The sequence below is a fragment of the Hylobates moloch genome, unplaced genomic scaffold, assembly GCF_009828535.3.
Source record: "Hylobates moloch isolate HMO894 unplaced genomic scaffold, HMol_V3 SCAFFOLD_5, whole genome shotgun sequence".
Lineage (NCBI taxonomy): Eukaryota > Metazoa > Chordata > Mammalia > Primates > Hylobatidae > Hylobates > Hylobates moloch.
The window spans coordinates 113,498,923-113,620,818 of record NW_026652280.1 but is presented as its reverse complement, the minus strand read 5'-3'; the positions used below and the strand labels follow the sequence as shown (position 1 = coordinate 113,620,818).

The following is a 121,896-nucleotide window of genomic DNA, read 5'->3' as shown; positions in this document are numbered from 1 at the left end:
GGATTAAATATTTGCTTAGACAAGTAGCCACTGTATGGCTCTTATCCTAGAGATCTCTTTCTTTCCTCTGTTTTTCTAAGTAAATGATTGTTTTCTGCTATCTTCCCATTTTTGTTCCATTGTTGAATATTGGGGTATGGCAGAGGTTAAGTTTACCATTTAGTTCATAGATTGTAGGAAGATGAGACATCACCTTTGGACAGGGTCTCACAGAACTGGGAGAGGAATGGATATAACCTGAATATTGTGGATTCTGAGGCAGGCAGGCAACCTTTGAGATGGCCTTGAAACACTCACTGCCTCTGAATGAGGAGCAGAATATGACTTCAAGTTATTTCCTATGGGGACAGGATGTATGATTTACAGTTGTAAATGTGATCAATTAGACAAAAGCACCTTTGAAAATGTCCGAATAAGGAAAAGGTTGTGTGCGCCAGGCAAGCAATAGAATGAAACTGACAGGCTTTCATTATTTGTCTTGTTCAGTGATGCTGGAAGGGACAGCATTATATGCCACATGGACCTGGGATGGACACCTAACCCAGGGCATCAAATCCTATGACTTACATTGTCAGGGTTGAATGGATAGGCTCATCAAAGCAGACTCTTTCTCCCGAATTTTGAACAAGGAGACATTGGATCTATTATCACTTGCAGTGAGCTCTTCAGTTGGGGGCATGATGAGTAGACAGGAATGAGATGGGGTGCCAGGGGAGAATGGAGCAGACACCTGGAGACTGGTGACTCCTGAGAGGGAGAGATAGAGTTGCTGCTTCTATTCTTAATGGGTTTCTCCTGATTTTAGAACCTCTCATATCTGGCAATATTTTACTTTTCTGTTCTTGGATTTCACTGGATTTCTGCTTTCTTACAATACATCCCAATCTGTGGCAGAAATCTAGCATTCAGGAGACAGATCTAGGTGGAAATATGTTTTTCAGATCCATCCACATTTCCGTGGAATCACGACCTGGGAGTGGAGGAAATCACCCAACGAGATGTAGAGGGAAAGAGAAAATATTGTATTCTGATCATTACAAATACCTCATATTGCATAGTATACCACAAGATATTAAATGTTTGCATATATTATTTACTCTTCTAAACAACTTTGTAAAGTAGCTGTTATTATTGTCCTAATTTTACAAATGAACAAAGGTGATAAAAATGGGTTCAGTTATTAATACTTTGCCTGGGTTGCACAGATCTTCTGACTGAGTTCACTTTTCAGCTCCCATTAGGAGGAGAAAAGACTCAGAATTCACAGGGCAGAGCTATATGCACTGGACCAGAATCTGGACCAGAATTCTCTCCAGAGGTGGGCACCACTTTGTAATCATAAGGACCAATATTAGCTGATATTTGCAGAGAAGTTGGCAGGAGACTAAATGAATTAAAGGAAGGATGCTTATTCCAGAGCTCCTTGTTTCCCTTTGTGGGTCTCCTTTTCCCTCACCCAATGACTAGCCCTGCTGCTCTCTAGCCCCTTTGAGGGAGACCACTGACCTGCTCCATCCCTGGAGAAGCAAGAGGCCTGTGCTGTGGTTATCCCTCCCTATGGCCAATTCCTGGTCCTTTGGGGGAGTGTTTAATGCTCCCAAATTTTGCCACTTGTGGGTAGGTAGTGGAGAGGGATGGTAAATGGTACTTTGTGGGAAAAGGATTACATCAGCAAAGGATTTGGGAAATGCTGAGTTAAACAAACAAAAAGAGATTTCCTGATCACAGTTCTTAGACCATTAAATGTATGAACATGCATCTCCTAGAAGGGCATATTATGGGAAGAACTTCCCCAACTTATCCGACCACAGAACAGCTTCCTAATGTGCTAGCATTTTAAGCAGTAGTGGGGAAGGGGAAAAAGATTGTGGAGGTGGGAGGCAGGAGGTGGGAGGCATACAAGAACTTCACCTCAAGGGTTAGCAAACACCTACTCCCTATTCATGTGCAATGGCCTTGAGTGGAGCTCTCAATTTACAAGTGGGAGTTTGTGTGTGTGAGTGTGTGGTTTGTGTGTTTGTGTGCCCATGCACCCACACACGTAGGCACAAATCTTGGCTATCAACTCAAATGCAAGAACTGGATTGATTTTTATAACTTTGCTCTTAAGGTTTCTCATCCCCTAATATTTGCTCAGGCCTCTTTTGGGACTACATGTTAAATAAGGCATAGGCTGCCTCACAGTGGCTTTATTTGCTTGTTGTGGGTGGTGGTGGGGCCGGGGAGCTCATTAGGATTCTTAAAAGTTTAGGAAGCAGCAAAGGCCAAGTTAGAAGAGTGTATCTGCCTCCTGACTCCTTGGGGGGCTCTCTTTTTGGTCTGCCTTACCTACTGAGGACTCATGGGAGGAGCCTTCGCAGGGAACTTCTCTTAAATTGACACCCTCTGTTTATTTTTGAACCCCTAATTACCCTTTAAACTTGCTGTGGTTTATTTTTAGAGATTTCTCATCCACCTCATTAACCGCTCGTAAAAGCTCCTGTCTCATATTTCTACCATTTATGCCCTTAATTAAACACAGTGGCTTTTGTTATCTCAGAATACTGGTCTTGTTTAGAATTTAAATAAGATGACTCCAAGCTACTGCCTGACTGCTTTTTAAGCATTCCTTCCCTTTCCTCCAATCCTTTTGTCTGCCATGGGTCTGTCTAGAGCCTTGTCCCCAGGGTTCTCTCTGTTCTTTTTTGGTTATTTTTTGCATAATCAAGGGCTGAGAATGCAGAAGAAGGAGGCATGGGATGCTGACAGCTCTGTTTTGGGCTTCAGTTTGGTTTTGTTTTGCTGATTTTGGGGGTAGGGCACCGTTGGGCTCCTTCCTCCACCTCTACCGGGAGTTAGGAAGAAAGAGGTGGGTTAAGACGTTTTCAAGCTTTGCCATCCAGCATGTGAACAGAACAGCGATACTTGATTAAATGCACGCCAGGACTCTGATCCCTGATCTGACACCTGCTGATCCTCTTCCCTCATCAGGAAAGTGCTGCCTAATTACCTTTTCCTGCTAGCCCAGTTTATATTCAAACCTTCTTAGTGGGACTGACCAAAATATTGAAAGCATCCATCATCAGAGGTGCTCAACACCAGGTACTGCCTCACAGAGGGAGGAAGGCTGGTGTAGGGCAGAGGAAGCACTTGCGGTCTGGAGACAGTCAGTGGCACAGGCCTGGGTAGCACCTGCACTTTGGCCAGGGCAGGGCAAGCCCAGTCAGTGGTCTGTCCTTTGTGGCCTGGGCCCAATCTGCCCTGTGGAACTCACAGTCTCCCTGGCAAGAGAGAAATCTGTCATCTGTGCTGTTGGCTTAGTCAGTGGGCACAGGCTGAGGTGGTGCCCATGCCCTTCACAGGCAAAATAAAGCAAATAACACCAGCCTCATCTAGGCTTGACTCTCAGTTCCTTCCCTTGGCCTTGGGCAAGTTACTTTGCTTCTCTTCCTTCTGTCCTCTTCCATATAATGAGGTGATACTAATATTACCTACCTCAAAAGGTTGATGTCAGAACTAAATTAGATAATGTATGTAAAGAATTTGGCATGGTGACTGGCACATCATAATCATGTAACAGATGACAGCTGCTGTGATTAGTATTACTGGAAGATAGTGACCATTCTGGTCCTATGTGGCCACTTGAAACCACAGGGGCAGTGGGAGCATTGTGGGTCATTGTGATGATATGGATTTTATCCTGTAAAAGAACCTGTCTACTCATTCACTCACATGTCTGTTTATCCAACAAACACTTATCAAGCACTTACTATGTGTCAGGGACTATGCAAAGTGTGGACAAAGTGGGGTCATCCATGGGCATCAGCTCTCAGGCAGCCTCTACTCTGATGAGGGAGATCCTACTATAACATACATCAGAATAAAATATGTGCTAGAAAGAAGATACAAACACTGGACTTACAAGGACAAACAAGAAGGAGCTCATAGTTATGACCTGAGAGACGCAGAACTCAGGAAAGGCAGAGAAGGGATATTTGAGCAAGAATGTGAAGGATAAGAAAGATTTCAAGGAGCAAAGGAGGGAGGGAAGAACATTCTAGGATGAGGGAGAGGCATTAGCAAAGTCATGGAAAAGTGAAAGTGCATGGGTATTTGGAAAATGTAGCCTGAGTAGAGACAGAAAGTGACCATGTAGGGCCCAATGATGGCTGGACTCAAATGCCACAGTAGGGAATTTGAAGGAACTGAGGTCTTAAGAGAGGTGACATTAGACCTTTGTTTCAGAGAGATAGCTAACTGGGGCTGTGTGAAGTAGATTGGCAGTGGATCCTAACCGTTCATTACCAGGAAATCCCTTTCACTAATTTACCCCCATAGATCTGGCAGTTTGATTTTGGACATTTAACACATTACATTTATCAATAGTCTGTGTTCTTTATTGGGGTAAATGTATAGTTTCCAGTAGTTCTTTTAAATACTGAAGACCCCTAGATATTTAAGAGTGCCAGGCCGGGAACCAAAGGGCTAGGGAGGTAGAAGAGCAGATGTCTGAAGACCCCTTAGTAAACTCCTGGATGCCTGGGACAGAAGTGAAGTCCTGAACTAAGGCAGGTGTGGTTTCTGAAAGGTGGGGACAGGTATGAGATGTTCTGTGGGTGAAATGGACAGAACTCGGTGAGTGATTGGGGATGAAGTGAGGAAGGAATAGAAAAATGAATCAAGGTTGGGCATGGTGGCTTATGCCTGTAATCTCAGCACTTTGGGAGGCCAAGGTGGGAGGATCGCTTGAGCAGGGGAGTTTGAGACCAGCCTGGGTAACATAGTGAGACCCCCATCTCAACAAAATTGTTTTAAAAAATTAGCTGGGCACAGTGGTGGACACCTGTGGTCCCAGCTACTCAGGAGGCTGAGGTGGGAGGATAGCTTGAGCCCAGGAGGTAGAGGCTGCAGTGGGCCATGTCCTTGCTACTACACTCCAGACTGGGCAACAGAGCCAGATCCTGTCTCAAAAAAATAAAAAGAGAAAGAGAAAGGAAAGGAAGAAGGAAGAAAAAATGAGTCAGAGCCTCTGGGCCTGGGGATAAGAATATTAATGAGAGGGGACCCGGAGGGGACTGGTGGCCAGAAGGAAGGAGTGTCAGTTGATAGCGGATGCACTGAGTATGAGCTCACTGCAGTCTTCTACATGGAGTTCTTCAGCAGGAAATTGGGAGCTTGGGAGAAAGGACACCGCTGTGGGGCAACTCAAGACATTTTCTCATGGGCAGCGAAACTGAGGCTCACTTAATCTTCCATCCTCAGACCCAATGGCTAGGACTAGTGCCCCCTGAGACACCCACATTTACTCTTACCTTCTGCCCTGATGAGACCCCAATAATCTAGAGTCTACTTCCTAACATTCTCCTGTATCTGTCTTTCAGTGCTTAAGCAAGGGTTGCTGACTATAGGAAAGAAAAGATTGGGTTAGGGAGAGGGGTGTGAAGAGGTGCCCAGGCCAGGGCAGCGCTCCACCACTGCGTCCTGCCCTGCTTCTGCCCAACCTGCAGTTAGCCTGGTTTAAAACAGATGCTCTCAGTCATGATCAACCTGTCTGCTTCTGCTTTTGCTCTGTGGTCATGGGAAGCAGATGTTTCACCCTGCTGTAGTGGGGACTGAATTACAGTGACATTGGTATGGGGTGACCTTCAGGGCACTGGGCAAGGCTCATAGAGAGGGTGCCTTTGCTAACACCCCCTCCTGTGCAAGTCTGGCAGTGTGTTGCTCATAGGGCCACCAGCCAAATGCCAGAGGGGGAAATAGTCACACCCCCAAACTGTTCATGAACAGACCTAAGTAGACACACAAGCCCCATCACAGGGGAACACAATCCCCCTGTGAGCTCTGTCTGGGTCAGGGTCTTCTCAACTTAGGAACAACCATCCCATGCCAGGTAAAGCCAAATCTCTAATTCTGGGCTTAATGTTACTTGATGCATGTGCCTGGACTTTGTTATGCATCAGAATCACCAGCCAGCTTGTTGAAGTGCAGATTTCTAGGCTCCAATCTAGTGCATCAGAACTTCTGTGGGTAGCAATTTATATTTTTAACAAGCTTTCTAGGTGGCTCAAATGCACAGTAAAGTTTGAGTTGCTGATGGAGAGCATCCTCTGTTAAATCACACCAAGACTTCTTCCTTGCATTGTCCATCATAGACCACGTTTGTGGGGTTACTCTGTTAACTGTTTTCTGAATCCCATGCTGGATATTCTGAATCTGGGTACTTGACTCTGGTTTTGGCTCGTGTGTCCTCCCCTCTTGGCTGTAGGTGCCTCTTCTCTGACAGGCTCCCCATGATGGGGCACCTGGATGTGCAGGGCAGCAGGAGGGAGCCAGGTGAGAAAGGGCAGGAAAGAAATAGGACACCAGCTTCTAATAAGGGAGTGTGTCCAGCACCAGCTCAAGGTATGGGAGGGAAAAGCACTATCCCCTGCGGGGCTCTTCTGGAAGGCTTTTCTGGAGAGGCTGGAGTTAGGCCCCAAGAATAAGTGGGATTAGGTTTCCTGAGACTAGGGAGGGCATCCTGAAGATACAGAGTATAAACAAAGCATGGTGAGAGGAGGGCGTTGCATTTGGCCATAGAAACACGTGCTGAAGACCCATGAAGTGTTTTGAACACCAGATTAATGCATTGTCAGTTTCATCTAAGGCAAAGTGCTTGGTAATTTTTAAAGCTCTATGCAAACATTAATCATTCCTTTCTCCTTCTGTGGGCAAAAGGGGAGTTAGTAAAAAATTATGAGTAATAGTGGGATGCCTGGCAAAGATTTTAGGATGAATAAATTACTAGGGAAGTGGAGAACAGCTTTTTAGGGGTTCAGAAGTAGTTGTCCAGGGGCTGAATCTGAATAGTTTGCCCAACAGTGTTAGCTTTTCAAAAAAATTTTTTAAATTAAAAAATTTCTTTTTCAGACGGAATTTTGCTCTTGTTGCACAGGCTGGAGTGCAATGGCGCGATATTGGCTCATTGTAACCTCCACCTCCTGGGTTCAAGCGATTCTCCTGCCTCAGCCTCCCAAGTAGTTGGGACTACAGGCGCCCCCCACCACAACCAGCTTTTTTTAAAAAAATTTTTAGTAGAGACGTGATCTCACCATGTTGGTCAGGCTGATCTTGAACTCCTGACCTCAAGTGATCCACCCGCCTTGGCCTCCCAAAGTACTGGGATTACAGGCATGAGCCACTGTGCCCAGCCTTTTTTTTTTTTTTTAATTTGCATTTGAATGTCTTTAAATAGAGCTTTTACCTTCCAGTTCCCACAATCTACAACTCTACATTTGTTTTACAGCCTCACGCATTTACACCTGCTTAGCCCCAGAAGGTATTAGAGTTTTTAATCTCTCAATTGGCATACAGGAGGGTGAGAAGTTGAAATTCCAGTAGGAGAGATAACAGTAGTGGGAAGTAGTGAGGGCCCAGGGAGAGTGGGGCAGTGAGATAAGAAAGAAGGAGACAACACAAAATAAGTAAATAGGACACGCTGGCGGATTGAGGGAGAGAGGGGAGTCAAGGGTTAAACCGACGGGACAATGCTGCTGAAGTCTGCAGAGGCTGAGGGGCGGCTCTGAAGGATATGTTGGGTTTAGGTTGTGGCAGGATATCTCAGGGCCTTGTCTAACGGCAGGTGACAATTTGGGCCTGGTGCTCAGAAGAATAATGGTAGCTGGGGACGCAGATCAGCCCTGGCGTGGAGGCGGTAGGTGAAGTGGAGGTGGAGGTGAGGTGGGTAAGAGTGTGCAGGGAGAGGGTGGAGGGCTGGAGGAGCCTTCTCACTGCGAGAAGGTGTGCAGAAGAGTCAGGATGGCAGCAAAGCTGGATCTCATGCAGGATCCCAGAGTCAGAAAAGGAGAGAACCTCCAGGAGGGAGGGGCTGATTGGCTGCTGGAGGCACTTTGGCAGCCGAGGACAACATGGGTTGGAAACACGTCCTTTAATAAGCCATTGACTTTGAGCATTGGTGAGCAGGTCAGCAGGGGTGAGCGTCGGCGTGGTTGGGCTCTGCTCCTTCAGTAAGGGAGCACTGCGGCAGTGGAGCTCCGGCTTCGCCTGAGGGGCTGGTATGGACTCCCGGCACAAGCTGGCTGTAAACTGGACAGTGGAAGGGTGGCCTCTGCTCTGACCTGTCACTGTGTCTTCCCTGAACGGCTGTGCTTGGCCAAAGCTGAGCTATTCATAGTTGTCCCACACTAGCTCACTCTGTGCTTCTCCCCAGATGGCCTAGAAGACCAGGCCCTCTCTGCTCCTCAAGCCAGGAGCTGCGCTCGGGTCAATAAGCTGGGGTTGCTGGAACTTTTCGGACTGCCGAGGTCACTTCCGCTTCCCGGTTGTCTGACCACTCGCCAGTTTTTTGCTTGCTCTTTAGCGGCTCCTCCTCCTTGTAGCTCAGCACCCTGTGAGGTTGAAGAGGCGGCTGCTCAGCTGTGGCTGAAAGTGAGGGGGCTCCCTTTAGGGGGTAAGGGTTGGAGTTTGAGATGAAAACTGTTTGGTGCCGCTTGGCTTCACATTTTCCCCCAAAGTGAAAATCCAGCTGGTTTGTTCCCCTGGTTTGTCTCTGAAGCAGTATCTGGTATTTATAGAAGACTGAGCCAAGGGCCAATCAGCTCAGAATGGAAATGCCTGAGCCTGGGGTTCTCTGGAGCAACCGTCTCCTGGCTTTCTCTCCCTAGAGTTCAGCTAAGGTTTTCTCTCGAAAACTTTAAAGCCCTGAGAAGTTTGAAGAGACACAAACAGGGGAAAGGACCCTAAGGCACACTGACTGTCTTTCTCTTGGCATCGTCGTCTTGTGTGTTTTTTTATGGTTGATAGCAAGAAGGTAGCTGAAGAGCTAGGAGAATGGCCTGGGGCGGGGCGCAAGGAGCAGCTGCAGCGTCCAGCTGTCTAGGGTGATGGGCGTTGTCTCCTGTTCCTGCAGCCTCTAGGACCTCCTGCTTCTGAATTATGTGCCCGTGCTAACCTACTGGGACAGAATTGTTGTTTTTAGCATGTACCTTCCAGCTGCTAGGAAAAGGAATGGGATATTTGACATTTTAAAAGACAGCTGGAATGAGTGAGATATCAACTGACACATTCATTAAATGTCATCACTTTTGTTTCTCTTCCACGTTCAGTGCTTAAGTTATGCTAAATTAATTACCCAGCCACTTGATTTATTCCTTACACCCCCCTCTCTGCTTCCTGCCACCCTCTCCAGGCTTAAGAGCAGCACAAGTTACCCGGTTGTAAAGGCTGAGCAGGGGCCTTCAGAGAAAGAGGAGACTGTCCGGGCAGCTAGGCTGCAGGATGTTCTCACAATGGAGTCAGAAGCCGATCCTGACCACTGCCATGAAAGTTGTCATCCCCCTGTTTTACAGATGAGGGAATTGAGGCTCAGAGAGCATAAGTGATCCATCCAGGGCAGACTGGGGAGGCTCGAGGAGCCAGAATTTAACCCAGGTCTTCTGCCTCTAGGCTCTTGAGCTTACCAAATGTATTGGTGTCAAAGAAGCAAATCTGTCTTCACATGCTAGGTAGCCACGGGGATTAAATAAACTGAAGAATACAATTTCACACCCCCCTCTCGCCCCTACTTCCTTGTCAGGGAGAGGGAGAGCCAGGAGCAGGAGGACAGCTACAGGTTAGCATCCAGGAGGCAGTTGAAGAATCTCTCTGCACAGTAAGTCAGTTACATTTGGATCATTCGGCAAAGAAAGTTCTTAGTAATTTAAGGAAGACAATGTGTGAAGTTTGTCTGGCTCTTTGATTTCACGATCCATTTTAACTGCTGTGTGTCATTGTTGGTAATTTTTCCAGAGAGATGAAAGACCATGGTACAAAGGGCCATAGCCCTTTCAACTGTGATTAGCAAGTCCTCTGTCCTCTCAGGGACTCACATTTCCACAAACAGAATTTCTAGCCCCAGGTTTCATTCCTTATTGCTCCAGCCTGAAATGTTCCCACAGACCTAGCCTAGGTACAGACTGCAAGGTGAAGCCACAGAGAAAAGCAGAAATGCTACATGGCTCACGAAAGCCTAGGGCATCTGCCCACGTTGGTGCTCTGTGTGTCTCTGGATAATCTCTGATGTGTCACCAAACTTCCCCAAACTGTGTGGAAAAAAGAGCCACCTCAGGGAAAAGAGTCACATATCTCCTCCATTCCTTCCCCCAGTACTAATTTACTGTGAGTTGGTCGCCCTCAGCTGAGATTGCTGCAGGAGGTGATTCACAACTCTGTTACTGAAAGGAAAGAGATGCAAGGAGGCAGGAGAGCTGAGCTAGCCTGTGGGAGTGCCTGAGTTTGCAGGGTTCCTCTGAACCCTCCGTATTGTCTGCCCTCTCCTGTGGCAGCTCATCAGCTCATCACCAAATTTCCCTTTTCGTCAAATCTCATGGCTCAGGTTTTGTCTGGAGCTGCATATTGTAACAGCGTGATGAGCTCTCCTGCCTTTTTGAAGCTCAACACTGCTTTTCAGTAGAGCTGTGAAGTTATACCGGCTTCATTCTTCCTTGCATTGTCCATCATTTGCATCATTGTCATTTGGGGTTACTGGCTAGGGTTGGGTTTGATAGGCAGATCCCACAACTCTTCAGCTGCTCCTGGAGGAATAACTGTTATAGGGGATCAAATTAGTATGCATGGCTGATGGTTCTCAAAGAGGCCATCACGGGACCTTCTCCTGGAAGGGATGAGGCTGGGGTTTCAGAAGGTACATTTAGGGGTACACCATGAAGGGATATGCATAGTTGTCTGGGTTAGGTAATCCTTCTCTAGGATGTCTTAAATCTCTGGTATTTCTCAAGCTTTGCTCTTACTGTATTACAGAGTAATTTTCTATTTCTTCGTTTGTCTCCTCTTCTGAATTGTGAGCTCCTTAAAGAGCTATGTTTTATTAGAAGGCAGCTTAGCATCCTGCTTAAGCATGTGAGCTCTGGGATTTAATTACCTGGGTTCAGTTTCATGATCTTGGGCAAGCTCTTTACCCTCTTAGGGCTGGAGGGAGAATTAGATGAGATTTTGTGTGTAAAGCACTTAGAACAATGCCTGGCATATAGTAACTGCTTAGTGTATGTTATTATTATTATTAAATTTTCATGTCCTCATTTCTAACATGATACCTGATATACATTAGATGCTCAACGCATGTGTTTTGAGTGAATAGATGAGTAAATACCCATGTGTATGTAGAAAAAGAGGTGAGCCTGCCATAATGTGAGTAAGCCCAGTTGAAGTTCTTGAGCATTCTGGGGCTGAGGTAGGGCAGGAGAGAGAAGCTGGGCTTCAGGATTGAGTTCTGTTGTCGGGTTGGGAATTGGGCCAGGACATTTGCAGTTGTAGGAAATGACTTTCACAGGGAATTGGTAAGAGTTGAGTTTAGTGTAAAAGGTCTGGTTAGCTAGGTTTGACTTCCACATGTACTTGGTTCTGTACCAAGGATCACAACATGTGTATATCAGGAGGGTTCTCAGAGCAGAGGTGGATTTATGGACAGAATGTCAGCAAATGGCACCTTGTGGAGTGATTATAGTGTCTTCAAGAGCTCCTGCCAATATTACCCAAAGTAACCTACAGATTCAAGGCAATTTGTATTAAAATCCCAATGATGTTTTTTAAAGAAATTGAAAAATTCATCCCAAAATTCATATGGAATCTCAGGGAACCCTACATGGCCAAAACAATTTTGAAAAAGAACAAAGTCATTCTTCCTGATTTCAAAGCTTACTTCAAAGCAACAGTAATCAAAACAGTATGGAACTGGCATAAAGACAAACATATAGACCAAATAATTAGAACAGACAGCTTAGTAATAAACCCTTGCATATATGGTCAAATGGTTTTTGACAAGAGTATCAGGACCATTCAGTGGGGGAAAGGACAGTCTTTTCAACAAATGGTGATGGGAAAACTGGATACCCACAAGCAAAAAAATAAAGTTGGACCCTTACCTTACAGTATATGGAAAAATTAACTCAAAATGGATCAAAGGCCTAAATGTAAAGAGCTAAACCTATACAACTCTTAGAAGAAAACAGAGGAAATCTTCATGACATTGAATTTGGTGATGATTTACTGGATACAAAGGCACAAGCAACAGAAGAAAAAACACAAATTGGACTTCATCAGAATTAAAAGCTTTTGTGCCTCAAAGGACATGGTCAACAGCGTTAAAGTGCAGCCCATAGAATAGGAGATAATGTTTTCAAATCACATATCTGATAAAAGATTAATGTCCAGAATATATAGAGAACTCCTACAACTCAACAATAACAACAAAAACAACCCAGTTCGAAATGGGTAAAGGGCTTAAGTCGACATTTTTTCCAAAGAAGACACACGAATGACCACTAAGCACGTGAAAAGATGGTCAACATCACTAACCATTAGGAAAATGCAAGTCAAAACCACAATGAGATACTACTTCACACCCATTAGGATGGCTACTATCATAAAAGCAAGGGTTGGTGAAGATGTGGAGATACTGGAATTCTTGTGCAGTGCTGATGGGAATGTAATAAAATAGTGCAGCTGCTATGGAAAACAGTATGGTGGTTCCTCAAAAAAATTAAAAACAGAATTACTGTATAGTCCAGCAATTCTATTTCTGGGTGTATACCTAAAAGAATTGAAAGCAGGGTCTCAAAGAGATGTTTGTACACCTACAGTGTACAATAGTAGCATCATTCATAAAAGCTAAAATATGGAACCCACCCAAATAGCCATTGGTGAGTGAATGGATAAACATGTGGCATATCCATACAATGGAATATTATTCTGCCTTAGAACAGAAGGAAATTCTGACATATACTACAACATCTGTTGAGGACATGATGCTAAGTAAAATAAGCCAGCCATGAAAGAAAAAGCCTGTGTATTCCACTCATATGAAGTACTTAGAGTAGTCAAATTCATAAAGACAGAAAGTAGGATGGTGGTGGCCAGGGGCTGGGGGAAGGGAGGAATGGGGTGTTAGTGTTTAATTTGTAGAGAGTTTTAGTTTTGCAAGATGAAAAGACCTTTGTGGATGGATGACGTTGATGTTAGCACAGCAATGTGAATGTACTTAATGCCTCTGAACCATACAATTAAAAGTGGTAAATTTTATGTTATGTACATTTTACACAGTTCTTTTTAAAACATCAAGGGCCGAGCTGATGGGAGACAAAAAAAGAGTTGGGGTCCTGCAAACATAGGTGAAAATGGACTTTTGTGAATCGAGTTGTACTGAAGCAACTTGGATTCGCTTGTTATGAAGAATCATTTTAGGAAGCCCTTGATTGATCTGTTTTTGTTCATCAGCATTTGCATCAATCACCCTGCTTGGGCACCTCTCCATCATGATTCACGTCACTTTCTTTTCCCTTGACCTCTAAATGCTGATGGTTCCTGAAGAACCTCTTTTTAGGCTCCCTCGTCTAGTTGTACTCTCTTAGTTGTACTCGCTTAACAGCGTCAGCCTCCTGTCTTCACATCACTTTGTGGTGTAAGCTTTCTATAAACTAACATCTCACACCTGACCTCGCTGCCAGGCTGCGTCTTGAACTGCAGCTGTCTGCTAGACATCCCTCCAGCATCTCAAACTCAGTTTGGCCCAAACGGGCCTCATCACTTTTTCTTGCTCTGCTGAATTTCTGGTTTCTGTGGAAGGCATAGAACACTTAGTTTCCAAGGTATAAAAACATAGAACACTCGGGAAACCCCCTTTCCTCTCCCTGTCTTTCAGATGAGCTCAGCTGTCAGTGGTGTTGCGTTTTCCCTCTGTGACCATCAAATTTTTTAAAAATAGAGATGGGGTCTCGCTATGTTGCCCAGGCTGGTCTCAAACTCCTGGGCTCAAGCGATCCTCCTACCTCGGCTTCTGAAAGTGCTGGGATTACAGGTGTGAACCGCCACATCTGGCTGTGACCACCGCATGTTGTACAGGTGCTCTGCCTGTGTCTGGGTTAGCCCTACACTCCCTGTTGAGTGGACGGCCACAACTGCCTGCCCGTCTCTTCACCTCCAGTTTCTCCACATGGGCTTGCTGCTATGAACCAGCCAAGGGAAAGCTGGGGAGAGGCTGGTCCTGTTCGTTCTACTAAGGAATCAGACCTCTGGATAGAGCTCACCCTGAAGGAGAGCAGAATGTGGCACAGATCATAAAGTCCCAAGTGGCCTCTGGCTGATAAATAGTCCAGGGAAGAAAGGCTGGTTAAGTGGATGGGATGAGGCCGCTAGACTGAGTCTCAAAGTCAGAGGAGCAGGTGCCAAGCCACCAATGGAGGGTGGGGCAGCAGGTCCAGTTCCCAGTGGAGGCAGTTGGCAAGAGCTACACAGGGGCCAGCTCTAGAGTCTGGTGGGGTGGGGCCAGGGCTGGGAACAGCAGGGCTCCATGGGCAGAAGTCCTGCACTCTGCCTGGGCTGACCAGTACAAGCAGGGTAGCACTTGAACTCAGGGGGTTCACTGTCTCCCCTAGATTCAGGGTAGTGGCAGGCCTAGGAATTCCGGCTCTGGACCTTCACTTGTGTGGGCCCCTCAGTTTGCAGTATGCCTCCTCCCCGCAATTTCCACACTTCCAAATCCCGCTCAGCCTCAACGCCTAGATCAGAGCCACTTCGCACCTGAAGCTGCCACTCATTCTGCTGAGCTGGGATGTTCTTTCTTGGACCTCCGTAGCCTTTTACTTCACCTCCCTAACTGTGCTTCCATTTTCTACCTTGAACTATTGTTACTCAGTGCCATTGTACTAGACTAAAAGCTTTCTGTGGGCAAGTCATTCGACGATGAATAGAACACATGGATGCCTGTGTTAGTGTTTCTGAATCCATCGTTCAGTAGCTGTCAGCCTCCATAGGCCTGTTTACATTCACTGTGGGTCTTCCCAGTGCTGCTAACTCAGTATTTCCAGTTCTTCTTTCCCTGGGGAACTCGAGCCTCTTATGTTTTGTGAGACTCTTATCAGTAGTTCTGGCAATGGACTGTGAAGAAAAGTGACGTGTTACTAGAGCATTTAGGCCAGCAGGAGACCCTTCCAAGTGCTCTTTTCCCTCATGGGTGGCAACTGGCAGTGTTTGAGATGTCAGCTGCTCTGTCCGCCTGAGTCCCCCTGAATAAATACGATGAGCAAAGCTCCTAGCTGACCTGTGATAGCTGAGCAAAGCTCCTAGCTGACCTGTGATGGGCGCCTATCATGGATGAGAAATAGGCTTTTGTGGTTTTCAGCTACTGCAATCTGCAGATTGTAATTGCAGCATAGCCCAGCCCATACTAACAGACACAATGACCCCTTTGGTTTATCAGCTCTAGATGTGACCAGTACATTGCCGCATCCTGCTGGCTGCTGGGTGACCTGACGGGAAGCCACTGGCAAGGGGAGGCTGCCTCTTCAGGCAGGAGAGTGCTGCTCTCAGCAGTTCAGCTCACTGGGCCTCTCATGGTGGAGCACCCCTCATTTAGATGCAGATGTGCAGAAATGGATGGTCCCTTCCACTCCCCTCTCTACGGACTGCTCTCTAAAATAATTAAAAGCTGCAGGTGAGCAGAGAGATATTCTATTACATTAGAATGTTCTTTTTTTTTTTTTTTTTTTAATTTTTGAGGCTGCAATAGTATTTTCCCATGGCTTTGCCAAATTGTGTTTTACGATGGTTAGCAGGATTCCTTTACTGGTGGGTGACAGCATCGTACTTCCCAGATACGAGTGTGTGGCCCACTTCCCTAGGGGAGCTTCAGCATCTGCAGGGGCTGCTTGTTGAGCTGAACAGCTGAGGGAACAGCAGAGCCCTGTGCGCCAAATGATCTCCGAGCCACAAGCCTGACAAAACACAGGTGGATTCCAGCCTGATGAGGTACACAGGTATTCCTTGGACAGAACAAAAAACAAACAAGCCCTTCTGCTCTACCTCTGATAGAAGGGAAGTGGTTATCCATGTGAAGCAAAGATTGAAAAGAAAAGCTTTGAGATGTCCTGTGCGTGTGTTGACTGCTAAACCCCAGGAACATAAAATGACAAGAGAAATGGGCAAGAGACAGAGATTTAATTGAATAAAAAGTCCAGGCTGTGACAGGGGTGGGAAGACACGAAGGAGTAATTAACAACATAATATTTTAAATGACAATGCAATTAATTAACATCCTGGGTAAGCGCAGAGGGAGAGGAGGGCATCTTTCAGCTCAGAAACACTGCTAAATAAAGGAGAAGGGAACTTTTCATGTTTTTAAAAAAAACCTATGTGCAAATGGCCCTGGTTATCACAACTTCATCAAAGCTCACAGCAACAACCCGAGAGGTTTCTCCGGCCAGAGAAAGCCAACAAATGGATCAACTTTGTATTTCATTTTTCTCTTCTCTGTGAGGGAAGAGATACTGGGCTAGATAATGAAGTTGGCAGATGTTCAGGTTTCATTCATGATTCAGGCTGAGGACTAGTCTACCTTGAGGATGCTGGGGATGAGGCTGCAGGAGCTAAAAGCCTCCGTGGGGTGGGCTCCCAAGCCTGTAGGAATTGACCCAGACTGCTAGAGCAGCAGTGGTTGCAGTTGGCCAGGGTGGTGTGGGGGCTGGCTAGAATCTGTTCAGGAAATGATTTTCTGAAACCACTGGGATGTTCACTCAGGGGAGATAGCTGCTTGGATATAAGAGGAATGTCTCAGATGAGCAATACTATTGTGATTCACATTGATCACACTCCCTTCTCCAAGAGGTTAGAATGGGTTATCCTCACCTGCTTAAGGGTTTAACGATGACATGCATTTTGAGTTCGCTTCCAGAAGGACCTTCTCACACTAATTTCTGGACTCCTTATGACCCAAGAAACCCAGTTGTCTCCTTTGTAATTGCAAGGCCTACAGCATCTGTTCACTGATGGAAATGACTATCTTGATGGGGTCAGTCTAGAGTCAGAATCATAATGAAGTCTGTTGCCTGCTAGGAATCTCGTCATGACCTTGAATTTTTTCTCACTCTCAGGAGAACGCCCAAATGCAGGACTACCGAACTAGGAAGGCCTGCCAATGACAAGATATCTTGGGAGAAAAGTCATCTTTACACATGAGTCCCTAGCCTAAGGCTCAGTACAGGGTGGAGTTTAGGTTTATCTACATTTACTTTTCTAAGCAGAAAACTCCTTTTGCCACAATATCCTGTTAACTCATGCCCAACCTGGTCATTTTCAGGGCTAGAAGATACTATGCAGAGTTCTATCAGCAGAGAAATCTGACAACTTGGTTTAAAATGAGGGATACTTTATTGGTCGCTGCTCCTCTACCATGTAACATGTATAAAGAATAAGACACAGGTGTGTGAACAGATTTTTCTGTTCTTGATTTTCCACTGTTAAAAGAAGGGGTTCTTCAGCGGACTTGCCTTTTGCAAGTAGTACACACAGCTCTGGAAACTGGCATTGTGTCACCACAAGTCGAAGTAGAAACTCACCTAAATGCGCTTACTGGGGTTATACAAACTGAGATTGAGCAAATCAACCTGGTTTTAGGGGTTGGTGGGAAGACCACTATTAACTCAACAGAAATGTGCTATTACAACACAGAATAGTTCAAACAATTTTTTTTTTTCCTAAACTGAGTTTGGCCTAAGGTAAAGATCTCAAGGAAACAAGAAACCCTCACAACCACTGAAACAAACAACACTGAAGTACTTGGTAATTTATGGAACTAAAGTTTAAGATGAATATTGTGAAAGAGCCAAAGGGGCTGAAATAGGCTTATGCTGACTCGGTTTCAATCAAAAAGATACTCTTCATAGAAAGATGGACTCAAACTGCTACTTGGATTTCAAAACTCCCCATTTGGAAAAGAACATTTAATCTAGGTTTTTCTTTAATCTGTTTAGGCATTTTAAACAGCAGCTTGATACTTCATGGAATTATAAAGCTATGTATAATGCAGAAGTCATTCCAGAACATATGTTTCTCTCTTACTTTACAATGAAGGTTATTTCTGAGGACAAAGATCTTGTTTTCAAACAAATATGATCATTAACTGTGGCACATCAGAAAACATATGGCGTGTTTAGTTTCGGTGGAATCATTCCTAAAGAAAGTGACTAAGTTCCCATGAGGAATCAAGACATTTTCAATTCATGGGGAAAGCCAGTGAGGAAGGGGAGTGAGGAACCCTGCACATCAGCTAAAGGCTCACAAGCACCTCAGAGGTCTTGTGATTTCAACACGGGACTGAGGGTCCCAACGTGGTTTATGTCTCGCCAGCGAAGAGCTTCAAAGACTAGTAATTCACCTCACAAAGGCTCTTCCATGGATTCACCCCATTCCTGCAGGGCACTGAAAATGCAGCTGCAGTCCCACCGCGCCTCCTCCTTTTCCAGGGTTGTGGAGCTTGCTGGAGACACAGCATTTCAGAAACTCAATCCACCTCTTTCCAAAAAACTGTACCTTGTATTTTCTAGAACCAACTTCTGGGCTTTCCACCCTTTGTCTTTTCCTACTCTTTTTTTTTTTTTCTTTTCTTACCAGCAGACCCATAAAAAGTGAAAAACCACAAAAACATCACCTTGGGAGACAGAAAAGACTAAGACAGATCTGACCACACGACAAGTGTCTCAGCCTTGACCTACACAGGAGCAGGTAAGACTCTGGAGTGATGGACGGCTGCCGCTGCTGCCGCCGCTGCGACTGCACAACACTGTTTAGACGGTTGAACAAGTGCAAAGAGAACATTGCTGAGTCCCATTTGTGTTATTTGGCCGCACATCTCATGGTGTCGGAGGTGGTTTTGGAGATGAGCACGAGCTCTCACTGTCGAAGCTAGCAGCTCGGCCCTGCCACTGCAAAGAGGAGAACAATCTGTTTATTAATTGCTAAAGGAATTTACATTTCAACTTGCAAAACTGAACTGGCCCAATGCACTGAATTCACCTTTCCCAGCTTCTCATAAGCTTTCTTGAATTTTGCTGTCAGCCATGCAAAAACATAAGGGAAACAGCTTAGAGTTTCTAGTTTGGAATACCTGATTTTCAAAAAGACCTACTGCAGAGATAATTAAAGCTTTCTTAACTCTCTCTCTCTCTCTCTCTGTGTATACGTGTGTGTGTGTGTGTTTGTGTGTGTGAATGAGGTGCTCTGACTGGGCCATTTCTGTGTGCTTCAGCCATTTTTCACACTGAAAATCATATGTTAGTAGCGAAAGAGGCAGTGTGCAGAATATGTCCTTACTGCCAAGAACCCATGGTCATGCATTATTAGCAATTTGTCTGGGAGCTGATAGTACAGCTAAAAATCTGATACTGCTTTAGCTTTGAGCTGTCTCCTTTGCTCTTCATTCTTCCTATGGGCATTTGCACCTGACTTGTGGAGAGGAGAGGTGTGAGCAGACCCTTCTGGGCTTCTGCAACCCCTTTCTCCTCCCCAGCTCTCCTAGCTCACAGACTGCCTCCTATCAGCCCGACTCTAACCCTTCTGTGAAAGGGGTGATGTAATGAGGCGTAATGGAGTGAAGGAGAGGGCTGAGGCTGGGTGGACTTGAGCCATTCAATCCTTCTTTAACCAGTCATCGCTGCAGCAGTCATAGCCACAGCAATGTTTACTGAGCAAGGATCTGACCCCATGAATATTCTTGACCTGCCTGGGGGCTTTATGTTAATAACTTCAAAGTGAGTCAGTGTCCACTGCTCACCCATCCTTGGAGTGGGCTGAAGAGACCCAGTACTCTCCTGGGTGTCTGCAGGACAGAGCTCCAGAGATAAGAGGTAGGTAGGTGGTCAAGATGGCCTTCTTGATCTGGAAGTGCAGCCCCTTCTGCTTCTCATGAGCGTTGAGGGTCTCCACTGTGGAGTGAGGGGGCTGAGTAGAAGCTGCAACTATGCATCTGTGCATACATGGAGGTTCGGGGTCGGGGGAGGTTGTGGTTCTCCCTCAATACAGCCATTTCTAGAAGGGCTGAGCCACCTGAGGAATAGATCACTTTCTATCCAGCATCACCTATGGAGTAGATGGGAAACCCACAATGTTCAGGAAGGACCCAGACCTACTAAACTACCTTAACACTTTCAATTCTAAGGAAAGCTTCTGTTACCCTTCTCTGGGCTCAGTTCTTCATGGGCTTCTTAGGACTCCCTGTGCAGGCCAGCTGAAGATCTTTATGACTAACCAAAAGCCAGACAATCAGGTACCGATGACCACCATTATGTGACCTAGACCTAAGCAATCAGCATGTCAGCCCTGGAGGCAGGCTTGGAAGCTGATCCAGTCTAACCTTCTTGTTCGTGCAAATGAGAAAACGACGACAGAGAAGTCAAGACACAGCTAGTTAGGGGCAGAGCCAGGACCCGAAACTAGGTCTCCTAACACCCAACTAAGTGTTTTTTCCACTCCATCCTGCTGCTATCTCAGCATTTGGCCACACTAGGGGAAGAAGGAGACAAAAGGTAATAAGCAACCTAACGTCTTTGGGTCCACACCAGGTACTTACTCCTAACTCCAGGTGGCAGTCTCTCTGCTTGCAGCATCCACGTGAATGAAATCACAACCGAGGGTTTCCCTGGTGAAATATTTTAGATAAATAAATGCCTGGTTGTTGAGGCCACTGTGGCTTCTGACTCAAGGGTTTCTTAACCCGAAGGTGACAACAGATGATTACTAATGCTCTCATTTAACAGACCTTCATTTTAGGAGTTCTACTTTTCTGTTACAACCTTTACTGTTGGTGAAAGGTACATTATAATCACTGGCTTCTTCCCCGAGGAAGCATGCCACTTAAACAGCCTGACTGATAGGCCAGGTCAGAGGAGAAAACTTAAAAGGGCTACACAGAGTGTCTTTCTTCCTTTATGTAACAGCCCAAAGAGTAGTGCAAGGAACATAACTGTTTATCCAGAACAAATGAAGAAGGAACACTGGCTCCCCTGCTAGTCCGAGTTTTCCTATGAAGATAAACAAAGGGAGGAGATGGGGTTTGTGGACAATGGAAAGGCGAATGATTCCAGGAGGCTTACAGTGGCTCTGAAATAGCAGCATACCTGTCCCCAGCACACAGGGAGATTATTGTTTCAGAATGCCTGTGTTCCAGTAAGGTCTTTTGTTGCTCTGAAATGGGTCACGTTCCAACAGAGATTAACATCTCTGGCAGATGATCTGAACCCGGCCCCTGTAATAAAATGCCTTGGAGAAGAGCACTGGTCAACCCTGTGTGTGGTAACAATGAAGACATGTGGCTCTGGGCTGAGAGGGAAGAGGGCTGGTGCCGCAGCTGGGAAAGGCCACTTGTGATGGCTCAATGAATTTTTATTCATGAAAGAATCCCAGCAGGGAAAGACACCTTTTCAGTTAATTTGTTCCCCTCAGCCTTATTTTGAGCCCCAAACAAGTGAGCAAATATAATGCCCTCTGTTCTTATTAATAAAAAGGAAATGATCACAGCACTTGAAAATCCCTTAAGAAAGGTGCAAGATAAATACAGAGCGCTTTGCAGATATGATGCCATTTATCTTCCCAGGAGCTGGAGATTTCTTTATGATTATACAAATGGGAGATACAAGTTTCAGGAGCAAAGTGCTTGCTCAATATCCAGAACAGGAACGAAAAGAAGGTAGGATGTGAGCTCTGAGGCTGAGCGGGAGGTTTGCCTCCAAGCAAAATGTATCGCGTGGACACAAGGTGCTTACTTAATGTCAGCCCTGTGGGGGTTTACATGCATTGTAATAAAGATATTTAAACTGTGGGCGCTAAATGTGTCAGCGACAATTTTAAATAAACGTGAACTATGGAAATCCCAGGTTGCCGAGATGAGTGTCATTTTCAGCTTCTTGATATAGAGAATGATCAGCTGAGCAGAAAATGGCAGGATCGTGCGTGGGGGAGGGGGCATTCCTGGGAGCTTGGCCTGCGAGGTCAGGAAAAAAGTAAACCCAAAACATATCAATTTATTCTCTTTTTGTTTTCCATATACTGTTACTTTCCCTTTACTGTTTCATCAAATATTCATTTTCAAGGGCTTGATTCTATTTTAGCTTTCTTTTGTAGTCTGAACCAGTGAGTTAGAGTTCTCAAAGAAACAGGGACTTGGAATCAATTATTTGGCTTAATTAGGTTGTATTCATCATGAAGGAGAGTGATTCTGGGGCCAAGTCCTGGCCCGTCCGTGGTACTCAACACCCCACCCCCAGCTGTAGCCGCTGCTCTGTCACTTTCCATTTTCCACAGGCAGGCCCAGCCTGGTAACAGGGATGGGTTATTGCAGATTCAAGATTAGAAAGGCAGTCACAGCACAAGATGGGGGCTCATGGGCCCAGCCATCGTTTAGGGTTAGAGTTTCCTAGAAAAGCAAAGATGGGAAGGGCTTATCCCCTCATTTTACCAAGGAACCCAAAGACCAGAGTGGGTCAGTGAGTTTTCTTTTTCTTTTCTTTTTTTTTTTTTTTGAGACAGAGTCTTGCTCTGTCACCCAGGCTGGAGGGCAGTGATGCGATCTCAGCTCACTGCAAGCTCTGCTTCCCGGGTTCACACCATTCTCCTGCCTCAGCCTCCCGAGTAGCTGGGATTACAGGCACCCGCCACCACACCCGGCTAATTTTTTGTATTTTTAGTAGAGACGGGGTTTCACCGTGTTAGCCAGGATGGTCTCAATCTCATGACCTCATGATCCACCCGCCTCGGCCTCCCAAAGTGCTGGGATTACAGGCGTGAGCCACCGTGCCCGACCGGGCAGTGAGTTTTCTAAGGCCCTACAGCTGACCAGAGGCCTCTTAGCTCTCATTCCATGCCCTCCCGCTAAGCCATCCTAAACAGTTTAGTATACGTGTTCTATTCTTAAATATCTTCAAAGGATGATAAGCGGGGGAGGAGGGGTGGTGGGGTGGATGGGGCTGTCATGACCTCTCCCTGGGTTGAACCAACACAGCCTTCAGTGAGTTGCTGGATGCTGTCTGCAGCTTGTCTAGCGTTCTGCCCAGCAGCGCCTCCTGTATTGTGGGTTCATCACCCACACTCTGTAGAAAGGGCTTTCGGGAAAAGAGGGACAGGGTCTCCCCTGGGGGAGCTGAGAGATGAGGGACTGGCCTCACTCATTAAAGCTCCACAGCTATGGGACAATCAAGGCACCCACAAGACAGAAATATGAAGCCTCAACTGCCAGAAACTTTGCTTCTTTTTATCTCTTGATGCTGCCCCAAAGGTCACAGGACAGAAGCTGCACAGAGCACATGCTTCCTGTCTGGGGAGGTGATTCAAGTAGCCTGTCCCCCATCCCCCCCACAACTGAGGTCCTTATCACCTGTGTTTCCACGGGTCCAATCCCCTTGGCTCTCAGGCTCTCCTGAGACACCTCAGCCTGCCAGAAACAAGTGGAAATGGGCTTGTCCTCCATGAGAGGGCAGGGAGCCGGCGGGTTCTATGGGTTTGCAGACCTGACTTCTCTGCATCATAGAGTGTGGGGAGGGGATGACTCCGTTTTGAAGGTGACTCCAATTTTAAGACGAGGGGCCATGCAGTGAAAGGGATAAAGCTTTATTTTGTATTAGTAGAATTTCCAATTTATACAGCTGTCTAGACTTATTAGGTTTGAAGCCTGTTAAGATGACAGAATATTCACCCAGCTTTCTAGGATACAGACCAAGGTATGAGATATTGTGAGTGAGGTTTAAGCCTTGTTTGGTCACCCATACTTCCAATCCATTTGAGAAAAAGCAGGCCTGGGGACCACCAGGGTGATAGAATACAGGATCCTAAGTCGGTGGGATTCAGTGGAGGGTGGAGAAGTTTGCAGATATTACTCAAAGGGATATTTTCTTTGCAGTTGAGGGAGAAGTGACAGGGTCAAGATTATACAGCGAGTCAGGAGGGGCCAAGATTGGAGCCCAAGTCTTGGGACTCCCAGCCCAGTGCTCTCTCCATTACGTCTCTGTTAGAACCCAACGCAACCCAGCTCCGCAGCTTTAGCCAGAAAGCGTGAAAGCTTGAGGCCATGCTCCCTTCCCCAACAAGGGCAAGAACCAACATTCATAAGAGGAGGAATCTGCTCTTTGGCATCTCTATCCAAGCAGTGAAAACTGCCAAGTGACTGCCTTGCTTGAGCCTCAGGGACCTTACTGTTCTGACAGGGGTAGAATGTCTTGCCAAGCTCTGATCTCACCCCCTTGGGGCTTTCTCCTAAAGGACAGGCTTGGCCAAGGGCTTTGTGAAAGCATTTCAGACCTGGCACAGTGGTCTGCTGGGAAGTCTTCTTCAAAGTTCTTGCTTTTCATTAAGAACTCAGTGGTGCTTTTAAAATGCCCAACACCAGGGGCTTTGTGTTGGCAGCCTCCACCTTCTTCCTCCATTTCCTTTTGGCCTATTATACACTGGGTAAGAAGCATGTGGCCCTCATGCCCACCTTTCCACAAAAGGCCGAGGGTGTCACCGCAGCCGACTGCCATTCTCCAGCCCACACTGCCATGCAGCAAACATGCCAAGGGCCAGGTGACCTCACCCACCTCTTTGAAGGATTTCTTTACCTCCACCAAGGAGTGCCAGTGTGCGATGGGCTTCCGGGGGTATGCCAGCATCTCATTCCAGTGGTCCCTGCCCAGGCCTTCGGCAGTGATCCCCACACGACAGACTCCTATGATCTCATTGTGGCCCACTCTGAGGGAGAAACAAAAGTCCTAGCACTGGCTACCAGACATGCCCTCAGAAAAGGAGGTCCAGTGCGGGGAGTGGTAGGACTCTGCCCGATGGGTCTAACTCAGAACTCTGAGCTCTGAAAACAGATGCTTGGCAGGGCTTCTGGGTGTCAGTGGCGGTGAAGCCTTTGCCTAGTCCCCTTCAGTGGACACTGGACACAGGCAGATAAGCAAAGGTTATAAACTTGTTTGGAATCTCAAGAAGAGGTGGGCAGATAGCCTGCGTATGGGAGGTGAGACAGTCTAAGTCTCTTCACTTATTTGACCCCGCCAACACATTACCACCTCACTGAGACATCAGTATTTGCACATAAATCAACAGTCTCTGAGCACCATTTCTCCAAAACCCTAGTGGCTGGAATGTGATTTATTCACTCGGTAAGAACATCAATTATCCCTTAAGTATGTTCATCAATACTATGCCTGAGAACTTGGGCTAAAAGTCCTGTATTGAGGCTTTATTGCATGGTTTCTTTCTCCTTTAGCTAAAGTGACAAGTGGAGAGAAGAAGTTATGGGGAATGGAGTAGTTGAAGAATGTTTTTGAGCCAGCCTAGATGGAAGAGCAGGATGTGTGGAAGAGACGAAAAATATCTGAGGAAGGGGAGATCCGATTGGATGGATATGCTGGGTCCAGATTAGGGAAGCCCGTCAGAATCCAAGGGAAAAGCCTGGATCACAGGAGCCATTGATGGTTCTTGAGAAGGGCAGGTCCAGGAAGAAAGCTGTCATTTAGGAAGATTTGTCTTTAGTATGTTGACTGAATTGGGGCAGGAGTTGATGGAGGCAGGGGTCAGCTAGGAGGCTGCACAGCCATCCCAGGGTGACAGTAGTAGCAACAGCAGAAATAGAGAGGATAGAGGGGCATTTCAAAGGCCAGATAATAAGACTTGGTGCCAGATGGAAGAATGGGAATAGCAAGGGGTGAATTCAGGGAAACTGACGGATAGAGCCGCCCCTGATGGAAATAGGCCAGTTGGGAAAAGAACTTTGAACCTTTGCTAAGGGAGAATCTATGCTCTTCCTCAAACTCCTGTACCCTTCTTGGGTACAGATAGATTTGAGGCCTGAACCCTAAAGCTGAGCCCTGAATCATAAGGTCTAAGGTCAAGGAGCTCTGTGCTGGTGCTGGAGTGGGAGTGAGGGGTGGAATTACGTCCCTCTAGGACGCCTACCTACCGATCATAGTCCATGACTGAGATGAGCAGACTGACTTGATCCATGTTTTCTGGGGGAATGTCAAAGATGATGGCCTCATTGTAGACAGGATTGAGAGTGTTTTTCTTAATGGTTGTTTTCTTCTTCTTCAGCCTCCGCCCATCACAAAGCAGGGACACTTTCACATAGGGATCTGTGCCAATGGGGACAGAGAAAAGGGAATGGAGTATGTTAAAGAGATGTCTGCAAACATCATTTGCAGCAAAGGGACCGAAGCCCTAGACCTACTGCTGCCCATCAGATGGTATCAGTGGGTTGTTAAAATAATTAAACCACCTTGTATTTATGTAGCACACCTGTCTCTGAGGACACTCTGTGCTTAATAAATGCAGAGTCTTTAGCTACCTCAGTATTCTTGGGAGAGCGCCTAATGGACTTTTACTAATGGGGAAGCTGGCCCCAAATCAGACATGATACCTGCCGATGGGTATGCAGTTCACAGCCCTAAATCTCAGCTCGTCAATCGCTGGCTGACTCAAAAAGGTGATGAGGCTGAACAATGACACTATTTCTGTTACCTATGGGGAGTACTTTTCTTTGAGTGGCTTTTTTGTTTTACCAGAATTATTAACCAAAGGATAAAGGTTTTGGGGCGGGGTAAAAATAGGGCTCAACAATGGCCGAGGAGATACAATGTGTCAGAGTGAAATGAACAGCAACAATCACAATGCTGTTCATGTCCTCCCCACCTGACAACATAATTTTGGGTCCCATTGTCTCAATAATCTCATTTCCATTTGGCATCTAGAAGGCATGAAGTGGCCCTGCTCTGCTTCCCTGGAAGCTGTTTCCTGCCCACTTCTGCGCAGTGGAGGATGAGGGAGCTGCGGCCCGGGGAGACTCAGGGCAGCTGGTTGACATTTCCTTTCTCATTGGGATCTTGGTTTCTCTCCATCCTGCAAAGAGATGCTTTTATTGAACTTCCATGTGCCTCACATCCTTTTGTTTTCTTTAGTTTTCTGAATGGGTATTTTATGGTCATCTTTCTACCCTGAAATTTTCTACTCATCTAAGTGAAGTGAAACCTATTGTATCTCCTAGAACAGGTGTCTCGGTCACCATCGTAATTGTTATTTATGCTGCACAGCTCAAGAAATGGGAGGGTGGCTCACAGGTAATAGTAGCTTTCAAGACGCTGATGTGCTGAGACACCTTGTTGCCCAGAAACCAGGGCTCCTGTGAATCTGTCAGGAGGTGCCAGCCAAGCAGCTGCTCCCCAGCTCTGTGATTCATAGGCATATGGTTCTATCTCCTGGACATTGAGCACCCACTAGGGCCCTGTACTCCCTGGCATCATTCAGATGGCAGATGAGGCACACATCCATGGTGGCAACTAGAGAGAACTGTGACACTTGATCAGAAACCCCAAGCCTGAAAGGCATTTTTGTAGACACCTAAATGAGCTGCCGACTAATCCATGTGGCAGCAGTAGCTATGTCTTAACTATGGGGACATGAGTTTGTGTTTATGGAGAGACCATGAGGTGTTTAATCAACCTGCTGTCTCTAACTACACATTTGAAAGGACCCTCTCTCAGGGATTTTCAGTAAAAAGGAAGTAAGAGTTTTGAGAACCGGCATGAGGCTCTAGTTTCCACAGATTCCATTCTCTATGGATATGCCCCAGGACATTATTCAGGTTCAGGTAGACAGATGGGCAGAGCTAGCCCCAAGACCTGTCTTTAACACAGCAGCTTGCAAAATCCATAAGGATGTACCTTGCCTTGCAAAGTGGCTCCAGACTTGAGGTTGCTCAGGTGCTGCCTCATTCCCCTGCTGTATCTACTTCCATACACTCCCACATCAGGGCAGATTTCCATATCATGAGGCTTGGAAAAATAGAGGCAGAGCCACTTGTCCCATGGGCCACTGAGCAAATGTCTTAGCAACCTTCCCCAGCTCTGTTCACCCCTACAAGGCATATCCATTTTTTTAAGAGACAAGGTCTTGCTGTTTTGCCCAGTCTGGTCTTGAACTCCTGGGCTCAAGTGATTCTTCCACCTCAGCCTCCCGAGTAGCTGGGATTACAGGCATGAGCCGTTGTGCCTGGCTGATAGGAAATTTATAAAATTCAGTGGACATATTTCCCTTACAGGAACCAACACTTTCACCAGCATCCATGAAGCCAAGCAGACAGATGACCATTCCCTAGGCTTTTCTGGGGCAAAAGTCTGTGGTTTCTAGTGGAATGCCGGCCCCAGTGATCTTGGAGGTCCTTTCCTCTCTAACAGCCTGTGATGCTCTACGCAGCTGAGGGAGGGGACACAAAGACCAGCAGTGTATTGCAGCCTCATTGTCATGGGAGCCATCAAAATCCAGCATTTAGAATGCACTCACCACCCCTTTGTAGCATACTGGTCCTTATTATTATTTTGTGCTATTTTTAGTGTCACGGTTCTAGCAGATAGGCTTAGGGAATTAATTCAGGGCTAGTTTAGATCATGGAGAATAGGAAGATCCTGGGTTTTAGACGTCAATACCACACAATTCAAGAATAGGCAATTAATAAGCTCCATTCACTCCCCAGCTTAGTCCAACATCAAATAAGTCTGGGCTGAGGGAAACCTCAAACTCATCCTCAAGAACAGGAGATCTAGTTCGAGAGGCTCCTAGCAAGTACACCCCCACTGCTTCACCCTTGGGCCAGGTTCCTCATGCTGTAAATTCAACCATCCATTCATTCGATATCTATTTATTGAATGCTTACTGTGTTTTATCCACTGTTCCAGATACTTGCTTACATCAATGAACAAAATAGACAGAAACCTGTAATGAAAAGAGGACCCCTGGATCTTCGGAATCAAGCCAAGGTTTAATAACAGGTTCCAAACCCAGGTCAAAAAGAGGGGCAATTGTGAAAGGGAGGTTAGAACTTAGCATGAAAAAAACTTACACCCCAAACCCTCTGACTCAGAGCAGCTTTTGTGATGACCTCAGCAGCTTCACCATAGGCTTTCTCTCCAGCACATCAATTTAATTACACCAGAGAAGATAGTGTGGGGACTTAGGCAGCAAAATCCTATTTCCCTCAGCAGACTTGAGAGTCTTCAGTGAATTTGCTTCCCTGTTATGCACTTATTTTGGTATTAAAATGAAATCTACATTGGCTGTATCTTAGGGGAAGCTGACTTGCTGCTGCCTAAGCTTTTCCCAGGCCAGAAGAGGTCCGTTAATCTCTTCCCCATGTCCCGATGTGTGTGGGTAGCTCTGAGGGACTCAGAGCTGCAACAAACACATGTTACTCTAGGGTTTACTGACCACCTTGTCCTGAAACTTCAGTTTTCAAGGCCTGATACCTCCTCTTCTTCCAGCTGCACCAGGTCACACCTGAGCCCAGGTGTTTTTGGCTGGGCCATCACCTCTTTCCAGCAACTGATTATACCCAAGACTCAAGTTACTCCTCTGTTATTTCCAAACTCAAATACCTTCTTCCACAACTTAGGGGGTTTCCAGCAAATAAATAAAGAATACAAAGCAAATATAAGGAAAAATCTTTAATATATTCCCAGCTAAGTTCAGAAGCACCTCCTGAGTGGTTTTATGTTGGTAATCTGAATCATCGAGAGTCTCTTGAGCAGGAGGACAGGGGATCTAGGGAAACAAACTGAGCTTTTTTCCACATTTGCAATTCTGAGTGCAGCCCAGATCGAGAGGCTTCACCCCATTTCACTCCTCAGAGCAGTCTGAGCTGATGAGGGAAGGAGCCTCTCAAGACTCAAGCTACTCCTCATAACTCCTCTTTATTTCCAAACTCAAATACCTCCTTCCACAACTTGCAGAATTGTGGGGAAAGACTCAAACCTCTGACACTACGTCCATCCTGCAGGTCTCTGTGCAGCTGCCCCCAAACAAGCATTTCCTCTGTCGCTAGAATAAGACTATATTTCTGTTCCTGCTGTACTTAGCAGCTCTCTTGGTGCTGAGGCTGAGGTCAGGAGGCCTGCAGCAAAGCCTCAAATACAAAGGCATTTTGCTTTTCAGTGGATTTGTTTCCTTGGCTCAGTGCACAGAATTGCTGCCATAAGCCTGCATAGACCGGCAAACATTTACACACTCAAACTTGACATAACCCTTCAGGAAGTCCTGGGGCCTCATATAAATAAGAAAACTTATCCTTAATTTTTAAATCCTATATATTTACTTCTTGTTATCTCCCTCTTCTAAGAAAAAGAATGACAGCAACAGATATCTACTGAGTGCTTATATGTGTAAGGCACCATTCTGAACATTTGCATGAATTAACTTATTTCTCCTGAAAGCAACCCATGTAAGATATTATTACTCCCACTTTTCAGACTAGAAAACCAAATCATTTACACGGCAAAGAAGTGGCAGAACTGGAGTTCGAGTCCAGGCAGTTTGCGTCCAGAGCTGGTGCTTCTATTCTAAGAATGTTGACAATTCTTTCTCCTTCTCCCCAAACACCCTTCCAAATCCTAATGTCTGGGCTGCTGGCAGGCCACTCGGGTTAAGAGAGGTACCTGAATAGCCTGTGATGTCCATCGCCTTGAGGTTCCGACACTTAATCACTGTGAGGGTGAGCCTGCCTGCTGTGGGCAGGTAGCAAAGGGAGAACATGATCTCTCCCAAGTCCACGCTTTCCTGCAAAGAAGCAGACAAGAGGGCAGATGAGGGGCTTGCAGACCATGGGCCTCATGTCCTGTGCAGCATCTGTTGGGGCTCTCTGGGGTCAGAAGGAGGCTCTTGGAGACACAGTGTTGGTTTTTTAAGACTAAGGGACTGGCCTCCATGCTGTGAGTAACCGGGTATAAAAGGCAATGGAAACAATATTGCCTCTTCAGTACAATTTGCCCCTTCCAATATTCCCTCTCAGTGTCAACCACATTCTGACCCTGGTCCTTGCTGTTCTGCTTTTGGCCTGACTTGCTCTCCATGTGCCCCTTGGCTGCAGCCTCAAACCACCAGCCCCTTTGTGGCCTCTTCCTGTTCTCCTCCAGCTCACCCTTCTCAGTCACTGACCCCCTTGACTTCCTGCCCATCCAGGCATGTGGTCATGACAGCGTCCTGGGCAAGACACATGCTCTAGCCTTCAGGTGTCCCCTCTCCCAGCAGGTCCATGATTCTTTTCTGCTTCTGCCCCTCAATGCAGTTGTTCTTTGTCAATCACAGCCAACCAAGGAGACAAACACTTGCCATCCCATCTGATAGCAAGTGTTTGATGCCAGGCCTCAGGTCCACTTTCTCTCTTCTCCTTAAATGTGGTCATCCTTTAAAAATAAACCCAGCACAGAGCACATGCTCTGCTGCCTCTCCTGACCCCAGAATTGTCATGGCCAGGGATTCCTGGGAGTTTCTGAAAGAATAGGAAAACCTCAAAGGCAGTAAGCACACCCATCTGTAGCATTAAACAGTGCCTTGCCAGGTTGCATCCTCCATTTGATGAAGGAGTGCGCTGTCATGGTGAAGCCTCCTCCCGCAGGTTTAAGGAGGGACTCCAAGATATGGAGACGTTTCCTCCCATAGGGCTCCCAGAGTCAGGTTTGAGGAGGAAGAGGTCAGGGTTTAGGGTGATTTCAGATGAGGCCCTCCATCCATCCATCCATTCAGTAATTCAGTCAGTCAACAACTATTTATTGAGCACCTGCTATGTGCTAAGTGTTGATCTGAGTGCTAAGGATATAGGATAGAACAAAACAGACAAAAATCCCTGGCTTCATGGAACTTAAAAAATAAATTTCAACTTAAAAAAAATTCCACCTTTTATTTTAGGTTCAGATTCAGAGGGTACATGTAGAGGTTTGTAACATGGGTATATTGCGTGATGCTGAGGTTTGGGCTACAGATGATCCTGCCACCCAGGTAGTGAGCATAGCACCCAACAGTTAGTTTTTCAAACATTGCCCCCTCCCTCCCTCCCTCCTGACTCTAGTAGTCCCCAGTGTCTATTGTTGCCATCTTTACGAGTGGAGCTTACATTTTATTAGGGCAAAGGACAATAAAAGAGGTAAGTATATAAATTAGACAGTCAAAAGTATCAAGGAGAACAAAAGGCAGAGAAGTGGGATATAAAATGACCAGAGGGAGGCTATAGTTGTTGAATGTTTAGCTAGAGAAGGCCTCTGCTAAGTACTTTGCTAGATTATCTCGGTGAGGCTTACCTCAGCCCTATGAGGTTGGTGCTCTCTCTCTCATCATCCCTATTGCACACAGGAGAAAATTAGTGTTTGGTGAAGTTAAATAACTGGCCCAAGGCTGTGTGACTAGACTAGTGAGTGCTTTGGTGCCAGATTTTCATATATCAGTGCCACTGCTCAAACACCTTAAGTGGTTGCCCTTGTTTGGCTTCTGGGATCAAGGCTCATCTTCTTAGCTTGCACTTGGGGCTTTCAGCAACTGGGCCCTGTCTTAACCTCCTCACCTGCTGCTCTCTCCCTTCTCTATGCCAACCCTCCGCTCCACATGGCTGGTATATTGTTGGTCCTTTTTGCCAAAATGCCTCCCCTTCTCTTTGCTTGGATACTCCTATACATACATCACGGCCCCACACCACACCACACCACCATGGACCCTTGCCCAGGGTCCAGCCCACAGTAAGCATCTCTCCCCAGTACTCCTGCAGGGCTTCCTGTCCTCGCACAGCTCACAGGAGTCACCAAGTCCCCTTTGCCCGGCAGCTGTGCCCCCCCAGCATCTAGTGACGAGAGCCCCTTTTGGGACAGGGTCCTTGCCCTGCACCTGCTTGTGCTTCAGCATGCCCAGCAGGACACAAAAGCAGCTACAGAAATGCTTGCAGAAAGGGACGCTTACATTTTAGTAAAAGAACTCTGGAAGGAGTGGTTTTTCGTGCAGTGTTGTGATCAAGTGAGGGCCCTGGGAAGAACTCTGGAAGCTCCTGTAGCCCCTCTGAGAGGGAGCGAACAAAAGGCCGCTATCACCATTTCCCCACCACCATGTCCTACAGATGCGGAGTTGCCTGCGCTTTCACAGGCTGTCTCTTTTGGGGGAGTCTGAGTTGCTTTGTTGTGGACCTGGGAGGCTTGCCTGGGGATGTGAGGGGTCCCTCGCGGTAAACAGCATTGCCCCAGGCTCTATGAACTGCTGTCAAGGATGGCTCCCTCCAAGGGAGCAGTGACCCACAGACCTCCCTGGTTTTTGCAGGACCCCTGCTCTTTCTCATAGGACTGCGGCAGCTGGCGACATGCAGGTGCTGAGTCTGCAGTGTGGTGTGGCCCCTGCACCCAAAAGTGAACTGCACCCTCCATCCATGGGCGCAGCCAGGTGAAAGGACTCGCTCAAGATCCCACTAAGACCTGGAGGCAGAGAGGAAACCAGGGCCAGAAGACAACAGCCTGGCTCCGGGCTTCGCATGGGGGTGAGGGTGGCTGGCCCTCACTGTGCCTCGTGGCAAGTCAGCAGCTCTTGGTTCACTGTTCCCCTGCACACACAAGCAGCAGAGGACTGGATTATTTAATAAGGGAAAATAAACAGGTTAATTTTGAGTAAATAAGAGATGAGAGCTAAGCAGACAGAGAGGGTCAGCATCTCCTGGTAGTCACTCTCTCTCTCTGGAAAGCCAGGCCCCAGTTCGGCCCTCACCAGGTCCTCTCTCTGCACTACCCTCTCTCATGAGGTTTCAGTCAGATCCCACATGGCTTACCAGCCTTTTATCCTCATTACAGGTGTTTGAGACTGGACTTCAATAAAACCAGGGGTGACCAGGGGCTTCAGAACAGCTAGCACATTATTGCTTTCATCTTCACCTGCTGTTAGGAGAGGCTGCCTTAGGGCCCCTGACTGGTAATGAGCTCTCTGGTGCAGAAGAGGTCACTGCTGTCCAGAAAGCAGCAGAAACCAGCGTAGCCCTCTAGACTCCTAACCTAGGAGCTGATAGGGTAGGTCTGAGCTCAGTAGCAGCTGGCTGAAAGTCTTGGCTAGTGCTTGCAGGAGGTGGACCTGCTGGCAGGGGAGGGGAAGCCAGGATGTTGGCTTCTGGAGAAATCTGTCCTTTAGTGCAACTTGTCCACCTGATGTCGCTGCCCATATTAGTAGCATTCTCCTTGGCTTTAGTGCCCAGGGCGTCTGGACAGTAAGATTCTTAAAGGCTCACCTATCTATAGCACAACACTGCGCTCCCTGGCTTCCCAGAGGCCCATCTGCAACAACTGATTAAAGCACTTCTCTCTCCTTGATGCAGTCACATAGTCCTGGGCATAGAAAAAGAGATCCTATTTGTGGGCTGCCCATGAAAGAACAGTGAACCATGAATCAGGAGACCTGGACTTTAGACCCTCTGCCCCCAATTAGCTGTGAGACCTTGAGCAAATCATTTCCCATCTCTGGTCCTTGGGCTATAAAATGAAGGGGTGTTCTAGATGAGATGCTCTATCCTCAAGGTCCCTGCCAGCCATGAGAACCCAAGATTCCAACTGGAAAATCTATCAGGCATCACCAGCTGAGATGACCCAAAGATGCTTAAGTGGTGTCTATCGCCTGCCTCAAGGAATCTAGAAATTCGTTTTGAAATGCAAATGCTCCCATTTTTTTAGTTCCCATTGCCCCTCAAATGTTTTGTTCTTCTCCAAGGCCAGCCATGTTTCCTCCTGAATAAGCAGTGAGTGGCATCAGTGCCTCTAAGTCCATCTTGGGAATGCAGGCTAAGCAAAGCAAGAACAATGCTTCCCCATTTCTTACAGAACACTTCTAGTCTCTTAGCCGTTAAGTGGCTTGTCTGAATCTCTCATCATCAGCAGAGAAGCATCCGCTACACTTTCAGGAAAGCCATAGGAGACCTAAAAAGATATCAGAAGCACTGGGCAGGAAGTGCTGTTAAGTTCCCCAGGGGCTGTGGGAGGGTAGGGGGGCTGGAAGAGAGATGGGGTAGAAGCCAATTGGACTCCAATGGCTAAAGAAACATTCACTGAGCAACCCCGCATTGTAGGCCTGGGGCTTTGTATTGGCGGTACAGAGATGAGTCAGATGTGGAAGCCAGATACCTGGAGCTGAGCCAGCCCCTGTGATATCTCCTCCCATAGCAACACAGGCCTCCTCTTCGTAGCACACACTGCAACTCTAACTTTTACGTTGATCTGGGGATTACACGATGAATGCCTGTGTTTCTCACCAGATTGTATGCTCTTTGAAGGCACGAATGGGGTCTGGTTTTATTCATCCTTATACCTCTCATGTGTAGCCCAGTGCCTGATGTGTAGTAAGTGCTCAGCTAATGAACTGGCTAATGAACAAATGGTTGAGAATGTGGATTTGGGGTCAGGCAGATCCAGCTTCCAGCTCTCAAGACTATGAAAGGTTAAGTAGTCCTAAGAGAGTAGTATGCTTACTTAACCTTTCATAATCTTGGTTTCCCAACCTGTACAGTGGGATGAATATAGGACCCACCTCTTAGGGTTGCTGCAGAGATTAAATGAGGTAACTTGTGCAAAGTGCTTACTTAGCACAGTGGCTGGCACAGAGTAGGTGCTTAGTAAGTATTGGCTAATATTATAATTATTACTACTATTATAAAGAGCTCATGGTCTTGGAACAGGGGCAGGAAAGAGAAGTACTGTTTGGGCATGACAGGGGCATGTCAGTAGGTAGTACTGTTTGGTTTGATCGGTGCAGTAATAGAGGTGTGGACAAGATGTGGGCCTGCAGAGCAAGGAAGAAGGAACTCAGCCCCAGATTTCAAACTAGGCTTCCCAAAGAGGGTGATATTTGATAGGATCTAGAAAGGTGAGGCAGCAAAAGTAGATTTCTGGCAGAAAAAAGCAAGCAAGCGCTTTTGCTTTTTTTCTCTGGAGAGGGACCAACAGGGCCTAAAGACGCAGAAGGGGCAGGGAGTGTTCAGGGCGCATGAGAGGTTCCCTGTGGCTGAGAGCGTGGTGATGACAGTGGGGGAGAGCTCCCAGATGAGACTAGAAACAGGGCCCCAGGCAAGGGCCAGCCTTGCCTGCCTAGTAGCCCATACTTGGGAGTTTGTCCTTGATTCTGCAGACAATGGGAGACTGGCTCTACCCCTGCCCTTCCTTCTCTACTTCCTACTCAGTCCACTGTGTCACCTTCAACCGAGACACCCACATCAGAGACCATTTTCATGTGTGTCATTCATTTGTCACACACCCACTAAATGTTGGAGGATCTGGAGAGACAGTAATGATAAGACAAAGTCCCAGCCCTCCAGGAACTTGTATTCTAAGGGAGGAAGACAAAAGTACACTAAGCAAGATGGTACCCAAGGGCAGCGAGGGAGCCAGGGACCTGACCAAGGGTGGTGAGTGGGTGTGCGGCCGCTTTACTCATAGTGGTCCTGAAAGATGGGGAGGAGCAGCCAAGAGTGGAAGGAGAGCTCTCAGCAGAGAGGCTAGCAGAGAGTGCTGTGGGTCTGGCTGGGGAAAGCGGATGGTGGCTGTGATGCCAGAGTAAGCAAAGGGTAAGAGGGAGGTTAAGGGAGGACTTGGAAGTGCTTGGATTTTGCTTCCTGTGAAAAGCAGAGCCCTCGGAGGACTTGCAGCAGTCTGGGACTTCAGCAGCTTGTAAAGAATGGGTGGCGGGGCCAGGAGAAAGTGAGCATGAGCTCAGACGCTACGGCCTCCACAGCTACTCGGTTCCCAAGCTGCACAGCTTCTCCCTTGTGAGTGTCCCCAAACTCTGAGGCCCTCTCCTCCCATCCCCCCTGCACTACCTCAGCTCTGGCCTGCACCATCTCTGCCAGATCCCTGCAGTTTTCTAACTCCCCCTGCCCACCCCCTCCAATCCATCCTCCTTGCTGTAACCAGGAGGTTGGTCTCCTGCTCAGAATTCTTCAGTGGCTTCTCATTTCACACTTGTTTTGTAGTTGGAAAGCCTCTTCTTCAAATGAAGTATCATCCAATCATATACAGCAGCTGAAGAGTGGCTCAGAAACAGGGCACCCAGAGTACCTTCAACCCCTTGGGCTCCCTCCTTGGAACTTTTAGGAGTTGGCATGAAAAATCATTAATCCACACAATCACATGGCATTCAAACTTCTTCACGGGGTGGCCCTCGCCTTTCTAGCCAGCCTCACCTTCCACTATTCTGCCCCAGGTGCCCTACACTCCAGCCATAATAACCATAACATTGAGTGTTTACTATGTGCCATTCTGCCCTAAGTGCTTATATGTATGATGTCATATAATCTTCACAAAAGCCTTACGAGACGGCTACTATTATTATCCCCACCTTTTACCTGGGGACACTGACATACGGAGAGGTTATGCAAGTGGCCTAAGGGCACACAGCTACTAAATGGCACAGCCAGGATGTGGACAGAAGCTTGAGAGCTCCCACTTTCAGCCACTACACCATCCTGCCTCTTGATGACACCTGTCCAGTAAACGCTCCAAGATCTGTCCCACCTTCATGCCTTCATCTTGTTCTTTCTACTGCCTGAAATAACCTCTCCATCCCTCTAACCATCCTGGACAACTCTTATCTTTCCAGGCCAGCTGTCCTGTCACCCCCTCTTGGGTCACCTCCTCTGACTCCCTTGGTCTGGCCTGGGGTTGTGCTCCCATTGCCCTTGGGTGGTAAAGGCCAAGGGAGAAATCTTACAACTGCCCCAAGGCAAAGTCGGGACTTCCGAGAGGAACCCGGCAGGATGTGCTAAACTGCCGGGTGAGGGGCTGCAGGAGGAGAGTGGAGACTGACGCTCTGCCTGCCCCATGTCCCCATGGCTGGCTCAGCTCTCACCTGGGAGGGAGGAGCTGTGGGAGTGGGCATTCCTTCCTAGGGTGCCAAGAGGGGGCCCCTGCTGTGAACACCGGCCTGGGTGACATGAGTTGATTCCCTGCTCCTCCTCAGGCCCAGGCTCCTAGGGCTTCAGCAAGAATGCTGGGGGTGTCTGGGGTGGAAGGGTGGGATGTGTCTGTTGTGATGCTCGGGGCTTCCTGCTGGGTGCTGGGGCAGGTTCTGTTTGTTCTGGGTTCCATGCCTGCTTTTACTCTCAAGTGCTGCTCTGCCCCAAGGGCCTTGCAGCATTATGAATAAATGATCAACCAGAATTGAGGCTCCTTATGCGAACTCAGTATACACCAGCTTCACCTTGCAGTGTGGACACAGAGCTAAGGACTGCCCCATGGAGAAGCAGGCACCCCCAAGCCGGCGTGGAGCAGTGGTGCACGGAGGACGTGGGTGAGATCCTTGAGTCTGAGTTTGTCCTAGGGACCCATTGAGACTAAAGCACATCAGCGGGAAGCAAATGTTTCAGCATCTGAGCATCTTCAGAGAAACAGATGGTCTTATTTAGGAAACTTTTTGTCAGCCTCCCCTTCGTGAACTTGCCCTTGAAAAGAGGCTTAGTATTTCACATGCACCATTACTTTTGGGCAAATATCCGTGAGTCAGAACACACTGGGAGGTGCAGATCTCTTCCTAATGACTTTTTAAAAGGTGGGTGGAGAAGAAGAGGGGCTATGAGAGGGTGGAAAGGAGCTTGAGGGGAGTGGAGTTTGGAGAAGTTTTAGAAGAGATGGCAGCAATGCCTGGTCAAGCTAGGAAGTCTGTGCCGTAGGGTGCTTGTGCCTGAGAGCCCAGAGCCGAGGACCTCACTTCAGATCTGGTCCTTCCACTGTCATCTTCATTAACCACAGGGGCGATGGGGGTAGTAAATGGTTCATTAATGAAGTTAATGGTGAGAATCCATCTTAATTTCTTGTCACAAGTTGTCTTGCCGAGTGGCTGTCAAACAGCTGCCAGTTTCTCCTGGGGAGAGGGCAGGCATCTCCGTGGTGAGAGACCTGCTCTCTGCCCCTCTCAGGGCTGTGGGGGCTGGGACTCTCAGCAGGAGGGAAGACACCTTGGTCCTGGTTTCCTGAGGAGTCTCCTGCAGCAGCTGAGGAATGTTTCTTGCAAACAAGTGCCCTGAGCGGGGTGCCAAATAGGCAGGGCTTTGGTCTCAGCCAAAGGCACATGCCTGCACTGCGTGACAGTGGCTTTAGCTTCATCATCTCTTTGGGGACAGTCACCCTGAAGATTAAGGTCTTTCCCCACCTCCTGCTCCCCACACTCCAGAATCTCTGGGTCTTGCCATGGCAAGGTGCTCCGTAGAGAAGCTCTTTCCAGCCTTTCACAGAGTTGACTGCCCTGCTCTTGACAACTCCACTTCCTTCTGGTTCTTCTCCCACCTCTCTGGCTGCCTCTTTCAGGTGTCCTGTGCCAGCCTCTTCTCCCATCCCTGCCTCTAAACAGTGAAATTTGTCAAGCTTCTCCTCTCCTCACTCAGCCATAATGTTAATATCCATCTCCCCACTCGTGGCTCCCGAGTTTATGGCCCTTCCGCAGACATCTCTTCTAGACTCCAGACTCATATATCCAAAATGACATGGCCATGTGGCTGGAAATCTAGAACTTCTCAGAGGCCCAAAGTTGCCCTTTTCTGTTTACATTCTCCTCTAATTTTCCCCAACCTGGCCCTTCCATCCACCCAGTTGCTCAAGCCAGAAATGAGACATCTTTGTGGACATCTGCCTTCCTCTTTTGGATTTAGATCATCATCAAGCCCTGATAATTCTAACTCCAAATTCCATCTCAAGTCCACCCACCTCTCTCCATCTCCAGTGCCACACGGAGGCCAAAGCCTACCCCCTGCCCGCATACAGCAGCCTCCTAACTGCCCTCCCTGCTTCCCTTGCTCTCCCACCCCATTCTCCACACAGCAGCCAGAGTGCTCTTCCCCAGATGGAAAATGGATTGTACCACTCCTTGTTTAAAACCTCCAATGGCATCCCCTTTCACTAGGAATAAAAACAAAAGTACTTATCAAGATCTACAGGGCCCTCCACGGGGCTGACTCTTCAGCCTCCCCTGTGCCAGGGCTCTTCTCACAGGCTTCTTCAAACGCCCCAGGCTCTTCCTGCCCCATGACTTTGCACTTTCTCTTCCTCTGATTGACCGTTCTTTCCCCAGCTCTTCGCATGGCAGAGACCCACTCATCTCAGGCCACTTCCTCCAGCGCCTCCCTCTGCTGCCAACTGTGTTCCCGAAGGACAGATCTGGGTCTGTTTTGCCAGGGCCAGGACAAGGGTGAGGCAAAGCAGGTGCCCAGGTACAAAAGTGAAGGAGGTGCTCACTGTCAGGTTCATGCATGTATCCAAGAGTGAGTGCCCCCTTCCATTCTGCCCCCTGGGTACTTCACTCGCCTCACCCTAATCTCAACCCCTTATTTTACTCACCACTATATTCTCAGTACTGAGTACAGTGCCTGGTGTATAACAGATGCTGACAAGTATTTGTTGAATTAATGAGCAACTCAGCTTTGTGGGGCTCACCTGGTTAAGGTGGCAAAATGAATGGGTGACAAGAGTAGGCCCTTGCTTAACCTCAGCCTCTGGTCTCCCCAGGAGGGTTGCTGTGGTTATTGAGATGGTGTCAGGGTGGAGCCCCACGGGTGTTCCTCAGGGGATGGGCTGAATATTCCCTGCATTAGAAGCTTGGGAGGTGGAGACTTGATTCCTGAGCTGCACCCAAGATCTACTGAGTCATCATCTCTGGAGGGGGGGCCTGGATGTTTGCATTATTGACAGGCTTCCCAGGTGAGTGTTACATAGCCTCAGTTCGTGATATAAGGCGAGATTCTGAGGTTGCCCCAGGTCAGACCCTATTAGAATCTCTGTGACATGGGACATGTCCTAATGCAACTGAAGTCATTAAATACCAGAGCTGCCAAGCAAAAGTTAAGGCATAAAAAGGCCTCTTCTCTTTTTTTAGGCATAAGCAAGTGTTCTGAAGGATTGAAGCCATGTGGGCTACTGGACTGGTCCTGGCCCTCACCGCTTCCCTTTGCCTTTTTCCTGTGCACCACAAGGCACACTGGGTAGCTATATTTTAGTAAGAAGCTGCTTTATCCAAATTTACAGGGTTTAAGAAAATTAGGTATTAAGCAAAGACAGTGTTTCAAAGATATCTGACACCATTCTGTAAATATTCCTTATTGCCATAGATCTCCAAGGATGTGTTCCTGACCAATAAGATCAGCATCACTTGGAACTAATCAGAAACACAAATTCTTGGGCCTTACCCTCACCAGAAGGCAGGGCCCAATAATCTGTTTAACAAGTCCCAGGGAAGTCTCAGGAACTGACAACCATTGCTTTTGTCTAGTTGGAAGAACCAATTGAACACACATACTCTGGACAGGATTTTGAAGGTTCTTCCACTTCTTTGAATCTACTTATTTTGGTGATTAAAGCCAAAGTCAAGAGAGGAGGAGACTCTCAGTTATGGAGCATCTACTAGTTTGTAGGGACTACGTTGGGTACTTAACACTTTTTTTTTTTTTTTTTTCCTTTGAGAGTCTCGCTCTGTCTCCCAGGCTGGAGTGCAGTGGTGCGATCTCAGCTCACTGCAACCTCGGCTTCCTGGGTTCAAGCAATTCTCCTGCCTCAGCCTCCCGAGTAGCTGGGATTACAGGTGCATGCCACCATGCCTGGCTAATTTTTGTATTTTTAGTAGAGACGGGGTTTCGTCATGTTGGCCAGGCTGTTCTCAAACTCCTGACTTCATGATCTGCCCGCCTCAGCCTCCCAAAGTGCTGGGATTACAGGCATGAGCCATTGCACACAGCCCTTAACACATATTACGTTCATTTTACTCATATTCTATGCCTGGGAGGAACGTATAATTATCTCTACATTGTACTGAAACTCATAGAGGTTAAGTAACTTGCCTAGGGTCTCATGTGCTAAGCTTGGCTTTGGACTCAGGTGTGTTGACTCTGAAGGCGTCGCTCTTCTCCTCTATCCCACCCAGCCTCCTCTGGGACTGTTCATGCTCCACCCCACTCCATCCCACCTTCTGTCCCTGGTTATTGAGGGTTAGGGCTGCCGAGGACCGTGTAGGTTTTGAAGGTGAAATTTCTTGGTGTTCTGGAAGCAAGAAGCATGAAAGAGGAAGCTCTGAGACTCAGAATATTTACCTCCCTTCTGCCTGCCCCCACCTGCCTCTCTTGAAAGAAGATGAATGGATGGTGTCACCCTGCATTACAGACTATGAGAGGATCCATCCTGCTCACTTAAACCTGCTAGTGCCGCACCCTGGCCTCAGCCCACCATTTCTCACGAAAGTCACCTGTTATGTCATTGTCTCACCAAGTGGCAAACTGCTGCAGCAGACACTGCCTCAGGGGAAGGAGGGAGAGGGAGAAGCTAGGCCAGCAGGGGCAGAACCCCTGGGCCAAAACTCTTGTCCCCAACGTGGCAGCTCAGTGGAAGAACCCTGGGCCCTCTCTGCACAGATCTTTGTACCTGAGGTCTCTGGGGAGCAGCCACCAGGACTGGGAGGAGGAAACCCATATATGGAAAAGTTTTGAGCTAGTGAAGTGTTTCCCCTGTCTCCTGTAAAGGTGTAGTTATATTCCTCACTGTTATCTCCTTGCTTCCTTAGGTCTTGAGGAGGGGTGAGGAGATGGTCTGTGATCTCTACAGGCTTCTTGGGAGAGTTGAAGGTGTCAGTTCTCAGAATTCATTCCCTTGGTGCGGGATATTTAAGGATCAGAGCAAAGCAACTCCAATCACATGTCACTAGGAAGAAAGAGGCCCCAAGTGATCAGCCAACTTATCCAGTCCCAGCTTCCCAGCAAGACCACATTCAGCTTAACAATCAATGCCTCTTTTCCAGTGTTCCACCCCTGCCCGGAACTCAGGAAGTCCTCCCAAATGGCTGACCCAGCTCCTGGGGCATCTATACCTTCCCTCCTAGTTCCCACCTACTATTACATCATAATTTAGAGGTTATGCCTTCTAAGACTGTATCAGTTTTGACTCCACCTTCTCTTCACCAAAACCAACAACCTTCCCTTGGCCTCATAATGTTTTAGGCATTTTGGTGGCCTTCCTCTAGACCCATGACTAATCATCAACGAAGAACTCCTGATTCATGATTCCAGAAGGGAAGAACCATGACTCTGCTACAGGAGTTTTAGTACAAACAGCTCCAAGGAGCGATGCATGGAGTTGGGCGCAGAACCTGGGGTTCAAATTCCTGCCTTGCTGCTTTCCAGCTGTGTGACTGTAAAACTCACTGAATGTCTCTAACCCTTTCTGATGATGGGCAGTATTGTCATGCTTGAGGTGGCTACCTGTGAGGCAGGTGCCTTTCACCCTGATTTACAGGCATAAGAGGAAACCACGGGGTGAGCGTGGCCAGCTGCTAGTAGGAAAACCAAGACGTGCATATAGCAAGAATACAGTCTGTTTATACGCCTTTCATTCTCCTGCCACATGGAGGTGGGTGGTGGCACTAAGCCCACTGGGTGTGCTGTCCCCACTGCCTGCCTGGTGGGCTGAGGGGCCAGGTGTGCCCCATGGATGTCTAAGTCAGCAAAAGTTGGAGGAAGAGGCAGCTGCCTTGGAGTTGTTCCTGGGTAGAGGGTGGGAATGACACATCTTCTAGCCTGGATTTCAGAGGCCCCAGCTCCTGCCTGCAGGGCCCCATGGAAGCTGAGCTGATTTGCTGGCTCTTTCTTCCCTCCCAGCCCTGGGCTTCCCTATCCAGCAGCACCTTCAATCAGTAGGATTGGGGAGGGCATCCTGTGTCTTCTCAGGCTCCAGTTCAGATGTTCCCAGTAAGGGAACTTAAGGAAAAAATTAAGCTGGCTCCCGGAGGCCTGGGTTCAAATCCCAGTTCTGCTGCGAATCAGTAGAATGATATGGGGCAAGCCACTGTGCCTCCCTGAGCTGTGCATCCTCAGCTGTAAAATGACCACATTGTACCAGATGACCTCGCCTCCCCATTAGTAAAATAGGGTGAACCGTGAAGCCCAATGAGTGTATGCACTGAAGACACCTCGCAGGGATCTAGTGCAGAGCAAACTCTTCAGACACTTTTGGGCCCCTTCCTGTTCCATCCCGCTGTGGAGCTGCCTCTGGCCGCTAGTGGATTGGCTTCAGCCATCTCCAAACTACATCCTGACAATGCCTCACTGGAAGGAGAAGCAAGCGGTGTGGGAGAGGGGGACAGGAAGGAGGGAGCATGGGGCCAGGATCCCAGAGATTCCCCAGGAAGTACAGAGCTCTTTGCTGGGAGGTTGCTCTAAACCAGGCCCCAGGCCTCCCTTCCCCCTGCTCACCCAGGAGCATGATGATGAAGCGCCAAACTAGCTCCATTATTGTAACTCCTCCAAAAATTAGAGGCCGCATGTTCTGTCAGAGCCAGCTAATGTCTCCCATTGGTAAGCAGGTGACACTAATAGTTATTTACTCCCTTCCAGGCACCAAGCGCAGTGGCAGAAACAGAGTGAGGCTCAGGCTGGGAGGAGGGAGGCCCAGGGAGAAGCCGAGGCACTGGATGGCCCTGTTGCCAGGGGTCGCCTGAGCACCACAGCAGAAGTTGGCAGATCCTCCCTTTGGCTTAGAGAAACTGCCTCTTTGCCCTGTATGAACCTGGAGACCTCCCTGCTCAGGAATGGCACTGCCTGGCATCCAGGGGAGGCCACAGCCCACAGGCTATGCCAGGCCCTCCAGCGGGGTGTCCCTGGGGCTCCTGCTGCTGCTGCAGAGGGGTCTGCTGCTCCCCGGCTGTCCCCACGGCTCGGGTTCCTTCTCCCAGGCGATGCCCGGCTTTCTCTGGCTTCCCACACAGCAGTCAGCATTTCCTCTCTCACCTCTTCTATCCTCCCCCACCCCCATCTGCCTCTCCTCTCACACCAGACAGAGCCATCTCCTGTTGGTGTCAGCTGAGGCAACGCTTCCTCAAGGGGGCAGGGTCCTAAACGGGAGTGGAAATAGCCCATTCCCAGGCATACCCAGGCCCCTTTCTTCCAGGTCCAGCAGCGGGAAATCACAGATTCCTGGACCTGGGGTGGCTCCTATGTCTCTGTGATCACTGCCCTCCGCGCACACCATGGTTCTGCAGGGCATCCAACAACTCAGTCCCAGCTCAGTCCTTCCTAGAGATAAAGGTGGGAAATGGGTCGGCCTGATGCTTCTCTTTAAAGAATTCCCAACCAAGCCCCTTCTGCAGTTAGTAGTTGAAGTGTAAAGACCTCTCTGGTGATCACTGTGAGAGCTCAAGGGTCCCAAGAGATTACAAAGGCCCCTGTTCATTTCACATATCAGAAAACAGAGGCTTGGAAGGGCTGTGTGCCCCTGGTGATTCTACTTGGAGTTTTCCAGCTCCTAGGCTAAGCTGGAATCCCTTTCTCTTACTTTCCAATTCCATCCCACAAGTATAAATTGAGTACCTACTGGATGCAAGGCCAGGGTTCAGGGCTCCAGGGCACATGGACAGTCCCAAATTCCAGGAACTGCTTACCTCTAACACTGGATGACGATAAGGAAGAACTTTAAAGATACTACACATAGCTGGCATTCATTGAGCACTTGCTGTGTGCCGATGGGCACTTGGCTGAGATTTGTGTGAATTCTCCTCTTTAATCCTCACAACAACCTTATGGAAAAGGGTTATTTTTACCCACACTTTACAGATGAGAGAACAAGCACGGAGATGTTAGTTACATTAAAGAGTGGGGAGATATGGCTTGAACCCAGGCAGCCAGACCCCAGGGTCTACCTCAGCCACCGTGCCAAGCCCACTTGGTTTTCTGAAAGGTTGTCCCTGAGAATTGTTCACCCAATGCTTCTGGAGCTCTGACTGAGCAGGGTTTGATGGGGCTTCACACATTCTCTCAGTAACTTGTTTTTAAAAACCTCTTTTAGGCCGGGCACGGTGGCTTACGCCTGCAATCCCAGCACTTTGGGAGGCGGAGGCAGGAGGATCACGAGGTCAGGAGATCGAGACCATCCTGGCTAGCACAGTGGAACGCTATCTCTACTAAAAATACAAAAGATTAGCCAGGCGTGGTGGTGGGCACCTGTAGTCCCAACTACTCGGGAGGCTGAGGCAGGAGAATGGCATGAATCCGGGAGGCGGAACTTACAGCGAGCCGAGATCGCACCACTGCACTCCAGCCTGGGCGACAGAGCAAGCCTCTGTCTCAAAAAAAAAAAAAAAAAAAAAAAAAAATCTCTTTTAAAGATTCTCATGTATTTGTCACAACAAATTTGTGAGCTAGGTTTTATAATTACCCCCACTTTGCAATTGAAGAACCGAAGGCATAGAGGTGTTGATGAGGTCTCAGAATTAAAAGACCACACTATGATCTGTCCCTGTGATGGTGTTCACTATGTGATGCCCTCGGTAGAAAATTTCCTCTTGTCCTAGAACCAGGAATAGCTTTGTGTTTCCTAAGCCTCTGGTTTGTCTTTACTTAATGGACACTGAATTCTGTGACTATCTTTCCCTTATTGTGTTATCTGCCAGAATGCTTCAAGTCAATTGTGTGGCAGGTTTGGAGGGCAGGGCGTGCACATTGTGTAGGGGGCTTGCTGGGCTCCAGAATTTTACATTCTTTCACTTATTTTTTTTGCTACTCTTTAATGATGTTTTAAACTTATTTTTAATCTTGTTGCATGTCCTATGAGCTAGTTAAATCTTTTCTGGAGCAACACAAAGTGACAAGCAAAATAAATAAATGTTTTTATTACTTGCTGTGCAACCTCAGATAATTCACTTAGTCTCTCTTAGCTTAATTTTCTCTGTCTACAGAATTAGGATAATTCCTCCTATCTGCTGAGGATTAAATGAGACAATGTGTGCAAAAAGGCTCTGTAAATTCAATAGTGCTATATAAAGGCAAGGTGACTTGTTACTAATATTGTTGTTATTAGTAACAAGATGGGGTCCCTGCCCCTGGGGCACCTGCACTCAGGGATTGGCAAAGAGGGTGTGGCTGGCTAGGACCCCATCCTACGTCACTGGGAAGACACCCAGGGTTGTGTGGCTTGAAGGAGCTGCTGCTGCTGCCCTGGCTGGAGAACAGAGCTGCATCAAAACTCACGCTGTCCCTGCCTAGAGGCAGGGCCTTCGTTGAAGCTGTCCCTACTGCCCTGCCCACTGGGCAGCTAACTGGCCAGAGAGGGACAGGCGATGTCTCCATAGCCACCAAGGCCCCCAGGGGGAGGTTGGCAGTCCCTGTGAGGTTGTAGGACTCTCCAGAGAGTCTTCTAGGATCTCAACCTCATCATCTGGGAAGACCACGGCCCCTCCTACTCCTAACATCTCAGAATGCTTAGGGACTTGCTGATACAAGATGGGCAGTGGCCTTGGTCTTTGGTGAGAAGGCTGGCTTGGGGCCTGCCAGATCTTCAGGCCTGTCCTCACTATCCCTCCTTGGAGCCTTGGCCCTGCACACCTCGCACTCTCCTCCCTCCTGTTCTTCACTCCACATCTTCCCTTCTTTCCAGCATTCCTCCAAAATTCCTTAATCCTGAACATGTGCAGGCCCAACCCAGCCAGTGCATCAACCCCTCACAGCCTCCATGGTAATCCTCTCCCTTCACTGCATTCACATTGTTTTCTAAGCAACAGGAGGACTCTGGGGCTCATTGAAATGCGAGTTGCAGTATTCTTGGGAGTATGGGCTTATAGTGAAATGTATTTTTTGTGGCTTTCTGTATTTTCTAAAATATCTAAAATAAGAATGTAATACTTTACCTTGAGGCAAAGAAGGGTAAAATATATTAGTTATATAGTGTTTAAGGAAAATGATATCAGGTTTGGTTCTCTGCTCTATCATTTTAAAACTGTGTGACTGCAGGGAATTGCCTCAGTTTCCCCATCTATAAAATGGAAATACTAGTATCTTCCTATATTGAGGTTAAATGAGAACATGTCTTTGGAAATTTATTTATAAACACATTAGTTACTGTTGTTAGATTCAAGATCAATAAACCATGGCAAGAACCTAGGAAGGTCCTTGTCTCATTGAAATTGTATTGCACCCTAGTCACAGCCCTGTGGTAGAGATTCTTGTCCACATTTGGCTAAGGGGGAAAGAGAGAGGTGAAGTGGTTTGACAGGCCACACAGCGGAGCCACCTTCAAGCCCCAGCCTCCTGACTCCAACTCTTGCTTACCTGCAGGCTCTTGGGGCCTGGCACCAAGTCTGCCGTTGGATCCATGCCCCTTTCAGGATCTCATGGATCCTGACTGAGAGCCCAGAGCTGACTGCGTGGCCTTGAAGGCGCTACGCCATTATCAGGGCCTCAGCTTCCCTGTGAGTGAAATCTTTGTCCTCCCTTCTCAACACATGAGAGACGCAACCTGACATGAAAGTGGTTTGGGTTTTATTATAATCACCCTTAAGGTTATTCCCAAGCCGCATCATCTTCAGGCTGCGAGGTCTCCTCGAAATTCTTTTCCAAACAGAATTTCTTAGCGGAACTAAAAAATGTCCCTCTCTCGGGGACTGGAGTCCTCTAGAGGGAGGAGGGGTGACAGAAAGCCAATCAAACAAGATGGAACAGGAATGAGCCCCTTGCTGCTTCCCTGGCGTGTGATGGACACAGCATGGGCATTCGTGTGTGTGTGTGTGTGTGTGTGTGTGCGCGCGCACATGAGCATATGCACACACACGCATGGGGCTGCCTGGGGTCTGGCCAGAGTCAGGGTGGGCGACAGAGGGCTCTGCTGAGATTCTACTTCCCTATCTCTTGCACGAGGCAGAGAGGAGCGCAGCCAGATTTTCTCTGGTAAAAATTCTCCAAATAGGGTTGGGGGAATACTTTCCTAGGGAACACCCACTCCCTAAAAAGAGCTGGATGGCTGCCTGCACTTGGACTGGATTCACTAAAAACGCCCTGTCAGCAGGAGTTGGAGTTACAAAGGCCTTCACTGCCAGCCTTTCCCCCGGCCTCTTTTTCTCCACAAACCTACCAAAAAGGCCCAAGAAAGGTTGGTTCTCATAATTTCCCCCATAAAAGTCACCTTGAGCCCTAATCCCCCACTTTCAAAATGCCTGTCGGGGCCTTGCCCGCCCAGCACAGCTTGTCAGCGTTAGAATCCTGACTCACACCTCCTTTTCTCCAGGGCCCACGAGGCACTCTGAGCTCGGCTGTTCCGCGTGCCCTCCTTCCTGCCTTTTTGCTTCCAGCTGACTTTCAGCTAGTTCCTCTGATGTATTGATCCTGAGTGGGGCTGGGCAGGGCTCCCGGCTGTGTCTCACAGGGCCCTGCAGGAGTGACTCAGCTGGAGATGGCTCTGACAATGTGGAGGAGGCATTTTCAAGCAGATGCCTCAAGTCACAAAACTAGCCCTGTCCCCAACTTCTCAAGAAGGGAAATGCTTATCATGTTGTCATGACACACCACCAGAGCTGTTTTTTTCTCTCTGGAAGTTGGACTGTTCCTAGCACATGGTCCAATGTGTCACTACAGAGATGTGAGTCAACCAAAGCCTTGAGGAGGGATGGACTCACCCTGGGAAAGAGCCCCAGGCCAGTGCTGTTCCTGTGCATGTGGGTGCAGGGGTGGCGCGAGAGGCTGTCCTCTCCCCTCTCCTTCTACAAAGCGGTGACCCCTTTTATTCAAACAAAGTGCGAAGCCTTTTGGGGGCAGCAGACAGGAGCTCTGGAGAAGGCTGGCAGGTGGCCAGGGTGGCTGAAGCTGGACCCTCTGTCTCTCCCCCTGGACATTCCCTGTCTTTCCTTTTGGGTTTTCTTTCTGGTTCTACGTACTCCTTCATGTTCTGTCCCTGAATTCGCTTTAAAGCTCCAACTCAAGTGTAGACGCAACCCTGCTCCTGGTTCCCATCACGTCCCTGAAAGAGCCTGGTAATATAAAAAAGAACTTCTTCAAATACTAAGGGTGAACAAAGGAAATAACCACAGACAAAGCAAACAACACTGCCTCAGGGTCTCCAGCCCCAGGTGGCCAGGACACTTGCACAGGCCCTTCCCCTGCTCTTTCCCTGGCAGCTCTCTGCCTGTCCCCGTGGAGTGGCATCCTCTCTTTTATGGACATTTACCTCTAACACTCTGTCTCTTTTCTGGCTGAGACCCCATCCAATTCTTCCACCTGGCTGGGGCCTCCTTCTCAGGCCTCATTTTGAATGGAAGGACTGGTTCATTCTCAGGAGACTTGCAGAACTGGGAGGGTTGAGATAGAAGTGGTTTCCCCTTCCTATCTCAGGTGGCAACTCCACCCAAGCCCTAAGGAGGGGCCTCTCTCTGCATATATAGGAAAATGGCTTTACAAGCCCCACAGAGATGCCAATGGCCCTAGCAATTCTTAGGAAACAGAGAGCGCAAATGCCATTTGAAGCCGTAAAAGCCTTCTATAGAGGGTGGAGCCTGGTAAAGGCAATATAACAATCTTAGGGTCCCCACTGCTCCTGGAAATGATGGCCAGTTATTCAGTTAGAAATCTTGTTGGGTTTTAAATGTGAGAAGAGGGGCCGGAACTGAGCTACACCTGGGGATGGGGCTGGGGCTGGACAGAAGTCAGGCAATTTAAAGAGGGACGTGTGGTTGTTTGGATTTGAGGCCTGGAACTTGTTGGGAAGGGAGAGGAAAGACGATAGAATGATGGGAGCGGTGGGGAGCTGGGGGCAGGTGCCCACGAGCAGTCTGCTGTGCCACTGGGAAGTGGCACTTTCCATCACAAGAGACCTGCAGTTAAGTGCTGCTCCTCACTTTGTGTTGCTTGGAGTGTGGTGGAGCTAGGCCCATGTTCCATCACTGGGTCAATGAAGGAAGAGCCATCGGAGACCAAGAGGAGGATGACATTTCAGAAGAGGTGAAACGTTGGTGGCAGAAGGGACTATGATCATATATGCTCTCCCCACCCCAGGAAGAGGCAGGACGCATGGAGAGAGGCCCTGTTAGCCAGTTCCTGAGTGGCAAGATGGGGGAGGGCTTGGAGCACATGCAGCCGGCTGGCCCAGGTGGACTCCTGCCTCTCGCTGGCCTGGTGACCTTGAGCGGATTGCCTGAGTTGCTTCATCTGGAGACTGGGGATAACACCAGTACCTACCCTGCAAGGCAGGGGTGAGGAATGAATAAACGATGGCACTTACAGCCTGGCACACAGGAGGCCAAGAAGCTCTGGCGGACACCCTGCTTGACGTGCAGTTGGAATTCTGCACATAAATTGTCATCTGAGGTTTGTTTTTGCACCCATTCCTGATCTCACCTCCATTCCCTCCTACCTCAAGTATATCAGACACAGGTTTTGTGAAGAAAACATAAAATAGCTCCTAGGGAAACCTGACCCATGGTCAAGGATGTTGGTGAACTCCAAGTTGTGTCAAATCCAGACGATCAGCAGGGTAGGACTCTAAAATGACAGTCTTTTGAAGCAATTATTGGTGTTTTTCAGGCCATCAAGATGGAGGGCAATGCCAGCCTGTGCTGGCCAGACATGGGTGAACATCTTGCCCTGGCTCACCCTGTCCCGGGGGCTGACTCTCTACTCTAATTTCCTCATCCCAAGGCCAAGTGGACTCCATGGAAAGCTCTCTACCCAGATTTCAGTGCAGCCCTAGAGAGGCCCTCAAGGTCTCAGGGACTTTGTCCAGAAAGGAAGATATTAAATATTCATGGAGAATAAGTAGGTGTCAATTCAGACACGAGAGGAAAATGTGGCTACAGTGGATGGCTGATGAGGATGAATGAGGGCCAGATGGGCTCAGGGTTGGCAGGGGTGTGGGGGCTGGAGGGAGGAGGCGGATGGCTGCTGTAGAGACCACATTTTTCTGTATTGCTGCTGACACTAAAACACCATAAAAATATGCTAGCAACTGGACAAGGCTGACCTATACTCTACAGCTCACCTTGTCTCCTTCCTCCTCTAAGATAGAAATATTTATGTACCATGGGGAGATTGTGGGTGGGGGTTAATTGGCTCAGGATCAAAACACTTTGATAAATGGCCTCTTTTTTCCTTGGTTTTCCTGCTGATGTTGATTGTTGGTTTGCCTATTTCTGGTCTTAGATCTTCCTTGCATGGAAAAGACTAACTTTTGGGAGAGGGGAGGGGGGTCTTTGCTCTGTGCCCTTTGACATTTAATGCCTTTAACTTCAAATTCTCTCTTTCACCTCTTCCCTACAGTATAGAGAGGCTCATAGGCACAGGATGAAGGCAGTGAGTGGGCAGGGGCCTGGGAAGGAAAGAGTACAAACAAGGCAAGAGAATTTCTTATAAAAACCCAGAGACTAGGAAGGCGGTAGGAAGGGCATGGGCTGGGTCTTATGAGACCTGGTTTGGAGCCCAGATTTGCATTGACTCCCAACCACCCCAAGCAAGGTGTGAGACTTCTCTGGTCTGAAATTGCTCATCTATGGTAGGAGGAGGTTGAGCCAGGTCATCTCCGAGGCTCTTTCTAGCTCTGACCACCCCCAAGTCCATGAAAATATGGAGTCATAACACCATGGTCCACAAGAAAATGTGAAGCCCCTCAGGGACTGCTCCAATTCTCCCGAGTTGGTTGCTATTCTGGTCATAGTTACACCCCATGACCCTAGTCTCTCCAAATTGCTGCTGATCTAGAAAACTGCATTCCCTTCCTCCTGGATGAATCCTGGAGTTCAAAAGTCTGTGACAGTGCCCATAGGGGATGTTTGGCTGTTGCTTTCCTTGCGACCAAATAGTCTCTCTCCAGGAGAAAATGTCACTGTGTGTTATTAGGTGGTGGAAGCAGTAAGCAAGTGCATATGCTCTGGGAGCAAGGTGGGGGGAAGCATGGGAAGTACATCTGTGTTGGAGAAATCGCTTTTTGTTGATGCATGAGCTTGTTGCCTAATGATTTCCCATTCATCCTCTTGTAAGGGAAAGATTAGATATTTATTCCATCCAGAGGCACAGCATACTAATGAGGGGCACATTGGGTCGGGGGCAGGGTCGGCTTGCCCACCAGCTCTGTGCTGAAGCAGGCTGCGAGCACAGGGGGGGAGGGAAGACAGGGCTGTAGTCTGGTTGCCAGTGCGAGCCGTACCCTACAGGAAGCTGGCCTGAGTGGGCAGTGGGGCTGTCTGGAGGCTAAGGAACTCATCAAGAGTGAAAGTGGAACTGTCTGGGCCTCCGGCAGCTTTGTAAGGCCATTTCTTCTGAAGCAACAGAGTAGGACCTTTTGTGAAAGGCCAAGTTTAGAAACAACTTAAATAAGAACACCCAAGGCCAGCAGAGCTGAGTAGCTCTGCTTACTGCAGGTCAGAGCCCTGTCTGGACCATTAGCTTTGTTTTCCAGCATCACATGGGAAACCTTTAGCCCCCTGGAGCCAAGAACAGCTACAGGTCCTAATTTTGGCTCAAGTGAGAGTGTGTGGAAGGGTAGGGGCACATCCGTCACCTCTGCAGCAGGAACAGTTTGTGTACTTGGAGTCCTCACCTGTGGTGGAAGGGGCCTGCTGCTGCTCAGCTGTGGAAGTGTGTGACCTGACTCCTGGATTGACCACGGAGGCCCTAGTGAAGGCTGCCCATGGGATGGACGGTGGAACCCACACCTCTCCTCTTTCCTTTCTGGGTTCTTGGTGGATTTTCAGCAATCCTTCTCTAGAGGAGCCTTGGCCCCTTGGGCAGTCCCAGAAAAGTCAAGGTCCTGTTGGCTTTAGAACCTGGGGCTGGACACAGTGAGGCACATTCTCAGGATCTGAGCTTTGAGCATGGAGGGACTCCTCCCTGCACCCTCCAACCCCCAATTTCCTCCTAGTCACTATAGGACATTAGGTCTGAGGTTAGGGCTGCTGTTACTATTCTGGAGCAGGAAAAGCTGCTCCTTGCTTGATGTTCCCATCTGACCAAGAAATCCTTCCAGGGAGGCAACCAGGCTCTTCACCTCCTCCCCTCTTTGGTGAGAGGTACAAAGGAGAGGTCCCACCCATCTCTGCATTGGCAGGAGTGGAAGGAATAAACTGTGAGTAGGATGCACTGGACATTTCCAGCCATTGGCCCAAGAGAGGGGGTGCCAGAGAACAACAAAGATGATGAGACCAGGCCCAGGGGCGCGTGGGGCGGACGAACATCCAGCAAAGACAACGGGGGAGCTGCACAGCTCCCGCTGAGCAGCAAACACACAAGGGAGCCTTGCAGCCCTACCAAGGACCCGGTGGCTTCTGACTCAGGCGGGTGGGGGCCAGGCAGCTGGGAGGGCCACTGCTGGGCTCATTTGGACTGCTCAAAGAGGGCCGCAGGACTGGCCATCTTCATGCATTATTCAGAGTGCTCTGGCTGCAGGGTTCGGCCTGGGGAGCAGTCTTCATGGGTTTGGGCAGGCCACCCAGGCCCCCAGGCTGAGGCACACCTTTACACCTATTGGGGTTTCCGTGTAACCCTGATTTGCCCTGCTGGCCTCTTTCAGAAAACTCTCTCTCTCTGCTTCCATCCTGGCTTGGACCTGCAGGCAGGAGTCCAGACACTTGGGAATTTAAGGCAGAATTCTAGGGATACTGAGCCTTTCTGCAAATTTCTGATGAAAAGGGTTGTCTTGGCCTGAATTGTTCTGTGGTGCTCTCGGTCAGGGCTGCTCACTCTACCTCTCTGTCCCGGCCCCAGCTTTTCCCTAAGCTATGGCCCATATATGGAACCAGTCTGTTGGCATACTGCCAAACCAACCCTCCTAGACCTTTAAAAACCCATTTCAAGAGCTGCACCCTCCAGAAAATTTCCCCAGAATAACACGACCCGTGTCCCCATTCCACAGTTGATCTTCCCCACTCAGGTTCCACCAAAGCAGCCCTTGTCAAGGCCAATGATAAGCTCCTTGATGCTGAACAAACTGGCCAGTTCCCAGTCTGCACCTTACTTGATTGGTCATAGCATCTAATACAGCTGAGCCTTACCCCCGTCCTTCTGGAAACACTTCCTTTGTTTCCTGAGACACTGTACCCTCCTGGCTTTCCTTCTTTTCCCCTGCTGCTAGTCTCCTTTGCTGGGTTTTCTTCATAGCCCCACATAAATTGTTAGAGTATCTCATGGTTAAATCCTGTTCCTTTCCTCTCTTCTATCTAAACTTATTCCACTGGGATCTTAATTAGTTTCATGGCTCTTGACACCATTTATATGCTGACATCTCCTAAATCTGTTTCTTTAGCCAAGACCTCACTCCTGGACTCCAGACTTTATATCCAGCTTCCTACATAGCATCGCCACTTGGATGTCCAAAAGGTATCTCAAATATGACATGTCCAAATCTGAGCTCCTAATCTTCCTCCCCATATGGGTTCTTCCTCCAAGATTTCCCAACTCAGCATCCCAAGTTGCTTGGACTGAAAATCTTGATTCTTCTCTTTCTCTACACCTTAGACCCTTCTTCTTTCTTTCTTCTTTCTTTTTCTTTCTTGTTTCTCTCCCTTTCTTTCTTTCTTTCTTCCTTTCTTCCTTTCTCTTTATTTCTTCCTTTCTCTTTATTTCTTCCTTTCTTCCTTCCTTCCTTCCTTTCTTTCTCTCTTTCTTTCTTTCTTTCTTTCTTTCTTTCTTTCTTTCTTTCTTCTTCTTTCTTTCTTTCTCTCTCTCTCTTCTTTTTCTTTCTTTCTTGACAGACTCTTGCTCTGTTGGCCAGTCTGATTGATCACATTGCTGTGATCATGGCTCACTGCAGCCTTGATCTCTCAGGCTCAAGCAATTGTTCCACCTCAGCCTCTGAGTTGCTGGGATTACAGGCATGCACCACCACACCTGGCTTTTTTTTTTTTAATTAATTTTTTGTACAGACAAGGTCTCCTTGTTTTGCCAGGGGCTGGTCTCAAAATCCTGGCCTCACATGATCCTCCCGCCTCAGCCTCCCAAAGTGCTAGGAGTACAGGAGTGAGCCACTGTGCCTGGCCTCTTTCCTGTTCTTTGATCATGCCAGATGCCATCCCACTGCAGGGTCTTTTCTCTCTGCTTGGACCTCTCTTCCTGCAAATATCTGCAGGGTTCTCTCCCAAATTTCAGGTCTACTCAAAGGGCACCCTCTTAGGGAGGTCTCCCCTGCCCACCGTGTTTTGCCCTGCCGTCCTCCCTTCAACCCACCCTCCCCAACCCAACTTTCCTGTCACACTTCCCTGCTTCGTTTTCTCCATACCATTTATGACTCTCAGACATACTATTTATCTTAGTCATTTGCCTTCCTCCACTAGAGTGTAAGCTCCACGAGAGCAGGGACTTTGTTGACTGCTGCATCCTCAGCATCTAGGACCATGCTTGGCACTCAGCAGATGCTCAAACAGGTCATTGCTGAATGAATAATTCCCGAGTAATTCCTCCTTTGACTTCCTCTGTTCCCTTTCTCTTGATCTCCTCCTGCTAGGTGCTCTTTGCTGCCTGACCTTCTTTCTCCTTCATCCTGGCTGTGGGTGTTCCCCAAAGCTTAGTTCTTGTTCCTGAATTCTCCTTCTGCCATCTGTATCCTTCATCCCACTCACTCACTCTCCTCGCTTCAATACTCACCTCTATCTCCCCCTTTTTCCTTTTAATGTAATGTAAATAATTGTGTTCCTTTCATTAGATTTTTACTTGCTCTGAAACCTCTGTTCAACTGTGAGTTCCTTGAAAGCAAGGACTATGTTTGTCCCTTCAATACCCAGTTGGTTGTTCTAGGACCCAGGTATGTTCTTTGAGGGCTCATTGAAGACCTGTTTAGTGGATGAAGATTCAATACGCTTACCTCTTACTCCTGCCCGTCTCCTGCCCAGGACAGACCTAGAAACCTGAGATCCAAGATGGACACTTTGAAGGCGTTGCATCAAACTACTGGTCAATGAGGCTTTGGGAGGCTTCACCCCCGGGTGATTTAATGAGTCACAGTGGATCAATTAGCTGATTCTTTGGCTCTACTTGAAAAAGCCTTTTGTGGCCACTATGGGATCTCATTTGACTTGAGTGTGTGGGTGTGAGAAGAGGATGCAACGAAATTTTTTTCAGGCAAGCAAGCAATTTCATTTCAGGAGGCCTGCCTTCCCCCAGCATGCTGGGCCAGTGAGGGACCTGCATGTCCCCAAGACAACAGAACTGGTTTCCTGCCTCCCCCATCAGACTGAGAGGTCTTGAGGGCAGGACTGGAGTTGAAGTCATATTCCCAGCCTTGTGCCTGGTACATAGTAATTACTCTGCAAGTAGTTATTATACAAAGAAAAGAAACCCAATCTTATGTGAGAGAAATTCTCTCTAGATCCTTCCCCAAGTCCAAAGAGAACAGAGGAACATACTCGCCTTCCTCTGACTTCCTCTTTTATCATGCTCTGTCCTTCACTGTCATCAACATAGCCTGGCCTAAAACTTTTCTTTTCTAGAGCAATCTCATCTGACTCTGATTTCTTTTCTTCATGTCTCCTAACACCTCTGCACATGGCTTGCAGTGCAGCAGCTTGCATAATTGTGTTGTAAGCATCCTGGTCTGTCCCCAGGTGTGTGCCTTGTGTATGAGGGGCTTGGGGACTTGGGGGCACAGGGCATCTCCTACAGTTCCTGTCAGCCTGGGCACCCTGATGTGGAGGGCTCTTGCTTTGCCTTCCTTTCCATAGCCCAGCCTATGGCTCTGCATTCAACAAGTGCCCAATGATGCACTGACCAGCACATAGTCGGCATTCAATGAATGGCTATTAAACTAAAGAGAAACAATGTCAAACCCACTGCTCACAGAAAGGAAATGAGGGAAAGGGTAAAGGAATCCAATGTCAGCACCGAACCCACTCCCCGAAATGACCAGATTTTGAGATGAGTGAGAGAACCTAACCAGCCCACAAAGAAAAAACAGAACAAAACACTCTTCTGGATCCCCTGATGAATTGCACAATTTCAGTGTTTATTTTCTGTCCCAAGAAACAATGTAACCATGCTTCCCTCTGGCGGTGCAAGGATCATGAGTTCAAATCTTGGCTTTATTATTTCTGTTTGGGTGACAATGGGTAAGTCACTTAACCTCAAACCTCGTTTGTTTATTTACATATAGGGGATGACCATAAGAGTTGTGGTGAGGATGAAACATGGCAAAGCAGGTTGTGCCCTTGGTAGCTAGCAGAAGCTCAATAAGTAATGACCAGCACATCCCAGTAAATGGGGATCAGAAAGGAGACGGGAGGGAGGGAGCTGAGTGCCAGCATAGGAATGTGGCTCATGGGAAAAAGAGGAGGAAGGGTTGTTGATGGGGCCTCCCCTGTGGCAGAAACCTCCTAGAGGACATTCCCACAGGCTTGAAGAGAGGCCTGACTCTTACTGACATTTAAGGGAAGAATGGGGATGTCTGGAAATTCTGCCCAGTGGCTTATCACTGTGGGGTTTCGGCCTCTGCTATGGAGACCATACTCCCAGAGAATGGGTAGCCCTGTTCTGTGAAAGCATGAGAGCCAAGAACTTCTCTATGGGAGAAGCTGAGAATCACAGGACTCTACAGATGGTTTAATACTGAGGAAAATGCAGCCCAGAGATGGAAAGTCACTTTTTCAAGGTCACACAGAAAACACATGGCATAGCCAAGACAAGAAATAAAAAATGAATAATAATATCCAACAACCAGTCAGGACAGGTGACCTGGACTGAAGAGGAAGGTCAGGCCTGGGAATGGTACAGAAGTGAAACATGGGCTAAGCCAGCAGGAAGGGCACCAGAGGAATAGGGCTCAACAAGCTGCTCTGTGGCAGTGCTGTCCTGGGTGGCTGTGTACTCTATTTCATTTACTACATATAATAACAATAAGACTAGAAGCCATTATTATCCCCATCTTGCTGATGTCAAACCTGAGGCACAGTTTAGATAATGTCCCAAGGTTTTAAAGCTAGAAAGTAAGGAAGCGAGAATGCAATTCAGGTTGGGCTGACAATAAAGCCTGCACTCCTTCTGCACAACTCTGCTCATTTCCAAGCCAGAGGCTATTCTACCATTTAAGGCCTCCCTTCCTACCTGCATACCCTCAGTCCAGGCTCTCTGGAAGTATATGGAACACTTCATCACCCCTAAAACACACACACACACACACAAATGCATGCCCACACACATACACATGCATGCACATGCACACACACACTCTATCCTAGTCCAAAAACAACACACACGCACACACACACACGCATACTTTAAACTAGTAGGGACCTGGTAAGGCAGGAAGATGGCCGAATCCATTAGCACCACCAAGCACAGCACATATTTATGGCCCCAATTACAGCCTTCGTCTCCCGCCACAGTGAAGGAGAGGGAATAGCGACAGGAGTTGTGTGCGGTGGGGTCTGAGTCCTCTGTAGCAACAACTACAAGATTAGAGATGTTAGCAAACCTGGGTGACGGCAGCTCTATTATAATGATAAATCTACAGCTTTACTTAGAAATAATGAGACTGGGGGCAGAAGATGCTAGGAGGGAAGAGCATGGTGATTTTAGCCAATTGAAGCTCTGGTTGGAGAGACAGTGGCAAACCTCTGGGAATGCCCAGGAGACTATCAGGGGCCCTTGGGAAAGCCAGGCAGGAGGAGAGATGGGGGAAACAGTAGGCCAGCTCTTCCCAGGGCTGGTATGGGTGCAGTGAACTCCCAAAATTTCCATCCCAGGCCTGAGTTTCTTAATTCCATGCAATGCAAGAGGCCTCCGACTGCCCTGCAGGCCCGGTTTGCTCTGGCTCTCCAGCCAGTGGGGCATATTAGCTGCTGTGCTGCCCAGACTTCCCTCTGGAACAATCTGGGCTGGGGAGGTGAGTGTCCCTTGAGGCTTAAGATTTGCAATTAACAAAGAGCTAGACTCCCTGGATGTGTACCTCCCCCTCACTCGCCTTGAGCTCAGGGTTCTGTGGCTGTGAGAAAACAATGCAAATGTTTCGGGGCTTCGGTACTTCAAGTCAAGCACCAGGGCGGGGGCGGGAACAAGGGACTGCCTGGTGCCACGTGCCAGGGCCAAATTCGACTTTCCTGCACAAACTCAAGGAGCAGCACAGGCAGCATTCACATCACTTTGGTGAGCACAGAGCAGCCTCCAAGTCCCCTTTCTCATGGTGCCTTTCCTTCTGCTCAGCATGTGGGTCACAGGCTCTCTGCTTTCGTCCAGACTACCCGATCTGGCTGGTTACCCCAGAGACAAACCATCCCATTCACCTCTGAACGCATGCACAGGCTGGGTCTCTCCCCACCAAGCCTGGCTTTAAGCCATTTTCTAAATACTACTTGAGCTGCTTCTCCTCCAAGAAGCCTTCCCAGGTTAACCCCATTCAATTCCAACTGCTTCTTTAATAGTCTTTTCCTTGGACACCCATATATAGTTTTAATTGAATTAAGTAAGCCACTGGTCATTTAACAAGAAAGTACTGGGTTCTTACACTCAGCCCTGAGGGAAAATACAAGAGAAAGTCAAATGTGTGTCACAAGCCATTCCTGAGCCATTGGGAGGACTTTACAAGATAGAATATGACTCAGGATATAACTTGAGGATACAGAGAACACACGGGAGAGGCAGCTGCTGTGAGACCAGGAGGCCGTGTGGAGGATGACGGCAGGTAGGCTCTGAAAGGTGGATTGGTTTGCACCAGGCAGAGAGGTGGGAACAGATCTGCCTGACATGGAGAACCTTATTGGCAAAGGCAAGAGGCAGAAATGTCAGGTGTTTTTCAGAAGCTACTGGATTCCTGAGCTCAGGTCCAAAGGGCAGCTCTGGGAATGGAATCAGACACATGGGAGAGATGGGAGCTGGCTGTTGGCTGCGCTCGGCTCATCAGTACTGTCCCTCATTGTGCTGGTATGGGAATTCATATACACTCAGTGCCCTGTCATTCCTGGTGACTATGATGACTTGGGTCTCCTTGGCCCCCAAATAATTAAAATTTGACAGCACCACAAACAGGTACAAGCATCAGCCTTTTGCACCTCTTCCCCCTCTTTTGCTTGAGTCCTTATCTGGCAGGGTGATGAGCCTGCTCCTGAGAACTCTACCTGCTGGTGGGGCTGTGGGTTGGAGGGTGGCAGGGGACTCACTTGAGAAGGAATATCCAGCTCAGACAGACTGTCAGACAGGCTGTCTGAGCATGGGTGGGGCTCTGCAGCTTGGGAAACTCCTGCACCTGGACTCCCTCTGCAACTGGCTGGAATGCTCCCCCTTCCTCTTGTCCTGTTGAGTTATTTATAACTGTCCTTCCCCGCCTGATTTAGTTCTCCTCATCCAGGAGACCTTCACCAGCTGTCCTAACTCTAAGGATCCTGCAACCGTACACAGAGGATCGTATTTGCTGCTTTGCACTGCCAGCTACTGCATGGACTTTTCCTGTCTCTGTAATTAGATGACAAGTTTCTGTGGGTCAAAGAGGCTGTTTTCTACCCCAGCCCCACCCTCACCGCCATGCCTGGCACAGTGTTCTTAGGAGGAGGAGATGGAGGAGGGCTATAATGATACTAGTTGAGGATGATGAGGATGATGGTGATTTGTCCTATGCTCTTTGGTGGATCTGCCCTTTTCAGAAGCCAGGCTGGGGAAGCGGCGATGGGACAAGGGCAGGACAGCCACGGGGTTCTCGGATATGGAAAGGTACATCCAGGTGAGGGGTGTGCTTGGGCACAGACTGCCTACCCCAGGCATGAGGCTTCCATTCATGCCTGGAGCCAAAGACACCAGATGGTGGGCTCTGGCAAGGAGAAAAGGAGGCTTCTAGAAGGGCTGAGCTGAGCTCTGCTTCCTGCAGCCCCCGGCCCTCACCCCCCTCCCTGGGTGGCAACCTCACTGTGAGGAGGACTGAGCTGCTTTTCTCTACCAGTCCGGTTACCATAATGAAGCCACAGCCTAAGGAGACCACAGGGAAGAGCTGCACCAAATGTAAACTTCAGAGTGATTTATGGAGTGGAGCGCTCGGGCCTGGGGCTGCCACACAGCTGCTGTTCCAATCCGCCCTGTCTGCCGCCCCGTCTGCCTGCTGGCCAGCCGGCTACTTATATTCTTCTTAGGGATGACATTTCAGGAAAGCAAAGGTGAGGGAGGTACTGAGCCATTGGGCTGGACTGGTCAAAGTCAGTACAAGCTATGAGAATAGGGTGTCCCCCAGACCCTTCAAGTAAGTAGAGCCCACTAAGCTTTCTCTCTTTGAACAAATCAAGATTTATGACCTTTGCACACCAGAGCAGGGCTGATTTTCCCAGCCCCTCTCTTCACAGGCTCAACACAGAGATATTGAGTATTGACTATCCAAGGGGGAGTCTGCAGACAGAGTGGGGTCACCCCTCCTCAGAGATATGGTGGAGGAAATATCCAGGTTGCCGCTCAACCTGTTAGCACTCAAGACAGCAGATGCAAGGCCACTGGAGCTTGGAGGGAACGCCCCTGCTGAGCTCTTAGCTGCCTGGGGGCGCTTAGAGAGAGGACACTAGCTATACCTGCAGGATGCAGCTACACAGCTTCCTCAACCCAGGGGACTGGAGCGAAGGGCTATGCAAGACCGAAGGGCTCCAGATGTGCCCTCTCCAGTTCTCTGTGCCAAACCTGTGCTCCCTTCTCTTAAAAGCCAACTTGAGCCCCAGCTCCTTGAAACCTTCCCTGGTTAATTCCAGCTGGTTGCAAACAGCCCAGCATCCACCTCCTGTGTAGGGGTTAGTCAGGTCTCCTTTTGGGCTGGCCTCCCCCATCTCCCATACCTGACTGGGAAAGCAATGCCCAAGGTGAAGGGACTCTGCTGTGTGTCGTCATTCATGCTGTTCATTACGTATGTCCAACTCTCCTTCTGGGCACTGGGTAGGATTACTTTGCCCCTTCTCCCTTGATATTAGGAGTTACCACGTGTCTTGTTCTAATGGGAGTGGAAGTGACATGTATCACTTCTGTGTGGAAGTTTTAATAAACGGTGCATGATTTGCCACTTCCTCTTCCTCCTGATGTTTAACTGTGGGGGCCTGTGTCTAAATGCAGCCTCTGTTGGCTTGGGTCCCCAGGTAACAAGGTGGAGTACAGTCCCCAGTCCAGCTGCAAAGCACATGAAACATGAACAAGGCATAAACTTTGGTTGTCTAAAGCCACAAAATCCTCGGACTGTTTGCTGCTGCAGCATAGCCTAGTTCAGCCTGATTGATATGGCCCATTTCGATTGTGTATGCCAAGTTTCTAATGCACATCAGTACTCTCAGGAGAAAGAACCACCCCAGAACATGCAACCAGAAGCCATAGATAAAAACTCCCTTCCCTTCCTAGCTACATGGGGACTCTGCTGTCTGCCATCCCAACCTGGGGCAGAGTGCAAGGGTAGACTGGGCCACTGGGCAGTTTCCAGAGTCCCTCTTCATATCCCAAATAGCAAAAGCCCATTTGTCTCTAGGAAGTGAGGGGTTGGGGACATGTCCCACCCAACCCAGAACCACAAATCCTCAAGAAGCCAAGGAACAGGGCTGTACTTACACTTGTGGCATATTGGATGTCCTTCCAGATGGAGGTTTCCTGAGACAGATCAGAGGCCTCAAAGAGGTTGTCCAGGATGACCTCACCAATCATGTCATGGCGGGAGAAGCGGTCAAAGTCGAAGACACTGAGATGCAGCTTGCGGTCAGCCAGCTCCTCATAGGGCACAGGGAAGTGGAAGTTCTCATCAAAGGTGGGGTTCAGGGTCTTGCGGTGCACCCGGGTCTGCAGCTTGCATTTGCGGTCAGGCAGGAGGTAGATCTTGACATAAGGGTCAGAGCTTCCACAAAAGTCCTTGGCAGGGAGGTCAAAAGCCTTCAGGATACGCACAATCAGGGTCTCGGTCTCGTAATCGTAGCGTAGGCTGAAGTTGATCTTCCCGCAGCTCTTGGTGGCCTCAGACTTGGCATCGTCCCCATCCACCGACTTCTGCTTGTAGAGCTCAGGCTTGATGCGGCCAATGCTGGTGGGCTGCTCTGCTGCTGGTGGAAGCTCATTGCCATAGTCTACACTGGAGACATGCATCTGCCTTGGCAGGTGGCGCTTGAAGGACGTGTGCCTGGTAGAGGGCAGGAGGGGGCACAGGGAGTGTGGTCAGGGCTCAGGGGAAGGGAGATGAAGGCAAACACGAGCCTGGAGGCCCTGGCTCATCGTATCCCTTGTTGAGCCCCCTTTTCCTTCCTCTTCTTGACCCCACTTTTCCTCTGCACACACTTTGTGTGCAAGGTTGTGGTGAGCATTATGTGTCTTAATATATGTAAAGTAGCTGGAATGGTGCCTGATATATAGTAAGCTCAATAAATGTTAGCCATTTCTATCATAATCACTTTTTCCTGCTTTTCTGTTACCTGCTTTCTAGGTTTACTTCCTAGTGGACATGACTCTGGTTTCCTTATTAAATCATGAGATCCCTTAAGAGAAGGACCATCCCTTCTTATCCTCAATGTGGCACCCACTTCATCACCATCATCACCATCACCATTTGTCAAGCATTTGCTATATGGCAGGCAGCAGAGTGGTTAAAGCATGGGCTTTGGAGTTAGACTGCATAGGTTAATTTTGGCTCTGTCACTTTCTAGCTGAGATCTTGGGAAAGTTATTTAACCTCTCTGTGCCATAAAAATGAGGAAAATAAAAGTAACAACTGCATAGGATTGCTGTGAAATGAATTGATTACATATGAAGTGCTTAGAACAGAGCCAGGAATAGTCATAAGCAATATATGTGTTAGCTCTCCTTATCGATCACATTGATTCTTCCATTGGCTCCTCACAACTGCCATATAAAAGTCATCAGCCTTATTTTACAGTTGGAAAAAGTGAGGCTAAGGGAAGGTGAGGAACTTGCCCAAGGCCATATGACAAACTGTCAGTGTGACCCCAGCATGTTCATTCCTGGCCTCCAGTCTGAAGACCAGGCCTCGTTCTCTTTGGTTGGTCCCCTGAGGGCCTGGAGAGCCATTGCAGGGATCTAGGAGTCCATCAGAGCCCTAAGTTTTGAGTAAATACAATGCCTTACGCATGCTTGCACCACATCTTTTAAAAGCGCTTCTGAATTTAGGGTAGGTTTTTGTCGTTATGTGTTTCTTGTTGCTATTTTCAGTTAAAGGATGCTGTATGTATTTACAATTGTTTTCATGCAGGGAACTCTGAAAGGCTTTAAAGGAATCCTGATTCTCAGACTATTAAGACTCCTTTGCCTTATCTGCCATGCACTGCAGACTGTAGCTATCAGGCTTTACTGACATATCCCTAAACACACCATGAACTCTTACATCTCTAGGCCCTTACTGTTCTCTTCTGCCTGAAGCCTTTCCTTCCAAACATCCAACACTCCCTTATTCCACTATTCTGTTCCCCTCACACCCACACACACCCAAGTGCACATCACATATATAGCAACCTGCCTCAAAGGTTTCCCTTTCGTGAAGTCTTTCCTGTTGCCCACCTCCTCATTGATCACCCATCATGGATCACATCATCTGACATATTTCTCAATCAAATGATATGTATTATTATTTCTGGTCTGTGATCCTCACAGGCTGGAATCCCATATATGTATTAAGGGAGTGTGGAGGTGTGGGGGTCAGGGAAGGGATCGGTCCACTCCTCACCTGGTGGATGACGCTGGCTCTGTAGTTTGCCGCTGCAGCCGCGTGTGACGCATGATGTGCTCCTTGACCGACATCTGCACCTCAGCTGGGATATCTGGGGAGGTGTGGCTGATCTTCACAGCCGCCTCCAGGAAGCCCAGGGTGCTGGGGTCCTTCAGCTTGTCCGCCATGTTGCCTCTGAAGCTGGGGCTCTGGAGGGCTTCCAAGGGGGGATTAGCAGAAGAGGGACTGGAGGCCTCCTTGTTCCTCCAGGGCATCCAGCACAGCTTCCAAAAGAGAAAGAGAAAAACTGCCACCAGGGCCACGCCACACACAATAACTACAACTGCGAGGAGGCTGACAGAGGTGCCTGCCCTCGGCATGAGCCAGGCAGGGAGGGACAGACAGACAGAGGCGGGGAGAAGCGGGTGAGGGTGTTGGAGGAGGGGGCACACAGAAGGGACAAAGACGGAAGAAGAGAGAAGAATGGTCATGAGAAAGCTGCTAGGTCAGAGGGAGAGGTGGTTTCAGGGTTGACTCTTGATTGTCCACTTGGTGGAATATCTACAGCCTTGTGTTCACCTCAGTCTGATTCTTCCAGCATCATCCTCTCTCCTGCCCCTGCCATCCTCCCAGCCAGCTTGGGGAGCACCTGGGCTGTCCTCTCTACTGGCTATTGGCATGTGCACAGGGAAAGGAAAATAATTTAAATAGCAGCCTAAGCAAATGTGCAAATTCGTGAAGCATTCATGTTCAGATGCTGTTTGAATTTCTATTAAAGCTGCTACTATGGCCAGACTTAGAGTCATTTTTGTCTACAGCCCACTTCCTTAATAGGCTGTGATACCTTCGGGGGGCAGAGGTTGGCTAACTCATCCTTTTTTCTTCTTTATCCCATCCCCACTGAGCCCAAGACAGGAACTCGATAAACATTGAGTTGACTTCAAGTGAATGAGATTGAGCATAATCTCTTTAAGGGCAAGGATTATGTTCTTCTGTACTCCCAGAACTCTGTGCATAGTAGGCTCAATAAATACTTCTATTAAGTTGGAATCTGATCTACACAGTGCACTTCAAAGCTAAATACAGGCACATTTCATTTTGCTGTTCTTCACTTTATCGTGCTTCACAGATACTGTGTTTTTTACAAATTGAAGGTTTGTGGCAACCCTGCCTTGAACAAGTCTTTCGGTGCCAGTTTTCCAACAGCATGTGCACATTTTGTGTCTTTGTGTCACGTTTTGGTAATTCTCACATTATTTCAAACTTTTAAATTACTCTTATGGTTGTTACGGTGATCTATGATCTGTGATCAGTGATCTTGGATATTCCTATCGTCATTGTTTTGAGGCGTCCTGAGCTGCATCCATGTAAGATGGCCAACCTAATTGATAAATGTTGTGTGTGTTCTGGCTGCTCCCTTGGCTGGCCATTCCTCTCCTTGGGCCTCTCTATTTGCTGAGGCACAACAATATTGAAATTAGGCCAATTAATAACCTTACTTTGACTTCTAAGTGTTCAGGTCAAAGAAAGTGTCACATGACTCTCATTTTAAATCAAAAGCTAGAAATAATGAAGCTTAGTGAGGATGGCATATCAAAAGCCAAGACAGGCCAAAAGTGAGGCATTTTGTGCCTCACAGCCAAGTTGTGAATGCGAAGAAAAAGATCTTAAAGGAAATCAGAAGCGTTACTCCAGCAAACACACAAATGATAAGAAAGCAAAATAGTCATTGCTGATGTGGAGAGAGCTTTAGTGGTCTGGACAGAAGATCAAACCAGCCCCAACATTTGCCAACATTCCCTTAAGCCAAAGCCTAATCCAGAGCAAGACAGTACCTTTCTTTCATTCTATGAAGGCTGAAAGAGGAGAGGAAGCTGCAGAAGAAAAGTTTGAATCTAGCAGAGGTTGGTTCTTGAGGTTTAAGGAAAGAAGTCCTCTCCATAATGCAAAAGTTCAAAGATGAAGCAGCAAGTGCTGATGTAGAAACTGCAATAAGTGATTCAGAAGATCTAACTAAGATAATTGATGAAGGTGACTACACTGAACAACAGATTTTCAGAGTAGAAGAAATAGCCTTATATTGGAAGAAGATGCCATCTAGGGCTTTCATAGCTAGAAAGGGGAAGTCAATGCCTGGCTTCAAAGTTTCAAAGGACAGGCTGACTCTCTTTTTAGGGGCTAACACAGCTGATGACTTTAAGATGAACCCAATGCTTATTTACCATTCCAAAAATCCTATGGCCCTTAAGAATTATGCTCAATCTACTCTGCCTATGCTCTAAAAATGGAAAAACAAAACCTGGATAATAGCACATCTGTTTAAGAACGGTTTACTGAATATTTTAAGCCCACTGTTGAGACTTACCACTCAGAAGAAATGATTCCTTTCAAAATATTACTGTTCATTGACTATGCACCTAGTCACCCAAAGGCTCTGATGCAGATGTACAGGGAGATAAATGTTGTTTTCATGCCAGCTAAAACAACATCCATTCTGCAGCCCATGGATCAAGGAGTAATTTCAACTTTCAAATCTTAGGCTTTAGCTGTCATAGATAGTGATTCCTCTGATGGATCTGGGCAAAGTAAATTGAAAACCGTCTGAATAGGATTCACCATTCTTGATGCCATTAAGAACATTCCTAATTCAGGGAAAAAGGTCAAAATATCAACATTAACCGAAATTTAAAAGAAGTTGAGGCCGGGCGCGGTGGCTCACGCTTGTAATCCCAGCACTTTGGGAGGCCGAGGCGGGCGGATCACGAGGTCAGGAGATCGAGACCACGGTGAAACCCCGTCTCTACCAAAAATACAAAAAATTAGCCGGGCGTGGTGGCGGGCGCCTGTAGTCCCAGCTACTCGGGAGGCTGAGGCAGGAGAATGGCGTGAACCCGGGAGGCGGAGGTTGCAGTGAGCCGAGATCGCGCCACTGCACTCCAGCCTGGGTGACAGAGCAAGACTCCGTCTCAAAAAAAAAAAAAAAAAAAAAAAGAAGTTGATTCCAAACATCGTGAATGGCTTTGAGGGGTTCAAGACCTCAGTGAAGGAAGTAACTGCAGATGTGGTGGAAATAGCAAGAGAACCAGAATTAGAAGTGGAGCCTAAAGAATGGATGAGGAGTTGCTTCTTGTGGATGAGTAAATAGTTTCTTGAGATGAAATACGCTCCAGGTAAAGATGCTGTGAACATTGCCGAAATGACCACAAAGGACTTAGAATATTATATAACCTTAGTTGATAAAGCAGTGGCAGGGGTTGAGAAGATTGACTCCAATTTTGAAAGAAGTTCTACTATGGATAAAATGCTATCAGACAGCGGTGCATGCTACAGAGATATCTTTAGTGAAAGGAAAAGTCCATTGACGCAGCGAACTCACCGTTGTCTTATTTTAAGAAATTGCCACAGCCACTCCAGCCACCAGCAACCACCAAACTGATCAGTCAGCAGCCATCAACATCGAAGCAAGACCATCCACCAGCAAAAACAGATTAAGACTCACTGAAAGCTCAGACTGTTAGCATTTTTTAGCAATCAAGCTTTTAAAATTAAGGTGTATATATTGTTTTTGGGTGTAATTCTATTGCACACTTAATAGGCTACAGTATATTTTACACTGTATATGTGTATATATATAGGTATATATATTACAATGTATACATTTTGTAAGGCTTTAGCTGCCATGGATAGTGATTCCTCTGATGGATTTGGGCAAAGTAAATTGAAAACCATATGAATAGGATTCACCGTTCTTGATGCCATTATATTTACAGTATATTACAGTATATTTTATACTGTGTGTATATGTATATATTCACATATATGTATATATACATAAATGTATATACTGTATACACTTAATAGACTACAGTATACTTTATACTGTGTATATATTTTATTTAATTCTATCGTGCTATTCTAATAATTCTATTTATTTTTATAAAATATACTGTAGTCTATTAAGTGTACAATAGAGTTACACAAAGTTATATATATGTTTACATGTGTACATACATAAATTACGTAGACTTATATGCATAAAAGTTTTACATACATATAAGTCTATATAGTATAAAAGTAGTATAGTATTAAAGTTATGTGTGTATATATACATATATAGTATAAAAGTAGTATAGTTTAAAAGTTATATATCTATATATACATACATACATATGTATATATGTATAAGTTATATATAACTTATATGTATATATATACATATATAAGTTATATATAACTTATGTGCGTGTGTGTATATATATATACGTATATATATATAACTTTTATATGCACTGGGAAACCAAAAAATTTGTGTGACTTGCTTTATTTTGATATGTGCTTTATTGCAGTGGTCTGTAACTGAACCTACAGTATCTCCAAGGTATTCATGTACAAATGATTCCTAGAGCTGTCCTCTTCCATTCTGGTGGCTATTCAAGAGCTTTGCTGTAAAACTGGTATTTTAAATGTTGTGATTGGTTTGGAGGTGGGCTCTCGCTCCCCCACCCCCAGCCCACCCCTGACCCCAGGGATGCCCATTATCCCAAGAAAGGGGTATGCCCCTATGAGGGATGCCTCTCTTTGTGAGAAATTATTAAGTAGACCTCCCATCCCACTTCCCTCTCCAAATTTGGGAATGAACCTTTGAGCCCAGGGCCTCTTCTTGCTTGGAATAGAGAAGTTAGAAGGCTCTGAACCAAGGGCATACCTTGCAGGGTTTGCAAAAAGGTTACTGTGGACAAGCTAGCAGAAGAGTTTTGTTTGGCTTGCTTAATGATTGAAACGTTAAGAAATTTCATCATCATCATCACCCCAGACTTCTGAATTCACTGGAAAAGATCAATGACTTGGTAATTGAACATGGGCTCCCACATGGTGGGAACTGGTGACTCTCTTTGTAAGGGTATGTCCTCACCAGCTCAACCCTCCACTCCCTGTTCCCTGTCTGGCCCCTGAAAGCTTGTAAGTTTGCAGCCTCTGTATTAGCCTGTCCAAATGCCTTAGAAATCTTACTATTTAAGGTAAGAAATGACCCCACAAGTACTGAGGCCAGGCTGTGCCTTTAAAGATGGCAGCAGTGGTCCACAGAAGGGACTTGCTTGGAGTCACAGGTTGGTCAGACACAGAACCTGGACTAGGGTCCAGATGTCCACCACCCAGCCTGGCACTCCTTCCTCTGCCTTGGCCTGTCTGTCTCTGGTTAAACTGTAGGCTACTATGACACGTGTTTTTCCTCTTTGTCTGATTCAGGGACTCACATAGAAACTGGCACATGGAATGAATGAGGGACTGAAAGAATGATGTATGAGAAGGCTGTAATTAGCTCTCATTTCAATTAAGTTCAAGCAACATTTACTGAGTACTTGCCATGTGCCAAGTTCTGAGCTAGGCTTGAATGCCCAGGCCTCTGCTAAGGGGATCTAGGTACTCCCACAGCACATAGGCTCCAGGGAAAGAGATCCCACATCAGAGGGGCCAAGAAGGAGGTGAGGATGTCAGCCACTCTCTCTGGGAAGCCAGCACTGCCTTTGGATTCCTTTGCTGCAAGTTACTTGCCTAGGTCAGTTATCACCTCAGAGAATAGGGAATAATAGCAGAGAATCCTCAAGTCCTGAGCCGCCTGCCACCACCCCCTTCCCAAGCCTTCCCAACGCCTGGCTCCCTGCACAGAGACATTAGAGCTTTTCCCTGGCCTAAGGAGCTGGAGGTAGTCCTTCACCTAGAGACTGCCAGACACCGGGAAAGCTCATTCTAAGTCAACTTCTATACTAAAGGTCTCCAGTGTGGTGGTGTCTCCAATGGGGTGAACCTCCGGGGCAGAGGGACACAAGAGAAAAAAACCAAGCCATTTTAATATTTATAATCTTTAAAAGAAATCAAAATTTTTTTTTTTTTGAGATGGAGTCTCGCTCTGTCGCCCAGGCTGGAGTGCAGTGGCACAATCTCGGCTCACTGCAAGCTCCGCCTCCCGGGTTCATGCCATTCTCCTGCCTCAGCCTCTCCGAGTAGCTGGGACTACAGGCGCCCGCCACCACGCCCGGCTAATTTTTTTTGTATTTTTAGTAGAGACGGGGTTTCACTGTGGTCTCGATCTCCTGAACTCGTGATCCGCCCGCCTCAGCCTCCCAAAGTGCTGGGATTACAAGCGTGAGCCACTGCGCCCGGCCAAAGAAATCAAATTTTTAATATACAGGTTGATAGGAATAATAGCATGTTATTAGATTTAGGCAATTTATTCAACATTACTATGTCTAAGGTTCAAAGAGGTTTATATCTATTCACTCATTTATTCCTCTCCAGTGAAAAAGGTATGATTATCATCCTCATTTTGCAGATGTGGAAACTGAGGCACAGAAGGTTAAATAGATTACCCAGGTCACACAACTAGTGAGTGGTGAAACTGGGCTACAATCCAGCCAGTCTGGTTCTGAAGTATCACCTCTGTGGAACATGTATGTAACTTGGGAACAAAAAAACATATATTGGAGGTATTAAGTTGGTTTTTTTTTTTTACCTGTTATGAGTTCATGATCTAAATAATTTGGAAACTCTTTCTTCAGGTCTTTATCCTAGTGGGCTCACCAGGAAAGTCACCACAGCTATATGTGTCCTTATTCTACATATCTGGGCATCTCTAGCCCTTCACATCTGTTCTCTGTTACAGCTGTTCTGGATGCATTCTCTGTAATATGAGTCACCTCAAAACAAAAGGTGTTTCTAGGGCTTTGCTTTCCTTTGATCATACATCTTACTTGTTCTGGTAATAATTAGAATTTTAATGAGAAGGGGAGTAGGGGGAATCTAGAGAGCATCGAGTGCATTTAAATGTTCAGCCTGACAAATAATTGAATTCGTAAATGAAAAGAGAGGTAGGAGAAGGGGGTGGGGCAGGAGAATGAGGTTTTCCTCAGTGTGGTTGCTATTTAGATTGCCTCTCCATGTGACCCCCAGCTGCTGTTCCCTCAGAGCTGTGATTACGGGAGGCAGAGGGCTTGGTTTATTGGAATCAGCACCCAGTGCTCAATACTGGTTATATGAGACCAGGAGGCCCGTCCTATGCCTGAAGAATCTTATTCCAGGACTAGAGGAGCCTGGGCTTTTGACATCTCACTGGCAGGCAGTGCAAGGAGAATTAGGTCTCAAACACTGAGTGGGTTCATCTTCACAGGAGATGCAAGGTTGGAGAGCAAGGTTGGTGAGCAAGGCTAGTAAGACCAGAAGCAGACAACAGAGAAGAGGTGATTGTAGAAGATTTAGCTCATTTAAAATCACTATATGTGGCCTTGAACTCATATCCTAGTTTAAGTGACATTGAGATTAGAAAGGGCTGTAGGCTTCTGTACAGCCTAAGGGCTGCACAAAGGCCCAGATAACCTAAGCTGTGTGCCTTCCCACTCTGGGCTTGCTGGGGCCAACCCACTGGGACGTGTCCCCTAGGAAATCACAGGTGCACAAATAGCCTTCAAAACCCTTTTCCCATTCACATCTTGTTTGAACTTTGACCCCTTGAGGCAGCTAGAACTTTGATGGGCAACTCTGCCAGTTTCTGAGTCCTGATCCAGTGCTCTTCCAATTTACACTACGCATTCACTTCAGGAAAAGCGAGAAGTAAGCCTCCAGTAAGGGAGAGAGGGCTCAGCCCGGCACTGAAAAAGAGAAAGTACTTCCTAGGTATTTGGATTCTTCTTCCCTGTCTTCTTCTTTACTTCCTCTTCAGCTTAGAGAGAAGGAAGCATTGCCCTGAAGTCAGACTGGCCTCACTCACAGTCTACCTCTACTAGTTTTAAATTGTGTGACTTTGACAAACTATGTAACACTTCTCAGCCTCAGTTTCCTCATCTATAAATTGGGGGTAATAATAGTATCTACCTTATGGGGTCATTGTGAGGTTTAAATGAGACCAAAAGTGTTGAGGATAGTGCCTACGATGTAATAAGCAATATAAAAAATATTACCTATTTTTATTAGAATTAGTTATGCCCAGCCCACTTTGAAATAGTCCTTAGTTTTGAAATTTGTTTAGTGGGCAGAAAACCTGCAAACCATTGAACATTAATCAACAGAGATAGCTTTAACCTTATCTTTACAAACCAAGAACAATCTTACTAGCAGAAATAATATAACGGTTTTGGACATAGCCAGGTCTGTCTGTATCTTGAGACGTAACAGAAACTATGGTTCAGATCACACATCTCCAGGCTTTTCCTGCTAATACTCATTTGCTTGCTGCCTCCTCAGTTGTTTTGTTGTTACCATCACCAGCCAGCTGGTGAACAGGAATGAATTCCAAAGAAGTAAGAAGATCATGGAAGAAAAACCTATAATTGAGAACATCCTATGTTCTTGAGAAATTTCTTGAAATTTGGGGAAAAGAAGCCTATTGCTCAATATTCATTGTGAAATGTTTTCATTCAGGCATCAGAGGAGCTCTAGTATTTCATGGGCACCTGATTTGGTAAACCATAGTAGCCAACTATCCAGTAGTCCCATGGGAGAGAAAACAGCTATGGAGCTAGGCTTTGGGATCACACCCCAGTGACATAGCCTTGTACAGGGGCATGTGGCTTCTAGCCCTGGCTGTGAAACCGAACTCACAGGTGCGCAGACACAGGATGGATATCTCAGGTGGGCGGCAGTGCCAGAATGACCGACAGCACAGCATGTACCATCTTTATTGCTTTCTAATTGAGTGACCTTGAGCAAGTTATTTAACCTGTCCAAATCTTAGTTTTCTTTTATTTAGTCAGGATTCGAATTATTCCTACCTTGCAGAATCATTGTGAATATTAAATAAGCTAAGACTTTGAGCACAGGCCCTGGTACACGGTGAATGTCACCAAAATGTAAGCTGCTGTTATTCTTCATGTTTTGTTTTTTGGTGGAAGATAACAGTTGACTGTGTATACAGAACAGACACAAAGCTAAGCTAAGTCTTTGAGGCAGGGAAGGGAGACACCAGATCAGAGGACAAAGCATCCGAGGGACATCAGGCCCCTCTTCTCTCCTGGAAGTTGAGATCCCCTTCAAGGCCATCAGGGTAGGATCTGCTTGTCACCTTAAATGAGACTGTCTTGTTAGGGTGATGGCCCATGGTCTCCCTCCTCTTCCAGAAAATGCTGGGTTATTAATTAGCAGCTCAGGGCTTTCGTATCTGCCCCCACTGACACTTCTTTCTCCAAAGACAGCCCTAGTGCCCCCTCCCCTCTTCTCCACCCATAGTGTTAGAATTCACCAGCAATTCTTATTGCTTGCTATTGTTCCCATTTTTCTAATGGGCTCCCACGTCAGAAAAATCCATTTTGTAACAGTAACAGGCGTTCTTGCTAACACATTGTAATTGAAGAGATAAACTGGGAAGAGGAAGAAAAAAGAAAGAACCATTTTCCCCACTCACCCCAAAGCCAGAGAAGGCTGGCTTCAGGGCCTGGAATTGGTGGTGGACCCTCAGAAATGGTCAGTGCTCAGGCTGGGGAGAGCAGGAGCTGCCTCGGCCAAGAGCTCTGGTGCAGACACAGACAGAGACATAGACAAAGCACAGCCCAGAGGCCAGGGAGCAAGTGACGCAGAGGCCCAGGAGCTTGGAAGAAGAGCATTTAGCCTGGGAAGGGAAGAGATTCTGGGCAGAACCACTCATAAAATACTAATAATATCATTCATTTATTTATTGATACATAGTGAGCATTATGCCCTTTCCATTATCTAATTTAACCTTTCTAGCCTCCCTAAGAAATTGGTATACACCCTTAAAGATAAATAAACTAAGCGGAGAGATGTTAACCATGTAACTTGTTCAAGGGTACAGTGCATTAAGGAGAAGAGCTGGGATTCGAAGTTAGGACTTTCTGATGCCCAAATCTGGGCTCTTGAATCAGGTATCTGGGAAGACTACAGATTGAGCTGTGGAGTTCCAGGCTGGACAGAGAAGTTGGAGTGGGGGCAGGCATTTCTTAGTTGTACTCAGGAGAGGATGGGAGGGATACTTCCACTTTTTGGCCTGACCCTATGAACCTGGACAGAGCCCCAGAGACTCGGATTATGACCAGGCTGGTCACCACCTGCCCCATCTTACTTCTTCCCTGGAAAGCTGAGACTTCAGGTTGCCCACCAGCCACCAGGCAAGTAACCAGTGGCCTCTGGAAAAGGTGTACCTGAGGAATATCTGAGACAGAGAGAGAGAGATTGTGTGTGTGTGTGTGTGTGTGTTGGGAGAACAGAGCTATTCTGTACTGAGGCTCAGACGTGGCCCATTAATAATAAGCTCTGCCAGGACTTGTAAGTTTATTAGGAGAACCAGTGTAATTAAAATTCAGGGCTGGGGGGAGGGGAGCAGAGGGCTTTTGCTTCCTTTCTTTCTTTCAGAGATCCAGCCTGAGCTACCAATGGGGATAATTAGCAGAGTCCAAACAGAGAAGGAATTAATGCTCCTGAAAAAGCTGTGATGCGGAGAGACAATGCCAAGCTAATTACGGCCGCACCAAGCTTTATGACTGGGCGCTCACTTCCACCATCATTAGGGGATTCAGAGCTAAATCGGAGACTAATGTGGAGTGTTATAGCTAACAGAACATTGGCACTAATTTAACAATTATTAATATTATTATTTTGGTGGATGGTAACTGTACCTTTCTGCTGGAGGGGTCAGGGCGTGTGGCCCTTCTGAATGTGGGATCAAGGCTGGAGTGATGGAGGTGGGGGGCAGACAGCCAGAAATTCTTTTCCCTCTATGCTCCTCTCTCTGTTTGTACCTGCAACTAGTGAGAGGAGGGGTCTGCCTGGGTCCTCGGGGAGCAAGAAAGAGTTCAATGCTCCTAGAAGAAAGAAGGGAGGGATGAGGTTGTGTCATTATACTTGGAAGGTCCAGATCCGGATGCCCCTGTTTATTTCTACTTTCAGAGACTCCTCTGATTTCAGTTCGTAAGTGTGACTCAGTCCTTAGAGGCTTCTTTTCCTAAGCAAGACTAGAAAGGGTGCCACCCAGTTTAGTCGGGACTTTGTCTTAGCACACTTTTCCCACTCCAGACAACCCTATACAGACCATAAAGAAACCTGGTTTGATCCAGATGCCTCAGTGCCACTCCTCACTATTTGCAGCCACATGTTACACCCCAACTCTGTGGACAGGGAAGATAAACTTCAGACAGTTAAAAGAGAACATGTCTTTTGTACAGAGCTTAGAGGGATGACACATACTGAAACCACCATCCCTACTTGACGTTCTCATCAAAGTCAGAGGGAGAAGAAAACTTCTAGAACTGTAAATCTAAGGGCTCTACAACTCCTAGATACTGGACCCTGCTTCTAGAACTCTAAAGCTCAAAACACACTAGTCAGAATATCATCTCCTTGGGTTCTAAAGGATTGTGCATTGTACCTTTCTTCAAAAAGGGCAAAATCTGCAGAATTCCATCCTTCCAGTGAGAAGGACAAACATCACATAAATTTCATGGCCACAAGTAAACTGGAGTTAACCACTCCCGGCTGCCAGCCTAAGAAAAACAGGGAAGCTTGAGGTCTCCTCTCAGGTTTCTGCATTTTCTGGAGCACTTCTGGACCTCTGCTTGCTACCTTAAGTCCAGAACCCATGCTGACCATACCCAAACCTCTGCAACTTGGCTTATGGAAAAAGTTCATTCATTTCCACAAGGCAAATGACACAATGAAAGGTGGAGAGCTGCTTGTTAGTGTTCACTTGGGGTGTATTAAGGAGAATAGCAGGCCTATGGCTTCAGAGTTTTTAAAGATAAAGGGGAAACTTGCTTTTAGTTTGGACAGTTTGTGTACAGGTGTTTCCAAGTCAGGGTCTGATTAACTGAGACTTCCTGTGCAATTCCTAGCACAGACTCTAGCCTATAGAGGAGTCTCAGCAAATGACAGTGGAGTCTGAATCTCAATTGTCGAATCTCAGGGTGTTACTAGAAATCTGTAAGCTAGAGACTTAGAACAGGAAGAAGTCAAGGGAAAACATAAAATGGTAAACAGAGCTGGGCATGCTCTAGCCACTTGCATTTTTCATAAAACTGCAACAAATGAAAAGCTCTAGCATTCTGCTGGCTGGAGAATCTGGACCCAGAGAGCAGGCTGGGAGGTGGAACAGCTGGGGCCTGGTCCTGAACTCCATGGCATCTCCCCAGACCCTCTGGTCACCTAAATTCTCAAAATCCCAAGGCCACTCTCACCCACTATCTTTCTCTTGCTGTGATCAAAGGGTCTGCTCCTGCCTCCCCACATCCCATTCAGCCTCCCAGCTTGGACCCTGGGCTTCCTGGGACTTGTGACTCAGCAGCCAAAGTTAAAGTCTTCCTGAGCTAACAATTCGAACTCATCTTCTGATGCAGCCTGCATAGAAGGCATAGTAATTCCTCTGGGCCTGCTGACTCTCACCCCTCAGGCTTTTCTCACCCTCAACCTGGCCATCCAGGCACCTGTCATTCCAGATTATGGGTATCCCTGTGGAGTCAGAACACCTGTGCCTCCCCCTACCAAGGTGTGCTGTGCACATACAGCCCTGCCCCACTTCCAGCAACTTCCACCCTCACCCCCAGCATTTCTGCCCTGAACAGACAGGAGAGTCAGCTTCCATCACAGATGGAACTCCACAGGTATGTTCTCACCCTCTAGGCTCTGAGGGTCAGGAACAGCATTAAGGCTCCACTGGAGATGGATCATTGGTGGAAAAGTTGGAAGGGAGCTGGGGAGTAGGGACAGGCAGGAAGAGACTCCCTCATAGGGAAAATTCTGTGTCTGGTGGATATGCGTCGTGTAGGAGGGGATGGCACCAGAGAACCAGAGTCTTATAATAATAACTTGCTAGGCCTAATGTGTTCTGCGAATCTCCAAGGCAGGAAATCAACTTCCCCAACTTCCATCTCTGTACCATCCTCTAAAAGTTCTTTATGTCTAACCTCAGTCCCTTCTGCTGCAGTGATCAAACCATTGACTAAACATTGCCACAACTAGGGACAGCAGCGCCTCCTACGACCCTCACAGGGCTCAGGTGGGCTCCGTTCACCCTAAGGCTGGATACAGCTCCCTCACACACACAAGCCTCCCCTTGGCCCACTGCCCCCTCCCCCGAACTGTTCCTCACAGGTATCTACCTCTATATACGACCTTTAACCTCAAGTGAAAGAAAACAGGACCCTGGGACCTGCAGCCGCTGGGGAGTTTACCCCACTTGTACCTGCTCCCAGAACAGCTGGTCTCTGGCTTCTCTTCCCTGGAGCAGCGCGTGGGGACCAAATTCCCGCCTCTGGCAGCCCCTTTCTCCCCTTCCCGCGTCAGCGGTGCGGAGCCGCTGAGCAACTCCCGAGTACTCCTAGGCCCAGCGCTACTGGGGTCGGGGTTGGGGAACAAGGAGGGATGGAGCCTGCAGAGCCTCCTGGAACCCCGGCGCCCTGGTCCCTGCAGGATCTCCCCACCCCCACTCCGCATTATCTCCAGGCCTCTCACTCCCCCGGCCCCTCCCCCACCGAGGGGACGCGACCCAGTACTCCCTGCCGCCCCGGACCCTCCAGACGTCGGGACAAAGAAGCCCCGCGGCAGCCGGCGAGCGTGGCTGCAGGGCACTGGTGCAGCAGGTAAATACCCGGGGCCGGCCGCCACTTCGCCGACCCTCCCGCAGCTCCCGCCGCCAGGGCGCGACACGCCATTCCCCCTGTCGCAACTCCCCGGAGACGCCGCAGCTGCGCGCCGGGGTCCAGCCCGGCGGGGATCGGGCTCGAGACTCACCCGCTCCGGCGAGCTCGACTCAGCTCGGGCTCCCGCCTCGGCTAGGCGGCCGCCTGGGGCTGCGTCCGGCGCAGGGTCCGCGCGGCTCGGGCAGAAGGCGCCCTCTTGGCAAAGTCGGCTAGAGGCGCCAGCTTAGTCGCGCACCCGCCCGGAGTCCGAGTCCGAGAGGGACGGAGGGAGCGAGTTATAGGGGCGAGGGGGGTGGGGGAAGGACGCCGCAACACCCTCATACCCTCCCCCACCCCGCCCCCTGTCCCCCGCCCCCCAGCGGAGACGCGGAAAACCACTCGCAGCCGGAGAGACACCCGGACACAAAGACCTCGTGCCAGCCGCAGACCCAAGTTTCTCCCGGAGAGACCGGGGGTCCGCCCGCGTTCACCGCGAGAACACACAAACGGACGGACAGACCGACGCGCGGACCCGGGGACCTCGACACTCGCTAGGAGGCGAGCTCTATTCCTCAGCCGGGCGCCCCTCGTCTCCCGCTCTCTCCATGGACCCCTCTCCTGGCAAATCGCCCGCAGAGCGAGCTTGGAGATGCGAGGGAAACTGAAGCCCCGAGGGTGCCCCGTCCTGGGAGCCTGGCTGTCTGCGGGGTCCCCCGCAGTCCGCAGTAGTACTACAGGAGGGCCAGGAGGGGTTCTACCCCCACCCCCGGTCCCCTTCGGGTCTCCCCTGGCTGTGCAATCGATGGGCCAGGGGGCTGGATGAGGCTGGCTCCCAATCCAGAATCCCGAGCTGGAGAGTTCTCTCTAGGTTCTGGGGCTCCTGGGACCGGGGCTTTGGGGAAGGGAGACCGCAGGACGGATATCCAGGAAGGGAGGGGGCCCTGGGTCCCCTGTTACCTGCGCCTGCCGCGCTGGGACTCCGCTCTGGGGGCTGCAGCTCGAAGCTCCGACAAGCCTCCACGTCCAGCCCGAGAGGGGGTGGCCGGGCCCGGCACAGCGAGGCGAGGACCGCGAGCGCCTCCTGGCACCGAGGCCCGCTGGCCCCCCACACTCCGCTCATGCCCCAGACACCCAGGCCTGCCGAGCAGCAGCTCGAACCCGCGCCGCGGCCGGACTGGGGCGGGGCACGACGGCCCCAAGAAGACCCTCCCTGCAGCGGCCCCCTGCGGCTCCGCTCTGCTTTTAATCACTTCCCCGCAGGGTCCCCGCCCCTCACGTGGCATCCCGCGGCAGCTGGCAAGTCTGGCGCCTCGCGGCCGCCCCCTCTACACTCAGGGACTGGCCTGAGTCCTGGGGCTGGGGGTTTCGAGGCGGGGAGCCGGGTTGTCCTGAATCTCGGAGGGTGCAAGGCCAGGAAAGAATCCTGGTTCCCGCTCCGCATTCACTGCCTGGTGTGACCTTAGACATCTCTGAGCCTCAATTTTCCTCTCCGTAAAGGAGATGTAATGATTTTAAGTACTTCACGGACTCCCTGGGGATAGAAAGATGGTGTTTGTGAAAACACTGGGTAAACTACTACATGCCACACGAATGATAGGGAAATAGATAACCCCGTAACAGAAAGAGCGACGGTCAGGCAGGGGCTGGGAGGACCTTGGCCGAGGTTCCTGACGGGAGCACTTAGACTGGCCCCCGAGTCCCAGCTTCGGAGGTAGAAGACCCCAAGACAGGCGGGCGATGCGAACTGCAAGACTTTCCGAGCTCCGCAATCCTGCGGTCCGCGGTACCCGCATGTTGCTATGGCGACAGGAGGCAGCGGCCGTCTCTCTCCATGGCAACGGGAGGGGAAAGTTTCAGGCGAACAGGAATGGGGGGTCATTTCAAGAGGGCGCAAGGCGCTCAGTTCCGCCGACCCACCTCCTTGCTTCGGTGAAACAGCACCAGAGATCATGTATCTTTCTGCTAAGCATAACAGGGAAGAAAGAAAGCTCAACTGGAGGATTGAGGCTAGACTTAAAGTAGAGATCCCCTCAGAAACTGTGGAGTGAGGCCCAGGAACAGATTGGCTGAGGGGCTTCAAGCCGCCTCACTCAGCGCTGCAAGTCTGTGAGCCATGGTCAGGGAGGCCTGGGGACCAGCGCCCTGCAGGGCCTATCACGGGAGTCTCTTGATCTACACCTGTCGGCGATAGGGCCCCTTCTGTGTGGGGCTCGCCTGAAGCCCCAGACTCAGGTCCGTTTGCTCTCCCGGAGCTGGGAAGGAAACTTTAGCTGCAGCCCCTGGAAACCGCTGGGTTGGTGTATGCCCGAGTGGCTGGCGAGGGAGAAGGGTCTTGCCTCTTAATTAACACGCTTATTGGAAGTGACTCGGGCAGTGACTCACGTTCCGGAGGGAGGAGATTTGGAGCCTTAGCTCCTGGCGGTCTCCACTGCGCGCCATCTGTGCCAACCGGCCGTTGGACTTGCGATCTCCTGGTAGCTAGTCCCTTGGGCACCAAGGGCTAAGGCGAGGCCTGTGAGGACCCTGGCCCAGCCAGGCGGCTTTTCCGCCGTGAGGCGCTCCCTGGCTCTGTCCACGGTGCTGAAGACCCAGTTGGTGTTACCATCGCGTGGGCATAAGTTTAGGGGACGAGAGAGAGGCAATTGTTGAAGGTTCGCAGCTTCCACCCTGATCCCTGTGCCTGTGATAGCAGAAGGCTAGGAACTCAGGCAGGGATCAAGCAGACACGACGCAGGCGATACTGTGCAATCCGGGCTGCCTTCCTGCGGGAGGTGTTTGGCTGCTGTTCCAAGAACAGGTGGGGCTCTGGCATCCCTATTCACCTTCCTGGTGCTTCTGAAAACCCACCTGAGAAGACTAGAGGCCCCATTAACTTCTTTTCCATCACCCAATGCAGATCTCAGCACCCAGAAGAGCCTCTGGTTACACGCTTATTAGCAGTTTCCCAAGTGGCAGGTTTGTGTTTATGTAAAATAGAAATGGAGAACTGCTCTTTGCCCGTGTTTATGGCAACTCTGTCACTCCGCTGCTATTTCTCCCTCCCCCTCGCGAGTTCCTTGGGAAATTCACAGAACAAAGCGCCTTGTTTTGCCTTTGTAGAGAATGAAAAAACACAGGACCGTTCCAAGGGTCCAGACCTGTGATGCAGGGAAATCAATATTTTGCTTACATCAAGTGGGGGAATTTGCATCTAAACTGAAGGCGAAGGAGCTTGTTTGGAGCAGAGCAGGTGGCAGGAGCCGAGAATTAACATAATTTCTCATTGTTCCCGGATTCAGCCTCCACACTCGGCAGGCGGTTCTGCAGCGTCTCTGGCGCCCCGGCAGCAGCTCCGGACCTGGCATTTCTCAATCTGACAGTGTGAAGGAGCTGCTGCCCTGATAGGGCTGCAGAAACAGGTTAGGGCCCCTGGTTCAGTCAATAGCTATTGAAGTTGGATTGTAGGAGTTAGGGTGTGTGAGAGAGACAGAGATGAGAGAGACAGAGAGAAAGAAACAGAGACAGAGATAGAGGCAAGAGACATACAAATGAGAGAGACAGAGAATGAGACAGAGCTACAGAGAGACAGTTATAGGAAATAGAGAACAGAGAAACAGACAGGGAGACAGATGTACAGGTAAAGAAACACACATTCAGAAGGAGATATTTTAAAAGTATTTTTTAATATTAAGATAAAGCCTCACCCTAGTTGTCCTCTTTAGCCTGCTACCTCCCCCTGCCCCCAGGTCAATTGCTGATACCACTGTGGTCACATAACCAGCCACAAAGCAGAAAAAATTCTTCATTTAACGATGGAAACTTTTTTGTCTCTCAAACCCCTTTGCCTTGCAAACCCAAACCCAAAACACACCTTTGCTTCTTCCCATATGAAGAGATAAAACTCAGAGTCCCAGGGTCCCACCAAGACCTGGGAGGGAGGATCCAGGGTCCCACTCAAACCCAGAGAGGGAAAGAGGTGGAAAGAAGTGGAATTGTTGCCCTTCAATCCTATCTCTCAGAGAAATCCCATTCTGAGTTTGGGTTTAGGGGTGGGGAGGAGAGAAGCAGGAGCAGAGACAGTAAGCTTGGAGTGGTGCCAAATAAGTACATTGGACAGGGCCTGGGAGGGCTGGGATTCAGGGCTGGTGCACCAAAGCAGCCATGAGGCTGTCACATCCCCTATCTGGGGCTCAGTGTGCCTACCTGAAGTTGGGTTAGGAGCTCTTTGAGGCTCCTTCCAGCAACAGCACTCCAGGATTTTACATGAGGGAGAAAGTAGGCTGGGGCGAAGGGAGGAGGGAGGCAGCCTTTCCTGGCTCTGAAGCTGAGGGTGGTTTTACAGAGGCCAACTCACTTTCAGCCCCCCCTCCCCTATCGTTCTCATTGCGCCTACAGCCATGGATGGAGCATCCCAAGTCTGGGCACCTCCAGGCCAGACTTCTCAGATGCAGGAAGAGGAACTGGGGTGGAATGGGAGGCAGAATGAGAGGAGGTTTGAGACAGAAACAAGAGGCCTCCCACTCCTGTGCCCTCCTCTCTTCAGAAATAGCCAATGTGCTCATCCCCTGCCCCCAACTTAAGTCTCTGCCCTTGGGCAGGCTCCCACTCTGCTCTGAGCAGCAATGTCTTGTTGAGTTATGTTGCAAATAAAATAAATTAAAACCAAATAATAATTTCTTTCAAAAAATTGAACCTTGGTAGGAAATTGCTAATGCTGTAGGCGGGAAGAATGAGCTCCTTTGACATGAGCCGATGTGTCATATTGTCTTTCCATCTCAATGCAATTTCTAAATACGGAGCCCTTTCCCCATTCCCTCCTCCCTCCAAGTCCCCAGCAGAAATGTAAAGGGAGCAGTCTGACGATTGTAGCTGGATTGTCTGACGTGCAGGGAGAGACACAGAGGAATAGACACACAAGCACTCCTACAGATTTGCCACGTGGATAGAAGCTAAGGAGGCTCTGACCCAACCCCAAGGGCCCCTGGTCTCTTCTCCCCACCGCCCCCATCCTCTGCTTACTGAGGCATGTAGCTGCCTTCTGCAGAAATGTTAATTTACTCAAGAAAACAGACATCAGTTGAACCTAGTCTACTGCCAAAGGAGAATCAAGTTGAGGTCCTGTATTTGAGGGTGTAACTTCATATCATTATATGGAATAAACGGTGCTATGGATTCCCTATGGGGTTTCAGCCAGAACAGCTTTATCAATATTTCCTGCAGATGCCACTCTCTCCCCTAGTCCCTATACCAAGATAGCAAATCTAGCCAAAGCTAGGGGACTTCTGCAAATCATGCCATCTCAAGCCATCATCAGAGTTTTCAGGGATTCCTCCTTACCTGAGAAGATGCAGAAGACATTGCAGAGCTCAAAGTCAATGCCTAGGTGCTTTTTGAAAGAGTCCATTCTTGTTTTTATTCCAAGAAATATGCTTGGCAGTTCAAACATCCTGAACCAGGGTATATTTGCCTCTCTCCCATTCCTCCCCTATTTCAGCGGTCTCGTCTCTGTTCTGTGCTCTCTGCTCAAGCACACAATATTCCACATCAGACTTGGGAAGACTGGGCAATGTTTTCTGCATCCAGCCTGGCTTTGTGGACAAAAGCAGGCTGGAGTTTGGGGAAGCAGAGAGAGGTTGAAGGTCAGAAGGCAGTATCATCCTTCAAACAACTTTAGAGCTAGGCCTAACCATGGTGGGTCGAGGTCTGTCTTCATTACTGAGAAGTGAAGATGATGTCAGAGTGGAAGGGCTAGGAAGGGAGCCAAATAGTCGTCTTCTCACTGACCTTGTGCAGAAGAAACAGCATGGCTTTGGAGTTGGACAGATCTGTGTTCAAATCCTGGGTCTGTTATTTACCAACTGGATTGCTTTAGGTGGTATACTTTAGCTCTCTGAACTTCAGCTTCCTCATTTGTAAAATGGGACATATAGGGCCTGCTTCACAGTGTACAAGGCGAGGATTACATGAGTTGTGTTAAATGGTAAAGTACTGTGACTGATCCATGGCAAGTGTTAAACAAATGACGGTTCCTGTTCCCTTTCTTCCTTTTTTCAGAATGTAGAGGAAAATTTAGCAGGTGTACTATTCAGAGGTTAACCTGTATTCTTCCATGGGGCAAGTCTCTGCAAATTGTCCAGAAGGAATTTATCTCATTTAATTCTTACAAAAACACTGAGAGGCAGAATGGGTGGATCCTAATGGTCCATCTAGTAGATGAGGAGATTAAGTGACTGGTTCCTAGTTCACAAGCGAGGAGATGGCAGAGAACTGGAATTCAGGCCTTCAGACAGCAGATCAGTGCTCCTTCCTTCTTCACCATGCTTCAGAAAGATGGTGGGGATGTGAATACTTTTTCTTATTTTCTTACAAAAGGTTACAATATTTTTAAATTGCCTTTATAATAAATAAAATTTTAGAAATAAATTACAATGCAGTGAAAGATTTTTTCCTGTGCCTCTTTGCAATGCTCTTGGCTCTTTGACCTTAGCCATTTCAGTTGCCTCTTGGACCCAGTTACTGGTCTAGAGGAAAGATGGTGTCATTGATAAAATACGGGGTTGGGGCCAGACAGCTTCATGGCTCCAGACGTGCTTGGTTGCTTCACTCTTGACAGACGTAGGACTCCTCAGAGAGCAGCTTGGGGTGTCTCTGTGCCTGGACCGTGTCCTGTGGTCAGAGCTCTGCTTCCAGGAAAGGGCCAAGCCAAGATTCTTGTAAGACTGGGACCCCAAAGATTGGAGCTCTCACCAAGGAGCCTGGAGAGAGTTTGCAATCTTAGGTCTCTGGCTGTTCCACTAATGAAAGGAAACCAGATAAAATGCCAAAACTAATTAAAACAACAAACCCGAAAAGGCCCTGTCAAAACTAGGAAGTCTTAATTCTTGATTTCAACAGAATTCAGGTAGGAAGAATCAACAGAGCATGCTTTGGGTCAGTGGACTGAAGACCCCTGCAGAACTGAGGTGTTGGAGTCCCCGGAGAGAACAAATCTGTTTACCAAATTCCAGCTTCCATCCATTTGGTAGAATAAAAATCCTTTTCTATCCCAGCCCCCAAGCCTTATATACATTTCTGGTGTTTGCTAGAGCCACAGTAATGGTTTTAATGAGTCAGCCCCCAACTTTTAATACTTCTGTACCTTTGTAAAGCGTGGCACAGTTTACACAACAGTCTTATGTATGTTATCTCATTTCACACAACAACCCCAAGATTGGACATTATTATTCTCATTTCACTGATGAGGTCCCAGAGAGGCTAGAAATAACTGGCTCAGGATTCACAGCTAGCGAGTGGCCGAGCCAGAGCTCAAGTCTGTCTTTTCATGCCACTCATTCACTCATTCAACATTTGTTGAGGTCCTACTAAGACCCAGTCTGTGCCAGGCACATAGGATGCAATCCTGTGCTGTTTCCTGTATACAATGGCCTTCAGCCACACCGCATACAGAGCCCTGAGCATATGGGCTCTGTCCTGGGGAGTGCACGCCATCAGTTGTGTAAAGAGGCTGTGTGTGAATTTGATTGAAAATGAGTTCTTTGACCTCCTTGATGCACAGTTGCACAACCCACATGAACTGTGAAATTCTCTTCTGACATGATTCTCTCTGGTTTTCCCTCCCTTTCTGTTTCTTTTACTCTCTCCTTTGCCTCCTGTCAACTCTCTGCTTTCTCCAGGGTTCAGCTCTCAGCTTTTCTTTCTTCTATCTCAGTGCTCTCTGAATGGTCTTATCCATTTATAGGGCTTCAGATACCAAACAATGCCAACATTAATAGTAATGGGAAACATTTACTGAGCACTTACTCTTTTCCAGGCTCCATGCTGCTTGCTTAATATGGATTGCATAATTTTATCCTCAAAACAATCCTATTATTGCCTGCAATTTGCAGGTACCAAATGATAGAGCCAGAATTTCAACCCATGCAGTCTCACTCCAGCGCCCACCCTAAGGATTTCCAATTCTGTATCTCTGACTCATCTATCTCTCCTTGCTTCTCCATGTGCATTTATACATTCCTGTTCTGAACAACTTGACCCTAGACCTTCTGAATCCAATACACATAAGACAGAAATTATATTTTCCTTCGCAAACCTGCTCCACCTCCCCCCTTAAAGAAGGCTATAATCAAACCAAATTAGTGGCTTAAACTAAAAATCTCAGAGGCTTCTTTGATGCGTCCCTCTCCCTTATTCATCTGCATTCATCCATGACTGAATTCTGCTGTTTCTATTTCTCAAGTGTTTTGAACCCTTGTCCACCTCATCCTTGGATTCACTGTCCTTACCCTAGCTCCAGCACCCAACATCCCTCTTCCAGATCATGGCAGTTACGTTATGGGATAATATGATTATGTCACCCTCCCCGTTGAAATCCTTCATAGAATTGGCCGGGTGCGGTGGCTCACGCTTGTAATCCCAGCACTTTGGGAGGCCGAGGCGGGCGGATCACGAGGTCAGGAGATCGAGACCACGGTGAAACCCCGTCTCTACTAAAAATACAAAAAAATTAGCCGGGCGTAGTGGCGGGCGCCTGTAGTCCCAGCTACTCGGAGAGGCTGAGGCAGGAGAATGGCGTGAACCTGGGAGGCGGAGCTTGCAGTGAGCCGAGAGCGCGCCACTGCACTCCAGCCTGGGCGACAGAGCAAGACTCCGTCTCAAAAAATAAAAAAAAAAAATAAGAAATCCTTCATAGAATTTTTGGGGCCTTTGAGATGTAGTTGAAACCCTCCAGTACGGCAAACAAAGCCCTTCTAGATCTGGCCTTTGTCCACCTATGTAGCCTTCTCTCTAGACACTCCTGGGTATCCTCTGTGGGCCACCTATGCTGTGGTCACAGAGTGGTAATCCCTGTCCCTTGTCCTCACTCTCCACCCCACCTTCTGCACTTTTGCTCATTTTGTTCCTGCAGTTCCTCTTCTCTTCCATTCTAGAGTCTAGAACTTTGTAACTGCTTGTCCCTCCGCCCCAAACACCTTCCCTCTTTTTCTCATCACCCAGCTTGTTCCTACTGGATGCAGTGGCACACGCAGGTTAAGACTGTAGGCTTTGAACATTATACTGAATGGGCAAAAGCTGGAAGCATTCCCGTTGAGAACCAGAACAAGACAAGGATGGCCATACACATCACTCTTATTCAACATGGTACTGGAAGTCCTAGCCAGAACAATCAGGCAAGAGAGTGAAATAAAAGGCATCAAAATAAAAAGATGGGAAGTCAAACTATCTCTCTTCACAGACAATATGATACAATACCTAAAAATGCCCATAGTCTCTGCCCAAAGGCGCCTATATCTGATAAACAATTTTAGCAAAGTTTCAGGATACAAAATCAATGTACAAAAATTAGTACCATTTCTATACACCAATAACATCTAACCAGAGAGTCAAATCAGGAATGCAGTCACATTCACAATGGCCATAAAAATAGTAAAATACCTAGGAATACAGCTAACCAGGGAGGTGAAAGATCTTTACAAGGAGAACTACAAAATACTGCAAAAAGAAATCAGAGTTGACACAAACAAATGGAAAAACATTTCATGCTCCTGGATAGGAAGAATTAATATTGTTAAAATGGTCACACTGCCTAAAGCCATTTACAGATTCAATGCTATTCCTATCAAACTACTAATGACATTTCTCACAGAATTAAAAATATATATAAAATTCATCTGGAACCAAAAAAAGAGCCTGAATAGCCAGAGCAATCATAAGCAAAAAGTACAAAGCTGGAGGCATCACACTGCCCAACTTGAAGCTATACTACAAGGCTACAGTAATTAAAACTGCATGGTACTGGTACAAAAACAGACACAAAGACCAACGGATCAGGTTAGAGAACCCAGAAATAAAGCTGCACACCTACAACCATGTGATCTTTGACAAAGCCAGGATAAACAAGCAATGGGGAAAGGACTCCCTATTCAATAAATGGTACTGGGATAACTGGCTAGCTTTATGCAGAAGATGGAAACTGGACTCTTCTCTTTCACCATATACAAAAATCAACTCAAGGTAGATTAAAGAATTAAATGTAAAACCTAAAACTGTAAAGACCCAAAAGAAAGTCTAGGCAATACCCATTCTAGACATTGGCCCTGGCAAACACTTCATGACAAATACTCCAGAAGCAATTGCAACAAAAACAAAAATTGGCAACTGGGACCCTAATTAAACTAAAGAGTTTCTGCACAGTAAAATAAACTATCAATAGAATAAGCAGACAACCTACAGAATGGGAGAAAACATTTGCAAATTATGCATCTGACAAAGGTCTAGTATCCAGAATTCATAAGGAATTCAAATAAATCAACAAGCAAAAAACGACCTCATTAAAAAATGGGCAAAGAATATGAACAGACACTTCTCAAAAGACATACAGGTGGCCAACAAGCATATGAAAAAAGTACTCAATATTACTAATCATTAGGGAAATGCAAATAAAAACCACAATGAGATACCATCTCATGTGAGTCAGAATGACTATCATTAAAAAGTCAAAAAGTAACAGATGCTGGTGAGGTCGAAGAAAAAAGGGAACATTTATACACTGGTGGTAGGAATGTAAATTACTTTAGCCACTGTGGAAAACAGTCTGGAGATTTCTCGAAGAACTTAAAATAGAACTGCCATTTGACCCAGCAATTCCATTACTGGGTATATACCCAAAGAAATATAAATTGTTCTACTATAAAGACACATGCATGTGTATGCACTATTCACAATAGTGAAGACATGGAATCAACCTAGATTCCCATCAACAGTGGACTGGATAAAGAAAATATGGAACATATATACCATGGAATACTACACAGCTATACAAAATGAGATCATGGCCTTTGTAGCAACATGGATGGAACTGGAGGCCACAATCCTAAGCAAATTAACACAGGAACAGAAAACCAAATACCACGTGTTCTCACTTATAAGTGGAAACTGAACACTGAGTACACATGGGCACAAAGAAGGGAACAATAGTCACTGGGGTCTATTTGAGGGTAAAGAGTGGGAGGAGGGTGACAATTGAAAAACAACACATCGGGTATTATGCTGATTAACTGGGTGATAAAATCATCTGTACACTAAACCCCTGAGACACTCAATTTACCCATGCAATAAACCTGTGTATGTACCCCTTGAACCTAAAACAAAAGTTGGAGGAAAAAAAATGTGTAGTCCTTCCGTCTTGTCCTGGAGGAAAAAAAATGTGTGTCCTGTCCTGTCCTTTCTTCCCTCTGTGGCCCACGCTGGAATCTAGTCGGCTCGCTGCAGACTCCCTGCCTCCGGCTCCGGTGATTCTCCTGCTCCGGCCTGCGGGCTGCCTGGGATTGCTGGCGCGCACCACCACCGCTGCCTGCTTTTTCTCCTTTGGCTGGAGGCACGGTTTCGCCAAGTTGGCCAGGCTGGTCTCCAGCTCCTGACCCCGACTGCTCTGCCCGCCTCGGCCTCCCGAGGTGCTGGGACTGCAGACGGAGTCTCGCTCACTTGGTGCTCGGTGTTGCCCGGGCTGGAGTGCGGTGGTGTGGTCTTGGCTCGCTGCAGCCTCCGCCTCCCAGCTGCCTGCCTTGGCCTCCCAGGCTGCTGGGATTGCAGCCCCTGCCCGGCCGCAGCCCCGTCTGGGAGGTGGAGAGCGTCTCAGCCTGGCCGCCCCGTCTGGGAAGTGAGGAGCGCCTCTGCCCGGCCGCCCACCGTCTGGGAAGTGAGGAGCGCCTCTGCCCGGCCGCCCACCGTCTGGGAAGTGAGGAGCGCCTCTGCCCAGCCGCCCCGTCTGGGAAGTGAGGAGCGCCTCTGTCCGGCCGCCCCGTCTGGGAAGAAGTGAGGAGCGCCTCTGCCCGGCCACCCAGCGTCTGGGAAGTGAGGAGCGCCTCTGCCCGGCCGCCCATCATCTGGGAAGTGAGGAGCGCCTCTGCCTGGCCACCCCATCTGGGAAGTGAGGAGCGCCTCTGCCCGGCCGCCCCGTCTGGGAAGTGAGGAGCACGTCTGCCTGACCGCCCCATCTGGGAGGTCTACCACGGAGGCCAGAAGCAATGTGGGGGCTGGACGTGGTGGCTCATGCCTGTAGTCCCAGCAATCTGGGAGGCTGAGGCGGGTTGATCACTTCAGGCTGGGAGTTCGAGACCAGCCTGGCCGACATGGCGAAACATATGAAAAATACAACAGACAAACCAACCAACCAACCCAGCGACAACCAAACAGGTCTACCCTGGAGTCATACTCTAATTTTTTCTATTTTCCTCCCTTTCTGATCCTTTATCCCACTTTCTTTTTCTTCCTCTTCCTTCTCCTTCTTCTTTGTCAAATAGAGGATTGAGTTATTATCATTGATCCATACAAAGTCCCTCTCTCATTTATTTTCTTTAATTCCCACTCCCCATTTCTATTCCCCATGTGCAACCTTCCTAATATGTTTGATATGCATCTTTTTGTTTCTATGTATTTTTAGAAAATGTTTATTGTTTTGTGTGCAAAAAAATTAATAAAAAATTGTGTAGGCTTTGCAGCTAGATTGCTTGGTTCAAATTTTGGATCTGCCATCCAATTGAATGAATGACATAGTAGCTCTGTGACCTTGGGCAAGTTACTAAACCTCTCTGTGCCTCTGTTTTCTTGTCCATAAAATGGAGATGATAATAGTAGTACCTCTCTCATTAGTTTACTGGGTGGTTTAAATGAGTTGATATGAACGAAGCACTCAGAATATCCCGTTCTTTGACTTCTAGAGCTGACTCAGATATTCCCTTTCTTGACAGCCCATGGCACCCAATGGTTTTCTTTGTCACAGAGTTTAACAAACCATACTGTTGACTATTACTAGGCCATGAGCTGCTGAGCTGCGTCTATCTCTCATTGATCTTTACACCCTCAGCGCCTCACACCTGATCCACACACAGCAAATGTCTATCACTTTGAAGAAGGCTGAATGTGTGAGTGTAATGCAATGCAAAGTGAGTGTGTGAGTGCAGGAGGAATCCCAGAGGACAGTTCCACGGGCCAAGCCAGGTAAGGCTTCTTGGAAGAGTAGAGTTGTGAGCAGAGTAGTTTGTCTGGAACTGGAAGGAATGGGGGAGCACATTCATTCTAGGCTGCAGGACACCTGTGACACAGGGAGCTCAGGCAAAAATAAGCCTTTCACAGGAAGGAGTGAGCAAAGGACAAGAGGCGAGAGAGGAACCTGGACCCTCAGGAATCCCAGTTCACTGCTCTGATGCTCATCTTACTCAGCTGGGTTGTTATCAAGAGCTGGGCTTGTTCCAGCCTCAGAGGCCAAGGCAGAGGGAGGCCCAACCCCAGCCCTCAAGGAGATTCCAGTGAAGCCACAGGAAGCCGGGAGGCACCCAGTCAATACTCCTCTGCAAGCACTCCAGAGTTGGGGTCATGAAAATTTCTTTTTTAGAATAAATTGCTTACCAAAAGTGTTGATTGAGGAGAAAAATGAATTCATAAATTTTTTTTTAAAGAAATTGCTGATTTTTCTCATGTCAAGCCATCGCTGTGAAGCACGCGTGTGTCTGCTGGGGCAGCTGACTGTTTTCCAGGATAAATTTCTGATAATAACACCAAGTCATTACTGCACAATTAGTGCTGCTAATGAGGTAGGCAAAGTTTGCTTCCCACTCCTTCCCCCGCCCTTTCTACCTCTCTCTGCTCTTTTCTCCCCAATTCACACACATTCTTCTCACACCCCTCCCTCCCAACCACAGAGCTGGTAGTGGGAGACGGGAGGGCCCCCAGGTGAGGCTGTCAGACATTGGATTTTGACTCTCAAGCCTCCCAAATTAGCAAAGTGCCCAGGTGGCTGGGAGAGGGCAGAGAACCAAGGGGTGCCAATGAAGACGAGGGAGAGGCTGGCCTTGACCTGGGCACCAGGAAGTTAACAAGGGGCTGGGAGCGGTGGCTCCTGCCTGTAATCCCAGCGCTTTGAGAGGCTAAGGCAGGAGGATCACCTGAGGTCAGGAGTTCAAGCTTGCAATGAGCTATGATCTCACCACTGTACTCTAGCCTGAGTGACAGAGCAAGACCTGTCTCTAAAAAAATAAGAAGAAAGAAAGAAAGAAAGTTAAATAAGGGTGGCAGCAGTAGCCAGGGGAGGTGTGGGGTGGCAACTTACCCTTCAGGGTATGCAGCAGTGATCTGTCACCCTAGAGACTTTGTCTAATGCCCTGGTAATAGTGGAATTTTCTCCAGCAGTGAGGAGACAGCCCAGTGCCAGGGCTAGGTAACAGAGCTGTGGGTGGGTGATGCTGTGTTTGTTTAGGCTGCTGGTGGGAACAGCAGCTAAGCTTGATGGGAACATATTTTCTTTCATTCTGAGTAATTATTTTCCCTACACACACACTCTTAGACACACATACGTAGACCACATTCAGACACACACCCCCAGGGGGATTTTTCAGCCTTCCTCCTGGAAGCACCTGACAGGTTCTCTGACAGGCTCTCCTCCTCCCAGGTGGCTGTTGAGTTTTTAGGAAACCTCAGCAGCCTTTATAAGATGGAGAGTTTAAAAACTGCGAGAAAATTATGTAGGGGAGGCTGGGAGCTCACTGAGGCCTCTGTTCCTGAGTAGGCGTCTCCATGGTGGGCTGTAGAGTTGCCCACTGACCTGGTGAGCAGAAGTCAGCTGTGGCTGATGGAGCCCAACCTCCCCAGCCTGGGGAAGAGAGTGGGCAGAAGAGGCCCATGAGGGAAGGAGGACAAGCAAGGAGGGGCAATAGTGAAGCCTGTGGCTTCAGGAGGAGGGCTCAGGGGCAGGAGGTTGCTGCAGCAGGGCTTGGATGCAGAGGATGCTTGCAAGGAGAATAGGCATGGGCATGACTGCAGGGTCACAGCTGCATGGCTCAGGGAAGCCATGGACAGCACAGAGCACGAATGCCTCAGCCCCAGTGGGGACTGGATTGGACGGCCTGGCTTGCCTCTCATCCAATTCTTTATGATTCTTGCGCATGAAAATTGACAAAAACCAATCACTTTCCTCACAGCTGTGCTAACCTAGGGTGGGGGGCGGTAGGGAGGATGGCAAAGGCTTTTCATTATTCATTGGATTAAACTGTTAGAGCCAAACAGCACAACAAATGGAAGTCCATTGTTTTCTCTGAAAGCCATTCTAATTGTTAACTGAGCTGGTGAGTGAGGGGTCCTGGGAGGCTCACGGTGGCTTCACTCTACCTTTGGGTTTGTGAGCGGAACTTTGACAATGCTTTCCTCTGTCACCCTCACGCAGACAAGAAAGTCCTCGGTGACCTCCCTCAATTCTGAAGAGCCTCTCGTTCCCACACAGGCCAGGCCCAGAGATACCAACATTGAGCCGTGCCTTGTTTTGAGCATCTCCTTTGGGAGAGGGTCCCATCTTCCTAATCTGGGTTAGATGCCCTCTGAGCCCTCCATTTCTGCTGCTGTCACTGCCCTCAGATTTTACAGTAATTGCTAATTTACTTCTCCATCTCCTAGAGAGATACGTCAGGGACTAGACCACAAGTTCTGTTTTGTTCACTTTGGTATTCCCAGCCCTTGCTATATTGTCTGTTACCTAGTAGGTGCTCAAGAAAATTTAACTGGGTGAATTAGCTGAGATAGGAGTTTCGAAGTTTGGGAGTTAGGGAGTCATTTTTAGGTAGATCAATTCCTGCTTGCCTAGGAGAGGAGGGAAAAACCACAAAGTGTCTAAAAGCAAAGAGAAGGTTTGCTGACCACAGAGGAGGAGAGGGGCATGTCTTCCTTCTCACCTGGAATTCCTAAAACCTGGGCCGCAGGGTGAGAACAACTGCTGTAAAGATCTACCAGGTAAAGCTTCAAGATCTTCTCATAGAGCTCAATCTCCTCCACCAGGGGCCACCCTCCTGGGAGGCCTTGCTCTCCTTTCTCTGACCTCTGCGGTGCTGGTACTCGGTGCCTCCAGAGAACCTCCAGGCAGGTGCTGCCTGATTGACTCCATGCTCTGGAAATCCTCTTCCTTGAACCAGTGGCCTCGCTCCCCCTCCTTCACTGGGGAGCAGCTGACCACTCCTGCTGCCTCCTCCATGTTCTTCCAGGGCATTGCTCCCTCTCTTGCTGCTCCCACCCAAGTGAAGACAGAATCCTCTTCCTCGTTTCTCCTCAGGATGCCATGGCAGCCTGGCAATTGGGAAAGAACCTTAAGAATGACTGAGGAAGGAATTACCTTTCATATAAATAGTTTTTGGATATCCAAGAGTCGTCACACTCTAGACAGAAAGAGCAGGTGCCACATCTCAGGCATCTTGCCTGGGTCCTGGCCCTGTTGTGGGGGGTTGGAGCTAGTTCTCAGAGGTCCCCAAATAGCAGCAGGAACGAGGCATCCTGACATTTACCACAAGCTCTGCAGCAGCAGCCAAGTGGTCACCTGTGCAATACCAGAGAAACAAGAGCTAAAGGCCACCTGCACCAGAGACAGGAGCTGAGGCTCCATCTGCAGACCCAGAATGTCAGGGACAGCTAGGGGTGGGGTCAACACAAAGCTGGTCAGGTCCCAGGGCAACCACCACAGACACTTGTGGATGTTCAGTGCTTACCTTTAGGGGGATGTTTCTGGTGTGCTCTGTGGCTGAGTGGCTTGAGCAAGAGTAAAGGATTTGGGGGCAAGGCAGAGAGCTTCCCTTCTTTCTAGCCACAGCTAGTCTTTAAACTTAAGACCACAGTCAACTGTCACTCAGAGAGTTGGATGACCCTCATTTTTAGCCCAACACAATTCCAATTGGCAAGACACAGAGAAAGTTAAGAGCATGGGTCTTGGAGTTAGAAAAAGGTGGACGTAAATCGTGTCTGTGTAACTTATTCTCTCTCTCTGTATACAGTACTTCCAAACCTTCATTTCATCAACTGTAGAATAGGGATAATACAAGCACCTGTTAGAATTGCCAGGAGAATTGAATGTGATAGTACTTGCAAAAAGGCCTAGCATACAGTAAATGCTCAATAACTTATAGTTCTATTATTATTATTTGAACTTGATAAGTCCTTACTGAGTGGCCTCTAATCTAAAAGTATGACCTTGATAAAATCCCCCATTACGGGTCACCAACAGAACCACAAGAGAACAGAAATTGCCCTCAGCTCCAGACAGCAGTCTGCCTCCAGGTAAGGTAAACAGGTGTCGCTGTGCCCTAGAAACCTTCAGATGGTCCCCTTCACTTCGAAGCTGAGGTGGGCCCTAGTAGGCGAGGAGGGGCTGATGGTTAAACTGAGCCCTTGGGACATAAATTATGAATCGGTGACCTTTGCTGCTTTAATTACTCCCACTGCTGGGTGGTCTGTGCTCTGGCACTAGCCCCGGTGGGGGGCAAATTCTGCTCGCAGCCGGCAAAGCCCAGGGCCTGGTGCTTTTGCTTTCATCGCCCCTGGTTCGTGTGGCTATTTCTGTGGCAGGAAAATTTTCTCACTGTGATGAAGGTCATGCTCTAGTCTAGCGGCAGGCCTGCTATGGGCTCCCCTAATCCCTTTGACTTTGCAGAACCACCTTATTCTTCTTCTAAGCTTGTTGACACCATCCATCCTTTTTTTTTTTTTAAAGCTGAATCTGACTGTATTAATAAAGCTGTCACACTAGTAGATCTGTGGCTTCTAATTGAACTGATACATAGAAACAATCACATTCAGACAAAAAGAACACAGGGCACTCCATGAGGAGGTGACCCTCTGGGGCCTGAGAGGCTGCTGTTTGTTTACAGCCTCAAGATGGGAGAGACCAAGAGGATGACTTTTTTTTTAATAAAATATTTTCAAATATACACAGAGAGAATAATAAAATGAAATCCCACATACCTGTCACTTAGATTCAAAAATTGTAAACATTATCCCAATCTTGTTTCATGTCTTTCTCACCTCTTTATTTTCCTAAAGTATTTTAAAACAGATTCCAGACATTATATCACTTCACTTGTCTATTCTTCTGCACATACCTCTGATAAAAACTTTAAATGTGTGACTCTAAATATACATGGCGTTACCTATATACAAGTACTCATCACTCCTGAGAAAAGCAGCAAAACAATAATTCTCTATAACATTACCCTGTCCACACTGAAGTTGTGCAGTTATTTGAGAATTTTTTTATAGTGGGCACATTTTTTTTATTAGGTTCTAATGTGGTCGGTTTTTAATAGCAGCTTCTGATTTCCACTCTCCAAAGTTGATAACTGAATGGGATAACCTAGACAGCAGTCAGGCACGGGCAGTCATTAGAGTGGGGATGGGGACATGAGGGAAAAACCTACATTTTCCCAAGACAGGGCCTGGGCCCCAGAAAATTCTGTTTTAAGCTCGGGCTTCTTGGAGATGTGGCTTGGAGCCTTGGGTACAGAGATATCCCTTTGGGATATTATAACAGCCATCCTGTGGGATAGGCCTCTCATGATCACTACCAAACTGGCTTGGGGCTCTGCCAATGCCTTTCTGCTGCCCCTGTCTCAGTAGCCGTGGCTATCTGTTCGTCATGGATTGACTAAACGCTTATTAGGCACCTGTTCTGCACTGAGAGTTGGGGGAGCCAGCAAGGAACAGATAGGTCAGATGCTACAAGTTTCCTGTCTGGTACCATGACAGTCCAGAGACAGTGTCTTAAGCCCATGTCAAATGTGTGCAAAGAGCTGCAGAAGCCAGAGGAGGAACCCATGAATATGCTGAGAATCAAGGAAGACTTCAGAAAATGTGACATTTTGAACTGATTCTGGGGGTGTTGATGTTGCTGAGGGGGCCAATGAGTCACATCTCCCAATTCTAAAGCAGAAGCAGACACGGAAATAAAAATGAGATAAAATATCTGCTGAATTGGGGACAACTTAGATCCAAGGCCCAAAACAGCTCCCTGCTCCTCATCAGTCAGGGGTGATTTTAAATTAAAAGCCATGGGAGAAGGGATGGGGATGCAGCCAAAACAATGAAAGTTTATTTATTTATTCATTTATTTATTTATTTTGAGGCAGATTCTCGCTCTGTTACCCAAACTGGAGTGCAGTGGTGCAATCTCGGTTCACTGCAACCTCTGCCTCCCAGGTTCAAGCCATTCTCCTGCCTCAGCCTCCCGAGTAGCTGGGATCATGGGTGCATGCCACCACACTCAGCCAATTTTTATATTTTTAGTAGAGACAGGGTTTCACCATGTTAGCCAGGCTGGTCTCAAACTCCTGACCTGAGGTGATCTGCCTGCTTTGGTCTCCCAAAGTGCTGAGATTACAGGTGTGAGCCAACGTGACTGGCCCACAAGAAACCTTAAACAAATACCACACCATTTGTAAAATGTTATGTGAACAGGTCAAACCTTCACTAGTGTGGACGCTGGAGAGTGTTACGAAGTAAGCCAGGAGACTCTGTGGGTCTGTTCAGGGAGGCCTCATGTATGTAGAGAAGAAGGCTTCCTGTTCAGTCTGTGGCCTCCAAGTCCTTGCTCAAGGTGTTCTCCTGGCCTGGGGACCCTGCTCAAATCTCTTCAGCCAAATCATGTCCCTCACCTGCTCTTCTTCAGGAAGTCTTCTCTTTCATTACCTCTTGTTCTCCAATGTCAACCTTTGCAGACCTGCTCATCCACACCACTCTCAAAGTCTACCCCCTGACCACACACTTGATCTCCTGGCATTGAGCCCCTAGCCTTTCACACAGACCTTTTCACATGACATAAATTCTTGTTGCTAATGTTAAGTCATCTCTTGTGAACTTCTGGATGGCTGTCCCTGCCCTGGGGTTTCTTTTGTAACCTCACAGTGCTTTGCAAAGGTGTTTACCCTTGACCAGAGCCTGCCTCATTAATTCATTCATTCAACTAATAACTAAATCACCAGCTAAGCACAGGAGATATAGCACTGAGCAAAAACAGGCTCCCCGTCCTCATGAAGCTTATAAACCAATGGCAGAGGTGGATAATGAACAAATAAACAAGTGTGTAATATGATGTCAGTGTATTAGTTCATTCTCACACTGCTATAAAGATACTACCCGAGAATGGGTAATTGATAAACAAAGGAGGTTTAATTGACTCACAGTTCCACATGGCTTTAGAGGTCTCAGTAAACTTACAATCGTGGCGGAAGGGGAAGCAGGCACCTTCTTCACAAGGTGGTGAGAGAGCGTGAGTGTGTGAAGGAGGAACTGTCAAACACTTGTAAAACTGTGAGATTTCGAGAGAACTCACTCACTATCACAAGAACAGCATGGGGGAAATCGCCCCCATGATCCAATCACCTCCCTCCCTCAACACGTGGGGATTACAGGTTCCTCCCTTGACATGTAGGGATTACAATTTGAGATGAGATTTGGGTGGGGACACAGAGCCAAACCATATCAATCAGGTAGCAATAACTGTCACAACAACAAAAACATAAGCAAAGGAAAGAAAAGAGAGAGTAACAGGTGATGCCTTTATTGGTATCATTGGCAACATTCCCCGAGACAGAGACAGGGCAAAATTTTTGGCCCTTGACCAGAATAAAGTGAAGGAGTGAGACATTTGAATACCTAGAGGAAGTGAATTCTAGATAGAGAGAAGAACAAACGCAAAGGCTATGAGACGAGAATGTGCTTGAAATGTTCAAGGAGCATCTGGATGACCAATGTGGCTTGAGCCAAGTAAGAGAAGGGAAAGGGGTAGAAGGCAAAGTCAGAGAGGTTATGTAGGCTGTGTTGTCCAATGTGGGAGTTGCCACACATGACTATTTAAATTTAAATTAATTAGAATGGGTTGCAATTTGAAATTTAATTTCTCAGTTGGTGTAGCCTCATTTCAAATGCTCATAGCCACACATGGCCAGTGGCTACCATATTGGACAGCACAGATATTGGATGCCACTGCAGAAAGCTCTATTGGACAGAGTTGGTATAGAGCCTTGTAGACCTCAGTGAGGACTTAGGATTTTATTCTGAGAGTGATGAAAAACTCTGGGAGGGGTCTGATTTACATTTTAAAGGATCATTCTGGCTGTGTGGAGAATACTGTTTAGGGGGCCAAGGGTGGGAGTGAAGAAACCAACTAGGAGAGTGCTACAATAATCCAAGACAGATGATAGTGGCCAGGATGAGATGGTGGTGGTAGAGGTGGTGAGATTCAGTGGATTTGAGGGTATATTCTAAAGACAGAACTGAAAAGAATTTGCCAATAGGTTAGATGTGGGGTGTATGTGAGACAAAGGAATCAACAATGACTCACAGGTTTTTGATCTGAGAAAGTGGATGAATTGTGTGGTACCAATCACTGAGCTAGAGATTGCTGAGGAAGAGAGGTTTTGGTGGGAGTGAAGGTGGCATGGAAATCATGCATTCAGTTTGTATGTGTCAAATGTGAGGTGTCTATTAGACATCCATGCAGAGATACAAGTTATATTCAAGTTTGGAATTCAGGGGAGAGGTCAGGGCTGAAGCCAAAAATCTGGGAGGTGATCTTTAAATCTGTAAGACTGAATGAGCTCATCCAGGGTGCTATGGTCTGAATGTTTATGTCTCCTCCCACCATGCACAAAATTCATACGTTGAAATCCTAACCCCATGGTGATGAGATGGGGCCTTTGAGAGGCGATGAGGTCTTAAGGGCTTCACTTTCAAGAATGGAATTAGTGCCCTTATAGAAAAGGTCCCAGAGGGCTAAACCTTTTTATCATATTAGGATGTAGCAAGAAGGTGCCATCTATGAAAAATCAGCCCTCATCCAGCACTGAATCTGCCAGCCCATGATCTTGGACTTCCCAGCCTCTAGAACTATGAGAAACAAATTATTGTTGTTTATAAGCTATCTAGTTAATGATGTTCTGTTATAGTAGCCCGAAAGGACTGAGACACAAACACACACACACACACACACACACACAGAGAGAGAGAGAGAGAGAGAGAAGAGAGAAGAAAAGGTCTACAAACAGAGCCTGGCACCGGCACCATTTAGATGCTGGAGAAGAGGATCCACAAAATAACTATGAAGGAGCAGCCCACTAGGTGGGAGAGCAGGAGAGTTTGGTGTATGGCAGCCAAGTAGAATGATTGTTTCAAGAAGGACCAGCCATACCCAAAGCAGCTAAGAGGTTTAGTAACAGGGAACCTGAGAGTTAACCACTGAATATGGCAACATAGAGATCATGGGGGAACCTTGACGATGACTCTATCCATGGAGAGATTGGGAGAAAAATGTGACTAGAGAGCATGCAAGAGAGAGCAGTAGGTGAGGTTGTAGAGACAGCAAGCATAAGGTCAAGTTTTTCAAGGAGTTTTGCTATAAAGGGGCAGCTCTCAGTGCTGCCAGGCAGTTACTGGAGACAATTTTGGGGTCTAGGGATAACTTTGTTTTTAATATGGCAGATGATACAGCATGTTTGTATGCTGATAAGAGTGATCCAACAGGAAGGGCAAAGTAATGAGGCAAAAGAAAGAGGAGTTAGTTCAGGATCGATGGCCTTGAATAGGAGAAGGGAGAGATCCGTTGCCCAGGTGAAGGTTTTGGCCTTTGATGGAGACATGGACACTTAGTTCCTTGCAACGAGAGGAAGGCAGCCTGTGTGGATTCAGCGTATCAGCAGGTTGATGGATATGGCAGTGGGAGTTTCTATTTTCTCAGTGAAATAATATGCTAGACCATCAGCTGAGAGTGAGGAGAGCATCACAGGTATGGGGGTTGAAGGAGAGAGGAGAAAGTAAGCAATAGTCCTCTTGGAGAGCAGGAGAGTGAATTAACTGAGTGAATGTAGGAGCATTGCCCGACAGCACCAAGGGCTCACTTGTGGTCTGTGGTCATGAATTTAAAGTGAGACAAATCAATGTGGGTGTGTATTTTTTCCAGCCATGATTGTAGGTGAAGAGCAGGCAGAGAGTTAGATTTAATCAGGATTGGAATTTTGCCAAGAATGAGACAGGGGCAACAGAGTTGATGATAATGATGCAGGGCAGTGATTATATTGATGGATGTGGGAACCTATGCTGGGTAAAGAGGGAGGTGGGCATGAGCAGAGGAATGGAGAGTGAATGGGTAACAGTGAGTGGCTTGGAGGTGCTGATTGTGGGCATAATGACACCATAGGCAATGCTGAATGGAAGTCAGCAGCTAAGGAGGAGGAGGACAGTACTGGACAGTGAGCAGGCCAAGGGACTGAAAGGCCAGGGATGCTTAGATGGCTATAGAAGTCACCAAGATCCATGACAGGTAAACCAGGTGATGAAATAATCAGCAAGTGGTGGTGTCTGGGAGGATTGTAGATAATTGCAAAAAGGGAGGACACCGGGTGTCTAATCTGATAGCCTGTGCTTCAAAGCAGTTGAACAATTCTTGCAGGGCAGGAGGAGAAAAATAGGCTGAGAGTAGCAAAGAGACGTGAGAGCACTAACCCTAGCTCCAGGTCCAAGGAAAGGTAAGTAGTGTGTGATTCCTGGTGCTGGGAGTGAGTTATGAACTGGACAGACAAGGACCCTGATTTTATGGAGATCACATTTCAATTAAGGAAGTAAATAAATAAGTACACAAGATAGTATCAGATAATGAAAAGTGTTATGAAGAAAATGAAAAAGTGATGTTCTTGATGGTATCTGGCCATGAGAGTGGGGGTGGGCTGCTTTCGTTCAGGTGGTCTGAACAAGATGGGCGTGGGAGTCAGAAGTCCCAGGTGGAGGGAAAAGGAAGTATAAAGCCAAGTTCAAAAGCAAGAATAGGATTCCTCTAGGCTTAAGGGACAGCACTCCAGTCTGAAAGAGAAATTCGCTCAACAAAGCCTCCAAGAAACTAGAATCTGAACCAGACTTGTTAGTCCACAATGCCTAAGGAGGTATGGGAAGTGAAAGTAACATTCTAGATGAACCCCTTTGTGTGGCTCAGAAAAGTTACAGTATTCCCAATACCTGCTTTCTATAAAGTGCTGCAATACTTTTTGCCCTTAACCAAATTATTCTTCCTTTGTCTCAAATCAAAGAACATTTTTATTCTGTTTGCAAAGTTGGCTGAACATTAAAATTGCATCATTTGTTTCCTCTCTCACTTGTTCTCGTTTTTTATTTTATTGTTATTCAGTGCAAAACAAAAAGCTGTGATCGGAAAAAGACAATAGAGGGATGGCTGGAGGAAGCTTGTCAAAATAACCTCCTGTTTAGTAGTTTTGCTTCTGTTCATGCCTGACTTTCATATGCATAAAAGGCCAGAAATTTATCACAAATGGCAGAAAATTGCATTCCATTAATTTCAGAGCCTTTGACTCCGATAGCTCAATCTTCAAGAGTGGTTGCTTCTGGGATGTTCGAGAAAACAAAGAATAAAAGCTATTTTGCTTCATCTGTTTTATATTTTAGAAGAATATATTTCACTACATTATCCAGAGGGATTTTGCTCAGAATCTCATCAGTGTGTTTTGAGTCCGCTTGCCTACAGAAGCCCTTGATTTCAACTTGGAGACAAAAGGGTAGAAACTATGGGTGAGGTTGGTGAAAGGGGATCTCTTACAGGACAAAATTAATAAATGCGAACTGCCTTTCAAAATGAACAGAATTACTTGAAAAGCAGAAACTGAAATGAAAACTCAAAATGTTAGAATTTTTACCCACACTGTATCCCTGATGTCTGTTCATTCAGCTTTTGCTTGAATTTCCCTAGTGACAAGGAACTCACTACTTCCTAAGATACACAATTGCATTTTAAAGCAATCTAGCTGGAAGAAATTTCTTTCTCTGTAAGAGTAGAAATTGACTCCCGGAAACGTTCATCTATTGATCCCAGTTCTACCCTCCAGAGACTCCTGCACACAATTCTTAATGTCTCACAAGACAATGTTCCTGTCTGCCTTGGGCTCAACATCCCTGATTGCTTCTTTGGAATTGTTGCATTCAGATGTCTCTTCCAGCCAAATCGCCTTCTAAAATCCAACATGGTCATACTTCAAGGCTGTTACTCAAATTCAGACATACTTTTATCTCATTGTGTTTAGGAAACGTTGAGCAGAGTGACACATGATCTGCAGAGGCTAAGGGATTGGGAGTGACTATCTACCACCCAGTCTCTCCAGCAGATGGTTGATACTGCCCTGCAAAACGAGAATTTACTCCCATTCCTCTTCTTCCACCAGGGCCAAGGCCCAAACATTACCCAAGCATATGAATTTCTTATGCTTTGGGGATCATGAATCCTTTTGAAAAGCTGATAAAAGCTATGGGTGCCCTCTTCAGAAATATGAACAAACACATAAAATATTGTATTTGACTTCATCAAATTTAGACATCCCACCCTGAATCCCATTCATGAACTGCATTCCCCTTCCGCGGGGTGCAAAGGATCCAAACTAAGAATCCCTGCTATAAACAAAGCCTACACAGCCCAGCACTATGTCCTCCATGGTATTTCAAAGGGTTTTCAATTGAGGGCTTAAAATGACTCACTCAATTCACCCCTCCTTTCAATCAAATATACCAAGTATGTGTTATACGTCTCACACACCAAGGGTATGGCACTGAACAAGACACAGTCTCCATTCTCAGGGAGCTCGTGGCCTAGGGCAGACAGCAGGAGCAGCTATGCTTACACAAACACTCTTACAATGACAGTGCTATAATAGGGATGAGGACACGGCATGTGTGGGAGTGAGACACCTAACTCAGCCTTGGGGGTTTCTAGGAGGACTTTTCGGAGGAGGTTGCTAAGCCCTGAAAAGGTTTCATATTAGATTTTAAAAATATTTTAAAATACCAGATGTGGTACTAATTCAACAGGCCAAATTGGGTGCATTCTCAGCACAGCACAACTCCTCACAGCAAAGACTTCCTTGTTCATCTGCTGCGGAGGCTGCCACCCTGTAGCCTCACTGTAAATACTCCAAGAACCCACCTCTCCTTGCCCATCCTGCTATCTCCTCCCTGGGACATATGGTGGTGATTTCCCACAGCTGCTGATCCTTCTAAACTGTACTGGCCCCCAGGCAGGTAAAATTGGGACACAGCTCCTGCTGCTAATGAAGAGATGATGTTCCTGTAATGAAAACAGGACATGGTGCTGGGAGCCCACTAAGGATGAATAATTACACCCTAATTAAACACTGCCTTTTGTTTTCCATTCATTTATTCAGTATTAGATGTGAATGAGTTTTGCATCATGCAAAAGTCAGCTCAGACACATTCCTACGGAGTCACCAAGGAATCCTTTCTCTCATCGTGCTTATTATACCACTTGGTGCTCTTTTAAAAAATCAAGATGTATATATAACCTTGGTAGGTGGAAAATGTTCTCTGTAACTCTGGATTCTCTTCAGATGCATGATCAGCACTGGGAATTTTTCTGAATGAGCCTTACTTTCAGGTTCTTGTTTTCCAGGTTCTCCTTGGCATAATCCTTCCATGTGATAATGACCAGCTTTGTTTACTCTTCATGCTCACTACAGCCAGGATGGGAAGGATGAGAAAAGACCTCCTTAGTTCAGTTCTTGGCATAAGGTTAGCAGAGGATGTTGACATTTCCTAGCACAGAATAGAGCTGACCTGCTGACCTGGGAGAGTTAGGCAAATGTTCAAACCCTTGTAGATTATTTCTTCATAGTTTGGCTTTATTATCTGGTTAGAGCTTAGCAATTTCTCTGAATATTAGAAATCTTCAGATTTTAATGCATTTCAAAGCCTGGACAAGATTTTTCTGGGCCAAACAGGCTTACCCAGGCAGCTTCCTCTGGCATGGAGAATCAAGGGCTGTCTGTGCTTTGCAACAGTCATGACCCCAAATGGGCAGAAGACAGCACGATTGGTGGAGAAAGGGGACCTGGTGAGAATCAGGAGTCGTGGTTATTAATACTGTTTGCCAAGATGGCAACTCCTGTTCTCCTTGTGTTTGGGCCCATATATTTAGTTTGGGCCAATAACTTGTAAACAAACAAACAAACAAACAAAAGTGACACTTTCAGACTGGAGCATTTAATTGCTGGTGTGAGAGCATCGAGTGGGTGGCAGCTCCACGAGCATCTTACCATGGGCCCCAGGGTGACTACGATGAGCAGACCCGCTCCCCAAAGTGTGTTTATTTATTTATAAACTACATACGTGCACTGCCATAATTAACTCATTCTTCAAGGTCCTTTGGGTGACATTCATCTCTAAGAAAAATAAACTCACATTTCAAAGGGTGTTTTTGATAATTTCTAATTTTTTTTTGGCCAATGTCTTGTCAGATTTGATTGGATTGTCATTTTTTTGCTGGATAATGTGACAGATGCTGAGCTCATATCGGGGTAGAAATGTCAGTTCTACCTCTTTCCTATTGTTCACTCAGGCTTATTATTATTGGTGTTAAGCTCAAACAACAGGGATTCTTTTAAGCCATTTTTCCATTTTATGAAGAGTAGTTTAGTTACAGCTAAATTACATAATCTCTAACTCAATAAAAATTAAAAATTATGGGAATACGAAAAAATGCATTGATAGAAAAGAGCACTATATTAACCCTTCTGGGTGTGGGTCTCCCACTTTTGCCTCTGTGTCTCTCTAGATCATACATGGTTCGGAACCATCCGACACATAGAACAAGCAGGGGCTCAGGTGTCAGATCATATATTAAATATTGGTTAGTACAATTTCTTTCTTATTTTTTGTAATTATAAAAATATAAACATTGAATTTTATTGATTCAAAGACATTCTTTTCTTTATGTTTTAATACCTCTGAAATTAGAATGCATTTTTCAACCATAGCATGCCATAGTTTAACTGAGAGCTTTTAAACATTTTTCCTAATGTACATTAAAAAATGGTAATTAGTGGCATTTTTGGTAGATAAAATATGGTAAATAAAAATTTTAGAATCTTCTCATCTTGATCCAAATGGATTGTTTTGTGATCACTTTTAGAGACCAGTGCTCTAGAGCCTTGCTGCTCCAAGCAAGTGTGGTATTTGGACCAGCATCATGGCTTCACCTTGGAGTTTGTGATTACCAGACCCCGCCCCAGACCTCCTGAATCAGATCTGCATTTTAACAAGATCTCCAGGTAATTCATGTGCCCATTAAGGTCTGAAAAGCCCTGCGTTAGAGATATTGAAATTTGGAATATGTCCAGTGGCAGCTTACATTATATTTGGTGCTGGCACACATATTTCAGAGGTGAATGGCTTATCCACCTGGCTAATGTTTACTCTTTTAGGACTCAGCTCTGGGGCCACCTTGTCAGTGGTGTGCTGATAAATTTTTAACAACTGGCTCTCTGGGAAAGAAAAAAAAAACAACCTTGATTTGTCACATTTGTCAATTTCCATGCCATAAATCTTCCTCCCATGGCTGATTTCAAACCACAAATGGTTATTTTAGGTAGCATTCCTGGAAATTTGACAAGCGGTTCTCTAGAGCCAGTATGTCCATCACTGCATGCCCTCCAGAAAGTCCTTCCTCATCCCTCTTCCTCTCCCTTTTCCAGTATGGGGGGAGAGCCACAGCACCTGTGCATATCTTCTTCAAGGCAGAACCACATTGTGCTACTTATTCAGTATCTGTGTGGTAAGCAGAATAGCCCCCACCCCCGCCAAAGATGTCGCCATCCTAATCCCCAGAATGTGTAAACATGCTATGCTACATTACTGATCAGCTGATCTTCAGATCAGAGATTATCCTGTATTATCTGGGTGGTTCGAATGTAATCACCACGGTCCTTATAAATCAAAAAGAAAGGTGGGAGAGTCAGAGTGATGCAATGTGATAAAGGCTCCACCAGAGTAGATGGAAGAATGCAGTAGCCACGAGCCAAGAATGCAGTAGCCTCTAGAAGCTGAAAAAGGCAAGAAAATGGATTCTCCCATAGAGACTTCAGAAGGGAATGCAGACCTGCTAACACCTTGATTTTAATGAGGGTGAATTAGTGAGACCCATTCTGAACTGCTGAGCTCCAGAACTATAACATAATAAATTTGTGGTGTTTCAAGTCACTACGTTTGTGGCAATTTGTCACTTTATCTCTGGAAAACTAATATAATCTGTCTCTTCCTATAGGTCAGTGGTTCTGAATCTTGGCTACAGATTGAGAATCTGTTCTTAATTGGAATCATTAGGATTATTTTAAAATTACAGATTCTTGGATCCTTCCAGGACAGACTCTGATTTTATCATGGCCTAGGCACTGAGATTGTTTGAAGCATGGGCAGAAATAGCCTGGGGCTCCTGATTCCATTTGAGAACAATACTATAAAACCTTGCAATAGCATCATCTATGAGCTTGTTAGAAATGCAGAATTTCAGGCCATAACTCAGATCTGCACAACACAAATCTGCATTTTAAAAAGATCCCTGGGTGATTTGTATGCACACTAAATTTGGGGAGCAATATGCTAGCTCCTGAGCATTTTGAGGACAGAGGCTCGGTTTCCTTATCTGGAATCCCCAGCACCCCACACAGTGCCTGGCACAGAAGACTTATCTTCAAGTAAGGCCACATTGCAAGGTAGTAGGGCTTACAGTATCCAGAGTAGGCACTAAGGAAGTACTAAGTAAACTGATTTCTGAACAAACCAGAACTCTTGAATGCTAGAGGGCTATAGAAACAATCTGATGACTTCAGAAAGGTCCAAGATGACAGTTTCAAACTTTTTTTTTAATGTAGGGGAGCTTTTTTCCTTTTAAGTTATATTTTCTTTGAATGTATAAGACACATAATAGTGGCACCAATAGTTTTCCTCTGCTCAGCCTCTCCCCTGACCCCTGGGCCCCTCGGTGCATGTATCCTTGAACTCAGAGAACACAGCAAGACACTCTTCCTGGAAAAGAGGATAGAGAAGGCCTAGAAAACAGGATGCTGGCTACTGGAGGTCTGGAGCAAGAGCAGGTCAGGGAGCAGAGGGATCCGCAGTAAGGGTCACTCCTTGGGGTTGGTGGTATAGATGAAAAGTGGTACAAGTTCATGGGAGGCAAGGTGTCAGACCTAACGAGACCAAAGAGGCCCAGTGCCAAGTAGGCTTGGGTCAAAGTCCAGAGGTGATGACTGGGCAGGGAGAAGAAGGCGTTCACAGAGTCCACACATCCAGGCAGGGCTCAGATCAGGCAAAAGGGAGCAGGCATGCACCCACCTGCCACCATCCATTGGTCATTTCCATCCATGTGTGACTGTAGTCCAGATTCAAAGTCCAGGAAAACGGAGTCCAGTTGACCTAACTTAAGGTTCATGGCCCCTTTGGCTGGGGGAGGACAGGTCACCTTCATTTATAACCCTGTCAAAAATGTTTCCAATAGGAAAGAGGTGGTGTCTCCAGAGGAATTGAAAGTGCTGATGGGAATGGGCAGTTGAGAAACAGCACCTGACCATTATGAGCAAGTAGAGTTACGCTCATTTATCAGAAAAGAAACTGAGGCTCAGGCTGACCCGAAAACTTACCCCGTGTTTGCATAGACAGTAAGTGCCGGCCCTGCAGTTTGAACCCAGGGTGGTTGGAAGCTGGTATTCTTTGAAGGACAACACATCGTCTGGCAAGAGTCCAGTGCCTGTGATGGAGGCACATAGACAGAGAAAGCCCAGCAGCAGCACTGTTGAGAGGCCAGCTCAGGAGTCCCTGTGTTCTCTCTTCCCAGGACAGGAATGGGGCTGAGCTTACAGATGGGGGAGGGGAGAGGGCAGCAGGCAGGAGCCAGGCAAGTCAGCACAAGACAAGGAGGACAGTTCTTACCACCAGGCAACCTTGCTGATCCTGACCTGAGGCTACCGCCCCTCTACTGATTTTAAGTCCTTATATTAGTTTGCTAAGGCTGCAGTAACAAAGTACCACACAAACTTGGTGGCTTAAACAACTGAAATTTATTGTTTCATAGTTCTGAAGGCTAGATGTCCAAAACTGAGGTGTTGGAAGATTCCTTCTGGGGCCTGTGAGGAATGATCTGTTTCAGACCTCTCTCTTTGGCTGGTAGATGGCCATCTTCTCCCTGTGTGCCTTCACATCAACTTTCCTCTATGTGTGTCTGTCTGTGTCCAAATTTTCTCTTTTTATAAAGACAGATCATATTTGATTAGAGCTCACAATAATGATCTCAGTTAACTTTATTAGTTTTATAAAAGCCTTGTCTGCAAGTAAGGCCACATTCTAAGGTACTAGGGCTTGGAATTTCAACACATGAATTTTGGGGAGATACAGTTCAATCCATAACAGCTCCCTTCTTGGTGCCAAGGGAAAATGACAGGCTGGTGTGTGCTCCTTCCTGACTCAGGGTATGACTTCACATGGGGCGTGCTATTCCCAGAAGCTTTGGAGCATCTATTCTGCACTTGGTACTGAATCCAGCCCTCACAGAACTCATGGGTTGTGAGGGAGAAAAATTTATAAAAGGAGTATTTTATAAAACATTAGGTGCTATGGTAGATATGGTATGGCATAGTGGTTAAGAGCTCAGAATCTGTGACAAGATTGGTGGGTTTGAATTCTGGCCCTGCTACTTACAAGCTGTGTGACCTTGGACAAGTTGCCTAGCTTCTCTGTGCCTTTGTTTTATCATCTATAAAATAGGCATAATAATAGCAACTACCTCATTGTTTGTTATGAGGATTCGATGAGTAAACATTTCTTTTTTTTTCTTTTTTTCAGAAAGAATAATTGATTTATTAAAGGCTTTAATTACATAGAAGCCTACAGCTCTTTTAATGCAGGCTAGGTTTATTTATTTATTTATTTTTGGAATAATATATATATTTTTATTATACTTTAAGTTCTAGGGTACATGTGCACAATGTGCAGGTTTGTTACATATGTATATATGTGCCATGTTGGTGTGCTGCACCCACTAACTCATCATTTACATCAGGTATATCTCCTAATGCTATCCCTCCCCGCTCCCCCCACCCCACAACAGGCCCTGGTGTGTGATGTCCCCTTCCTGTGTCCGAGTGTTCTCATTGTTCAGTTCCCATCTATGAGTGAGAACATGCGATGTTTGTTTTTTTGTCCTTGCGATAGTTTGCTGAGAATGCTTCATCTATGAAGCATCATAGATGAAGAGATTCCCAGCTTCATCTATGTCCCTACAAAGGACATGAACTCATCATTTTTTATGGCTGCATAGTGTATATGTGCCACATTTTCTTAATCCAGTCTATCATTGTTGGACATTTGGGTTGGTTCCAGGTCTTTGCTATTGTGAATAGTGCCGCAATAAACATACGTATGCATGTGTCTTTATAGCAGCATGGATCCTTTGGGTATATACCCAGTAATGGGATGGCTGGGTCAAATGGTATTTCTAGTTCTAGATCCCTGAGGAATCGCCACACTGTCTTCCACAATGGTTGAACCAGTTTACAGTCCCACCAACAGTGTAATAGTGTTCCTATTTCTCCACATCCTCTCCAGCACCTGTTGTTTCCTGACTTTTTAATGATGGCCATTCTAAGTGGTGTGAGATGGTATCTCATTGTGGTTTTGATTTGCATTTCTCTGATGGCCAGTGATGATGAGCATTTTTTCATGTGTCTTTTGGCTGCATAAATGTCTTCTTTTGAGAACTGTCTGTGCATATCCTTCACCCACTTGTTGATGGGGTTGTTTGATTTTTTTCTTGTAAATTTGTTTGAGTTCTTTGTAGATTCTGGATATTAGCCATTTGTCAGATGAGTAGATTGCAAAAATTTTCTCCCATTCTGTAGGTTGCCTGTTCACTCTGATGGTAGTTTCTTTTACTGTGCAGAAGCTCTTTAGTTTAATTAGATTCCTTTTGTCAATTTTGGCTTTTGTTGCCATTGCTTTTGGTGTTTTAGACATGAAGTCCTTGCCCATGCCTATGTCCAGAATGGTATTGCCTAGGTTTTCTTCTAGGGTTTTTATGGTTTTAGGTCTAACATTTAAGTCTTTAACCCATCTTGCATTAATTTTTGTATAAGTTGTAAGGAAGGGATCCAGTTTCAGCTTTCTACATATGGCTAGCCAGTTTTCCCAGCACCATTTGTTAAATAGGGAATCCTTCCCCCATTTCTTGTTTTTGTCAGGTTTGTCAAAGATCAGATAGTTGTAGATGTGTGGTATTATTTCTGAGGGCTCTGTTCTGTTCCATTGGTCTATATCTCTGTTTTGGTACCAGTACCATGCTGTTTTGGTTACTGTAGCCTTGTAGTATAGTTTGAAGTCAGGTAGCGTGATGCCTCCAGCTTTGTTCTATTGGCTTAGGATTGACTTAGCAATGTGGGCTCTTTTTTGGTTCCATATGAACTTTAAAATAGTTTTTCCAATTCTGTGAAGAAAGTCATTGGTAGCTTGATGGGGATGGCATTGAATCTATAAATTACCTTGGGCAGTATGGCCATTTTCATGATATTGATTCTTCCTACCCATGAGCATGGAATGTTCTTCCATTTGTTTGTATCCTTTTTTATTTCATTGAGCAGTGGTTTGTAGTTCTCCTTGAAGAGGTCCTTCACATCCCTTGTAAGTTGGACTCCTAGGTATTTTATTCTCTTTGAAGCAATTGTGAATGGGAGTTCACTCATGATTTGGCTGTCTGTTTGTCTGTTATTGGTGTATAAGAATGCTTGCGATTTTTGCACATTGATTTTGTATCCTGAAACTTTGCTGAAGTTGCTTATCAGCTTAAGGAGATTTTGGGCTGAGATGATGGGGCTTTCTAGATATACAATCATGTCATCTGCAAACAGGGACAATTTGACTTCCTCTTTTCCTAATTGAATACCCTTTACTTCTTTTCCTGCCTGATTGCCCTGGCCAGAACTTCCAACACTATGTTGAATAGGAGCAGTGAGAGAGGGCATTCCTGTCTTGTACCAGTTTTCAAAGGGAATGCTTCCAGTTTTTGCCCATTCAGTATGATATTGGCTGTGGGTTTGTCATAAATAGCTCTTATGATTTTGAAATACGTCCCATTAATACCTAATTTATTGAGAGTTTTTAGCATGAGGGGCTGTTGAATTTTGTCAAAGGCCTTTTCTGCATCTATTGAGATAATCATGTGGTTTTTGTCTTTGGTTCTGTTTATATTCTGGATTACGTTTATTGATTTGCTTATGTTGAACCAGCCTTGCATCCCAGGGATGAAGCCCACTTGATCACGGTGGATAAGCTTTTTGATGTGCTGCTGGATTTGGTTTGCCAGTATTTTATTGAGGATTTTTGCATCAATGTTCATCAGGGATATTGGTCTATAATTCTCTTTTTTTGTTGTGTCTCTGCCAGGCTTTGGTATCAGGATGATGCTGGCCTCATAAAATGAGTTAGGGACGATTCCCTCTTTTTCCATTGATTGGAATAGTTTCAGAAGGAATGGTACCAGCTCCTCCTTGTACCTCTGGTAGAATTCGGCTGTGAATCCGTCTGGTCCTGGACTTTTTTTGGTTGGCAAGCTATTAATTATTGCCTCAATTTCAGAGCCTGTTATTGATCTATTCAGAGATTCACCTTCTTCCTGGTTTAGTCTTGGGAGGGTGTATGTGTCGAGGAATTTATCCATTTCTTCCAGATTTTCTAGTTTATTTGCGTAGAGGTGTTTATATTATTCTCTGATGGTAGTTTGTATTCCTGTGGGATTGATGGTGATATCCCCTTTATCATTTTTTATTGCATCTATTTGATTCTTCTCTCTTTTCTTCTTTATTATTCTTGCTAGCGGTCTATCAATTTTGTTGATCTTTTCAAAAAACCACCTCCTGGATTCATTGATTTTTTGAAGGGTTTTTTGTGTCTCTATTTCCTTCAGTTCTGCTCTGATCTTAGTTATTTCTAGCCTTCTGCTAGCTTTTGAATGTGTTTGCCCTTGCTTCTCTAGTTCTTTTGATTGTGATGTTAGGATGTCGATTTTAGATCTTTCCTGCTTTCTCTTGTGGGCCTTTAGTGCTATAAATTTGCCTCTACACACTGTTTTAAATGTGTCCCAGAGATTCTGGTATGTTGTGTCTTTGTTCTCGTTGGTTTCAAAGAACATCTTTATTTCTGCCTTCATTTCATTATGTACCCAGTAGTCATTCAGGAGCAGGTTGTTCAGTTTCCATGTAGTTGAGTGGTTTTGAGTGAGTTTCTTAATCCTGAGTTCTAGTTTGATTGCACTGTGGTCTGAGAGACAGTTTGTTGTAATTTCTGTTCTTTTACATTTGCTGAGGAGTGCTTTACTTCCAACTACGTGGTCAATTTTGGAATAAGTGCGGTGTGGTGCTGAGAAGAATGTATATTCTGTTGATTTGGGGTGGAGAGTTCTGTAGATGTCTATTAGGTCGGCTTGGTGCAGAGCTGAGTTCAATTCCTCGATATCCTTGCTAACTTTCTGTCTCGTTGGTCTGTCTAATGTTGACAGTGGGGTGTTAAAGTCTCCCATTATTATTGTGTGGGAGTCTAAGTCTCTTTGTAGGTCTCTAAGGACTTGCTTTATGAATCTGGGTGCTCCTGTATTGGGTGCATATATATTTAAGATAGTTAGCTCTTCTTGTTGAATTGATCCCTTTACCATTATGTAATGGCCTTCTTTGTCTCTTTTGATCTTGTTGGTTTAAAGTCTGTTTTATTAGAGACTAGGATTGCAACCCCCACCTTTTTTTGTTTTCCATTTGCTTGGTAGATCTTCCCCCACCCCTTTATTTTGAGCCTATGTGTATCTCTGCACTTGAGATGGGTTTCCTGAATATAGCACACTGATGGGTCTGAAGTCATTATCCAATTTGCCAGCCTGTGTCTTTTAATTGGAGCATTTAGTCCATTTACATTTAAGGTTAATATTGTTATGTGTGAATTTGATCCTGCCATTATGATGTCAGCTGGTTATTTTGCTTGTTAGTTGATGCAGTTTCTTCCTAGCATCGATGGTCTTTACTATTTGGCATGTTTTTGCAGTGGCTGGTACTAGTTGTTCCTTTCCATGTTGAGTGCTTCCTTCAGGAGCTCTTGTAGGGCAGGCCTGGTGGTGACAAAATCTCTCAGCATTTGCTTGTCTGTAAAGTATTTTATTTCTCCTTCACTTATGAAGCTTAGTTTGGCTGGATATGAAATTCTGGGCTGAAAATTCTTTTCTTAAAGAATGTTGAATATTGGCCCCCCACTCTCTTCTGGCTTGTAGAGTTTCTGCTGAGAGATCAGCTGTTAGTCTGATGGACTTCACTTTGTGGGTAACCCGACCTTTCTCTCTTGCTGCCCTTAACATTTTTTCCTTCATTTCAACTTTGGTGAATCCTGACAATTATGTGTCTTGGAGTTGCTCTTCTTGAGGAGTATCTTTGTGGCATTCTCTGTATTTCCTGAATTTGAATGTTGGCCTGCCTTGCTAGGTTGGGGAAGTTCTCCTGGATAATATCCTGCAGAGTGTTTTCCAACTTGGTTCCATTCTTCCCATCACTTTCAGGTACACCAATCAGACGTAGATTTGGTCTTTTCACATAGTCCCATATTTCTTGGAGGCTTTGTTCGTTTCTTTTTACCCTTTTGGCTCTAAACTTCTCTTCTTGTTTTATTTCATTCATTTGATCTTCCATCACTGATACCCTTTCTTCCAGTTGATCTAATTGGCTACCGAAGCTTGTGCATTTGTCACGTAGTTCTCGTGCCATGGTTTTCAGCTCCATCAGGTCCTTTAAGGACTTCTCTGAATTGGTTATTCTAGTTACCATTCATCTAATCTTTTTTCAAAGTTTTTAGCTTCTTTGTGTTGGGTTCGAACTTTCTCCTTTAGCTCTGAGAAGTTTGATTGTCTGAAGCCTTCTCTCAACTCATCAAAGTCATTCTCCGTTCAGCTTTGTCTCATTGCTGGTGAGGAGCTGTGTTCTTTTGGAGGAGGAGAGGCGCTCTGATTTTTAGAATTTTCATTTTTTTTCTGCTCTGTTTTTTCCCCATCTTTGTGGTTTTATCTACCTTTGGTCTTTGATGATGATGACGTACAGATGGGGTTTTGGTTTGGATGTCCTTTCTCTGTGTTAATTTTCCTTCTAACAGTCAGGATCCTCAGCTGCAGGTCTGTTGGAGTTTGCTGGAGTCCACTCCAGACCCTGTTTGCCTGGGTATCAGCAGCGGAGGCTGCAGAACACGAATATTGGTGAACAGCAAATGTTGCTGCCTGATCATTCCTCTGGAAGTTTCGTCTCAGAGGGGTAGCCGGCCGTGTGAGGTGTCAGTTCCCCTATTGGGGGGTGCCTCCCAGTTAGGCTACTTGGGGGTCAGGGACCCACTTGAGGAGGCAGTCTCTCTGTTCTCAGATCTCAAGCTTCGTGCTGGGAGAACCACTACACTCTTCGAAGCTCAGCTGGAAATGCAGAAATCACCCGTCTTCTGCATCACTCAGGCTGGGAGCTGTAGACTGGAGCTGTTCCTATTTGGCCATGTTGGAACCACCCCACTCAATGAGTAAACATTTCTAAAAGTGCTTAGCAAGTGTTATGCAGTGCAAGTGTTTGTTAAATAAAACAATTAAAAGTGAACTCAGTGTGCTAAGAAAACACCAAAGACAGGTACCTAACCCAGACTTCAAAGGCTTAGAGGACCAGCAGGGAAGCTTCCTGGAGTCCATGAAGTTTTAACCTGATGGAGGCTGCTGAGGACAGAAGGGCGAGTTCTCCAGGTGACATTTGTGACATGCTATTAGAAAAGGTGTGGGGGTAAGCGGATGGGGGCTTTGGCTCCTCTGGAATGTGTCCCCAGCTCTCCCTCCAGACACAGCAGGGGTGGGCTGGGCCAGGTCAGCTATATAGTTGGTTCTTGGAGGAAGAAATGTCAACAAAAATGTACAACTTACAAGCTTGAGCCACCACATCGCTCGAACCCAGGAAGAGGAGGTTGCGGTGAGCCAAGATCGCACCACTGCATTCCAGCCTGGGTGACAGAGTGAGACTCCATCTCAAAAAAAAAAAAAAAAAAAAAAAAGTACAACTTAATCTAAGCCCCGTGTGAAGCCTTTTTACTTTTTTACTGCTTGGAAGTAGGGTGGCCCTGTCTCCTGTTAAATGTACAGTCAGTTCTGCAAGATGTGAATCCAAATCCAACTCCCTGCCATTATCAGGTGCATATCTGAGTCGCCCCTACTTATGAGTCTCTGTACATCCAAGGGATTAAAAAAATAAGCTAAGACTGATTACAAATTCAACTCTTCTTTAACCTCATCCCAACACTACTTCCATCACCAAAATTGTTTTTAATAATTTCACAGGTCTTCTGTAGTCATCCAGCCCTTTCTAGATAAACTGCAGTTTAAAAAATTGTCCACGTCCCAAGGACCCATCCTGAGGGCATGGATAATTAAAGGCAACCTGATTCCTACCAATTGCAACTACAGCCATCTTTGATGTGGGTCTTGCAAGCAAGTGCTGATGAATTCCTTTGCTGAAAGATGGAGGGAGGGCTGCAGATAGGACTCAAAGGCACTGTCTGCAAAATATGGGGGGCAGAAGGGGCACCTGCTATTTAAAAGGCTTCTCTCTGAGGTCTGCAATCAGAAACCAAAACCAGGGGCTCACATATGACCAAGGCACTCCCCAATCTCTTGGTCCAATCACAAGGCCATTGTTGCCTCTCTCTTCCCAAGTGCTTTGAGGAATATCGATCTTATATTTAGATCTCTCATTATTTCAGTTTCTTAGTTTGGAATATATTTCTTTATTGTGCAATGAGTGACAATGGGGAGTAGGTTAATAAGGACAGTGGCCCCCACTGGGCCTCCCCCCATTATTTATGAGGAGTTGACATACTGAGAAAGGCCCCCAGCCTGGCTTATGTTCTCTAGAGATATCACAGATGCTACAGGCCTTAACCAGGCCCATGTGCAGTGAATAGGAAAATTTGTTTCTCACTGTGAGTCATTATCAGTGAACACTTGCCTATATCGATAAATTGGAACTGCCAAAGAGCTGCCCATTAAGTGGCTTAGATTGGGAGGTAACCACACTTCTGGAGTGAGATGAGGCTGGAGGGGCAGAAATGGAGAAGAGAAGTATTTGTGGGAATCAAATTTGCCAACCCACTGGAATCCACAAATGCGCTGCTGGAATTGCTATCTCTTTGCAATCCATGCTAGAAAAGAGCAGGCAATGTACCAGTGAGTGACGTGGAATTGCATTAAAGTAATGAAGCATAAGTGTTTGGGCCTAGCAGCCCTTCTCCCCTGACAAATAAGCTTCTCAAAGACCAGGGGTGTGTCTCATCTATTCCGAAGCCAGCCTCCACCTGACACCCTGCCCTACCTGTGTTCTCACTAAAGTGGATTCAGGACTGGGGGGAATCTTCTGTGATGGAAGGTGGGGGGTGGGCAGAGAGGATCCCAGCTTCACTGAAGGCTGCTGCGGGAAGGTGAGAGGTGGTCAAGATTGCAGTGGCTGGGAATTATGTTGTCACTTCTGTTTATTGAGTGCTTACTGAGGAGTAAGCACTGTGTTAAGAACAGACCCCTGGGAATGCAGTTCTTCCTTTCCAGAATCCAGCCATGTGGGTTCTTTCTCCTCAGACAGGAAAGGGGGAAAGCAATGCCCAAATGCCCTGTTGTAGGCCACAGGAGAGCTGTGGATGCCTACACATTAATTTTGTTCCAAAACACATAAAATATTATGTTTTAATTTAACCTTCATAGAAACCCTAAGGGGTAAGATCTATTCTTTCCAATTTACATGAGGAAACTGAAACTGAGAGAAGTCAAGAGATTTGATCAACAGCTTGTGAATGGTAGAGCTTGGATCCAAACCCAGATTTGCCTGTCTCCAAAGCTGGTGCACTCAAGTCTCTCCCACTAAATATTCACTTAAGGGAGGCCTAAACACAAATAAAGCATCAGGTCACTGGCAAGACACATTTACAGGTGCATTGAAAAGTCAGACTTTGGGGGCACGTGCCATTCCCTGAGGGTTAGCTGTAGCTCCTTCACTTTCTGTTCTGGTCAAAGAAGCTGCTGGTCAAAGAAGCTAATCATTATTCAAGTGTGTGAGAGCCAGGCTATTATATCTGTTCTATTCAAAAAGTAAATCACTCCCCAAATTGGATGCTTTAAGTATTATTAGTAAACAATTATTTGCAACACCACTCACCACTACTTGTGACATATGCCCCAGTGGTTCTCCAAGAAAGTGGTAGATAAGAAGCGGTTTCCTGGGCCCCCACCTCACCAATTCTGATCTAGTTGGTCTGAAATTGATCTTAGAAACCTGAATTCTAAACAGTTTCCCAGAGGATTCTGAAGCCAACTGGTCCATAGGTCCTGCTCTCAGGAACCCTGTCTAGAGTATGCTATGTCTTCTCCATGAGGTTGTGGGGTAGGGAGGGAAGGCCTCTAAGACTTGAGTCAGTAGTCCTGGGTTCTGATCTCAGCCTGGATGCTCCCTAGCTGTGTGGCTTTTAGACTGGTCTCCCTGGGCCTCAGTGTCCTCCCATATCACTGGACTGGATCATCTCTGAGGCTCCCTGCAGCTCTAAGAGTGGTTGCTTTTTGAGGCAGGGCCCCGGGCCTGCCCATCAGGAGTCGAGCTGTGTGCTTTCTTGAAGGCAGAGAGGAGGGGAGGGAGCTGGAGGAGAGGTGAGGAGGGAGTAGGGTTAATAGACAGAAGGGGTTCTGCCAACCAGTAAGTGAGGCCCCATGGACAGGCTGCATGCAAGATGCTTCACAGCAGGCCAGTCCTCTGGACCTGGATTCCTGGGAAACTCACTGCAGCCCAGCCCCAGGAAGAGCTGACTCACTGGGCTCTATCCCTCCCACAGACAGATTTCAGGTGAAAAGATTCTAGACTACGACAGGTGCTGGGAAGAAATTCTAGTGGTGGCGGGGGGAAGCACTCAGGTGGGAGTCAGAAACCCTGGATTCTCCTTGCCCTGGTGCTGTGGGTGCCATGCCCTTCCTGAGTTTCTCTACTTTTGGGTTTCAGGGCCACACCATAAAAGGTGGCTCCAGGATAGACCCATACCCAAAGCCTCATCAAATCATAGTCTTGTGGGTCCATGATTTGATGATTCCGAGACACCATTGCCACCCTGCACTACCCTATGTCTTATAGAGCCTGTTACAGTTGCCAAGCTGTTGAAGACAGCCCCAAGTTGCTCTACACGTCAAAGGTGAATGAAGAGTGATGGAGGGAGGAAGCTGTCACAAACCTCAATTCTATACAAATAAGACGTCTCAGCTCACAACTGCCACTTGTACCTCTGCACATGCTCAAGATTAATGTGCTGTTACTACTCAATGGCCTGTTTCTAATACCACAGCTGAAATCACTTTGCTCCTGGAGCAACATTAGGAGGGGGCAAAGCACAGCACCAGCTGTGCCTGTGAAAATGGTTTCATGTTGGAAGCAAGATCCTCTTCCTACTGCCACTCATCTGAGCTGCAAAGAAACCGAGGAGACAGAGACAGTGTGGGTGGAGAGAGAGTGGGAAGAGGACAAGAGCAGCCATTTCACTTTGGTTGGGCGTTCTCGCCTTTCTCAGCCTCCCTAGCCAGCTGTGGAGGGGTTGGAGGAGACAGTGGGGCTGTTCTGTGAGAGCTGCCCACATCTGCCCAAGCCTTGTCTGTCAGCCTTGCAGCCCCTGGAGCAAGAGCCATGATGAAGCAGAGGATTGTGCCTGTCCATTCAGCACGGACTCACCAAGTCCTCGTAGAGAGGAAAAAGGCCCATGATAAGTGTAAGGGATACTGAAATAAATAAGATCCCCATCCCTACTCATCGCCAGCTTTGAACCATGTCTTAGTCCAATTCCTACCACTAGGAGCAGCCTGCATGGTCCACCTGGAGGAAGCCGAGCCAGGTGGAATCCTCCTTGGATGAAGAGGAGCAGTGCAGGTCAGCGAGCAGGGCAAGGTGATGGCAAGGCTCTAATTCCAGGATGTTGGAGATATCTCTCTCTGCTCCCCCAATTTTTCTGGTTCAGATCCTTAAAAACCCTCACCCAAATGTCTCAGTGGCCTTCCACAGCAGTGAAACCATGTTTTAACACAAGATAAAAGTTGATGGGTCAGTGTCTCAGGGTCTCACACTCACCCCAAGACCTATTTTTATTCTGTTTAATCAGTCTTATGAGGCAGCCTTGTTAACACACTATTATTGTTTTTTTAATTTTTGTGGATACATAGTAGGTATATATATTTATGGGATACATGAGACATTTTGGTACAGGCATGCAATGTATCATAATCACATCATAGAAAATTGGGTATCCATCCCCCCAAGCATTTATTCTTGGTGTTATAAACAATCCAATTATATCCTTTTAGTTATTTTCAATGAAATTATTATTGACTATTGTCACCCTGTTGTGCTATCAAATATTAGGTCTTATTCATTCTTTCTAACATTTTTTAACCCATTAACCATCGTCACCTCCCCACCAGCCCCCACTACCCTTCCCAGCCTCTGAGAACCATCCATCTACTCTCTAGCTCCATGAGTTCAATTGTTTTGATTTTTAGATCCCACAAATAAGTGAGAAAATGCGATGTTTTCTTTCTGTGCCTGGATTATTTCATTTAACATGATGACCTCCAGTTCCATCCATGTTGTTGCAAATGACAGGATCCATTTTTTTCGTGGCTGACTAGTACTCCATTGTGTATAAGTATCACATTTTCTTCATTCATCTGTTGATGGACACTTAGGTTCCTTCCAAGTCTTGGCTATTGTGAACAATGCTGCAACAAGCATAGGAGTGCAGAGATCTCCTCGATATACTGATTTGCTTTCTTATAGGTTTATATTCAGGAGTGGGATTGCTGGATCATATAGTAGCTCAATTTTCATTTTTCTGAGTAACCTCTGAACTGTTCCCCATGGTGGTTGTACTAATTTACATTTCCACCAACCGTGTACGAAGGTTTCCTTTTCTCCACATCCTTGCCAGCATTTGTAATTTCCTGATTTTTGGATAAAAGTCATGTAAACTGAGTGAGATGATATTCATTGCAGTTTTGATTTGCATTTCTCTGATGATCAGTGATGTTGAGCACCTTTTCATATGCCTGTTTGCCATGCCTATGTCTTCTTTTGAGAAATGTCTATTCCAGTCTTTTGCCCATTTTTTAATTGGATAATTAGAAGTTTTTCCTATAGAGTTGTTTGAGCTCCATATATATTCTGGTTATTAATCCCTTATTAGACGGTGTATTAGCCCATTTTCACACTGCTATAAAGGACTTCCCTGAGACTGGGTAATTTATAAAGGAAAGAGGTTTAATTGACTCACAGTTCCAGATGGCTGAGGAGGCTGCAGGAAACTTACAATCATGGCAGAAGGGGAAGCAGGCACATCTTACATGGTGGCAGGTGAGAGACAGCAAGCAAGAGCAGGGAAAACCACCTTATAAAACCATCAGATCTCATGAGAACTCACTCACTATCATGAGAACAGCATGGGGGAATCCCTGCCCCATGATCAAATCACCTCCCTCCCTCAACACATGGGAATTACAATTCAAGATGAGATTTGGGTGGGGACACAGAGCTAAATCATATCAGATGGGTAGTTTGCAAATATTTTCTCTCATTCTGTGGGTTGTTGTCTCTTCATTTTGTTGAGTGCTTCCTTTGATG

At 47.0% G+C, this 121,896-nt stretch overlaps 1 protein-coding gene across 4 annotated transcripts; it reads right to left on the bottom strand.

Annotated features, from left to right (window-relative positions):
- Positions 1–18,656: 18,656 nt before the first annotated feature.
- Positions 18,657–79,673, bottom strand: SYT6 (synaptotagmin 6). Of its 4 annotated transcripts, none has more exons than XM_032154921.2 (7): positions 79,511–79,673; positions 64,959–65,307; positions 62,846–63,404; positions 30,255–30,375; positions 25,736–25,907; positions 24,369–24,519; positions 18,657–18,728 (listed from the first exon to the last, which is right to left on the bottom strand). In XM_032154921.2, the coding sequence occupies exons 1-7, from the start codon at positions 79,671–79,673 to the stop codon at positions 18,657–18,659; spliced, it is 1,587 nt and encodes a 528-aa protein (XP_032010812.1). The 4 variants fall into 4 exon arrangements, with proteins under 4 accessions (XP_032010812.1, XP_032010816.1, XP_032010813.1 ...); XM_032154922.1 differs by lacking the exon at positions 18,657–18,728 and adding an exon at positions 20,423–20,440; XM_032154923.1 differs by lacking the exon at positions 18,657–18,728 and adding an exon at positions 20,423–20,440 and having other exon boundaries at positions 24,390–24,519.
- Positions 79,674–121,896: the final 42,223 nt, after the last annotated feature.

What these genes read in the sequence shown, in the direction of transcription:
- SYT6 (XM_032154921.2), bottom strand. Translation starts at nt 79,673, where the DNA reads ATGAGCGGAGTGTGGGGGGCCAGCGGGCCTCGGTGCCAGGAGGCGCTC. An exon ending in ACATCCAATATGCCACAAGT is followed by an intron (nt 30,376 to 62,845) that starts GTAAGTACAGCC and finishes GCTTCTTTGCAG; the next exon opens with GAAAGCGTGGACTTGGGAGA. An exon ending in TAAAGAAATCCTTCAAAGAG is followed by an intron (nt 18,729 to 24,368) that starts GTGGGTGAGGTC and finishes TCCTCTTTGCAG; the next exon opens with TGGCAGGGCCGAGCTGCTAG.